This window comes from Pelobates fuscus, chromosome 10, assembly GCF_036172605.1.
Source record: "Pelobates fuscus isolate aPelFus1 chromosome 10, aPelFus1.pri, whole genome shotgun sequence".
Taxonomy (NCBI): domain Eukaryota; kingdom Metazoa; phylum Chordata; class Amphibia; order Anura; family Pelobatidae; genus Pelobates; species Pelobates fuscus.
The window spans coordinates 72,563,806-72,707,984 of record NC_086326.1 but is presented as its reverse complement, the minus strand read 5'-3'; the positions used below and the strand labels follow the sequence as shown (position 1 = coordinate 72,707,984).

The 144,179-nt window shown below is 42.6% G+C and overlaps 2 protein-coding genes across 2 annotated transcripts; one reads left to right on the top strand and one right to left on the bottom strand.

Moving 5' to 3' along the window:
• The first annotated feature begins 9,875 nt into the window (after nucleotides 1-9,875).
• Nucleotides 9,876-70,763, top strand: DNA2 (DNA replication helicase/nuclease 2). Its single transcript, XM_063433847.1, has 20 exons — nucleotides 9,876-10,025; nucleotides 23,826-23,996; nucleotides 29,322-29,508; nucleotides 29,658-29,803; nucleotides 30,981-31,106; nucleotides 38,818-39,037; nucleotides 47,901-48,018; nucleotides 48,752-48,923; nucleotides 53,185-53,379; nucleotides 54,630-54,860; nucleotides 55,546-55,662; nucleotides 56,626-56,735; nucleotides 61,694-61,803; nucleotides 62,630-62,854; nucleotides 63,193-63,386; nucleotides 66,854-66,943; nucleotides 67,038-67,239; nucleotides 68,902-68,991; nucleotides 70,079-70,261; nucleotides 70,593-70,763. The coding sequence occupies exons 1-20, from the start codon at nucleotides 9,925-9,927 to the stop codon at nucleotides 70,761-70,763; spliced, it is 3,159 nt and encodes a 1,052-aa protein (XP_063289917.1). The 5' UTR covers nucleotides 9,876-9,924.
• A 5,280-nt stretch (nucleotides 70,764-76,043) lies between these two features.
• On the bottom strand, nucleotides 76,044-143,239 carry PKD2L1 (polycystin 2 like 1, transient receptor potential cation channel). The gene is made up of 15 exons (XM_063435075.1): nucleotides 142,857-143,239; nucleotides 134,396-134,509; nucleotides 112,851-112,978; nucleotides 102,934-103,187; nucleotides 101,806-102,030; nucleotides 100,176-100,404; nucleotides 97,413-97,583; nucleotides 96,841-97,022; nucleotides 95,616-95,736; nucleotides 95,352-95,450; nucleotides 85,337-85,458; nucleotides 84,502-84,619; nucleotides 77,910-78,043; nucleotides 77,133-77,280; nucleotides 76,044-76,374 (listed from the first exon to the last, which is right to left on the bottom strand). Exons 1-15 carry the CDS (start codon nucleotides 143,134-143,136, stop codon nucleotides 76,195-76,197), a joined length of 2,505 nt encoding a protein of 834 aa, XP_063291145.1. The 5' UTR covers nucleotides 143,137-143,239; the 3' UTR covers nucleotides 76,044-76,194.
• Nucleotides 143,240-144,179: the final 940 nt, after the last annotated feature.

Here is a 144,179-nt window from a genome sequence, read left to right as displayed (position 1 = left end):
TAGGGAAGCATTGATAGACTAGTTTGGAGGCTCCACAAAGAGATGCATTGGCAGAATGTAAAGTTGCTGAGTGACAATTCTACAAAGATTGCAGGATCACTAAAGGAAGTCACTAGAAATGGTCTTAGAACGCATTGTAAACATTGCGGTTTCTCAAGAAATGCAGTGTTAGCAATGCTAATGCTGCAAGGATATTCTCTTTGTACCAAGACTACTACATTAAGTTGTAAAGATTCTGGTGTTTAGAGTTTATCTTTAGGATGGGTTGTTGACATGAGTATGCCTGGAATGTTGTTTTAAAACGCGTATTGTTGTTTGTAAAATCACAATTTTCGTAATGTTTCCCTCCCTCTTAACCCCTTAAGGACACATGACGTGTGACATGTCCTGATTCCCTTTTATTCCAGAAGTTTGGTCTTTAAGAGGTTAAAGGGACACTATAGTCACCAGAACAACTACAGCTTATTGAATTTGTTCTCGTGAGTAGAATCCTTCCCTTCAGCTTGGTTGTTCTGGTGCTTGCTGCAGTCTTTTAGCGTCCTAATTCTTTATAAACTTCTCGGCTGCAGACTTTTTGGCTTTGTGGATTTCCTGGCTTCTGACCTTCGGCTTAACTTTTTTTTGGTGGTAATTTTATATTTTTATTGTAGCATACATTTAATTTAAAATGTAGTAGGCTACATTTTAAAGCGGCACTGTCATGCCGAACTTACCTTTCCCCAAGTGATTCCTTCTCTCTCCCTCTCTCAGGATCTGTTCTTCATTTCTTCCTGTCTGCTTTAGTTTTCTTTGAAACATAAGACAAAGTAGGGACTATTTGTCTTATGAAGGTTTCCAATGCCTGACCAGCGGAGGAGTAAAGTGTGCTTCATTTCCAGTGCTCAGAGAAATGTTCCCACAATTCTCACCTTTGATCCGTGATCTCGCAATGCTTCCAGCCAGTATTCCCGAAGTCCTGTCACTTAGACAGAACGCCGGCAAAACTACAGTTTCTCCATTCGTGTTAGGACGCAATTCGGGACTTTGTTCGTATCGGAATTTCATTCGAATGAATGAAACTCCGACCCTATTCGTGCAGTGGCTGCATCTTGCAGCTGCTTAGTAGATAACCCCCTAATTCCCACGGTATCATGGAGCTATCTACCAAAAGGCTGAAAGACCTAAATTGGTCTTTCAGACAAATTTACTAATACTAAGTAAAGATGACTTTGTATTCGTAAATTCTGTAAATGAATAGGGGCATGTTTATTAAACAGTGAGCAGCCTTAATTTTTTTTTTTAAATACCCTGGGAGGGACATAGTGATCCACCCCCAGGAGTGGGGTATATTAAAGTAAACGGGGGATATAGGGTCCCCCTTGGCCCCCACCCCTAAACGGCAGGTGGGGGCCCTAAATGAAAATGTAAGGGGGACCTATTGTCCTTCCCCATGCCCCCCACCCCTGAGTGGCTGCCCTACATAACAATAAGGGGGGCCTATTGTCCTCCCTGCCCCCACCCCTATGCAGAGGGTGGAAGCCTTAAAATAAAATGATGGGGGGGACCTATTGTCTTCCCCGTGGCCCCCACCCCTGAGCAGTGGGTGGGGGCTCTAAATGAAAATGTAGCGGGTGGACCTATTGTCCTCCGCCCCCACCCCTGAGTGGCAGGTGAGGGCCCTAAATAACAATAAGAGGGGGAACCTATTGTCCTCCCCTGCGGCCCCCACCCCTGAGCAATGGGTGGGGGCCCTAAATAACAATATAAGGGGGGAACTATTGTCCTCACCCCCACCCCTGAGCGGTGGGTGGAGGCCCTAAATGAAAATGTAGCGGGGGGACCTATTGTCCTCCGCCCCCACCCCTGAGCGGCAGGTTGGGGCCCTAAATAACAATAAGAGGGGGGGCCTATTGTCCTCCCCCGAGGCCCCCACCCCTGAGCGATGGGTGGAGGCCCTAAAATAAAATGATGCGGGGGACCTATTGTCTTCCCCGTGGCCCCCACCCCTGAGCAGTGGGTGGGGGCTCTAAATGAAAATGTAGCGGGTGGACCTATTGTCCTCTGCCCCCACCCCTGAGCGGGGGCCCTAAATAACAATAAGAGGGGGGACCTATTGTCCTCCCCCTGAGTGACGGGTGGGGGCCCTAAATAACAATATGAGGGGGGAACTATTGTCCTCATTTATTATGGATTTTTATTTGGCCTTTTTGGGGGCTGAATAAAGAAGTTTTTAGAAGAAAGAAAAAATTGAATGGTAAGTTTATTTTTATTTTTAAAGGTACTTAGTTAATGGTCATTATTTTTAGGGTGAGGGGGGGTAGGTAGGAGTTTATTTCTTTGGGGGAGGGGGTGACTAGGGGTTTGTGGACCCCTAGTCACCTGGGGGGACGGGGGTTAAATATGTATTTAGGGCCCCCACCCACCGCTCAGGGGTGGGTGCCAGGGGGGAGGACATAAGGTCCCCCCCCTTATTTTTGTTTAGGGCCCCCACCCACCGCTCAGGGGTGGGGGCCAGGGGGGAGGACATTAGGTCCCCCAAATTTGTGTTTAGGGCCCCCACCCACCGCTCAGGGGTGGGGGCCAGGGGGGAGGACATTAGGTCCCCCAAATTTGTGTTTAGGGCCCCCACCCACCGCTCAGGGGTGGGGGCCAGGGGGGAGGACATTAGGTCCTCCCCTCCTTACTTTTGTTTAGGGCCCCCACCCACCGCTCAGGGGTGGGGGCCAGGGGGGAGGACATTAGGTCCCCCCCAATTTGTACTTAGGGCCCCCATCCACCACTCAGGGGTGGGGGCCAGGACATTAGGTCCCCCCCTTATTCTTGTTTAGGGCCCCCACCCACTGCTCAGGGGTGGGGGCCAGGACATTAGGTCCCCCCCTTATTCTTGTTTAGGGCCCCCACCCACTGCTCAGTTGTGAGGGCCGGTGGGGAGGACAATAGGTCCTCCCCCCTTTTTTACTTTAGTGCCCCCACCCACTCAGGGGTGGGGGCCGGTGGGGAGGACAATAGGTCCTTCACCCTTTTTTTACTTTAGGGCCCCCACCCGCTTTATTTTTTAACAGTGAGCAGCCACAGACTGCTCACTGTTTAATAGACATGCCCCTACTCGCGGTATAGCGAGTAGGGACATAATTTACTAATACTAAGTAATCTTTACTATTAGTAAATTTGGCTGAAAGACCAATTTAGGTCTTTCAGCCTTTTAGTAGATAGCTCCCTAATACCGTGGAAATTAGGGAGTTATCTACTTATTCATTCCTGTCATTACATTGACTGGCCAAGTAACTTACATTTTATATGAATGTATGTTACTTGATTGTTGTAAGTGTTGCAAATGCTTACAGGTGAATCCTGGCTATGTTTGTATACTTTTTATTTAAAATTGTATACAATGTAACATTTTTCACTGGGTAAGTAAATTAGTACTTAGGCAATACTGTGCTTCGGAACTTCAGCACTTTGACCCCTCGCAACTTCGGCACTTCAGCGCTTCGGCACTACTACAATTCGGTAATTTCGGCACTTCAACTATTCGGACATTCGGAAGCACCCGAATGTCCGAATTACCTGAAATTTGGCCGAATTTTAATTCGGACCGAAACGAATTGCACATGTCTACTAATTATAGTGTGTGTATATATAGTCCTTAGAGCATGTATAATATGAATATATCACATATGTATATACCGTATTTATTGGCGTATAACACGCACTTTTTCTCCCTGAAAATAGGGGGCAAATGATGTGTGCGTGTTATACGCCGATATCCATATTTTTCGCTCCATAAGACGCACTTTTTTCCCCCTCAAAAGTGAGGGGAAATGTCTGTGCGTCTTATGGAGCGAATGTGAAGGTTTACTTACCTGTCTTGAAGCGTGGGCCGGTGTTCAGCGCGCACCGCGGTACTGGAACTTCAATTTCAGGTTCCGGTTTCCGGCGGGACTGAAAGGAAGTGCACACTCAGTGTGCACACTTCCTTTCAGTCCCGCCGGAAACCGGAACCTGAAATTTAAGTTCCTATACCGCGGTGTGCGCTGTGAAGCCGGCCCACGCTTCAAGACAGGTAAGTAATTATGGGACAAGGGGAGGGAAAGTGCACTATGGGACAAGGGGAGGGGGGAACACTATGGGAGGGGGTGGAACATACTATGGGAGGGAGGGGAGAATACTATGGAAAGGGGGGGAACACTATGGGATGAGGGTGGGGGAACACTATGGGGGGGGGGGAAATTTCCTTCTTAAAATGAGGTGCGTGTTATACGCCGATAAATACGGTAGTTTATAGATTGTTCATGGTTAATCACATTTTCATAGTATTTAAATGTATATTGTGTAAATAATATCTAAAGCGTATATAGTGTGTATTTGTATGTGGAGTATATAGCATTTGAAATATATATATGGACATTAGTGATGTCGCGAACATAAAATTCTCGGTTCGCGAATGGCGAACGCGAACTTCCGCAAATGTTCGCGAACGGGTGAACCAGGCGAACCGCCATAGACTTCAATGGGCAGACGAATTTTAAAACCCACAGGGACTCTTTCTGGCCACAATAGTGATGGAAAAGTTGTTTCAAGGGGACTAACACCTGGACTGTGGCATGCCGGAGGGGGATCCATGGCAAAACTCCCATGGAAAATTACATCGATGATGCAGAGTCTGGTTTTAATCCATAAAGGGCATAAATCACCTAACATTCCTAAATTGTTTGGAATAACGTGCTTTAAAACATCAGGTATGATGTTGTGTCGATCAGGTAGTGTAAGGGTTACGCCCGCTTTACAGTGACAGACCAAACTCCCCGCAAACAACCGCAAACAGTCCATTTGCACAACCGCAAACTCCCCATTTGCACAAGGTTGGATACCAAGCTAGCCATGTCCCGTTCCTTGTCCTCACTGATGTCATTGAAGGTCTCTCTTTCTCCACCCAGGAAGCGGGAGATGGAAAAAGATGCTTGGTCGGTCCTCCTACTTCAAATTTGGGGCACTGCGCGTGCAATCTAATATGCCATGTGGGCAGATGAGCAGGAACTGCTCAAGGCGAGAGACGGAGGGGCGGATGGTTGAGAGGGGGCAAGGAGGACAGCAGTGGTTAACGTGGCTGAAGATGCTGGACCAGGAGGAGGATGGCGGCTTTGAGTTTGTGTGCTGCTTGTACTCATGTGTTGATCCCATAGGGGTGATGTGCTATCATGTGCCTTCGCAAAGCAGTTGTACCTTGGTGGGTGTTGGACTTCCCACGACTCAGTTTCTTTTGGCACAGGTTGCAAATGGCATCGCTGTTGTCAGAGGCAGACACACAAAAACTATGCCACACTGCTGAGCTCTGCAATGACGGCATTCTGGTGGTGGCAATAGCATGCGTTGATTGGCGTGCTGTCTGGCTGACCACGGGTGCCGATGCATGCTGTCTGACTGTGCCACTAGCTCCTTGCGACGACCTCCCCCTGCTTCCAACTCGTCTCCTCCTCCTCCTCTCTGTCTCCCCATCTGAACTTTCCCCCTGTTCTTCTTCTCTTCTAGCGGGCACCCACGTGACATCCACGGACGCATCGTCATCATCAACCGCTTCACTTGTATCTGACAACTCAGCAAAGGAAGCAGCAGTGGGTACAACATCATCATCATCACACCGTACGTGTGTAATGCTGCATGACTGAGACATATCCCTGTTATCTACATCCTCTGGCAATAATGGATGCGCATCACTCATTTCTTCCAACTGATGTGTAAATAACTCCTCTGACATACCAAGTGTAACGGCTGTGGTGCTAGTGTTGGTGGTGGCGGCAGGCGGGCGAGTGGTAACTTGAGAGGTGCCCGAAGCTAAGTTGGAGGAGGATGGTGCGTCGAGATTCCGAGCGGAAGCTGTAAAAGATTCTAGGGCCAAAGGGAATCACAGCACCACGACCACGACGGCCCCTGCGGGGTGGCCTGCCTCTGCCTGTCATTTTTTTTCGATTAGTGGTACTATGCGTGCAAGCTACTGTGACAACAGATATGAGTGGCACTGGTGTGACACTGTGCCCTGGCAGGCCCTGAAACGCACACTCGTGAAGGAAACTGACTGCTATTATGTTACAGTACAAAAAGTTTAGTTTTTTTTAAATGCAAGCTATTGGGACACCAGATATGAGTGAGTGGTGGCACTGGGCAGGCCCTGAAACGCACACTCGTTAAGGAAATTGACTGCTATTATATTACAGTCAAAAAAGTTTAGTTTTTTTTTTAAATGCAAGCTATTGTGACACCAGTGAGTGAGTGGTGGCACTGGGCAAGTGGGCACAGTATACGCTGTGAGCCTGACACACACGCTGGCAGACAACTAACTGCTATTCAATCTATTACAGTCAAAATTTTATTTTTTTTAAAAAATGTACACTACTGTTACACCAGATATGAGTTGCACTGGTGTGACACTGTGCCCTGGCAGGCCCTGAAACGCACACTAGTGAAGGAAACTGACTGCTATTATATTACAGTCCAAAAAGTTTTTTTTTGTTAAATGCAAGCTATTGTGATACCAGTGAGTGAGTGGTGGCACTGCGCAGGCCCTGAAACGCACACTAGTGAAGGAAACGGACTGCTATTATATTACAGTCAAAAAAGTTATTATTTTTTTTAAATGCAAGCTATTGTGACACCAGTGAGTGAGTGGTGGCACTGGGCAAGTGGGCACAGTATATGCTGTGAGCCTGACACACAGGCAGGCAACTGCAATTACATTACACAGAAAAAAAAAAAGCAGACTGATGTTCTAGCCCTAAAAAGGGCTTTTTGGGGTGCTGTCCTTACAGCAGAGATCAGATGAGTCCTTCAGGACTGTAGTGGACACTGAATACACTAGCCTAGCTATCAATTTCCCTATCAAATCAGCAGCAGCTACACTGTCCCTACTCTCACTAAGAATGCAGCTTCACAATGAATGTAAAATGGATGCTGTCCAGGAGGTGGGAGGGTCTGGGAGGGAGGGTCTGCTGCTGATTGGCTGGAATGTGTCTGCTGACTGTGAGGTACAGGGTCAAAGTTTACTCAATGATGACGAATAGGGGGCGGACCGAACATCGCATATGTTCGCCATCCGTGGCGAACGCGAACATGCTATGTTCGCCAGCGAACTGTTCGGGACATCACTACAAATCAGAGATTGATAAATTAATAGAAGTCCATGGGAAATGAAGTAATTTTTACTTGAAGCATTTTTCACCAGATTAACAGTGGGTATACTGTAGTTGTTTGTGTATATATGAGTAGTCTGGTGAACATGTACCTCCAGTGGCTCAACAATACACTAACATTGATCCTTCAAGGTTGCGTGGCAGACTATGGCTAGTTCAGGGCTGTTCTGCAGGGGTCAGCAGGCAATGTTTGGCGTGGGGGTAAGTACAATTGAATCGCCTTTTTTGTGCAAAAACAAAAAAACAACCTTACACATCTCAGTGTAGCTGGTCTTTCTTACTAACCGCCATTAGAGGCACTTGCGCAGCAATAACCGAGTTTCACTCCTTGAGTGGACGTCACCAGCTCATAGGGAAGCATTGGATTTTGTGCTTCTGAATGAGAAGCAGTTGCCTGCATGGACGCTTTGCACTCTCCACGCATGCGCACCTCATACCTAATGCTTCTCTCTGAAGATGATGTCACAGGAGAAGGAGCGGATGGCAGATCTGAGTGAGTCTCGGCACTGGGAAAAATTTAAGCAAAACCTTTTTTCGATATTTCTTTCAGGTCAAAACGTAAGAAAAAACTTTTTTTCCACTAATGATGTCAGATCCTGGCAGCATAGCTCTGTGAAAGGATGTGTATGATGAGTAAGGGATCGCCTGCATGACCCTGTTCTGACCCCGTAAAGAACCCTGGCGGCTGCCGGTAAAGGCAGTGTGTGTGTGACACAGGGAACGTGCTTATGCCACTATGTATCAATAAGTGTGTGTCAGTGATTGTGTTTGTTTGTGCCACTGAGTGTGCTTCTGTGTCAGAGTTTGTGTCAGTGAATGTGTGTCTGTATGTTGGTATGTGCCAGTAAATTTGTGTGTTCATTTTAAAACGTCAAGGCTTCATAAAAAATATGCATATATAGAAAAATACATATACAAATGTATATTAATGTATATACATATATATTATAAGCATATATATATATATATATATATATATATATTTGCTTATAATATATACCAGATATTAGTATAATATCTGAGGAACAATCCAATTGTAAAAGCTGATATTCGTTTTTAGCATTCCCTTAACCCTTTTAGATGCCAGCCGCACAACATCCAAACATAAAAATAAAGTTTGCTGACTTTTTTTCTCCTGTATTAAGTAATCTCGTCACCGCTTTGTATGGCCCCTGGGAGACTGTGAATGACAACTCTCCTCTCCACTTGCTCCAGTTGCCATGACTGCGCCAATCAAGTGAGGGTTAAAGAGACACATACAGGTGAAAACACATGTGGTTTGCAAAATGCCTTTTTGCCCGTGTAGCCAAAAATACTTGCACCGGTGCTGTGTACTGTGTATGAGGGTGTATATGTGTATATATATACCTACTATGCATGCAATAATATATACAATATATACAAGCGATGTAAGTGATTTTATGCTTATGTTGTAGAATTATTAACCCCTTATAACTTATATCCATTATTAGGCCCCTTATAAACTATATAATCCTTACTGGGCCCCTTTTAATACTATATTCTCATATTCAGCTCTCATGCCTCGTAGTTTAAACTTTACAAGATTCCTTTGTTCGTAGAAACAGCATGTCAGCAGAAAATGCTAGAATCTTCTGATTCAAAGAACACACTGTAGCAGATAGTATTGATAGAGTGTATAATTGCCAAAGAGGCCTTGAGAATACTGAGGATACTAACCTTGAAAGACTAAAGGTACCAGCTACTCTTTATGGATAGCTGCCAAAATGCCCCCTCCCCTCGTGCTAGCAAGATGGCGCTGAAATCTGGAGGAGAACTTTATGACGTCAGTTATGATGTAAGACGTAACACCCAACAGGGAGGGCATTTAACTAACCACTTCTTCTCTTAGCCAATTGACAATGTTTCCTCACTTTTTATCTTGATTTTACAATGATGTAATTTTATCTTTAAAAAGGACTTGCAAGCCTGCTTTGTTCAGATGCTAATAAATAAGTTATTTCATTTAACCTGAACCTTGTGTCAGTGTGAATTTACTTCTGCGTATACGCAATTTAAACATCTCTAATTTGGACAGGAACAGATAGTCATTCAAACTTATTTGTTTGCTTAAAAGATTCCCTTATCACTTATATTATCTTCTGTACAGCGCTAGGGAATCTGATGGCAATATATAAATAATAAAATAATAATAATGGAAAATTATAAGTCTGAGGGGACATGAATGTGCGGAGTGTGTAAATAAAACCAGTGCAAAATAGGAAGGAGACGCATGCCGTTATAGTAACAATCTGTCATGGCATCGGTTTACACATATATTTTCCAAGTTTTATATTTTTTAAATTATAATCCATTATAACATAGAACTCTTTTATTGAAATGCAATGAAAATCATTAAAAATCTGTAATCTACACCAAAATAGTATACCATGAACCATGATGTGCAAAAAAAACAACCTGTTTTGTGGGGGAAAATAAATGACTGCTGTGGGAGAAGTACAGTATATATTATTATTGTTTTTGTTTTTTTTGCTCAGTCTGTGGATCACATGGACTGGCTCACTGGTTCCCCTATCCCGCCTTTACCCTGCTCGCGTTCGCATTGTGCGCGGTTTGTCTCTTCCAGGCTGCCGTCCTGTGACCGCGGGACCAATGAATGCATGTCCCGGTGCACTACTGGGCAGGGAGCACTTCACCACCCGCGAGCGAACACCGGTCTCTGGGCGTGCAGCGTGTGAGCGTCTGACGGCTCACTGACAGACACGGGGTGACAGGGGAAGCCATGGACCTCCCTGGGGACGAGTTCCCCCCGGTAGCCGAGGATGAATGGCTGGAAATGATGGAGAGAAGCTTCAGTGAGCCTGAAACTAAACCTACTGACCGGTAACAGTGCAATACACATATCACCATCACCCTGGGGAAACTATACTGCTTCCTGGGCTAATTACCATGCCACAATTAATCCCACTTAATAATAATAATAATAATATAATATTATTATTACTAGGTTATAATAATAATACCATGCAGGACTGAGGGATGACCTCCCTGTGGTTGTATTTAAAATTGAATTGATATCATGCAGCACTGAGGGATAACCTGTGGTTGCATTATAAATTGAATTGATATCATGCAGCACTGAGGGATAACCTGTGGTTGTATTTAAAATTGAATTGATATCATGCAGCACTGAGGGATAACCTGTGGTTGCATCATGCATTAATATTCAGCCAGGTGATTTGCAGTTTACAACACCTGGATAAATAGCCAAGCTGTGACTGTAATGTAGTTGTAAAATGATTCTAAAATCAGCATATTTTTTGCCAATATTTTAGAAGTCTGTTTGTTAAACTGTTTAGTGATTTGCCCCTTTGTCAAAAGTAAACCACCACAGGGTAGAGCAACCGTGCACCAAGTTATAAAGTTTAGGTTTAAACAGCTCATTAATAGGTTAATCCCTTAAAAGAACACTCCGGGTCCATAACTGCGTCATCGGAATGAAATTGTTATGGTGCGAGAATGCCCCGACTTACCTGTTTAATCTGTTATGGAAGATTGTGGGCAGAGCTGACAGATGCTGATGTGAAGCAAATGATTTTAATATAAATATATTTCATTTTATATACTGCAATGTCTTTTCATTTATTTATTTATTTTTAAATTCTTTATTTTTGGTATGCAGGTAGTTACAACAGTGCCTGTGTCACCACAACAGCATTGACAGGCTCGATTTTCATAAACATATGATAGCATAATTGTGGCGGGTTAGGTATGCATACATTTTTTTAGGTGAAAGAGGTTAAACAATAGCGTCATACAAAGTTATGGCAAAGTAAACAGCTCATTTAAATTTTAGATAGAACAGGTTTGGTACACGTTGATAAAACGTTATAACTGAGCTATACATGCTTATTTGAGTAGGTATAATACGATTAGTAAGTTATAGGCTTATGTAAATTTATGTCAGGTGTAGATTTCTTCACACTGCTTAAGATTGACTACCATGGGGCAGCGAGTCACTGAACTAGCCAGATTTAGCCTTCATGCAGGTTTAGGCAATTTTAGATTATATCTATGCAGATTAGCAGTGATACTATCTATTGTATTAAAATCAAGGATAATAATAAAAGGGGTATGCTAGACTAAATAATATACAGTGCTCTGCAAGAATTTTAGTTACATACATATGATGTGTGTATATATACAGCCGCTTAGCTACTCCTGCCGCTGCGCTGGCTTGGCTGGCATCCTGGCCACCATGGCCACCATCAAGTCCCTTATATTTCCCGCTGGTTGCTTGATTGCTTCGGGACTTGCTAGCCAGGGGCGTGTTTGTTTTCGTGCTTCTTCCAGCATCAGCCTTGGGTGCAAAATACTGCCTGCGTGCTGTGTCCGCTGCTTTGTGTGGGCAGAGTGAGAGTCCAGCTAGAGTCCCCTTGGGGCCGCTGGCGGTGCTTGGAGTTGTAGCTTCCGATTGTGTGGATGGATGTTTATTCTCATGTGTGCCAGCATCGTTGCCTGATGGGGAATGCCCAGGGAGGTCGTTAGTACGTATGTCACCAGGTGGGCTTGGTGAGAAAGCTGCAGCAGTTCTCCGCCACGAGGTAACAGCCCGACTCGTTTGTGCGCTGCTCGTGGTTATGCCGTAGAGCTGGTGGTCGGCCATCTTGGTGCGTGCCGTCCGTTCCACAGTGCTCGGCCAGAGTGGAGATGTAGCTGTGTGCGGTTATGGTCGCCCGTGGGGACCGGGATGACCCCCACCCCGGCCCAGAGGTACCCGGTGGTCCACAGAGAACTGGGTGAGCGGCCGTCCCACCCGAGCTCAAGCCCGTAGGCCTCAGGCCTCGATCGGGTGACTTTGGTGCCTTTGGGGGTCCTATCGGGTACCCCTTGAATCGCCATCGCCTGGGTGATGATGTGCTCACAATTTCAGGCTGGTGTGTGCCCATGGCCCGCGGTTTGCTCCGAGGCAGGAGCTCAGACAAAGCGTGTCTGATGCGGCCAGGCCCCGCCCCCCATTTATTTATTTTATATGGATAAGCTGATACATTAATTATTAATATTTTTTTATCTTAAATCGTTCTTTTACTGAGGCATATATGAAATGGGGTACAGAATAAAGAAGAGGGGATGCACAATTTCATACAGGTTGGGAGCAGGATAATACATTGCAACATCTCCTACGAGTAACTGCCTCTTTTTATATTAAGCGTGTCATAGTATTACCAACAAGTTGGGCATATCAGTTATAAAAGTAGTTAGTCTAGTTTTTTTTTTTTTTTTGTTAAATGGTCGCTGGTCTCGTATAAGCAGAACGATAAGAAATTGCATAAACATAACAGGATTAACAACTTAGGTAGGTCACGTAAGGCAGGTATGTCAGGTATAACATGGGTGAACCACCTGGCTATTAGTGGATTGCCGAGTTACGTGCTAGGTAAAATATTTATATCTATGTCATTGCCGGTGTAGGTACTGCTCGGCTGCCCAGTAATTATATCCCTTGCAACTTAGTGTGGCTATGGGCTGCGAGGTGTATGCTAGTGTAAAAACTGGTTTGGAATCGTCACAGTTAAATCTTCTTAATTTCTTCTTGTCTTCAGTTGATTGATATATATACGTCTTTTGTATATATAGTCTTGGGCCAAATGCTCGCCACAATAATATATGTCTATATTATTGAAAAGTACTAATACGCAATCTGACTTACGGTTTCTTCAGGTTTATTCTTAGTTACGGATAAATAATAAAACAACAAAGGATGTTACAGGATAATGGACATTCAACAGCAGATGGTAATTGCTGGACTCCTGACGTCCTTACATCTTTACATCCAGAGAGAGCCAAGAGAGAGACCAGAGCCACGAGAGAAGAGAGAGAGACCTCGTGTCCCTCTGTTACTATATAGAAGTGCCCATACTGACGTCAGAGCATACTCTTGCCATATAAGGACAAGACCCTCAAAACCACATTCCAGAGCTCTCGGACAAAGAAAGCCTTGTGACTTATTGATACCATCTGTTACTTATGTCAATCCACACATCCATATATATAATCAATAGAAACATAGAATATGCAATATTCTACATTCCCTCTGTTTATGGTTTGTCTTAAAACCATAACACAATGTCACTAACCTGTCCATTCATACACCACTCATATCACAGTCATTGAGCATAGAACAAGATGTAGTCACAACTTTCTATTATATGAGAGTTCTTAGAAGGTCGAGTTTCTATCCCTTATACTGCTTACTTTACTTCAAACTCACTCTGTTTTAGCTATGTATTGATATCCATATCCATGTTACATCATAACTACTTGAACATAATATATACATATATATAACAATAATAAATGAATAAAATAAAATATTTACAAATGTTGATCCGATAAACAATGTAAAGCAATGAGAAAGATCAACCTGCTCAGCTTCAGTCATGTCTTTGTAGACAACAAAATCAAGATTGTAACTTTCTAAATAATAACTGTGTATCACTATCATATTCCTACAGACACATAAAGCATAGTATTTTAATTCTCAATACCTGATATTACTTAAGTACTAATACATGTATTACTATAATATCCTGTCCAATTATATTTCCATGAATCATATGTTTTCTAGCAACCTTAAAATCTTTAGATAATTTCTATTCATAAATTACATTCCTATACCATAAATACCACCTAGTGATAATTGTATCAGTACTTTTACAATCATAGTATTTAATTTATATATTCAGTAGGCTCTCACTACCTGAAATATATCAACACTACTTATAAAACTCATAATAGTTTGCAAACCTTCAAAGGTTGTGTTGTTATCAACCATGAAGTTTTATAATAATTCTTCAAATAATGTTCATGGTGTTGACAATACTTATTGTTCTAGAAATTCTCCACCCGGAAATCTTTCTATTATAGATTTGTTTTTGTTTACATAATTATAATTTTCACTAAATTCCACCTTGTAGTAACAAACTTTTCATTCAACAGAAACAAAGTTTACTTTAAAAGAACTTGGAAAGAATAATTTAAATTCATTAGCATCACTCTCTTCATTAGCATTGTGATGACTTATTAATGTAATACATCTTAAAATAAAAGTAGGATTGTCCTAATGTTACCCAAACATTTCTTCTGACCAATCCGTATTCCTTAGTACACTTCAACTGACTAAATTAAAATAAAATAAAATAAACTTGGGGTCATACTGCCCAGAAACTCTTATTCCTAGTCTGTGCCTTACAAACTCAGGATAATCATCAAATAACATATTCATTGGATGTCACCATATCCAGAAACCTATTCTCCCTAGTCCATACCTTTTATAGACTTAGGTCAAATATAATCGTGTACTATAATCTTAACTAAACTTCAATTAAATTCCTCTTGGATCTCTGAACTCTTATATCCAAGACATTCTTAATGTATATCATTACTTAATATGAATCAATATAAATTATCCTTCCTTAGTTTTCTTCCTTATGTTACCATAGTTTGTTTTACTCCACCTCAATATAAACAAATGACTCATAATAGTTAATCTATGAAATACTATTGAACTCAATCTTTGTAGAATTAAGTATACATGATCCTTATTTAATCAACTTCATATCTTATCTACTTCTGATACTTCTCATCCTATGTATAGGTAATAATGTAATAGTTCTCTTCATAATACTATCCTTTCATACACATTTATAAGTACTTTCTTTTGGTATTAATACTCATAACTGTTATATAACTTTTCATTGTCTGTTTTTTTTCCCCGTTAATATTTAGGAATATATATGTATGTTAGTGTCAATCTTTTATTTCTTTGTAAGTCTGTTAATCTTCTGTATCAAATTAACTCTGTAGAATCTTCCATCACTGTTTGCAGCTCAGATGAAAATTCTCTTTCCAACATTCGATGTCCAGTTGACTGAAGGAATGCTTTCCTGATTTATTGCCACAAGGATCTGTCACGCTTTAGCAGATCAGTTATTTCTGTTTATTTCGTTGCTTCATCCACACAGCTGCGCAGGTCTGGCTCGGATCTGGAATCTTGCCAATCTCTGCCACGTGCTTGCTTCTAGAATTCACGTTGTATCTTGTGCTGCTTTCTTTATAACACGTGCTTTTGTCTGTTGTAGAATATAATCTTGGAACAGTCTTTGTGATTTGAAAACTTTCTTTTTCTTACAAACACAGTTCTTCTGTGACAGTCTAGATTCTTTTTTTCTCTTCAAGTTTGTTTTCCCAGTTCAAAAACAGCTTTGTAACTCGATTCTTCTTCCTCCCCCCTTGAAGTGGGAACAAAACTTGAATAGAAAACTGGCTGGCTAGCCAATGTAAAAACTGGTTTGGAATCGTCACAGTTAAATCTTCTTAATTTCTTCTTGTCTTCAGTTGATTGATATATATACGTCTTTTGTATATATAGTCTTGGGCCAAATGCTCGCCACAATAATATATGTCTATATTATTGAAAAGTACTAATACGCAATCTGACTTACGGTTTCTTCAGGTTTATTCTTAGTTACGGATACATAATAAAACAACAAAGGATGTTACAGGATAATGGACATTCAACAGCAGATTGTAATTGCTGGACTCCTGACGTCCTTACATCTTTACATCGAGAGAGAACCAGAGAGAGCCAAGAGAGAGACCAGAGCCACGAGAGAAGAGAGAGAGACCTCGTGTCCCTCTGTTACTATATAGAAGCGCCCATACTGACGTCAGAGCATACTCTTGCCATATAAGGACAAGACCCTCAAAACCACATTCCAGAGCTCTCGGACAAAGAAAGCCTTGTGACTTATTGATACCATCTGTTACTTATGTCAATCCACACATCCATATATATAATCAATAGAAACATAGAATATGCAATATTCTACAGCTAGGTAGGCTAGGTCATGGTGTGGGTCGTTGGGGGCTAATCTGCTTTTTTGCAGGTACTTAACTAGGTCAGATGTACATGTTTGTAAGTCATGTACAAGGCGTTCAACGCAGGTTAAAGTGAAAGTCTCATTGGGTGGGTCACAGGCTTACGGGAGAGTGTAGCAGGTGGCAAATCCGGCACTGTGTATGCTCGACCTCTGTGGACCACCGGGTACCGTGGGAAGAATTTCAGCCAATGCCTTGGTCGGGCACTGTGTGGATGTTCAGTTCTTGCAGGTGTGCAATTGCTTGTGGGTTAGTTGAGGTGGCAGTCTTGCTTCCGTCTTGTTTTGAGCCCAGTACCTTGCCTTTGTGCACTCGATGACCCCAGGAGGCCTGTGATCTTCCTTGCTGGTGCCTTTCGCCAGGGTTTCGTTGTGTGGTGGGAGTTGCATGGCGTTGTGCAGACGGGGGGGGGTCCCCTCTGCCCTGGGACTGCGTTGGAGCTGGTGCCCTCCTGCAACTGACCTGGGGTCCGATGAGGTCCTGGGTCATTCCTTTCGGGATATAGCGGTGAGCGGTGTTGCCCTGCTTGGTTCGCCGCTTGGCAGCTCTCCACCGGTGTGGTCGGCACTTGTGGGGTGTTCCCCTTGTTGCTTAAAGCCCGGGAGGGCCTATTTTATGGGGGTTTGTAGCTTGGGACTTCTTCGTGCCCTGAGGTGGAGGCCCCGGCCTCCTCCCACTATAAACTCTGTCTTGTGTGGGCAGTATGGAGAGAGTCTTCTCTTGTTTCAGTCGCTCCATTCATTTAGCCCAGAAGCGGTCAAAGAGTTCAGAGATGGGGTTTCTAGCTGGGTCGTAGGTGCCTGGGGTGAAGCAATGTTGTCCCGGGTCTTGCGTGGCAGGGTTGTTCTGCACCGCCATCTTGGAGGCCTTCGCCACCACTTTACTTGGGGGGCTTGCAGGGGCCATCGCTTGGTGTGGTGTGCGGGATCTCCCGTCTGGTGGGGACCTTTTCCATTTGCTTGTGAATCACAGAGTCGGGTGGGAAGGCGGCCGTCCTTCCCCCTCACCTCCTCCGGTAGGCCCAAGCCGGCCACGGTGGTTCCCGGGCATGCCGGGTCTTGATTTAGGTATCGCCGGGTGCACAGACGCTGCATCTTTCCGATGGGCTTGGTTTCGGGTGAGTCGCGTCGTTGTGCCCCAAGTTATTGGCTCAGTTAAGCCCCCGCAGCCAGAGCTCATGGTATATGCGACTTGTTGGTTCGCCTGCTCGGCTCCGCCCCCCAATATTTTATTATTTATATTACGCCATCAAATTCCGTAGCGCTGTACAAGCTGTGACTGTAAATTATCTATGGGTTATGCTTTTTAATAGTATTTATATTCTCATTTGTTTTTTTTATTTTACATGTCTGGGCATGAGGGTAACAAAATTAACAACTATAAAGCCTTGCGTGTACACTACTGAATGAACACTCAAGCGTTATGTCCCCATGAGACATACCATGCATTGTAGAATGTGCTAATGCATATTTTAAGGTGGTGAGTAACTTTTTTTTAAACCAAGCTACTAGCTTACATCTTAATAAGGCTGGTAGATATTATATCTCTATATAACCACCGACTTGTTCAATCTACGGAGGCTGGTCATCAGCAGTATATTTTTTATGCTTTAGAGCCGCACTATCATCCCTTCTCCCTCCCCTCCAAACTGAACACTAGGGATTGACCAATTATCGGTCTAGCCTTAATTATCGCCCGATATTCTGTATTGTCAGCAATATCGGTATTGGCCAATAAAGATACCGATAATGCAGACCAGAGCCACCATCAGGGTCCTTGGGGGGCCCAGCACACTCTTACTTACCTTCCCAGCAACTCCCTTCAGCTCCCCTGTCTAACTCTCGCGAGTCCCGCGGCCGTCAGAGCTGTGCCACGGGTTACCATGGAAAAGCTCCGTGCGTTAGACAGGGGAGTTCAAGGGAGCTGCTGGGAAGGTAAGTAAGAGTGTGCTGGCCCCCTCTGCACAGTCCATGCCACTGGACCACGAGGGGAGAAAGAGTCATTTTCGGCCAAGGGCATCCTGAATTTTCGGTTGCGGACCAGAATTTTCATTTTGGTGCATCCCTAGAATTAAGGTTTGGTTTGTGATTAGCGTGAGGATTAGGATTGATACATTGCAAAGGTATACATATTGAGTATTGTTGTACTCCGATATTGCGGAGTGCATTTAAGGGAATTCTATTACAATGGCACACATTAGATTTATAAAAGAAGCAGCAAAAGTACAGTGTGTATAATTAAACAATAAAAATGAATACCACAAACTTTAGAAAAAAAAGCACTTAAATAAAACTCAAACTATAACATGTGAGAGTCTCCATGGTATCTACATTTTCAAATGGTATTCCTCTATAGAGTAATTTTAAATAAGACCCATCTTCAATTTGCCATAAAAAAAAAGCAAAACATATTTAACATATGTCAGCTTTGTATGTTCATAATAACCTGACAAGGGTATGAGAAGAGGTTTCTCTACTAGGAGATATAGCTGAGCACAAGATAGTGATTTTTATCACAGTAGCATACATCGAGTTTACAAAATAAACCAGTCAATTGCAATGTGCATTTAAAATAACACTAAAGTAAAATTATAATAAACCAGGGCTCGACAAATCCCAGACGTCAAGGGCTCAAATCAAACAACAATATACAGTTAGCGCCAAGAAAAATACTCTAAACACAATAGTTTATAATAATAATAAGAGCAATTAAAAACCCACAGGATATAAAGAGTCCAAAATCAAACTTGAAAGAATAAAAAATACCAAATGGTACGGCACAGTCTCAAAGGTGGCAAGAGATCTTCTAGTCCTGGTATGGGACTTTCTTGGTAGCATCGCTTAAAAGCATAATATGAAAAGGAAGAAAAAAGAGGCAAACCAATAGTGCAATATGGTAGGACGTGGTAGATCAAACGACACTTAGATAAGATGTCAACTCACATATGGTAGAGCTATAACCAGCTCTAGGTAAAACAGTATGCAGTGGTATACAGTCCCCACTTGTAGGATATCCCTCTGGTTTTGGTACACAGTAGAATGATGGTGAATCACAACTGGATAACGATGAGGTAGATCATATGGAGTAAAAAAAAGCAGCCAATAGTGCTCACTATATAGATATGGAAGTATCAATAAGGTAAATAAAAATATACTTACAATAGAGTGAGCAGACTAACCAGTCTATGTATCAAGCCTGGGTGGTATCCCCACCAAGGATTTCTTTGGTTGGTTGTCCATAGTAGTTGATGGTTCAGATGTCAGGTAAAAAGTATAAAAATAAATAAGTTCTAAAAATATATGGCTAAAAGGCAGGTAGTGAGGTAGCCAAAATACTTTATTTTAACAGCATAAAAACCACAACACGTTTCTCCCCTTAGGGCTTTCTTAAGTGGTAAGAGAAAGCCTTAAAGGAACAGCATAAAAACCACAACGTGTTTCTCCCCTAAAGTACTTTAACCCCTTAAGGACCAGAATTCTGGAATAAAAGGGAATCATGACATGTCACACATGTCATGTGTCCTTAAGGGGTTAAAGGGAATTTGAGGCAATACGATTATGAATGCCAGTTGGTAATGTGGAATAAATTAAACTACTAAAAACCCTAACCAGAACAGACAATTATTGTAAATATCATGTCTATTATAATCTAAGGAGAAAAACATTTCTTATACTCATTTTGCTTGGAAAAAGAAAAACAAAAAAGGGGAAAATGAAAATGAAGAAATATATGTGAAGAACAGGAAAAAACAATATATATAAAAAAATGATGAAGAAATAAAAAAGAAATATAGGATTCAACTAGCACAGTCTTGCTGGTCTGAGCAGTGCAGCCTCAGACCCCGCAACCCAGGGGTAGGTATCAGCCATTTTGAGTAGTTCAGTTACGTCTCTTTAGTATGTGGGATCGTTCTTGCGTGTTAATAGGAAGAGGTCAAAGTGCGGCTATATTGCAACTCTGAGCAAGTGGTAAGTGCAGCTCAAACATCCGAAGTCAGTCCAGTGGGGACTGGGACATCCCCTGCTTGTTTGGCCTAAAATATGAAGTTCACCCTCTCTCCCACAACTCTTGACATTGCTAGACAGCTATGGCCAAGTGTCATATTATAAACTAAACAAATCAAAGACACAAGCGCTCCTGATCCACATATTGACACAACACACACAAGAATTACGCCTCACATATCAGTTCGACTGGAGACAAAAATGTATCGCCTATCTAGGAGTAAAATTAGCTCTTTACAATCAAACTATGATATCCCTCAACTATGATAAGTTAGTGCACACGTGCAATGCTAACTTCCATAAATGGAAGGATGTTCGCTTAGCGTGGCTAGGTAGACTTCATTCAATTAAAATGATGATACTACCCAAACTTCTATACATCTTCAGAATGCTACCTATACAGGTACCACTACAGGTGTTCAAATCCACCCAGGCCACTTTTAACAAATTCCTATGGGGTAAGGCGAAACCGCGCCTTCCTCTCTCCCTCATGCACCTATCACCATTAGATGGAGGACTAGGTTTTCCGAAACTGATCACATACTTCAGAGCGGCAATCTTGGAATCGGCCATCAAACTCCATGCACCTAGACACACCTTCCAATGGGTGGACATGGAACATGACCTGACACATCCCAAACCTTTAACAAACATACTATGGGCCCCTTAGGCCTTTAGACCTCCATTGGCCATGCTATATCCTACCACTCTGGCATTGCGAATTTGGGACACATGTAGAATGTCCGTGACCGACGACAAGAAGTTCTGCATATACGCTCCAATAAGAGCACTAGAACAGATTTCACCGTGGCTATCACTGAAAACTTGGATATCTAGTGGAATCACCCGAATTCAAGACCTATGTTCCAGCATGGGAATAATACCATTCCCTGACTTACAACAAAAGTTCCAACTACCTAATTCGCTCAACTTCACATTTTTGCAACTAAAGAACATTGTCCTTACCAAAGTGTCTAGGACACCGAACCTTCAGACCTTGCCCCGCAATCCATTAAAGATGCTGATGGAGAGGTGCCACTCTTCCCCCACCAAACCTAAAGCCCTATCCTTGTGCTACAAAGCATTATCGGACCAAGCTCCACCCCGCACATTCAAATACGTAACACAATGGGAAGGGGAGACTCACGGATGAGCAGTGGCTAGGTCCCTCTCTGCGCCCTGAGGCATCACGAATTGTGGTTCTCATATAGAAGCACACAAAGTGGTATACAGGTGGTACCTCACCCCGCATAGACTACATAAGATATACCCCAATGTCAACCCACACTGCTGGAGATGCGGGACAGCAGAAGGAACCATGACTCGCATGTGGTAGAATTGCGGAGATATCAGACCTCTATGGACACAAGCACAAACACTACTAAACAAATTGACGCCTACTATCAACCTCATTACACCTATGGTGGGACTACTACTACTGTTCCCAGACACCTGGACGATGGAAACCAAGAAGATTGCTACTCTGATCATACTGGCAACAAGGAACCTCCTGCAACACATTGGAAAAGCACACACTGCCCCTGAAACATGGAATGAATGGAAAAAATACACCAATATTACAGATTCAAAATACTCTCCACCGAATCGTACCTGAAAACTAGGCAGACGGAAGGAATTTGGAAACCATGGCTTGTCATATGTAATAGCCAACACACTTAAGAAGTCACACTTAGGATATCCCGTAACATCACTGCCACTCCTCACACGCATGTCTTGGTGACTAATGAGGGATAGGACCTAGCTGACAGAGACCCGTGAGCCTTGGTTACACAAAATACCTTGACTACCCTGATTACAATAATTACTCTTTACTATAACAACTTATGAAGCACCTGGGCCACACCTGGCTGCCATATAATGTTCCATCAAACACAATGTCTCATCAATTACAATGTCTCATCAAATGAACAGTATTTGGTATGTCATGTACCCTCCCCCCCCCCCTTTTTTCCTTTCTGTATCCCCCAAGATATTCTTTATTGAAAAATAAAAATTCTCAAATTTAAAAAAAATATATAAAGTTCACTTTTAATTCATTCTTCATAAATCTTAATTAAAAGGCTCATAAAGCATTTTAGTGGAGCACCTGCAGACAGTGCAAGGATCCCTTCTATACATTAGGCAAAATTATGAGAGAGCAAAAACTCAAGCAATCAAGTGTCCAGTGTGCAGGAAAAATAATAAAACTGATTTAATATTTAAAGTGTCTCTCTTACTTTCTGGTATCTTTTGCATATTTTTTTGTATATTTTTTTGCAGTCACCCCAGATGGTGACTGCTCTGCTTGTTTTCTGGTGACCATGTGGGCATGGGAGATGGTAGTTTCTACTTATCTGAACAAGTCCCTCACTGGCACCGCCATTTTTTTCTAGGTCTTTGGCAGAAATGCCTCTGCCATGTGTTCCTGGAGGGGCCTGCTGACCAGCCTCATGCTCAAAGACTATGGGCCCTGCAAAAAGCCTGTTAAGAGACTTTGTTCATGCCATTTTCCTATGCTGTTCGGGAACTGAACAGGCGCACTAACCATAGACCTCCCGGGAGCTTGTTAAGCCCTATCATCACCTCTTAACGTTTCTAACCGCAGTGTTCTAATTGTTCGTCTGAGTGGCTGCAGTTTGTATGAACAACCACAAAGTGGCGGCCATCTTGTTCCCGAGAAACGCAGGCAGCGGTGTTTGGTCCCCGAGTTCATGGAACTCAAATCGGACACGGAAACTCCCGAACACCGCTGGACTTCCATCATCGCCTGTGTTCGGATTCTACATCACCTAGAAAGGCACTGTGCGGTGGAATCGTTCGTCTGGATGAGGGGAACAAGCTCCACGGTAGGACTATTGACTATGTTCGGTAGTTTGTTCGTTTTTAAATTACCAAACTTGACCGACCGTTAGCACTGAATTCATGGAACTGTTTTGGGCATAGGACCATGTGCATGGTCAGTCAAGTTATGACTTTCATAGAAATCCCGAACCCCTGAACCGATCTGCGTAATTTTTAGATATGTTGGTCACCCAGATATGGGCTATTAGGGGAATTAACTTTTGTGGGGTTTGCATGTGTTTTGGGGGGTACTTTTGGGGTGTCTGAAAAATGTGTGTTTTTCTGTACCTGGAGATAATGGAGTTAGTACAGTTCCTGACTCCATTATCTCCCAGAGACAGAGGAGGAGTTTGTGACATGTATAAATTTTGTGACTGTGCTCCCATTAAACAGACTACTTCCCTGCATTAAGCCTTAGCTCGTTTGGGGGGAGGGGCGGGGGATTCCTAAACTGCGTTTTGGATTATTATACTGTCTCGGAGGAGAGGTCTTCCCACCGGGAGCTGGATCTAGGTGTTGGTTTCAGGGTGGGAAGGGACGGCAAGATCCCAGCCCAGCTGCGGCTAAGGGGGCTACAGTGGTACCCAGAGGTACCCAGTCGGGTTGCCAGGCTGTCTGCCACAAGGTACTCTTCAGCTCCTGGTACTTAATCTGCCAGGAACTGACATCAGCATTATGCTCTCGCGCATGCTGATGCTGCAGACTCGACAAATGGTTGCTCCGCTGTTTGACACTTGAAAAAACAGGCATGTGTGATCTATAATTGTGGGCCACCATTTGTGATTTTCTGCTCTTAGATTCTATTTTCTTATGTTACATACTTGTTTTCTATATAATTGTTAGTGTCAGTTGAACAATGTCTTGATAAATCTAAACAATTTTTTATTTTTATCTGCAGATGTCCAAAAAATATAATCCCACGGACCAAACTGTGCAGAGGCATCAACAACAGATACTGTGTTCTGATCGTTAAAGAAGTATGCATAAATAGACAGGAGGAGAAACATGTGACTATTACACCATCCCTGGAAGGTGACGATAAAGAACTCTGCATTCTAAAGGATGATTGGTAATGCAATGTTTTTTAAATACTATTTTTCTTTTTTATCATTGCTTTGCAAGAAAACCAAAACAAACATAACATTGCCTTGCATTACAATTTTAATAGGGCCAGCAATATCGTGCCATCTTGGGGAGATAATTTAAGTCACTAATGTTTTAGTTTAATTAATTTGCCTACCTGGCTAATACACACGACCACCCCCCCACAATTCCACTTCCACCCACAGTGAACTCAACACCCAACCCAAAAATTAAAACAAAATCACTGATCACAGATCAAATACCTGTGACCAGCACTAAGTTATTTTTTATTTATTTATTTTTTGTAATAGAGCCCTCTGGTCACCTTGATCACAGATGCAGTACCATACAGTAATCAGTCAGCAGGAAAAGGGTAAAAAAAAACAAACTACTTTTTAACACCGTTTAGACATTATTCTTTCTGCCTCTCTTGTCTCAGATGAAAGTGAGTAGAGGAGAGGCAATGTCTCATCCAACGTTACAAATCATTGGCTGAGACATAACAACTGTGATCGCGGCGACAGCCTGTCACCATGATCACGTGCTGCAGATCGCTGACATTGCCTGGATTGCCAAGCGTGATCTGCATCATGGGAAGGGAAGTGGAATGGAGGGAGGGAGGGATCCTAAGGGCCTGCTATGCCACCCGAACAGCATTTAAGCACTCCTACTGTAGGACTGCATAGTACACTCTAACATCACGGACTGTTTAAACCTTTATGTTCCTTAGGGATATGCCCGGTTTCTAAGTTAGTAATTTTTGTTTAGTGACTGTCGTAGAACCTTTAGTTATGGGATATCTATTTTAAAGGGGCACTCTGAGCAACCACACAACTTCAGTGCATTTGATATTTAAACCTTTATAGTTTTTGCACTCAAAAATGTTTTGTGTTTTGCAGAATGCGTCAGACTACCTTTTCAATGCCCCCTCACAGTAAAGCACTTCTTTATGAAATATATTAACACAGTTCAGTCATTGACTGCATTTGAAGGAGAGGAAACCTAGTGAGACATATATTAATAATATCACTTCCTGTTTATAGTTTCTCTGACTGTCTGCAGCCAGGTTGTTAATTAAATGCAGCTCACTTTATGCTGTTTGGGCTAAGACTTGTGCATACCTTTGATAAGGAAGTATTTCTAGCATGTGGGGGGCGTGGCTAAGGTGGCAGTCTTATGGTGCAGAATTCTGCAACACCGTTATTTGTACAAAAACTATTCCAAAACTATATAAGATGTGATCCAACAAAATAGTGCATATTATAGAGACTGTATTTATAAAACGCATTAAGGTTGTATTGGTGCCTGGAAATTTTGTGATAATCTTTCCTCACCTTCCCCTTTTGCTTTCTCTACTCCCTTTCTGGTTTTGCATACTGCTGCAAAGTTGTACAACAAGTACACCTAGATGTATGTGGGTTCTAATCTATGTCCAAGTGTTGAGATATAAACTTGGATAAAACATGAGAGAACATGGTGCCTCTGTATGACGAGAGCTTTAGAAGAGCAATGAAGTAAGATATTAGCAGGAAAGTGATGTATATACGTATAAAGAACTTAAAATACACTAAACCTTTAAGAGGATGTAGATACCGTATATACTCGAGTATAAGTCGACCCGAATATACGCCGAGGCCCCTAATTTTATCCCCAAAAAACTGGGAAAACTTATTGACTCGAGTATAAGACTAGGGTGGGAAATGCAGCTGCTACTGGTAAATTTCTAAATAAAATTAGATCCCAATAAAATTACATTAATTTAATATTTATTTACAGTGTGTTTATATAATGAATGCAGAGAGTGTGTGTGTTTGTGTAGTGTGTGTATATAATGAATGCAGAGTGTGTGTGTTTGTGTAGTGTGTGTATATAATGAATGCAGAGTGTGTGTGTTTGTGTAGTGTGTATATAATGAATGCAGAGTGTGTGTTTGTGTAGTGTGTATATAATGAATGCGGTGTGTGTATATAATGAATGCGGTGTGTGTATATAATGAATGCGGTGTGTGTGTATATAATGAATGCGGTGTGTGTGTGTAGTGTGTGTATATAATGAATGCGGTGTGTGTGTATATAATGAATGCGGTGTGTGTGTATATAATGAATGCGGTGTGTAGTGTGTGTATATAATGAATGCGGTGTGTGTGTGTAGTGTGTGTATATAATGAATGCGGTGTGTGTGTGTGTATATAATGAATGCGGTGTGTGTGTGTGTGTATATAATGAATGCGGTGTGTGTGTGTGTGTATATAATGAATGCGGTGTGTGTGTGTGTGTATAATGAATGCGGTGTGTGTGTGTGTATATAATGAATGCGGTGTGTGTCTATATAATGAATGCGGTGTGTGTCTATATAATGAATGCGGTGTGTGTGTAGTGTGTATATAATGAATGCGGTGTGTGTGTATATAATGAATGCGGTGTGTGTGTATATAATGAATGCGGTGTGTGTGTAGTGTGTGTATATAATGAATGCGGTGTGTGTGTATATAATGAATGCGGTGTGTGTGTATATAATGAATGCGTGTGTGTGTGTGTGTGTGTGTGTGTGTGTGTGTGTATATAATGAATGCGGTGTGTGTGTGTGTGTATATAATGAATGCGGTGTGTGTGTGTGTGTGTATATAATGAATGCGGTGTGTGTGTGTGTGTATATATAATGAATGCGGTGTGTGTGTGTGTGTATATATAATGAATGCGGTGTGTGTGTGTATATAATGAATGCGGTGTGTGTGTGTATATAATGAATGCGGTGTGTGTGTGTGTGTGTGTGTATATAATGAATGCGGTGTGTGTGTGTGTGTGTGTGTGTATATAATGAATGCGGTGTGTGTGTGTGTGTACCGTATTTTTCGCTCCATAAGACGCACTTTTTTTCCCCTCAAAAGTGAGGGGAAATGTCTGTGCGTCTTATGGAGCGAATATGAAGTTTTACTTACCTGTCTTGTAGCGTTGGCCGGCAGCACAGGGCGCACCGCGGTACTGGAACTTCAATTCCAGGTTCCGGTTTCCGGCGGGACTGAAAGGAAGTGCGCACTCAGCTCAGTGTGCACACTTCCTTTCAGTCCCGCCGGAAACCGGAACCTGGAATTGAAGTTCCAGTACCGCGGTGCGCCCTGTGCTGCCGGCCAACACTACAAGACAGGTAAGTAATTATGGGACAAGGGGAGGGGGACAATATGGGAGAGAAGAGAAGACTATGGGGAGGGGGGGGATGAATACTATGGGGAGGGGGGGGATGAATACTATGGGGAGGGGGGGGGGGGAGGGGGGGTGAAGACTATGGGGAGGGAGGGAGGGGGGGATGAAGACTATGGGGAGGGAGGGAGGGGGGGATGAAGACTATGGGGAGGGAGGGGGGATGAAGACTATGGGGAGGGAGGGGGGGATGAAGACTATGGGGAGGGAGGGGGGGATGAAGACTATGGGGAGGGAGGGGGGGATGAAGACTATGGGGAGGGAGGGAGGGGGGGATGAAGACTATGGGGAGGGAGGGAGGGGGGGATGAAGACTATGGGGAGGGAGGGGGGGATGAAGACTATGGGGAGGGAGGGGAGGATGAAGACTATGGGGAGGGAGGGAGGGAGGGGGTGAAGACTATGGGAAGGGAGGGAGGGGAGGATGAAGACTATGGGAAGGGAGGGAGGGGAGGATGAAGACTATGGGAAGGGAGGGAGGGGGGATGAAGACTATGGGGAGGGAGGGGGGATGAAGACTATGGGGAGGGAGGGATGAAGACTATGGGGAGGGAGGGAGGGATGAAGACTATGGGGAGGGAGGGAGGGATGAAGACTATGGGGAGGGAGGGAGGGATGAAGACTATGGGGAGGGAGGGAGGGGATGAAGACTATGGGGAGGGAGGGAGGGGATGAAGACTATGGGGAGGGAGGGAGGGGATGAAGACTATGGGGAGGGAGGGAGGGGATGAAGACTATGGGGAGGGAGGGAGGGGATGAAGACTATGGGGAGGGAGGGAGGGGATGAAGACTATGGGGAGGGAGGGACTCTGCATTATATATATATATACACACACGCACTCTGCATTATATATATACACACACGCACTCTGCATTATATATATACACACACGCACTCTGCATTATATATATACACACACGCACTCTGCATTATATATATATACACACGCACTCTGCATTATATATATACACACACGCACTCTGCATTATATATATACACACACGCACTCTGCATTATATATATACACACACGCACTCTGCATTATATATATACACACACGCACTCTGCATTATATATACACACGCACAGGCTATATGATTCCTTGGTGGTCCAGTGGATGGGCTGTGCTACCAATTCAATGCAGAAGTGATTGATCACTTCTGCATTTAATTGGTAGCTTGATAAAGACCCGCTAGGATCGAAACTTTGCTGTTTTTTTCCGCAATAAAGCTGCTATTTTTTTTTTATATCCCGGAGTGCCTGAACCATTATTTATTCTGCATATCTTGGAAGGGAGGCCTGGCCAGCCTTTGGTTCAGAGCCCCTGGGTTACTTGGGGAGTGCGGTATCCAGTACGTCTTTACTTTTTAAAAATGTAAACCTTTCCTATAAATATATCTAACCTGCATTTTAAGGAACACTTCAGTCCATAAATGTTCCAATTTCAAGTGAAATCGGCAATTTCATAAATTACCTCAAGGACACTATAGGCTCCAAGGCCACTATGTTATGCCCATAAGGCATTAAGGTTCCCCTTGCGTTGAGGAGGAGGATTCTGAGCCATGGCTGAGGGACCTCCACGCTGGAATTAGATAAGTGTTCAAAGGGTTTTTAACTCTTGCCGCTGGGTCAGAGGGACACTATAGTGTTAGGAATACAAAGGTTGAATCACTACTCACTTGCTTTGAACTGTAGTTAAAAGAAGAAGCAAGTGTTTCTCATAGACACGCATTGCATTCAATGTTTTGTTTTTTTCTTATGAGAAGCATTCTTTTGGTGGGTTGCATCAATTGCTGCGCACGTGTCAGCTCCACAGTGCTTCTCCATGAGAGATCTAAATATGTATGATATGATAAGGATATTAAGTGCAGTTTAATTGCAGAATTCCTTACAACAAAATTGTTGGAATCTTTCTGACAATTTCCCCCAGCTGTAATAATTGGCTTTAAAATGCACTGCTGATTGCTTCAATATCAAGGTGTGTCCGTAGTTACACATTTATATATTTCACTGTCCAAATACATATGAACTGAACTATATCTAGAGGATCAGGATAATCAACCACAGTATAAATACAATTATATTTTCTAGTAATATTTTCTCCTTACATTCAGGGCATATCTTCAAATCCATCCAGGGGATATTATACACTTGGAGGGCAGCTGTGCATTGGAGAATACATGGACTATAACCAAAGACTCTGGATATCTGATTTTGTATCCTGATCTACTCATATCTGGTACCAGCATAGCAAATGGAATTCGGTGTTTGCGCAGATCAGTATTAAGTGAGAAATTCAAGGTCCGTTCTAGTTTTGTTTGGTTCCATCCTTTTAATGTGTGGATTTCTATCAATATGTTTTCCCCCCAATGATTCATTTGAATGGACAGCAATGGAGAGCTTGAAGGTACATGTTGGTTCTGATGTTTGTACATGTTTGCTTTGTGCAGGTTTGTGATAAAGGATCACGCCAGATGCTGGTTGGTACAGTTTTGCACGATATTTTTCAAAGGGCAACAGCACGAGCGTTTACCAATGATGTTTTGCAAGAACTTTCCGTTAATACAGTCCACGGCCCTAAATATTTGAAAGAAATGTAAGTTTCTTCGATGTTGTATTTTACACAATGTATCATATTGTAACAGTTACTGACCAATAGAGGATGCAGAGGACACTTCACTGAGAGACCAACCTTCAGGACTATTACTAGGCAGTGTTAAGGAATTTCAGTAATAATTACCGTACACAAATGACATTAGATCAATGTCTAATTCTTGTATTAGAAAATTACAACATTCATTTATTCAACTGTCATGGAATATACCTGTATTAGAATTTCCCCAAGTCAGAAGAGTCTTTGTTGCACTTGACAAATCATTGTTGGTGCAGTAACCAGTTGGTGTGCAGTTGTCTGGGGCCTGGTGAATGTGATTGGGCTTGTCTGACAAACTGGGGATGCAATTTTGTGTTTTGATCCAGAGGAAAAAAACTCTGTCCTTCTTGATGAGTCTTCGTCTCAATTCCAGACAAAGGTGCTGTTAAGTGACCTTACATCCCAAACCAGAGCCTCTGCTGGCACAGCTTTTAGCCGATTACATTCTAGTAATGTGCAATGCTACAGAACAGGCCTAGGGAAAGGTGTGTTTAGATCTAGCCTAATCACAGCTCGTTTGTGCCTTAGGACTCTCTAATAATTGACCTTAAAGGGCCACTATAGGCACCCAGACCACTTCAGCTCAATGAAGTGGTCAGGGTGCCAGGTCCATCTAGTGTTAACCCTGCAGCTGTAAACATAGCAGTTTCAGAGAAACTGCTATGTTTACACTAGGGTTAATCCAGCCTCTAGTGGCTGTCTCACTGACAGCCGCTAGAGGCGCTTCTCACTGCGAAAATCACAGTGAGAAGACACTGGGCGTCCATAGGAAAGCAGTGGAATAGTAAGTAGGCTGATTGCAGCCATGGTTCTTACGCATTAATTACTGCTCTATCCAACATCTTTTTAAGGTCTGCTTTAAGTTAGGTGGCCAACTATAGCCTCGCTTTAATAAGCTTTCTAAATAATTAAATACTGTTAGAACATTTTCAAAATTATTTATCTACAAAAATTTCCATAGACTTTAATGGTGATTTCTGTAGATCACTTGTAAACTTTTCTAACAGTATCAAATCATTTAGAAAGCTTATTAAATCAAGGCCATTGTTGAAACCATGAGGTTAATGAATGTTTGGGATTCATGTTACTCTACTGTTACATAAATATATTTCTTTTTCAGGTATCAGTTAAATTTAAATCAAAATGACATCATGGAAGAAGTGCAGGAGTATTTGCCGTCATTTTCCAAGTGGGCTTCTGACTGCTTGGCACCTTCTACTAAACAGCATCCTTTCAGGAGTAAACGGTAAGCATGCTTTCAGTGGAATTCTGTGGTTCTTTATCCCCCCCCATACACTTTCACAAAACAGGAGTATAAATGTGTTGCAGGTTCAGCATATATATATCTATATCTATTTATATATAAATATTTATATTAGTCTGGAGTTATTGTTTTTGTAGCAAGTAACTTTCTTTAGTATGTCTCTGGGAGATCTCTACCACTAAAATAGTGATAACCTTTCCAAGTTAAGCTTTTGTCTTGGTAATTTTCCTTCTGAATATATTTTATTTACTTATTTTTTTCTTATAGGAATACGCTAATCACCAAAATAACTTTAGCTTAATGACGATGTTTTAGTGTATAGATATTGTCCATATCCCTATCTTACTGCTCTATTATCTGCCATTTAACCCCTTAAGGACGGCAGGCATACTATGCCGTCCTTTGGGACCAGACTCGAAACGCCGGCAGGCAGTATAATATGTCCCCGCAGTCCAGGGGACTTACCTGCTCACTGGCGATCCCCCACCGGCGATCGCGGTGGGGGGACTTGCCTGGCATCCCCTTGCTGCTGATTCGGCCCTCCTGGGCCATGTGATCGCGAGGACCTCACGATCAGATGGATGGAATAGCCGTCCATAGCAGTGCCAGCAAGGGGACTGCCTGGAATGACAGGTAGTCCCCCTGCTGCCTGAAAAAATTTAATAAAAGTTAAAACACAGTGTAAAATTTATATATACTTAGATCATATATATATATATATATATATATATATATATATATATATTGTATATGATATGTGTGTGTGTGTGTGTATACAGTTGCAAGAAAAAGTATGTGAACCCTTTGGAATGATATGGATTTATGCACAAAATGGTCATAAAATGTGATCTGATCATCATCTAAGTCACAACAATAGACAATCACAGTCTGCTTAAACTAATAACACACACACCATGTAAACATTCACAGTGCAGGTGGAAAAAGTATGTGAACCCTTGGATTTAATAACTGGTTGAACCTCCTTTGGCAGCAATAACTTTAACCAAACGTTTCCTGTAGTTGTAGATCAAACGTGCACAATGATCAGGAGTAATTCTTGACCATTCCTCTTTACAGAACTGTTTCAGTTCAGCAATATTCTTGGCATGTCTGGTGTGAATCGCTTTCTTGAGGTCATGCCACAGCATCTCAATCGGGTTGAGGTCAGGACTCTGACAGGGCCACTTCAGAAGGCGTATTTTCTTCTGTTTAAGCCATTCTGTTGTTGATTTACTTCTATGCTTTGGGTCATTGTCCTGTTGCAACACCCATCTTCTGTTGAGCTTCAGCTGGTAGACAGATGGCCTTAAGTTCTCCTGCAAAATGTCTTGATAAACGTAGGAATTCATTTTTCCTTCGATGATAGCAAAGCAGCCCCAAACCATGATGCCCCCACCACCACACTTCACAGTTGGGATGAGGTTTTGATGTTGGTGTGCTGTGCCTCTTTTTCGCCACACATAGTGTTGTGTGTTTCTTCCAAACAACTCAACTTTGGTTTCATCTGTCCACAGAATATTTTGCCAGTACTGCTGTGGAACATCCAGGTGCTCTTGTGCAAACTGTAAACGTGCAGCAATGATTTGTTTGGACAGCAGTGGCTTCCTCTGGTGTATCCTCCCATAAAATCCATTCTTGTTTAGTGTTTTACGTATTGAAGATTCGCTAACAGGGATGTTAGCATTTGCCAGTGACTTTGTAAGTCTTTAGCTGACACTCTAGGATTCTTCTTCACCTCATTGAGCAGTCTGCGCTGTGCTCTTGCATTTATCTTTACAGGACGGCCACTCCTGGGGAGAGTAGCAGCAGTGCTGAACTTTCTCCATTTATAGACAATTTGTCTTACTGTGGACTGATGAACAGCAAGGCTTTTGGAGATATTTTTATAACCCTTTCCAGCTTTATGCAAGTCAACAATTCTTAATCGTAGGTCTCCTGAGAGCTCTTTTGTGCGAGGCATCATTCACATCAGGCAATGCTTCTTGTGAAAAGCAAACCCAGAACTGGTGTGTGTTTTTTATAGGGCAGGACAGCTGTAACCAACACCTCCAATCTCATCTCATTGATTGGACTCCAGTTGGCTGACATCTCACTCCAATTAGCTCATTAGTCTAGGGGTTCACATACTTTTTCCACCTGCACTGTGAATGTTTACATGGTGTGTTCAATAAAAAAACATGGCAACATTTCATTCTTTGTGTGTTATTAGTTTAAGCAGACTGTGATTGTCTATTGTTGTGACTTAGATGATGATCAGATCACATTTTATGACCAATTTGTGCAGAAATCCATATCATTCCAAAGGGTTTACATACTTTTTCTTGCAACTGTATATATACACTGCACAAAAAAATAAAGGGAACACTTAAACAACACAATGTAACTCCAAGTCAATCACACTTCTGGGAAATCAAACTGTCCACTTAGAAAGCAACACCGAGTGACAATCAATTTCACATGCTGTTATGCAAATGGGATAGACACCAGGTGGAAATTATAGGCAATTAGCAAGACACCCTCAATAAAGGAGTGGTTCTGCAGGTGGTGACCACAGACCACTTCTCAGTTCCTATGCTTCCTGGATGATGTTTTGGTCACTTTTGAATGCTGGCGGTGCTTTCACTCTGGTGGTCGCATGAGACTGAGTCTACAACCCACACAATTGGCTCAGGTAGTGCAGCTCATCCAGGATGGCACATCAATGCGAGCTGTGGCAAGAAGGTTTGCTGTGTCTTTCAGCGAGGTGTCCAGAGCATGGAGGAGCTACCAGGAGACAGGCCAATACATCAGAAGACGTGGAGGAGGCCCTAGGAAGGCAACAACCCAGCAGCAGGACTGCTACCTCCGCCTTTGTGCAAGGAGGAACAAGAGGAGCACTGCCAGAGCCCTGCAAAATGACCTCCAGCAGGCCACAAATGTGCATGTGTGTGCTCAAACGGTCAGAAACTCCATGAGGGTGGTATGAGGGCCCGACGTCCACAGGTGGGGGTTGTGCTTACAGCCCAACACTGTGCAGGACTGTGCAGAGAACACCAAGATTGGCAAATTTGCCACTGTTGCCCTGTGTTCTTCACAGATGAAAGCAGGTTCACACTGAGCATATGTGACAGACGTGACAGTCTGGAGACGCCATGGAGACTGTTCTGCTGCCTGCAACATCCTCCAGCATGACCGGTTTGGCAGTGGGTCAGTAATGGTGTGGGGTGGCATTTCTTTGGGGGGGCCGCACAGCCCTCCATGTGCTCGCCAGAGGTAGCCTGACTGCCATTAGATACAGAGATGAGATCCTCAGACCCCTTGTGAGACCATATGCTGGTGCGGTTGGCCCTTGGTTCCTCCTAATGCAAGACAATGCTAGACCTTATGTGGCTGGAGTGTGTCAGCAGTTCCTGCAAGACGAAGGCATTGATGCTATGGAAAGGCCCGCCCGTTCCCCAGACCTGAATCCAATTGAACACATCTGGGACATCATGTCTCTCTCTATCCACCAACGTCACTGTTTTACTCGGGAGACTTGGATGAACACAAATATTAGTGTTTCAAAACAGTAAAATGTATTACAACGATGATATCATCAGTGAAAATTAAGTTTTATGCATTTTTCACACACAAACGGCACTTACACTCATGATATAATTGTTGTGATACGTTTTACGGTTTGAAACACTAATATTTGTGTTCAGCGAAGTACCTCTCGTACAGGTTTTATGGTGTTTTCAAAAGTTAGAGTCAAATAGAAGGCTTGTGTTTTAGTTTTTTCACATTGAAATTTGCCAGATTGGTTACGTTGCCTTTGAGACCGTATGGTAGCCCAGGAATGAGAATTACCCCTATGATGGCATACCATTTGCAAAAGAAGACAACCCAATGTATTGCAAATGGTGTATGTCCAGTCTTTGTTAGTAGCCACTTTGTCACAAATGACTAAGGTCCTGCAAATTGTAATTAATAAAATGACTTAATTATGTAAAAATATTACATAAATATATACATAGAGCACAAATTGTAGTGACCCTGTCACATTCCAAAACACCATAAAACCTGTACATAGGGGGTACTGTTTTACACGTGAGACATCGCTGAATACAAATATGTGTATTTTATTGCAGTAAAAGAAAACCTTATTAGGACATTAACAGTTGGAATGTCATGCAGAACTAAAAAAACTAAAATCTAAATTTCTGACTTTTTAAATATTTTATTCATATTAAATTATGTTTCATAGCTAAATATTTGATGTTAAATGAAAGCCCTATTTCTCCGGAATAAAATTATATGTATGAAAGACGTGAATTATGGTTGAACAGACATATAGCACAAATTCCAAGTTTTGTTTGTTTTGTTTTGATCAAAACAAGTACATTTGGCTCAGTCCTTAAGGGGTTAAGAGTTATATCACTTTTGTTTGTTTATACTGCCTTAGCCACACCTCCCCTGGCTGTGACTCATACACAGCCTGTATAAACAATGGTTTTATTTTTAGTGTGTTCACTTTAGTTTTTGTCTCCTGCTCTGTTAATTGAACTTTAATCAGAATCCTGTATGCTTTAGCAGACTACTAAAGAGCAGAAAAATAAATTCTAAATTAAACAGAATGTTCAATAAGGGAAGTTTAAAGGAACACTATAGTGTGAGAAATACAAACATGTATTCCTGACACTATAAGTGGGAAGACACCATTTAAATTTCCAGGCACACTTGCACCACAGAAAAAAAATATTTTTCCAGCGCTGAGACGATTTTCTTGTGGCTCACCCCACCCACGCTTCACCTCCTTGACGGAGATCATCAGGTTTGATGATCTCAGCCAAACCAATGCTTTCCTATAGGAAATCATTGGATAGGCTATTGTGCATTCATTGCAAAACACTGCATTGTGCCAATCAGCCTCTCCTCATAGATATGCATTAAATCAGTGCATCTCTATGAGGAACGTTCAGCGTCTGTGCACCTGAGTGACTGCCACTAGAGGTGCTACTAGGCAGTAATGTAAACTCAACCTTTTCTCTGAAAAATAAGTGTTTACATTAAAATGCCTGCAGGGACAGGCTAAATATACCAAAACAACTACATTAGATCTCTTTTTACAGGAAGTGTGTAGGGACTTGTGTAGGTCACATGCAGGTGATTTAACTCCTAAATGGGAGAGAATTGAGAGTGCAGGGGTATGATCTATACACCAAAACATCTCCCTTAAGTTGTTATAGTGTTTCTTTAATTCATACATATTCTTTATAATTTTTTTGTGATATTAGATATTTGTTTATGCTTCTTTATTTTACCTCAAAACTCTCTTCATTGTGCATTTTGTTTTGCAAACAGTTCACTCATCTGTCCAAGACCTAGTTTCATTTTCATTTCTCTTTTTGACGCTGGCTGAACATGCAAACCTCTACTAAAGTGGACAATACATTTTTATTAGTGACAAATAATCCTTCAGATAAAGGGCTAATGTCTGTGCTCCTCAGCATAATTACTTGGAAAATCATATATCTCTTATTTTTATTTTTATGATACTATGAAGATGTATTGGGAGGAAAAGTTGGCGGCCATACTAGCCGGACAGGTTTTGACGGAGCTCCGGGCCAGAATTACAAACTTAGCCAAAAATAAGGCTTTTACACAGCATTGTGAACCTGGTTTCTCTGGGGATAACCTTCTGAATCCGTAGGGCGCCTCAGTAATATAAACCTGACAAGTCACCGATTACCGCTGATATTGGAGATTTACTCCACAGGCTGCAAGCACCACAGAAGCCTGCCATGGAGCGTCCATCCGAGGAGTTGTCGCGGTCATCTAACGAGTACTTGTTTGGAGAGTTGAAGGAAACTGCATCTCGGCTTGTGCTGGGGAATACCCACCTGCCGGCTACAATAGCGCTCCAGTGACGGAGGAAACCCTGAAGGGCCTTTTGGAGGATCTGCACTGCAACATGTTGCGGGCAGATATAGAGCAATTTCGGGAAGAAATAAATGGAGTTTCAGCACTTCTGAATATCACAGAGCTGACAACCATGGCCCATGCATCTCCACCCTGGAACTCACTGTATGGACACTACAGAGTTCAGAGATCCAGCTTTAACAATGCATGCATGCATGCCATGGAAGATAAGAGGCGCTGGAAAAATATCAAGGTGAGGTGCCTGCCTGACACTATCGACAAGGTTGAAGTGCCTCATTTTATGAGGTAGACTGTTCTCCCAATTATTATCTGCCAAACAGGCTACGACTATTATATTAGACTGCCCCCACCAGTATGCGCGGTGAGGTTATTGTCTGGTTCAAAAGCAGTCAAGATAGACTTGCCTTCATTGCAGCTGTCCGGAATAAATCTCCCTATAAATTTGAAGACCGCTCCTTGACCTTTTTTTTTTTTTTTTCTGGATTTGTCCAAGGCAAGTATGGACTGGCACAGGGCTCTACATCCTGTAACTCAGAAAATTTCCACCCATAAGCTGACATAGATGGGGCACCCCACATTGTCTACTGATTTCCCACAATTCCAGGACTTTTCCGCAGGAGGTTTCCGCGATCTCGAAGATCGCTACCACACTTCAGAAAATGGTCCTCTCAACTGAAATACTGGCTCAACCACCGCCAGAGAGATCGCTGACAACACCTACCTGGGATCCAGCTAGGGTCAACACGTTTATTCCAGCGGCACAGCAGAGGGACGCATCCACTGCTGTGATCTCTTGAAGTGACCACCTGATTGTCCTTTAGTTTAATATTTGCACAGTTTTTTTATATATATATATATATATATATATATATATATATATATATATATATATATATATATATATATATATATATATATATATATATATATATATATATATATATATAATTTCAGCTTTAAATTTGCTTGCATTATTTCATTTTTTTTTTTTTTTTTTCTGTCGGGCTCCTGATGAGCCTGGGCGTGCGCTACTGGTGGCAGGTTTATGAGCCTGCCTTCATCCCCTCCACCTCCCATTTACCCATGCTCAGCAGTATTTCTATCATACAGATCCAACTTTCTGTGTGTATAACCTCCCTCCTTGCTTAGATATCTATTGGGTATATTGTACCTTTTTGTACATTGGAGAGGCACCTTTGAGCTAACTGTCCCTGCCCGGATATACACAAGTTTAATTTCCCCATCTTCTTTAGCTTCATCTGGTGAGGGATATGTTATTAATCTAACCTTAAAAAAAATCCTCTCAGTCCTGTGTTTCATTGCACTATCCTTGACGAGTTGTATTGTGCATAGTATGTTCAATTGTTCTGACACTTGCCATTTCCTGTGCTGTATTATGACTGAGCAATTAATTTTTTTTTACAAAAAATGGAGATGAATTCATAATAGACCAATGTAATAGTGGTCTATGCAGCAGATTGTGCTTTACATTAGTTTAAAATAAGCTACCTCAAACCATAATACGAATTTGCTTATTTCCGTTGAGCATTTTCAGAAACTCAGATTTTTTTTCTCTGTCATAAAAGTGAAAGATGAAACTCATTCATTTAAAAATCTGTTTGCAGAAGGCTCTGCATCTTTTATGAAAGTTATACTGTATTTGAAAGGTGTTTTAACGCTCTACTTAGTTTTTCTAGCCTTGCTCTTTTCTTGTTTATTAGGCAATAACTGTATGAATAAGGATGACTTTTGACTCTTTTCCTCTGATGCTCCTGCTATAATTTTATTTCAGACCCTTGACTGAAGAAATAAAACAACCTACAGGTGCTACTCAAGTGTCAGAGTTTTTGGATATTGAGGAAAATATATGGTCCCCAAGATTTGGTCTAAAAGGTAAAATTGATGTAACGACCAAAGTAAAAATACATCAGAAGTCCAAAACTCTTTTCAAGACGATGCCTCTAGAACTTAAAACTGGCAAAGAGTCAAACTCCATAGAACACAGAAGTCAGGTGAGCTATAAACATTTTGGTTTCATATCTTTTTTTACTCTTATAGACTAGTGTCTCTGTGGATTTGTATTTTGTGGTTTGTTCAACCCTTTGGTTATTAGGTAAAAAAAAAAAAGCAGCACAACACACGCAGTTTGAACTGTGCTTTAAAAGATCGCAATGTTAATAAAGTGGAAAACAATCCATACCTACACCTAAAAATTCTCACTTGAACACTTGAATACAGGTACAACAACCTGTCACCCCACATTTGAAAATAGCTGTATTTTAGCAGAATGTTGTTCTTTTTGAAGGTGGTGAAATTACTTTCATAGACATGTTAAGACTGACAACAGTGAAATATTACCCATCAGGATTTAAGGGGAAAGAATTGAGTTACATGTAACATCTGTAAGATAATGGTTCAGTGGGATAAAATACAGTTCTATACTTTGACAAGTAACTGGACAAGACCCAGTTATGGAGGTACAACACAATTTTATTGACCACACACGGCTATTATGCATACCCCGTGCAAGGGGTGAATCACACACACAAACATACAAAAACACATCCCATGATCCTCCCCCTCCCTGTGGTCCCAGCACGGGAAGGGACTACATTCCCTTTGTCCCCAAAGCCCGCCACTAAATCCCCAGGGCTCCCCACACCAACCGCCAGGGGTCTTCTTCCCAAGAGCCTCTGTGCTTTGGAGTCTAGGCGCGGGAAAAAGTGACCGTCCCTTTGTCTCCCAGGCACAGAAAGCCTGCCTGCAGAAAAAGAGCTGATCTTTGTCCCTCGGGCTCATGAGAGCCCACCAAAACTCTCCAGTGCCCCAAATGTGCTCTCACAAATCTCAGGGATCCTCGCCTCGGTCCCTCGATCGACTAGGCTCCGTTCGCGAGGTCCTGGCGAGAAACAGACAAGGGAAGCGTCTCCTTTCGGGGTATAAATGCTCCTCTGGCTGGTGTTCGTCTATACGAATGGCGACCACCCAGGGGAGCACTTATTAATTACTTCCCTTGTGGTTTCACAGCCATGTTGCGGGTGTGAGTGTTCTGTATAATTGGTGTGAACGTTCTAATTGGGCACAGGGGAGGCCCTTGTTCGGGATATGAACGAGTCGGGAAACAATCCACAAATGCTCCCCTGGCGGCATTCTCCTGTACGAATGGTGGCCACGCAGGGAAGCACTCATTGTTTCCCTTGCGGTTTTGACACTTATGTTGCGAGGTGATTGGGAGGTGTGAACATTCTATACGAACATTCTATATGATGTATTGGGGTGGTACCCGTTCGGGAGGTGAATTCTCTTAGTGGAAGCACTCCTGAACGGGGAGCGGGCACAATAAACGAAATACAGAGAGGACACGCATATTACAAGCTGGAACCACACAAACTGGCAGCGGTTCTGCCACATTCAGGAAAAGTGATAGTTGTAGAGGCATATAAGGGGGGGAGATAACATGGTCAGGGGATGTGTGTATTTAAGTCTTCCTGGGCATTGGAAAAAAAAAATAAAGGGTATAATTTAATGCCTGGATAACTTGTGAGGGCTTTCCTCTTTCTGTTGATCTGGGAAAAAAGCAGGACATTAAATACATTAAACCAAACAACCGTTTTTATTTCTCTAGTACTTTGCTGTCTAGATCAGTAATTCTCTACCTAGGTGTTAAGGCACACAAACAGTCCAGGATTTAGCCATTTAACAATTGTGCTCCTGTGGGTATACTGACAGTGGACTTTGTTGGGAACTATTGGTCTACTGTTTATGCACCTGTGCCTACTTTAAAAGGGCACGCTAAACACCATAAGCACTGCAGCTTGCTGCATTATTTATAGTGTCAGGAGTTCCCTGACATCTTCTATGTCTGTGTTAGACTGTATAGTTGGATATTAACTTGGGGTCCCCTTGACACCTACAGTCTGGCTTCACTTCAAGGATATCGCTAAAGTGGAAGATCCTATTTATGCATTAGAGATAATCTATTCCCTTCTCTTTTGACTGGAATTCAATGGATGAGCGTGTTGGTTGCCAATCCTCAGCCAAAAGAGCTCTCTCCAAGGGTGGTTGACTATTTTAGCATGATGCCCATGGCATCATCAGCTAGCACTGAAATCAGGGCACATGGCATATTTTAGTGGAAGTAATTATTGTGAACATACCTACATTCAATCTTTTTTTTTTTTTATATATATGAGAAAATTAGGATGGTTGGAGAGAATACAGAGGCACAGTTCTTTTTTTTAACCTTTTCTCTCCTTCTAGAACAGGGGTAGGCAACCTATGGCACATGTGCCATGCACGGCACTTAAGGTGTCTTTGCACGGCACTCAAGGCTGCTAGAGCCAAACGGGCTCTGGCCTATCAGCTGTTCCAGTGAAACTTCAGATATCTGCTAATACAAAAAGGTGGTGAAGGACAATCCTCAATTTAATGCATTGCAGCATGTAGAGGACGTGATCTCAGATCACTTCCTCCCAGCACTTGTGAATAGGAATCCACACTGTAATAGAGCACCCCATAGCTGCTGTTGCAGCTCCTGTCCCTGACCTGTACCTGGCCAGCCTGGTCCCCATTGGAACCCAGGGAAGCCACCCACACTGCTAGATGTACACAGAAATGCAGAATAACCCTCCCTTCATACAAATAACGCAAACAGCCCACACACAAAAATACATACAACCCCCACAAACTCAACACCACTAACAATCCATATACATGCACACAACCCCACATGCAGTCTCTCACATGCAATACCCCAAGAAAACCCTCACAGAAAAACACAATGTGACATAGCCATCCACACATAATTCCACAAGCAACAACACACACAGCCCACATTCATAGGTATCATACACAACACCACAAACTATTTATGAACATATACAAAATAATAGCTCATATACACACAAATACACTGATACAAAGCAACTGCAGTATAAATAACACAAGCAGAATACGGCAACACACCTCAATTTAAAAAAAAATAGGACTGGCATGCTACGGGACATCACAATCTTATTTCAGCACAGTCCTGCTGAAAGGTTGACTACCCCTGTTCTATTATGTATATCACTAGCATTTCAAAGTGATTCCTGCACTTTATTATCAATAATTATTAATAATTGTATGCTTACATGCTACGTAAGTAACTGGAATGAGGAAAGAGGACTATATAAGCAATTTGTAACAATTTCCATCATTTACATTTTCTAGGCTAGTAAATTGCATTGAGTTCTGTATGGTGGGGGCGACTTGCAGACTTTTCGTTGTTGATGTAAGCCATTCTAATATAACTTCTCTGACTCGCTGAGTGACTGCTGTGTTTATTTACTCCTAATTCAGTGTTGATGAGAGTCCCTAAAAATTTTCTGCCTTATTGATTTCCTGTCCTGCAAATAAATAAATCAAATCTGTGTCTCACAGCTAACATTTAGCTGTGTGCTTTATATTGCAGGACACAATGTTTCCACTCTGCTTGTACTCTGCACATTCCAATTCAAGGGTGGAATACTGGCTTGTTTGGGTGCTAACAGAATTATGTATTGCCTTGTATTATTAGTGAAGTAAAGAGAAGTGTATGTGTCCAGACTAAATAAAAGGTAAAAACTATCAGTGTGATGCAAATTATAGATATCTGGCGTTAAGCAAAATTACCTATTGCCAACATACTCCAAGTCAATGTTCCTTTTAGACTGAAGATCATTCCTGACAGCATGCATAGATTATTTCTCTTTTCATAGAAATTCCAATCTACCAAAATGACCGTTTGTCTTCATATTCGGAGTTATGCACTAAAGCGAACATTCAATGTGAGAATAGACAAACTGGAAAAATTCCCTAAGTCAGCTTTCCATTCAGCTATTTTGGCCTTAAAGGGACACTCCAGGCACCCAAACCACTTCTGCTCATTGGAGTGGTCTGGGTGCCAACTCCCACTACCCTTAACCCTGCAAGTGTAATTATTGCAGTTTTTCATAAACTGCAATAATTACATTGCAGGGTTAACTCCACCTCTAGTGGCTGTCTACTAGACAGCCACTAAAGGCCACTTCCCGGGTTCTAGCACAGGAAACCTGTGCTAGAGCGTCGCTGGACGTCCTCACGCTGTGTGAGGACCTCCAGCGTCGCTCAAAACCCCATAGGAAAGCATTGAAATTATTTTTCAATGCTTTCCTATGGGGAAACGTAATGCGCATGCGCGGCATTTCCGCGCATGCGCATTAGGTCTCCTCGGCCGGTGGGCGAGATCAGTCTCGCCCACCGGCCGACGCAATCACAAGGAGGAGCGTCGCGGAGACAGCGGCGAGGGACATCGCCGCTGCCTCAGGTAAGTGACTGAAGGGGTTTTCACCCCTTCAGTAACCGGGGATTGGTGGGTGGGAGGGAGAGGGACCCTCCAGTGCCAGGAAAACGGATCGTTTTTCTGGCACTGGAGTTTCCCTTTAAATGTAACATTTCACTTTAGTAAATAACCCGATTGTGTTGGAGATGTTGACTAGCAGATTTCTCTGTGCACATCCTCTGTTTTGTTCAACATTTTAGAGTGTGAGAGAGAGAGAGAGAACAAAATTATAAACGCAATACTATTGTTTTTGCCCCCATTTTTCATGAGCTGAACTCAAAGATCTAAGACTTTTTCTATGTGCACAAAAGGCTTATTTCTCTCAAATATTGTTCACAAATCTGTCTAAATCTGTGTTAGGGAGCACTTCTCCTTTGCCAAGATAATCCATCCACCTCACAGGTGTGGCATATCAAGATGCTGATTAGACAGCATGATTATTGCACAGGTGTACCTTAGACTAGCCACAATAGACAGATTTGTGAACAATATTTGAGAGAAATAAGCCTTTTGTGTACATAGAAAAAGTCTTAGATCTTTGAGTTCAGCTCATGAAAAATGGAAGCAAAAACAAGAGTGTGTGTGTGTCTCTGTGTCTGTGTCACAATGGCACCTGTCAAGGGGTGGGGGGATATATTAGGTAGCAAACAAACAATCAGTTCTTGAATTCCATGTGTTGGAAGCAGGTAAAATGGGCAATCAAAGAAGACCTGTGTGACTTTGTCAAGGGCCAAAAAGTAATGGCAAGATTGGGTCAGAGAATCTCCAAAACAGCAAGTCTTGTGGGGTGGTTAGTACCTAGCAAAAGTAGTGCAAGAAAGGACAACTGGTGAACCAAGGCTCATTGATGCATGTGTGGATTGAATGGTAGCCCGTCTGGACCAATCACACAGAAAAGCTACTCCAACTCAAATTGCTATTAAAAAACAAACAAAAAAAGTTAATACTACCCATGATAGAAAGGACACCAGAACACACAGTGCATTGCAGTTTTCTGCGCATGGGCTGTGTTGCTGCAGACTGGTCAGAGTACCAATGGTGACCCCTGTCCACTGCCAAAGCAGCTTCACTAGGGACGCGAGCATCAGAACAGGACCATGGAGCAATGGAAGCAGGTTGCTTGGTCTGATAAATCACATTTTCTTTTAGACTAGGTGGATGATCGGTGAGTGTGCGTCATTTGCCTGGGGAAGAGATGGCTGCAATGTTCTGCTGGAAAATTTGGATCCTGGGAGTCATGTGGATGTTACTTTGACATGTACCACCTACCTAGAGATTGTTGCAGATCACAAACACCCCTTCATGACAATGGTGTTCCCTGATGACATTGGCTACTTTCAGTAGTATAATGCACCCTGAAACACTGCAAAAATTGTATAGGAATAGTTTGAGGAACATGACAAAGAGTTCAATGTGTTGTCTTGGCCTCCAAATTCCTTGCATCTCAATCCTATTGAGCATCTGTGTGATATGGGGGGAAAACAAATCCGATCCATTGATCTTATTTTCCAACTTGCCGGACTTATAGGGTCTGCTGCTAATGTCTTGGTGCCAGATACTACAGGACATGTTCAGAGGTTTTCTGAATTCCATGTTTTGTTTCCTTCAAGAGAAGGACTTTGTATGTGATGAGATTAAAGGGACACAATAGTCACCAGAACAACTACAGCTTAATGTATTTGTTCTGGTTAGTATAATGGCTCCCTTCAGACATTTTCAGAGAAAAGGCAGTGTTTAAATTGTGCCCCTAGGGACACCTCCAAACTTGCCACTCCTCAGATGGCCACTGGAGGGGCTTCCTGGCTCAGGGCTGCACAGTAAGCAGCCCTGCCGCTCAACGTGCCCACTCTCTGCATGGAGATGCAGAATTTAGCTCCAAGAGATGCATTGATTCAATGCATCTCTGAGGAGGTCCTGATTGGCCAAAACTGCATTTTGCCCCGCCCTGTGCCGATTTTAGCCAATCCAATGCTTTCACTCTGGGAAAGCATTGGATTGGCTAAAAATCTGACATTTTGATTAAGTTACAAAGGGGGCGGTGCCAGCGCCAGCAGACCTGGGCTGCGCTGGAAATAAGGTGAGTTTTAACTTTTATAGTGGGGCTAAGGGGGGCAAGCCACCTAAATGGTGGGTTTAGAACTATAGGGTCAGGAATACATGTTTGTGTTCCTGACCCTATAGTGATCCTTTAAATACTGTGGTGTTATAACAAATGTATTTAACCCCTTAAAGGACCACTATAGGCACCCAGACCACTTCAGCTTAATGAAGTGGTCTGGGTGCCTGGTCCAGCCAGGGTTAACCCTTTTTTTTTTTTTATAAACATAGCAGTTTCAGAGAAACTGCTATGTTTATAATAGGATTAATCCAGCCTCTAGTGGCTGTCTCATTGACAGCCGTTAGAGGCGCTTGCGTGCTTCTCACATGCCGCGCATGCGCATTCAGCCGATGACGTCGCTAGGAAGGAGGAGAGGAGGAGGAAAGCTCCCCGCAAGGCGCTGGAGAAAGGTAAAATTTTAACCCCTTCCTCTCTCCAGAGCCCGGCGGGAGGGGGTCCCTGAGTGGTCCCTAGTGGTCCTTTAACCCCTTAAGGACACATGACGTGTGTGACACGCCATGATTCCCTTTTATTCCATAAGTTTGGTCCTTAAACACATGATGGAAATATTCCGTTGTGATCCCATTTTATTTCAGAAGATGTGTCCTTAAGGGGTTAATCATTTCTATCTGCTTTACTAATATTTATTTTTCTTCTCCGTTGGATGCTGATTAGCATTAGCACCTTAAAGGGACTCTATAGTCACCATATAAAAGCAAGAAAGACAGGTCCCCCAGCCTTCCTTCTTGCTTTTATATGTACTTTCATTTATTAAAAATAATTTTCGAGGTGTTTTTATATTAAAAACTTACCTCCGTTCCAGCGCCGAGCTCCCCGCTAGGCCGCGCCCCCCTTTTCGTCAAAATGACGAAATCGCGGTGCCCAATAGGACGCTTCTCACAGAGAAGCGTCATCGCGATGTGGTGCGCATGCGCGGCTTCGCGCTGCACCAATCGCGTTCTTCATAGAGCGGCATTGAATGCCGCCCTATGAAGATAGTCAGCGCTATACCGCGCATGTGAGCGGAATGCGCGAGCTGAGCTGTCTGACTGACAGCTCAGCTCGCTTTCTAAAATTATCAATAAGGGGGGGACCTACTGTCCCCCCCGGCCCCCACCCCTGTGCGGCGGGTGGGGGCCCTAAAATTATCAATAAGGGGGGGGACCTATTGTCCCCCCCGGCCCCCACCCCTGAGCGGTGGGTGGGGGCCCTAAATACAAAGGGGGGGGACCCTAGTTAACCCTTCCCCCGCTCCCCCCCCCAAAAAAAATATCTCCCTACCTACCCCCCTCACCCTAAAAATAATGAGGTGGGACCATTAACTAAAAACCTGTAAAAAAAAAAAAAATTAGATAAAAACAACTTACCATTCGATGTTTTCTTTCTTCTAAAATCTTCTTTCTTCAGCCCCAAAAAAGGCCAAATAAAAAGCCATAATAACAGACGCAATTAAAAAAAAAAAACGAGCGCAAAAAAAACAATCCATGTTCACCCATGGAGGGCTCTGCGCAGACTGAGCTCCGCAGGGCGGGGGAAGGCTTATAAAGCCTTGCCCCGCCCTGCAATTAGGCTAAGAACACTCTGATTGGTGGGTTTAAGCCAATCAGAGTGCTCTTTGTCATTTTACAAGCGTGGGAAAGTTCTTTTGAATTTTCCCACGCTTGTAAAATGACAAAGAGCACTGTGATTGGATGGCTTGAAAAATGACAGAGCACTCTGATTGGCTTAAACCCACCAATCAGAGTGTTCTTAGCCTAATTGCAGGGCGGGGCAAGGCTTTATAAGCCTTCCCCCGCCCTGCGGAGCTCAGTCTGCGCGGAGCCCTCCATGGGTGAACATGGATTGTTTTTTTTTGCGCTTTTTTTTTTTTTTTTTTTATATTTGCGTCGGTTATTATGGATTTTTATTTGCCCTTTTTTGGGGCTGAAGAAAGAAGATTGTGTGCTGATAGCCCGTCTGCTGTATTCACCCAGAATGCATCGGACGAGAGGCCTTTTTAGGGCCTCTGAACTTGGAAGTCCCTCTGGTGGCCGACTGATTGACTGCAACAAGAGGTGTTCCAAGCTTCCAACGTAAACACTGCATTTTCTCAGAAAATACAGTGCTTACAAGAAAAAGGCTCCGGGTAGCTGTAGCACTCACCTGAACAACCTCATTAAGCTGAAGTTGTTCAGGTGACTATAGTGTCCCTTTAATCATGCTCAGGTGATGGGCTGCTGTGAAGCAGCGTGCATTTACCTTTGTCCTGATCAGATTCTAGGCTGCTGTAGGTGTATACCAGGATTTAGCTGATCAAAGCCAGTCGAATAAACAGACATCATCATAGGAAAAGAAAAAAAAAAAGTTAATGTTGTTTAGCTTTTATTTTTATAAAGAAGTTACAACTATGAAATGCAATATATTAAGATCATGCTGTTTTTATATCACATATTTGCAGGTTATTCTGTATACTCTGTTAAGTCAGCAGAGAAGAGAAGATCCTGAAGCTGGCTTATTGCTATATTTAAAAACTGGAACTATGTACTCTGTGCCTGGAAACCATCTTGACAGGAGAGGTAAACTACAATTTGGAAATGTGGCTTTTTAATGCATGGTTTTTCAAGGTGTCAGTGTTTTTTTGATGAAAGGGGTTACCAGACGTGATATTGAGATAAGGCATAGTTCAGATTGTGGTAGATTTGTTACTAGTTAATATTTTAAACACATTTGCCTTATTTTTTGTGTACAGTTTTTCATCTAGTAATGATTTCAACTCAGAACTTCAAAATCTGCCACTAGGTGTCACTAAAGTAATGTGCAATGTATGAGACTGAATCATCAAACTCTCTAAGCACCATCAACCTTGGAGATTAATGATAGTGTGTGAGGACCTAGAACAGCTTAGCAGAGAATTGAGCAGTGAGGCTGGAGGGGCATGTTCTATACACCAAAACTGCTTAATTAAGCTAAAGTTGTTTTGGTGACTATAGTGTCCCTTTAATGGTGCAAGGATGTCCACCGGCTCCTCCCCCTTTTTTTTACCTTTCATTAGAGGAAGAAGTTATACTTTTCTTTTGCTTTTACAAAGCTTTGTATAGTTACATCGTTGACGTCTCTACCACCCCCCAAGTGACTGTGGCCATGCATTGATGGCAACTGGGACAAATCGTGAGCATAGCCCCATTCACAAAACCAATGAATGATGCTCTCAGTAAACTGATATCCACTATCTCTGTACTGAATAAGAAATAGTCACTTTATGATATTGAAAAGAAACCATTTATTATTATTTTTTTTTGTATTTTATAGAGCTCTTGAAAATCCGGAATGGTTTATCTTTTTACTTGACCAATATCGTGCAAAAATCGGAATCAAAAAACGGAAACCGAGAAATGAAACTTTCCTCACTGCCACCAGTAATTGCTGATAAGCAAGCCTGCAGGTTTTGTTCTCAAATGCGGAATTGTGCTCTTTACAACAGGTAAATGTAATCGAACACCCTCTGTCTACCAGTTCACTGCGCGTGCTTCAGTTGCCAAGGTAGCAACCAAATCGTGTTATATATACATATATAGACATACAAAATTCAATATACACACTCACTAAATACCAACTTCAATGTTCACAAAAAGGTAATAATTTTTTTTATTTTTTTAAACACATAACTTAGGCAAAAATAATGGGCGTTTAGTTAAAGGGACACTATAGTCACCTGAACAACTTCAGCTTAATGAGGTTGTTCAGGTGAGTGCTACAGCTACCCGGAGCCTTTTTCTTGTAAGCACTGTATTTTCTGAGAAAATGCAGTGTTTACATTGGAAGCTTGGAACACCTCTTGTTGCAGTCAATCAGACGGCCACCAGAGGGACTTCCGAGTTCAGAGGCCCTAAAAAGGCCTCTCGTCCGATGCATTCTGGGTGAATGCATCAGACGGGCTATCAGCACACAAAGCACTGTGAACGCGCTTTGTGTGCTGATAGCCTGTCAGCACTGCTGCGGGCGTGGCTTCAGCTGACAGCTTCAGCTTCAGCTGACAGCTGAAGCCCGAACCCACAGGGAGCTGACTGTCCACAATAGTGGTTGAAGGGGGGGGGGGGGGGGGGGGAGACCTACTCTCCTTCCCCCCCCCCCCCCCGGCCCCCACCGCTGTGCGGCGGGTGGGGGCCCTAAAATTATCAATAAGGGGGGGGACCTACTGTCCCCCCCCGGCCCCCACCCCTGTGCGGCGGGTGGGGGCCCTAAAATTATCAATAAGGGGGACCTACTGTCCCCCCCCCCCGGCCCCCACCCCTGTGCGGCGGGTGGGGGCCCTAAAATTAAAATTATCAATAAGGGGGGGACCTATTGTCCCCCCCCGGCCCCCACCCCTGAGCGGTGGGTGGGGGCCCTAAAATTATCGATAAGGGGGGGGGCCTACTGTCCCCCCCGGCCCCCACCCCTGTGCGGCGGGTGGGGGCCCTAAAATTATCAATAAGGGGGGGACCTACTGTCCCCCCCCGGCCCCCACCCCTGTGCGGCGGGTGGGGGCCCTAAAATTATCAATAAGGGGGGGACCTACTGTCCCCCCCCGGCCCCCACCCCTGTGCGGCGGGTGGGGGCCCTAAAATTATCAATAAGGGGGGGACCTACTGTCCCCCCCGGCCCCCACCCCTGAGCGGTGGGTGGGGGCCCTAAATACAAAGGGGGGGGGGACCCTAGTTAACCCTCCCCCCCCCCCCCCAAAAAAAAATTATCTCCCTACCTACCCCCCTCACCCTAAAAATAATGAGGGGGGGAACATTAACTAAAAACCTGTAAAAAAATAAAAAGAGATAAAAAAAACTTACCATTCGATGTTTTCTTTCTTCTAAAATCTTCTTTCTTCAGCCCAAAAAAGGCCAAATAAAAATCCATAATAACCGACGCAATTAAAAAAAAAAAACCGAGCGCAAAAAAAATAATCCATCTTCACCCATGGAGGGCTCCGCGCAGACTGAGCTCCGCAGGGTGGGCAAGGCTTATAAAGCCTTGCCCCGCCCTGCAATTAGGCTAAGAACACTCTGATTGGTGGGTTTAAACCAATCAGAGTGCTCTTTGTCATTTTACAAGCGTGGGAAAGTTCTTTGGAATTTTCCCACGCTTGTAAAATGACACAGAGCACTGTGATTGGATGGATTTCAAGCCATCCAATCACAGTGCTCTGTGTCATTTTACAAGCGTGGGAAAGTTCTTTGGAATTTTCCCACGCTTGTAAAATGACACAGAGCACTGTGATTGGATGGCTTGAAACCCATCCAATCACAGTGCTCTGTGTCATTTTACAAGCGTGGGGAAATTCCAAAGAACTTTCCCACGCTTGTAAAATGACAAAGAGCACTGTGATTGGATGGCTTGAAATCCATCCAATCACAGTGCTCTGTGTCATTTTACAAGCGTGGGAAAATTCCAAAGAACTTTCCCACGCTTGTAAAATGACACAGAGCACTGTGATTGGATGGCTTGAAATCCATCCAATCACAGTGCTCTGTGTCATTTTACAAGCGTGGGAAAATTCCAAAAAACTTTCCCACGCTTGTAAAATGACAAAGAGCACTCTGATTGGCTCAAACCCACCAATCAGAGTGTTCTTAGCCTAATTGCAGGGCGGGGCAAGGCTTTATAAGCCTTCCCCACCCTGCGGAGCTCAGTCTGCGCGGAGCCCTCCATGGGTGAAGATGGATTATTTTTTTTTGCGCTCGGTTTTTTTTTTTTTTTTTTAATTGCGTCGGTTATTATGGATTTTTATTTGGCCTTTTTTGGGGCTGAAGAAAGAAGATTTTAGAAGAAAGAAAACATCGAATGGTAAGTTGATTTTATCTCATTTTTTCTTTTTTACAGGTTTTTAGTTAATGGTCCCCCCTCATTATTTTTAGGGTGAGGGGGGTAGGTAGGGAGATATTTTTTTTTGGGGGGGGGGGGGAGGGTTAACTAGGGTCCCCCCCCCCTTTGTATTTAGGGCCCCCACCCACCGCTCAGGGGTGGGGGCCGGGGGGGACAGTAGGTCCCCCCCTTATTGATCATTTTAGGGCCCCCACCCACCGCTCAGGGGTGGGGGCCGGGGGGGGACAGTAGGTCCCCCCCTTATTGATAATTTTAGGGCCCCCACCCGCCGCACAGGGGTGGGGGCCGGGGGGGGACAGTACGTCCCCCCCTTATTGATAATTGTAGGGCCCCCACCCGCCGCTCAGGGGTGGGGGCCGGGGGGGGGACAGTAGGTCCCCCCCCTCATTGATAATTTTAGGGCCCCCACCCGCCGCACAGGGGTGGGGGCCGGGGGGGACAGTAGGTCCCCCCCTTATTGATAATTGTAGGGCCCCCACCCGCCGCTCAGGGGTGGGGGCCGGGGGGGGGACAGTAGGTCCCCCCCCTCATTGATAATTTTAGGGCCCCCACCCGCCGCTCAGGGGTGGGGGCCGGGGGGGGGACAGTAGGTCCCCCCCCTCATTGATAATTTTAGGGCCCCCACCCGCCGCACAGGGGTGGGGGCCGGGGGGGGACAGTAGGTCCCCCCCCTTTTTGATAATTTTAGGGCCCCCACCCGCCGCTCAGGGGTGGGGGCCGGGGGGGGCAGTAGGTCCCCCCCCTCATTGATCATTTTAGGGCCCCCACCCGCCGCACAGAGGTGGGGGCCGGGGGGGGACAGTAGGTCCCCCCCCCATTGATAATTTTAGGGCCCCCACCCGCCGCTCAGGGGTGGGGGCCGGGGGGGGACAGTAGGTCCCCCCCCTTATTGATAATTTTAGGGCCCCCACCCGCCGCTCAGGGGTGGGGGCCGGGGGGGGACAGTAGGTCCCCCCCCTTATTGATAATTTTAGGGCCCCCACCCGCCGCTCAGGGGTGGGGGCCGGGGGGGGACAGTAGGTCCCCCCCCTTATTGATAATTTTAGAAAGCGAGCTGAGCTGTCAGTCAGACAGCTCAGCTCGCGAACGCGCATTCCGCGCACATGCGCGGTAAAGCGCTCAGGTTCTTCATAGGGCGGCATTCAATGCCGCTCTATGAAGAACGCGATTGGTCCAGCGCGAAGCCGTCCCATTGGGCCCCGCGATTTCGTCATTTTGACGAAAAAGGGGGCGCGGCCTAGCGGGGAGCTCGGCGCTGGAACGGAGGTAAGTTTTTAATATAAAAACACCGATTTTTTTTTTTTAATTAATGAAAGTTCATATAAAAGCAAGAAGGAAGGCTGGGGGACCTGTCTTTCTTGCTTTTATATGGTGACTATAGAGTCCCTTTAAAGTATACGATCATACTTTGCATAAGCTTGCTGCAATGCCAAGTCCTGTCCTGTCCTAGCAACCTAATGCCTGCTCTTATAAAATTAATCTACTTAGTGGGGAAATGCTTCCTCCTGGGACTCTCTGCAGTGCAAGGTTAAATAGGACCCTGAAATGTGGCACCTGTGGCAGGGAGTTGACCTGGACTCCCAAATATATATGAAACCAAGAAGTGGTGTTCTTTTTGTTTTTTTTTGTTTTTAAAAAAAACACCTCACCTAGGCAAAGATAATGGGGGATTAGTTACAGTATATGATCATACATTGCATAAGCCTGCAGTGACGCCAATGTACCCCATTCTTGGCAAGTCTTATCCTAGCAACCTAATGCCGGCTAGTGTGTGTGTGTGTGTGTGTGTGTATATGTATCTATGTGTGGGAGGGGGTAGTAGATTGGAAAATTGCACATATCATTTTGATTATTATTTTTATCTTTCCTTCTGATTCCCACAGATCAGTAGAACAACAAAGTGAGAGCTGCTATATCCCTCCTGAAATGATTCCGGTTATCGAAAAGGAGACTGAACACTTGAAAGAATCACATTTCCAGTACTTCAGTCTCTGGTACTTGATGTGTTCTTTAGAGTCCCAATTAAAGGACTCCAAAACGGGTCGCAGTAATATCTGGATGATGTCTTCCTCTGAAAGGTAAAAGAGAAATACATACAACAGAACCTGCAGGACATTGTTCAGTTAAAACTAACCAGAGCAAAATAATATTTCCCCATCAATATTTTCGATTTATTTTGAATGTCTTGTTTTTTTTGTTAAGCTAACAATAGAACAAACAAAATAGCTTGGAGTGTAAAATGCAGTCAAGAGAAAAAAAAAATATATCTTGGGAAGGATAAGCAGCCCAGCTATAAAATATACTCCAAAAGCACTGAGGGGAATGGGGGGGGGGGGGTATTTTTTAAATTATTATTTACAAAGGGCAAATCAATAGTGCAGACTTGTTTTTCCTCTTGCAATATGCTCAAATTCTGCAAAACTGTCTTGCTTTTGCACTCTTTTTTCTTCCTGAATGCCAATTTTTTCATCTTGCAGTTACTTGTTTCCCAGTCCACACATTGTACAGCGCAGCATAATTTGTTTATAATAATAATTACATTCTTCTCAGCAAGAGTTTAACATCTCATCAGGAACTGTACTGCAGATCCAGTATTAAAGGAAAACGACTACCTCCCAGGATTTATGATATATGTTTCCTAACCCCTTCTATTTAACAGATATGTTTTTGACATTTGACAAAAACAAAACATTTTTAATGAAAACAATTCACACTGCTGTATTTACTTCTAACCTTAAACTGAACTCCTCCTTATTGGCTCCCTGTCAGTCGTCCGTTATAAGCTCTGTCCTTTGCATCTGTCAGTCAACATAGTGATAGGAGGAAAAATAGATTTCAGTTTGACCTCCTCTAATGCAATGGGTGCCCTGCCTGGATTAAACTGGAATATGATACCAGTTGCTAATTATTTAATATACATTTAAGCGAACGCAGAGTATTACATGAAAAAAAGATCAACACACATTATAGGTACTTTTCAATATTTTAATCAATTGTATATTTCCCAGAAAGGTGAGGATTCCACTTAATGACGTGCCTGTTCCAAAAAGGATTGAGTTATCGGTTCCTCATCCCCAGGTTTTATTTAGAAAATTGGGCAGACTAGATGGGCCGAATGGTTCTTATCTGCCGTCACATTCTATGTTTCTATGTTTAGGTTGAGAGTACTAGCATGTAACAAGTTATACGTTAGTACAGTTAGTAAAAATGGGCTCCATCACCATTGTGTTTTGGTCGTTGACAAGTGCATTGCATCCCTGGTACTACTGAACCCTTCACAATCTAAGTCGTAACTTTTTTTTTTCTTGATCTCTTTTGTTTATTTTAGAGAAGACGACGGGCAGTGTGTTGGAAATCTCTTAAGAACAGCGGCTGTTCAAGCCATCTCTGAAAGTCAATATTTACATTGCTTTCAGCGCATAACTGGTGAAATCCCAGGAACAAATTTGATGTCTGGGGACAGAGTTGTAGTAAGTGGAGAGGAAAGTCACTTACTTGCCCTGTGTACTGGCTATATCAAAGAAGTGAGCACCAAAAGTATCACATGCATTCTGGACAGGTAGGTAGTGTTATTATCAAGTTCAGCTGTAAATTTTGCAAAGCCATGCATTAATGGAAAATGGCTTTAATGTGCTCTTGCACACCTTCTAATGCTAATTATTTAATGTGTGTGTGTGTGTGTGTGTGTGTGTGCGTGTGTGCGCGCGCGTTCGTACGTGTTCCTCCATGCCTAACCGGGTTCAAAATTCACATTGACCCCTAGCCAATGACATGTGAAAATCTTGCCCTGCTAAGTGTGACATGGACTTGGCTTGAATTACAATACTCGATCGCAGTCAGTTTTTTATTTAATTTTGGTCCGCTTAGTAGTGGCTTTTGTATACAATCTTTTTTTAATTTTTTTTTTATATAAGGACTGCAAATACATGATACAAAAACAAATAATTTATAATATGTATTTATCCTTATGTGTAATTTGTATGTATTATTTGTGCCACGTATGCTGTAGGTCTGTAGAATTTGGGCAGCATGTAATTTTATATAGGTTATATGTTGCATAAAGCCTGAAGAATGTGTGTAGAGTGTAGTATTTCCATTTGTTGTAGGTAGGTAACGGTGTATTAGGAAGATGTAAACGCACATACACTTGCTTGTGAATATAATGGATTTAGTGAATGTAATAGATTTTGGTATATTGTTTTACATACTTACATACTCATTTAAACAATGTTTTATTACTAAAGGAGTCTTGCCAAGCTACCTGAAAATACAGTGTTTAGACTGGATCATGAAGAGGGGGGAGGAGGCTTGGATTCGCACCTTGGGAATCTGTCGAAATTAATGGAAAATTGTGCCTCAAGGTTTGTGGGTTGTTTTTTTTTTTTTTTTTTTTTTTTTTTATATTTACTACTTTTCAGGTATTCTGACAATGTGCAGAATTCTTGTATTGTGACAGGATGCTATCTTACTCTATACTTGTGGAGAAATGTGTAGTTTTGTGGCTTTCTGGTAGCTGCACTTGAGCTGATTTAATAATTGATTAAAGATTAGAATTCATCCTTTTAGATGCTGGGGAAAACAAAATATGCTAGCTATATTATTATGTTTTTATTTGTTTTATAAGTCTAAGCTGAACAGGAAATGCTCTCTGTCAGCGTGGCCTTGGAAGATTGTTCACTCTTATCTTGTGAATAAAATCTCACTAATGAAAAAACTGACAGAAACAAATAATCTATATTTCAATAATGTAGTTAAACAAATATGTTTACCTTTAAAGATCTCCTTGATGCATCTTCATTAATCACAAATAAACTCATATCCTATAAACCTCTACATTTCAGATACTTCTTGTATAAGTAGTTAATCCCCAGGGTCAGTTCCACTCGTTACATAGGATGAGCACAACTGTTCGGCAACCTAAAACTACTATGCCAAGTTTACTTATAGCCAGCTTTGTTGTTTATGATAAATTGTAATTAGAGTCGTGGTCTGCAACTCATCTGTCTTGGAAGGAAAGAACCCAGACGGTGCATAGGGAATGTAGATGCTCCATGGGCAAACATGAATGGCTAATTGACAGAAGCCGTTACACTCTGGTGGTTGCAAGATTTTAACTTTTCTCCCAGTGTTTTACTCGGAAACACCACACTCACAGGTTCTTTGCTCATAAGATTCAGTGGGTTTAAGTGGTTATAATGCTTAGAGTAACTCTTCAATTTCTATCAGGAAAGCCATGCACATATGATACCATGATATTTCTTGTTGCTTGATTCTCCATCTCATTTTTATTTTATAGTTTTCTTATTTTTTATCATTTGTTGTAGTGCGAAACTGAGAGATTTGATCATTGATTTTCGCAATCCTTGCTTTGTTCAGCATTTAAGCTCCATTCTTCCTCACAATGCGAAGGACACAGTTGCTAATATTTTGAAAGGTATGTGTTATATTTCCAATTTCTTAAGTTATGTAAGTGGAGAGTGTAAGTACATTATTTAAAGCAGGGCTTGACAAATTTGCTTGGAATCTAGGAGCCAGCGAAAACAAGTTAGGAGCCAGTTTTTTTTTCTTTTTGTTTTTTTTGGTTGGTTTATTTTTATTTTTTTAACCCCTTAACGCCGTTACGGCGTTCTATTCCGTCGCGGCTTTAAAGGGCTTTAAAGCCGTTGCGGCGGCATAGAACGCCGTAACGGCTGAAGCCCCCAGGAGGTAAGCTATACTTACCTCCGCCGCGATCCTCTTCTGGGGGGCTGCCTGAGAGCCCAGGCAGCCCCCCTCCGGCAAATGATGCCCCCGGGGGCCATGTGATCGCTCTCAAAGAGCGATCACATGGCCCCCTATAGCTGGCTATGGATCTGCCAGCAGGGGGACTGTCTAAAATATTAGACAGTCCCCCTGCTGGTAGGAAAGTATAAAAAAAAAATTAAATACACATGTTAAAATAAAATAAAAGTATTTATATATATATATATATTTATAATATATATATATACATATTATATATATGTAACGTCATACGTAATGTATTTTAATATTAATATTAGTATTAAAATACACTTAGAATGACGTTACATATATATATATGTATATATATTATATATATAATAGATCTACATATATATATATTAAATATATATACGTATAATTACAATAATAAATAAAATAAATCAATAAAATATTGAAACAAAATTTAATATAAATTATATATTTATATGTAATTTCATTCTAACTGTATTTTGTTATTAATATATATACATTGGTAACAAAATACACTTAGAACGGCATTCTATATATATCTATCTATATATAAAATGCAAATAACCGCAAATATATATAGTTAAATACATATAATTACATAAAAGATTACATTAGTATACACGTAGAATTTAAATACCTATAAATGCATATATATTAAAATTCTACGTGTATATTTAAGTAATCTTTTAACATAATTAGGTGATTTGATTAATTAAAATTTGATTGACATACCTAACAACACAGGGAGAAAGTGCAGAGAATTTAATTCGCATGCACTATATTTGACCCTGTAACTCTCCAAGACAACATAAAACCTGTACATGGGGGTACTGTTTTACTCGGGAGACTTCGCTGAACTCACATATTAGTGTTTCAAATTGGTAAATTGTATTACAACGATGATATTTTAAGTAAAAGTTATGTTTTTTGCATTTTTTTACAAACGAACAGCACTTTTATGGACTACCGTATTTTTCGCTCCATAAGACGCACCTCACCATAAGACGCACCTAGTTTTTAGAGGAAGAAACCCAGAAAAAAAATATTCTGAACAAACTGTCCCATAGTGTTTCTTACTATGGGACAGTTTGTACAGAATATTTTTTTTCTCCCCTGTCCCATAGTGTCCCCCCCTTCCATAGTCTTCTCCTCTCTCCCACAGACTTCATCTCCCCCCCCTCCCCACAGACTTCATCTCCCCCCTCCCCACAGACTTCATCTCCCCCCCTCCCCACAGACTTCATCTCCCCCCCTCCCCACAGACTTCATCTCCCCCCCTCCCCACAGACTTCATCTCCCCCCCTCCCCACAGACTTCATCTCCCCCCCTCCCCACAGACTTCATCTCCCCCCCTCCCCACAGACTTCCATCTCCCCCCCTCCCCACAGACTTCCATCTCCCCCCCTCCCCACAGACTTCCATCTCCCCCCCTCCCCACAGACTTCCATCTCCCCACAGACTTCCATCTCCCCCCCTCCCCACAGACTTCCATCTCCCCCCCTCCCCACAGACTTCCATCTCCCCCCCTCCCCACAGACTTCCATCTCCCCCCCTCCCCACAGACTTCCATCTCCCCCCCTCCCCACAGACTTCCATCTCCCCCCTCCCCACAGACTTCCACCCCCCCCTCCCCACAGACTTCCACCCCCCCCACAGACTTCCACCCCCCCCTTCCCACAGACTTCCACCCCCCCTTCCCACAGACTTCCACCCCCCCCCTCCCCACAGACTTCCACCCCCCCCCCTCCCCACAGACTTCCACCCCCCCCTCCCCACAGACTTCCACCCCCCCCTCCCCACAGACTTCCACCCCCCCCTCCCCACAGACTTCCACCCCCCCCTCCCCACAGACTTCCACCCCCCCCTCCCCACAGACTTCCACCCCCCCCTCCCCACAGACTTCCACCCCCCCCCCCATAGACTTTATCCCCCTCCCTCCCCATAGACTTTATCCCCCTCCCTCCCCATAGACTTTATCCCCCTCCCTCCCCATAGACTTTATCCCCCTCCCATACTGTCCCCCTCCCCTTGTCCTATAATTACTTACCTGTATTGCAGCGTTGGCCGGCAGCACAGGGCGCACCGCGGTAGTGGAACTTGAATTTCATGTTCCGGTTTCCGGCGGGACTGAAAGGAAGTGCGCACTCAGCTTGTGCGCACTTCCTTTCAGTCCCGCCGGAAACCGGAACATGAAATTCAAGTTCCACTACCGCGGTGCGCCCTGTGCTGCCGGCCAACGCTGCAAGACAGGTAAGTAAAGCTTCATATTCGCTCCATAAGACGCACAGACATTTCCCCTCACTTTTGAGGGGAAAAAAAGTGCGTCTTATGGAGCGAAAAATACGGTATATTATTGTTGTAATATGTTTTAAAACACTAATATTTGTGTTTAGTGAAGTCTCCCGAGAATAACAGTACCCCCCATGTACAGGTTTCATGGTGTTTTGGAAAGTTAGAGAGTCACATATAAGGCTTGCATTTCATTTTTTTGACATTGAAATTTGCCAGATTGGTTATGTTGCCTTTCAGAGCGTATGGTAGCCCTGGAATGAGAATTACCCTCATGATGGCATACCATTTGCAAAAGTAGACAACCCAAGGTATTGCAAGTGGGGTATGTCCAGTCTTTCTTAGTAGCCACTTAGTCACAAACACTGGCCAAATATTAGTTTTTTGCTTTTTTAACACAAAAACAAATATGAACGCTAACTTTGGCCAGTGTTTGTGACTAAGTGGCTACTAAAAAAGACTAAACATACCCCACTTTCAATACCTTTGATTGTCTACTTTTTCAAATGGTATGCCATTATGGGGATAATTCTCATTGCTGGGCTGCCACACCGTCTCAAAGGTAACATTACCAATCTGGCAAATTTCTATTTAAAATTGGAACGTTCTATATTTGACCCTGTAACTTTCCAAAACACCATAAAACCTGTTAATGTGGGGTACTGTTGTACTCGTGAGACATCGCTGATTACAAATATGTGCATTTTGTTGCAGTACAACCTAACAGTATTATGACATTTACAGCTAAAATGTGAGGCGGAACTACAAATTAAAAAAAAAAAAATCTAATTTCTCACAGTTTTTTTTTATTTTATTCATAATAAATTGATTCATATATAAATATTTAATATGAAATGAAAGCCCTGTTTCTCCTGAACAAAATGATATATAATAAGTGTGGGTGCATTTAATTTGAAAGAGGTGAATTACGGTTGAACAGACATATAGCGCAAATTCCAGTTTTTGTTTACGTTTTGTTTTGATCAGAACGTGCACTATTGACTCCGTCCTGAAGGGGTTAAACAAGCGAAGTTTAATTTACAATGATAAATATACAATTCTTAAAGAGACCCTATAGTCACCAGAACCACTACAGCGTAATGTAGTTGCTCTGGTGCCTCAAGCCTGTCCCTGTAGTCTTTTCAATGTAAACGCTAGATTTTCAGAGAAAAGGCAGTGTTTACATTGCTGCTTAGTAACACCTCTAGTGACCGTCACTCAGCCGGCTACTAGAGAGTCCTGTGTCAGTGCTGCACAGTGTGCAGCACCTTTGTTCAGCGTCTCCACACTCTGCATGTAAGTGCTGAATGTTACTCATAGAGAACATGCGCAATATCCTAAAGCATTGGCTTAGCGGAGATCATAAAGATTGTCAGGATAAGCTGCAGCAAAACCTGCACCGCGTGGGGAAAATGGTGAGTAAGAACACCTCTCTCATGTGATCGGAGGGGGGCAGGAACCTAAACCGTCTCTGACACAGACACACACAAACACTCTGACACACACACAAACAGTGACATAAATACACCCAAACACTGACACACACAAACACTGACACATATACACACACACACACTGACATACACATACTTTCTCTAACACTCACAACATTTTTAATTATATTCCACCCAGCCTCCCTACCTTTGGAAGAGCTGAGTGAATCTTTCACTGGGGTCCAGTGGGGCTGCTCTTCCTGTGTGCGAGGGAGCAGTAATCCACCTGTGGCTCCTCTTTGCTCCCTGTAGTGATGCCGGGGCCGGAATGACGTAATTTCCCGGCTCCCGATATCACTATACAGCAATAGGGAGCAGATAGGAGCCACAGGAGCCTTGCGCTTTGCCCTTTACTGCTGCCTACATGCTCCCTGAGCCAGCCGCCCCCATGCTCCCCAGGCCGGTCGGCTACATGCTCCCTGAGGGGTTAAAGCACAACACCCACTTCAGTTCATAGTAGCTGTTTTGATGTCAGAAAGCTGTTCGTGGAAACTTAAAAAGAAAAACGTAAATGGCTCAGTCTGGAAGCTGGACTCCCCCATGGCTGCCAAGAGATACATTTGAAAATCATAATCGGGTTTAAAGGGTAAGTTTCCAAGGGCAGTGTCCTTACAGCACAACCTCTACAATTAACTGAATGGATTGGTGCTTGGAGTATCTTTCTTAAGCAAATAATTAAGCATTATTACTTAACGAGATATTCATTCAAATTTCATGTTATCTCCATCTCAGACAATGTTGCTGTAATGCTGACTATGTGGGTGTTACATTAATATAACACAAACCCCTGGCATCTTCTACCTGAATGTGATATAGCAGTAATATACAGTCTGTCAATTAGATTTTCTTATTGCAGGCCTCAACAAGCCACAGAAACAAGCAATGAAACGTGTGCTGCTGTCTAAAGATTACACTCTTATTGTTGGCATGCCTGGGACAGGAAAAACTACTACAATTTGCACTTTAGTAAGTTGATTAAAATTTCTACCTGTTGATATGTTTTCCATGTCCACTTCAGTATGATTTTGTCTTCTTTTGTTTTTTGCCTTTGCAAAGTTAATTCCTGAAGGACGTTAGGGTATGTCATTACGTCCGAGCTATAATGGGCTTTTCATGCCTTTTGGACATAATGACACGTCCTGCATATTTGGTGTGAGCCGGGTTAAATCCCTGCTCACACCGGGGAGTCCCAGGTCATTTTACAGTTGCAAAAAACATGAGAAAAAATACAAACGGTGGGAAATTAACAGTAAGTTTCTGCAACAATAAGCATTTTGCATAATTTGTTCAATTTATATTGTCACGAATTGAAAGAACAAGGAGAACATAATTCTAATAAAATCTAAAATATTTAAAAGGTACCAGTTGCGAATTAAAGAATAGTATGAAGTTGCATAATGGTTACATTAAGTGACAAAAAGATTAATCACAGGTATATTTAAATGGAAGGGAGTTCATGATCTCCAGTGTGAAATATTAGTTCCCTGTGTGAATCATATGTGGATCTTCCCGAAGAGACAGACCCCGGTGGGCATGCATCTTTTTAAGGAAATTTCTTTCATAGATTGGTGATTTCATTTGGAATGTGCCAGCATAGATGACTAGTGACCTAGTGCTTTGAATGCTAGCTGGTGGATAACTGAACATATCTAATCATTATCAAAATCATTTACCAGAATGTCCCTTTTTAGTTGCATTAAATATTGATTTTATGAAACTACCATTGAAGAATGGATTTCTTTTTGTAAACTTTTCTACCTACAGTGAACTTGTTGCTTTATTTTGTGTTTAGGTCCGAATTCTGTACACTTGTGGCTTTAGTGTGTTACTGACCAGTTACACACACTCGGCAGTGGATAATATTTTGCTAAAATTAAAAAAGTTCCAGGTGGGTTTTTTGAGACTGGGTCGTACACAGAAGATTCACCCAGAAATTCAGAGGTTTGGTGAAGAAGAAATCTGCAGAGCCAAGTCCATTGTATCTTTAAGCAGTTTACAAGAACTATATGACAGTCAGGTATGTTGTTCCACTTACGAGCTACTTTATTCCTCACTCTTCTAATAAATTGTGTTGCAGATATAGTCTGCAAACACTGATATATTTCCTATTTTTCAAGATCATATAATATTGTCAGTATGTGAATAGAGGCAGTCCCAGAACAGAACCCTGAGAGACACCACCTACCACTTTTGTCCAGCTTGAAAATTTACCATTAATGACAACTCTCTGTACTTTATCTTTAAGCCAATGCTCTAGTTCATCTAGTGTTTTTTTTTAGTTTGGACACTAAAACTTATTTGTTTGCGTTTAAGAACTTTTTTTTTTTAACAAATGCAATTTTGTTTTGTTTTAAGCCTGTGGTTGCGACAACCTGTATGGGTGTGAACCATCCAATCTTTACGCGAAGACGATTTGATTTCTGCATTGTGGATGAAGCGTCTCAGATTAGTCAGCCAATATGCTTAGGCCCCTTATTCTTTGCAGACAGATTTGTCCTAGTGGGAGACCATCAACAGCTGCCCCCACTGGTCCGGAGCTCAGAGGCAAGGTGAGAACACAAGCAAACCTTGTTAGAGTTTCAGTAGCGGATTTTCTAAACTCAACATTCCTGTTCTATTCTTTTTTTTTAATTTATTTTATTTGTATTAATCTTTTACTTCCAAACATGGAGTTCACACGTGTGGTTCCTTTATCATTAAGCCGAAAAATATTGATTGCTCAATTGTTTTAGGTGGAAGGTGTTCGAATTTTATGTAAAATTTAGTAACACTCCTACGGAACTGATTACAATATAAATGCATTATAAATCTCTAGTATTTTCACTCATCATCCAACTTGGTGGTTCTTAAAAAGTTTGCTGTAAGGCAGAAGAAACGTTAATTGTGTTATGTTAGCTGTATTATTTGTCTTATATTTGGTCTCAACAAATTCTCTTGAACAAAGGTCGCACCAAATGAATGCAGGGCATAACACCTTTTTTGTAGACAAGCATTTAATCAGAACAGAATTATTGTCAAGAAAATCCTAGAGAGAACATGGAACTGCACTTACTGTAACAGTTTGTTTTAGCTCCCCCTATTGTTTAGTCTGCTAAACACATTCAGAATTATATGAAGAATAGTTTTGCTGCTCTAACATAGACAGATTTTGGAACACTGTGCCGAACACTTTATACCTGAGGCGACGATCACACTGTATGAATTGTAGTCAGTCTCTCTTTCCCTATTCCTCTGCTTTAATGCAAGATGACAGCTGTGGTGCATGGCTTCATTGAAGAAAACATTTTCTTGTTCTGAGAGTGGAAGTCTGGCTTGTCTTTTTTTCCATACATGAAAACAGTTCTCATGTTCTCTTCTTTGGGGCATAAAATCCCAGTGAGACTCCAAGTTTAAGACAATTGAGAGACCAGCATTAAATTACAATAATCTGTGTTTAAGTTAAATTGAGTCTGCCATATGGACGAGATGCAAAATGCAATTTTCTGGATGAGTGTTCCTAATGCTCAGTCTGTGCTCTCTCTGGTTGGAGAACTCTGAGAAGATTGACATCAAGGCTGGAGAAAGAAAACTTTTTTTTTAATCTTCTTGTGTGTAAATCAGAAACCATAAAACACATTATTTTGGACAGAGAGTTCAAGAAGTTTCCTGATCCAAAAAAGTAATTTTGTAAATGTAATCTGTTTTAGATTAGTTGCGCCTATTAAACATCCATGAAAAAGACACTGACTGTTGAAGCTGAACTGCTGTCTACAAGCCACACAATGTGTTGCCACCATGGGAAATAAATGTTCAGTGCAGTATGTTTTTACAAGGGAGTGTTAAAGGGACACTCCGGAACGTTGTTCAGGAGCAGGTTATTTGCTAAAGGGAGGATTGTTGGGAATTCCGAGTGAAATCGAAATGTAAGGTCAAATTAACCAAGCTGGAAGCATAGCCGACTAGGAGGTTTTTTCCAGTTTGGTTATTTGGCCGTAAATTTTAATTTCCAACAATTATTACTTTAGTAAATAACTCTGTGAGTGTGCGAACATATCGGGTGCAGACATGTTGTAGTCTTGGCTTTCTGAGCTGCAGGATCCAGGGCCCAGTTTTAAATCATGTTCACACTTTAAATGGTGTTTTGTTGGGGGAATTGTAGAGGTGGAATCCTCTTGAAGTTCCCAAGTTTAAGGCCATTGAAAGGCTAAAATAGATTGCAGTAAGCATTGTTAAAGATTGATTATGGCTGACATATAAGAGAAGATGTAGAATTTCATTTTCTGGCTGAATAGCTTTTACTCAATGCCCTTCAGTCTGTGTTCACTGGTTGGAGGACTTTGAAAAGGTTAGCATCCCAGACGAGTTTAGATAAGTGAAGATTTTTTTCTTTTGGCCAGTTTGTGAATTGGAAATCTCTACATCACTTTTTTTGGAAAGGGAGTACAGGAGTACAGGACGTCTTTACATCCAAATTATATTAGTTGGGGCTATTAACTGCTGTGAAACAGGCTCTGAAGTTTTAAACTGAGCTGCTGCACCAGACACCACTTTTATTTGTAGTAATTATCTGGTAGAGAAATATTCCTTTTCTGTGCAGTTTATTTTCACAATGGGGAAAATATAATCTCATCAACATATGAGATACAGTGCACTCATTCATTCACTAAACATCAATTTCAAAGCAAACATAATGTAATAGGTTTCTTACAAAAACAAAACACCTCACCTCACCTCAACACCTCACCTAGGCAAACTATTGGATGTTTAGTTAAGGTATACAATCATCTGTTGCATAACCCTGCCACAATCCCAATGTACCCCATTCTTGGCAGGGGTCTGGGTGCCAAATCCCATCACCCTTAACCCTGCAAGTGTAATTATTGCAGTTTTTATAAACTGCAATAATTACCTTTGCAGGGTTAAGTCCTCCTCTAGTGACTGTCTACTTCCGGGACCTTAGACGATTTTCGGTCGTGTAAACAACGCTGGGCGTCCTCACGCTATGCACGAGGACCTCTAGCGTCGCTGGAATCCCCATAGGAAAGCATTGAATAATGCTTTCCTGTGGGGAAATCCTAATGCGAGTGCGGCCATTGTCGCGCATGCGCTTTAGGTCTCCCCCACCAGCTGACGTCGGTGGGGGAGGAGCGTGGGTGGAGTCTGACTCAGCGCCGAGGGACATCGACGCTGGATTCAGGTAAGTTCCTGAAGGGGTTTTAACTTCTTCAGCGACATTGGATGCGAGGCGTGGGAGTGGGGGGCACTCCAGGATTCTACAGTGCCAGGAAAACAGGTTTGTTTTCCTGGCACTAGAGAATCCCTTTAATCCACTTATATCACTTATTTTTTTCATTCTATGTCTGCTGCTTTTTGAGAGGTACACTTCTTTTGGTAATGTAGGCACACACTTTTTACCAACCCTGTGCTGAGGTGGTCTTATAGTATTGATTTATCCATTTATAGATTTAGGTTTCCCCTTGCTGCTGTTGATCGTAGGATCATATATTGTTCAGCTGAGTTTAGAAGGTCCTTTTCTATTTATTTACTTGTATATACCCTCATAGTACCTAGTGTATCATCCATCTATTTTAATTGGCTAATTTGTTTATCACAATAGGTTGTTAATCTGTGTACCCCGGCATTTTAGACGAGTGGTTCGCTCTGTCTCTGTGGTTGTTACGTTTAAAATGTACTTTCTTGCAGTTTATTTACCTATTCTATCTGCTAATTATTGATAGGTGTTCGCTTCTTAGATTTTGTTGACTTAGATAATTCTACATATATTTGTTTACCGATATTTGACAGCTTGATTCAAAGGAGCAGAGTTATGTTACACGTTCAGTGTGTATGCTTTTTGTATTCAGATCTGTCACATTCAATAAAGTTTATATTTGTATTTACTTTTAGTCTATTTCCTACCTTCAACTATTCTATCTTTCCATCTATGGTTAGCGCATACAGTACTTTGTAACTGCCACACAAATTGAAACAAACAGGCCCCTTACCTGTTGTATGATTGACCTATTGTCATTGTCAGGGAACTCGGAATGAGTGAGAGCTTGTTCAAAAGGCTGGAGAAAAATCAGGATGCAGTAGTGGAACTGACCGTGCAATATCGCATGAATAGGTAACTACGTTTATCATTGTTGGAACAAAGTTGAATGCATTCAGTGTGCCTTATATGGAATATAAGTATTCACTATTGGTTGTATCCTGTTTAGAAAGATCATGGAACTGAGCAATCATTTGGTATATGAAGGCAGACTCGAGTGTGCATCCGAACGTGTAGCCACAGCAACCATTCAACTACCTCATCTGTCCAGTTTGAAGCTGGAACTGGAATTTAAAGAGAGTCAGCTAACGACGTGGGTCAAAGATGTATTGGAACCAAGTAATCCTGTCTGCTTTCTGAACACAGATAAGGTATTTGTTATATTAAGCCAAATAGGGCTAATTCTGTAAAATGTACCCATATTTGAAGGAAAACGTCAAGAACCTGTTTTTCTTTATAAACCTAAAAATATATACTATGTTTCCTCCACCCTTACTAGTCAAAAGTTTGTTTATCCTGTTTATTTGTTTACTGGTGAACTCTGTCAATAATATAACAGAGCTGCTGTCTGCTTATTCATTAGTACCACTTGTCAGATAAGCTAAATAAAACTTCTGCTGTGGGGAACTATTATCCCATAAGCCTTACCAAGCAGGTGTTTCTGATCTCCGAAGACCAGAATGAGTGGCTTGTGATCCCTCTCTTGGCTGTGAATTTGCATAAAACTTAGCATTTTTTTTTTTCTCATTTATATAATGAATAAAAAAAAAGTATGTCTTCTAGCCTAGTATGTACATTAAGTGGACACACGTGGGAATGTTTTCAAATGAAAATATAGAAATGTATACATGTATTCACTTGGCTATAAAGTGTTTTTACATTTTTACTGGACAATATTAGTTTTGCCTTAAACATTTAGTTGTCTCTCAATGCAATAAATCTACAGTGCAATTCTCAGAAAAAATATTTTATATTCGAAACATCTGCACATCAGTGAGTGACTTACTGACCTTGAGTTAGTAATAGTTGAATAATCTGCAGAATATGTTGATCTTTAAAAATGCAAACTTGTAGGCTTTAAAAATGTAAAATAAGGATTCCCCACCCTGTCTCTGCTATACATGCTTGTATTTGCAGGTATACCATTTCATTCTATATGAGTTTTCTAAACATATGCACTTCTGGGTAGTGCTATTATACACACTGCTGATTTGGGAGGTCAAACCTGTTTTTAATTGTTTGGAAGAGTGTATGTTTTTTTTTTGTTTTGTTTTTTTAGTTCTTTATTTTCTGTTGTGCGAGGTATAACAAGAGGCTTGTTTAGCCACAATAGCATTTACAATCAGTGTAGTAACAAACATAGTAAACTAAACATGGCATATGAGTAGGCAGCACATTTTTAAAATTTCGTTAAGGCAGGTTAAAACAGTGGGTAAACGTAACATTTCAGTTTGTTAGCTTTTCTTCTGTTTTTATGAGTGTGTCATATGAAGTAATGGTTAGCTCGCTATACAAGATGTTTAAGTTTCATGGGGTTGAATCCCAGGCCATGGGCATTAATGCGTGCAGTGAATACATTAAGATGCTAGATGAGGCATTGTAGGCTTGGGTGAGATACATTTGTCGATGGTGCTGCGCTCTATGTTAACGTTTACAGTGCTAGTGGTACAGTACCCTATGCCCCAGAGTGCATATTCAGATGGCATATAATACTGAGATGGTATACAATACTGAGATGGGAGAAAATTAGCATACAATTGGAGGTACATTAAGTGTCGTGTGAGAGGTGTACTTGCATCTACTAGGGAACTGCACAACTGCAATACATGAAAAATAACAAGTGAGTAGAGGCAGGATAGCGTTAGTTTTTGAGCAGGTACATGCCATATCCCTTGGTTACAGTGGGTGGCTATAGAGGGAAGAGTGTATGGTTTTAATTGAATCTATAAAGGTTGAGCAGATGTTGAGTTTCAGTTTCTGACTAGGACATGTTCCTGTATTAACAGACGATGATATTTCTTTTAACATTCCAGATCCCCGCTCTGGAAACTGTAGAAAAAGGTGGCGTCAGTAACTGGATTGAAGCTAAGCTGGTGTTCCATCTTACTTCTCTGTTTCTAAAGGTACACTAGATGTCTTTTTAGATTCAAAATAAGTGAAACTTTCAACTAAAAGGCATTGCAGATCATCATTTATATAACAATCACAAGACTTTAGCCTACATGAAACTGAGAAACAAAGGAAATCACGGGCGATTGAGTTTTCATAGTGTACTATCTTCCAGTCTAAATGGGATTTAGTCCACGTTTCAGATTCACTTTACTTTGCCCTGCTTGTGAATTGTTAGAAATTATGTTGTTAAAGGGACACTCCAGGCACCCAGACCACTTCTGCCAATTGGAGTGGTCTGGGTGCCATCTCCCATCACCCTTAACCCTGCAACTGTAATTATTGCAGTTTTTTTATAAACTGCAATAATTACCTTGCAGGGTTAACTCCACCTCTAGTGGCTGTCTACTAGACAGCCACCAGAGGGCACTTCCTGCTTCATAGCGCACAAAACCTGTGCTAGAGCGCCGCTGGACGTCCTCACGCTGTGAGAGGACCTCCAGCATCGCTCAATTCCCCATAGGAAAGCATTGAAAAGCATTTTCGATGCTTTCCTATGGAGAGCTCTAATGCGCTTGCGCGGCATTGCCGCTCATGCGCATTTGGTCTCCTCAGCCGGCGGGCGGGATCAGTTTTGCCCACCGGCTGACGTAAGTAAGAGGAGGAGCGGCGGCGACCCGAAACCACCGCCGAGGGACATCGGCGGGGGTCTCAGGTAAGTGACTGAAGGGGTATTCACCCCTTCAGCAACTGGGGATGGGTGGTGGGAGAGAGAGGGGACCTGCAGTGCCAGGTAATCGGATTGTTTTCCTGGCACTGGAGAGTCCCTTTAAATAGGGCGATGTTGTTCTAACACATTGTCTTTATGCCACTACTCTCTATGTTTAGGATTATAGTACACTCTAACCTTATTTTAAGTGTGTCATTGCTGCCTTTTTTTTTTTTTTTTTTTTTAGGAAAGTGTAATGATATAAAATTAGTGTCATTATATCATACCTTTCTCGGGGAAATGTAAATCCACATTTGTATCAGCGCTTAGTCTACAACTTTGCCAAATGATCGCTTTGTTAATTCAAAACTGTTCAATTTTTCCTCAAAAAGGCTGGATGCAAACCTTCGGACATTGGCATTATAGCTCCATATCGACAACAATTAAAAGTAATTTCTGGTTATTTAATAGCGCTGTCCTCCAGTGCCGTAGAAGTGAATACAGTCGACAAGTACCAAGGGAGAGATAAAAGCATCATCATTTTGTCCTTTGTCAGAAGCAATATTGATGGAAAAGTAAGTTTGCTATCGTTTGATAGCTAACAAATAACTCATCCTTCTGATTTTTGGTATATTCACACAAATCTCTGGTGATCTTGCTGTGTTCAGAATGCACGAGAAACATAAATTTAGAAGTGTCACAAACTGCAATTTAAATTGATCAAATAACATTTTGTTTTTATTGTTCTAATACTATATTCTGTTTATTTTTTTAATAACCTTTTGAAATTAAATATTTATTTACATATGATATTTTTGTAAATTTCAATATTTAAAAGAAAAAAATATTTTTTAAAGCTTTAATTCTTTCTAACCAATTTTTTTTTTTTTTTTTTTTTTTGAGTAGCTTGGCGATTTATTGAAGGACTGGAGGAGGCTTAATGTGGCACTTACAAGAGCCAAACACAAGCTGATCATGATAGGCTGTGTGCCAACTCTGTGCCGTTTCTCTTCGCTGGAGAAGTTAATAACCCATCTAAAGAGTGATAATCTCATATCCTTTTTTGATTTCTATTAAAGTGCTGCAAATATTTAGACAGTTACTAAGTATATCAAGTATTCAATGTCAAGGAGAAAGGTGATCTTTGCCAATTGCTCACACATTCAAAGACGGATAATGTAAAACGTCTGTAATTTTGTGATGATGGCGATTATATACATACATATACATTTGTATAAAACATTTAAATCTGCCAACCTCTATTTTACACACACACTGAGCTATTCACTAAAGACAGAATACAGCTGGTATGGATTATACAAATTATCCCCGTGAAGGCGTTCAGACCACAAAATCCAGACATTAAGCACAGTAATTATCAATGTCCACATTTTTGAATTCTGACTGCAAAAATAAAATTATTATAGTCCAGATTGCAGCCTGTCTGGACACATCCAAATAGCTGAAATCCAGAATTATTTAACAGAATGCTAAAATTCATTTTAACTGGTCTCTTTTTGCCTTTAGAATCAGTTTGGCTTAATATACACAATTCATTGTGCAGATCGACAAAATTGTTTTCTTCCTTGACTATATTAACATTTTTGATCTCCCAGAAGCAGCACATGAACATTTCCCTGTATGATTGCTGGAATCCTCCAAGTCTCTTGAAACACTCAGACCTCTTGTGAAAGGTTTACGTCGTCAGTAATGGCTTGTTGCATTCTTTCACTTGTGTCCTTTGCAACAGAGACTGCTTAAGACGGCAAAGTGAAATGGTCCACAATTGTTATAGACTAAGCCACGGTTCATTTTTTTTCTTTGGCTATAAGCTACACATTGACGTAAATTGTTGATGACTTTGATATGTTTAGTGCGTGTGCAATATTATAGGTGGAAAAACACCAGGACTGACCAAGGTAAATTCTATGCGAATAATCTATCTGCACTAAGATTTGAAACTGCTGTTTGAATCACATTTGGGCTCTCTATGCTGGTCCTTCAGCTACTGTAGGTCTAATTCTTTGGGATACACAGCTAGTCAGAGCATTCATTTGCTTGTTTGTTTTTTTCCAGATTAGCCACTCCACATAGATATTATGATGCATGTTTTAAACGGATTCTCCAGTGCCAGGAAAACAAACCTGTTTTTCTGGCACTGCAGAATCTTGGAGTCCCATGTCCCCCATCCCACATCGCTGAAGGAGTTAAAACCCCTTCAGACACTTACCTGGGTCCAGCGCCGATGTCCCTCTGCGCTGGGTCAGGCTCCGCCCACGCTCCTCCCCTGCCGGCGGGGGAGACCTAATGCGCATGCACGGCAATAGCTGCACGCAATGCTTTCCTATTGGGATTCCTGTGACGCTGGAGGTCCTCATGCATAGCGTGAGGACGTCCAGCGTCGTTTGGATGACCAAAAGTCGTAAAAACTTTAATATTTACACTTGCAGGGTTAAGGGTGATGGGAGTTGGCACCCAGACCACTTAAATGAGCTCAAGTAGTCTGGGTGCCTACAGTGTCCCTTTAAATATGGATCTAATGTGTAGTACAATACAAGCTTTTGAGTCTGTAAAAAGGCAGATATCCCAGAAACTCTACAGTAATAATATTATCACACTGTACTGGATATAGTTTTGAAATGGTACAAGATATTATATTGAAATGGGCAGGAATGGTGAGAAGTCTCTGTAGGTTATACATTTAATTTATTAAGGTGTTTATTACAGTATCCCTTTCAATGTTGTCTAAAGTTCACTAACAGACCTACACATAACTAAGCTTCACACTGTGAAATGTCTGCATATCTGAAATTGTGAACTTTGTGGATAATATTAATTAAGAATGAACCAGATTAAGCTATAACCCCTAATTAGTTGTTTTGATACTAAAATGATTTTTAAAAAAACATACTTTTGTACTATGTTGTGTAATTTAGGTATTATCTTGCAGAAGGTTTATTAAAATTGGTTTTTCTTTTTTCTTCAATTAATGCTCTGTACATGTAATGTTTCATAAGCGTCCTAGTTTGTCATTTTTTTTTTTCCTTTTTATAAGCCATTATTGTAGAGGAAGCTTACATGACAATATTTTAATATGTGTAAAGCTTATACTTGCTGACACAATTAATGAATGCAAAAATACTTTAATTTGTTTTTAAGTTCCTTAAATATTAATTTAGGATTATCTGAGAATGGGGAAAAATACTGTAAGTGAGCAGAATACCAGAAAAGTAGCAAAAGTAAAATTTTGATAATTGTTCGCTTTTTTTATTGGTTGTGTACTAAAACAGTAACATTTTCACACTTTAAGTTTATATTAGCTCACTTTTATTTTCTATTTCAGTTCCTTTTTACATGTTATATCTATATCTATATATATATTTATTTTATTTAGTATCTTTCAACACATTATACAAATTTGTCTACACCAATGAACAAGACAAAATTTGAATTCAAATGGTGAAGAGTAGTCAAGTCTAGATATATTGCACAAGTCACAGTTGTGATTTTGATCGGTAATGATGCATTGTTGCACTTTAGACCCAACCTGAAGTAATGTTGAAAGGAAAGAATCACTGCACATCTCACAAAAAGCTATATATATATTTTATAAAGCTTATGAATTCTCCACCTGTAGATCTACAGGCCACGTAATGCCCTCAAGGTACTGTTTTGTTTAAACATTTCTTCAAATTAAGGTGAATCTCTGGTCCACAAAATTTGTATTGACAATATAACTTCAGCAATGTATATTTTTAAAGATATAGTCACTTTGAAGGTTGCTTTCTTTTAACATCGATGATTGATGGAAATTGATCAGGAGGCTTTATTTGCAGCAACACTGTCCCTATCTAACCTGTTCATCATCAAACAATTCTGGCTGCTGTACACCAAGAATTGTTCGGTACATTCACGTCACTGGGGATTGGGACAGTCTTTTGAGTTTACATTTGACTATGACTCTAGTTTCCATCAATCATCTTTATTTGTCCTCTTACCTCTATAGTGAAATCAAATAAATAGAAGCACATTTTAAATATAGTTAAATCTGTTTTATACAAGCAATTAGATAGATAATTCTCTATAATATTACTATTATTATTATATATTCTCTATAATATTACACAGTGTAATTTTTTTGACTTGTGCACTTAAAAAAAAAAAAAAAAAACTAAATTAAAAAATAATTTTTTACATGATTCATGATGCTCATATAAATGTAGGTCTTTGCCCAAGATATCACAAGGCAGGGATTTAAACTTCCAGTTTTGATGGGCTAACGTAACCATATTTAAATGTATTTATTTTTAAAATCCCCTTGCAAGTGTTTTAATAAATTTGAGCTGTATATAGAGGGCATAGCTGATCACTTTATTATTAACCCAATATATAGATTTGCCACTAGAGAAATACTTTGGGAATAGAGCCAAGACCGGATCTTAGAGGGACACTATAATCACCAAAACAACTACAGCTTAATGTAGTTGTTCTTGTGAATATAATCACTGTTACACTGCCTTTTACTGTAGACACTGCCTTTTCAGAGGGGAGGGGGTGTTCCTGACACTAGTGCCTTTTTTTTTTACAAAAAAATGCTATGCAAAATTTTAAAAAGCATGGTCGTTAAGATTTATTAAGCATGGTCGTTATTAAGATGAACCAAATCTGAGGTTTTCAGAGCAATGTGGACATTCTGCCATAATTATAAAAACATTTGCATAGACCATGTCAAGCTTCAGTCTTGCATCCTACATCTGTACACTGTGTTTTGAGAATCGTGCACAATTAACATTGTCAGTGATGACACAATGGTTATTTTGAGGTCTCCCGCTCTTATCAGGCTAAATTATGTTCTTTATTGCCCTCTAGCCTTGAATTTGCCATCACAGCATAGTTTCAGGGGGCAATTGGCTGTTGGCAACAAATCTTTTATGTAAATTGTTCAGTGAGTTGCTTTTAACTGATCAATATAACTAATATTCACCTTGCATTGTACAGAACTTGGTTCTTGAAAAATAAAAGGATGGGGAGGGATGGGAGTTAATTTAGTGTCCAATGCAGCCTCCTTTAAAAAAAAATCCCATCTTAGTGTCTCTTGAACAAATTGTATGTGTTGTATAAAAAGAGCTTTTCCCCCAGATCACATATCTTCATCCATTTCTGACATAATACAGACGTAATGGATATCTCCTGGCCAATCCATAAGCTTTCTTTTAGGGTTAACCGTGTGCATTCACTTGTGTAAGACATCACACACTTACTAGATTAGATTTAGAGAACCATGTGTTTCAGCTGCCTCTATTCACACCCTCTTGCAAATGACAGACTGGGGAACTTGAGTATTGCTGTGCTCATTTCTAAAAACTCTCTAACTTTAAACATCCACATTAAGGCAGGAATGTTACTATAACCGTATGCATTGAATTTGCACAAGTGCCTTGTTGTCTCTTCAACTAAACTATCACAATCAGCTTTACAGTAACTACTACAAAACATATACAAGCCTTTGTTTCCTCCTGCTGCTACTCTGTGATCACCGCGGCACCTAATGACATTTCTTCAACTAGTTTGACAAAATGGGATTTATAAACCCACCCATTCTGCCTGACTTCTTAATGAGAAATTTAACTTTCTAATTATCTGTATTGTGCAAAAGCTAAATTATTGTAAACAAAAAAAAGGTTAAGTGCGATTTGGCATGGCTGCCAAAGGCCTATCACTGCAAATATGTTTGCAGACAATGAAGTGATTTTTTTTTTGACATTGTAGTCACAGGACTAGGATCGGAGTGCAAGGGAATCTCCAGGATTTTGCCTTTGCAGGAAATTTGACACAAAACAGGAGGATTGTAACCTGCTCTATAATGTTTGCAGAAGGCTGGAATAATCTAAATCTGTGTTCTTCTTGATTCTTAAAAATTGCCCCTCCACAGCTGCATTATTCAGGTGAACATTATCCAATCGGGATGGCATTAATTGGCGGAGGGTGGTGGGCTAACCTGCTTGGACAAAACTGGCAATGCGGAATGTAAATTCTGCATCATCAGTGGTGCCAGCACACTCAGGCAACATAAACACTCCAAGTACCATAACCAATACAGCACAGCCCGTCAATGTAAGTAGTCAACGGGTTTAATAACATATTGACTTCTTACCAGACTCTACTCCCTGCCTCTTCTGTAACGCTATAGAGTGCCAGAACATCCTCCTTGGAGCTTCCGTTGGCTCTTCTAAACTAAGCCCTGCACTGTATTGGTTGTGGGGCTTGGGGTGCTTGTTTAACCCATTAAGGACCAAACTTCTGCAATAAAAGGGAATCTTGACATGTCACACATGTCGTGTCCTTAAGGGGTTAAGCATGTTAGTCTGCTTGAAATACAATTTTAAGTGCAACATTAAAGAAATAGCTCCGTTATTTAAAATATAATCTCTTAAGTATTTTGTAGGCAATTTAAAAGGTGAGACAGTTGTAAACTATACACAATATTAGACTGCAAGCAGTGTTGGATCTAAGGGAAATTTAAGGAATTCTGTGAGACAGCCATGTTTGGGTAGTGCGTATTGCTGTTTCTGTGGGAAGGGTCCGTAATATTCCTAGACTTATATTCTGACTCCCATCCTTCCTTCTCCTCTTTAACAAGCTGTCCCAGGTTGCGATGGAGCATTTCTTCCTGGCTAATTTGTTTTTCCTATAGGAGAAGAAAAGGACAGAGGTTAAACATGTTCATTTATGAATGTTTTATAATTAAAATGTGATAATTTATCTGCAATACAATTTAGGCATTTAGAATATTCATGGACAGCCAATATTTAGGGATTAATGAAGGCGGGTGAAAGGTTTGTGTTTTGATTATACAATAATTATTTTTTTTGCACTGTTTTACCTATGCATTTACCTAAGAGTACCAGGTGACTTATCCCTTTGTCTGTGTCTTCACTTCATAAATAGTGAATTTATAGATCTGCTTTTTTTTTTTTTGTTCTCTTCACAGTTTGCCATGATCCTTCGTACCTCCACGTAGATTACAATAAGATGGCAAATAATGCAAACATGTTACATTATGCTTTTAGCAGAATATCAATCAGGTTATGTAAATAACATTGTGATACCAGTCATATCTCTAGTTCTAAAACATATCACAAACATATCACAAAACTTAAACGGTGCCAGGTCATCTACAAGAGAAGCAAGGTTATTTCCACCAAATGCACAAACCAGAAAGGATGAGTTAGAGATTTTATAAAGGGGATTTATAGCTCTGTTTGAAATATAACTTCCCATTAAGCACTGTTGCTCAGCAAGATGTAATATACCCTACTGTGAAGGTTAAATTGTTATATAAGAACATCCTGTTATAGGCTTATCCACTCATGACTTTATTCTACCGTTGTACAACTTGATGGCCAGGTGTGTTTGCATAACTTTAGAGCCAATTCAGAAACTCACTTTTACAATATTGTTCTGCAGATTATCTACAATGTTTGTCTGCTTCATTTTGTTGGTTTCCATGGTCTCGAGTTTCATTTCAACCGATTCTATTTTTCTCATTATTCCACCAATGGACAATTCCAGTTGCTGGAGTCTCTTTAGAAATCTGTAAAATAAATTATATGGATATACTGGGATTAGTCTTCTCCTAGTATTATAGCAATGCAGAAAACCAAATATTCATATGATTTTTCTGTAGGTTCTTTTGAACTTTAAGATCAAAATTAAAGAAATAAGCTGCGCTATATAAATAATAACCAATAATAATAAAAAATATATACATTAGTCCTGTTATAACCTGCATACGATGGACTTCCGTGTACTATATAGCCTGACATGACTGTCTATTTGTGTGAATGGGCAATCAAAAATTAATTTCGAGCTTTAGACTGAAGTAGCCAAATTGGAAACAAATTGGCTATTTAGGTCTAAAATGTTAAATTCCCTATTTAGGATTAAAATGTTAAATTCCCTTTCGATTCTCAACACTTCACACTGTAGTGAATAACCACAATTGACTAATATATAAACGTATACTAACTTGTGTTTGTAGTTTATGACTGATAAGCCAAAAAGTTGCCCATTTAGTTTTCAAACAAATTTGAGCAGGCAGACAGATCGGACATGCTGTGGAGTTTTAGGGTGTTCTGAAATGTTATGCTTTGGCTTATTTTAATATCCCACTCTTTAATACAAGATCTGTAAAATATACATGTTTTATATTGTGCTACGTACATCGTGAATTCTTCTTGTGACACCCAACTTGCTTTAGCAGACGCGTTCTTTAATTCTGTGAGATTCACACCTTCATTTAAATCTTTGTTTCTGTATGATCTTCCCAGATTCTCAATCTCAGCATTCAGAGCCACCTAAAATAAGCAAATCATTTAGTAGACGGCCTGACCAACTACCATCATCCTACAGCATGTTTCACAGGGTTTGGCCAAAGGTTGAATAGTAGTTCAAGAGCAGTTGCTTGCGACATACCCATATAAAAATGTAACTGCTTTCTCACAAATCTCATTTAAGAGCTGAATTCATGACAAACCATCCTGTAAATTATCTCAAAGGTAGTAGCCCACCACAGCACTCTCAGCCAGTCAATGCTGGCCAGATTGATTATATGGAAATGTTAATTCCAGTCAGTCTTTTCATTAGTGACCTTTTACTTTGACTCTCTCCAGTTGAAGTTAAATAGAATTCAAGACTCTGATAGAAGAAGAAAAAACTCTGACAATGGACTTTTTAGTACTCACTCCATTCAGTGACTCCAGCTACAGGCTGTTAAAGGGTCAAACCAACTTCAATTTTGATGTGCATAGATCATGCCCCTGCATTTCTACTGCCCCGCTCTGTGCCATTTGGGAGTTAAAGCCCTAGCCACACCTGGCTGTGACTTCTGCAGCTTCCCTACACACTTCCTGAGAAAAACTGTTCATTTGGAGCCTCATATTCATTCAGTACACAGTGTGTTTACTTTAGAAGTCACTCTGTGTTAATTGCCTGCTAGTGTCAGCAAATCCCACTGAACACATCCTGAGTGAGATTACATATACACCCTGTTCCAAATTATGCAAATTATATTTTTCTCATTTACCTAAATAATTGATGTAAATAACAGTCAGCATAATTCTCATGTTATCAACTATTAAGAGTACAATTCAAATTTTATTGAACAAGCCTCCTAATGATAACAGTATTTTTTTTTTAAACAAACTTACAATGCACTGTAACAAAATATTACGCGCATTAAGTTTCAAAACACTTTATAGGTTGTAAAGAACTGAAAATTGTCATTTGTTATGTATGCAGCATATTTACTGAAATCAAAAGCTATTTCAATCAAACTTCTAACAACATTTTAACTTTTTAAACTTTTTTTTTTGAACGTGACAATTTTTATTTCTTGGGGTACAGAAAAAAAGAGGGGGGGGTAAGTTGCACTTATCGGTTAGAACAGTTTTCACGCCTTGCATAGTACGCACATTGTATTCAAGACATTTATATGACGGACATCTTCCTGGTTCACAGACGGTCACATTTACTACCAATACTAAGGTTTCCAAGAAGGGATGAGCAGATTTCCATGCTCTGGTTATGAGCGTGAGTGCAGTTATAAGCGTGTGGTATATTAAGGTGGCGTCATCTTTGGGGAAGTCGTTGAGGTCTAAGAACAGCAATGCCAACGTGGGGCTGAGCGTCATATGGGTGTGTATTCTCAACCATCGCCCAAAAGGTTTGTATGTGGGGACATGTCCACCATATGTGATACATAGTACCAGGTTCTGCGTGGCATCGCCAGCAATTGCTTGATGTCCCTGGGAATATGTGGGTGAGTCTCGATGGTACCAGGTACCACCTGTAGTAAATCTTCCTCATGAGCTCTGGATGGGGTGTGCATAATGTTCTGCGTTTGTGAGCTTGGAACACCGTTCGCCAGCGTGTTGGGGTTATGTCCAGTTTAAGGTCTATTTGCCAAAGTGTCCGGTACTTTTGTGCGTCCCTATGATCTTTAGTTCAGTAATTTGTAAATGGTGGAGAGAGTTCTTTTGGGGGGTATGGTCTGTCATGCATGTTCGCTCAAAGTGTGTAAGTGTTGGTGTGGAGATTCCGCCCTCTCTGGTGCTGGATAGCGTCGATTTAAGTTGGAGGTAGGAGAAAATCGCCCTATGGGGCAAATTGTACTTGTGTTCCAGATCTGGGAATGCTCGTAGTCTACCGTCAAGGTACAAGTGGTGTATGTGGGTGCATCTGTTTCCTGTCCATGTGTGGTAATTGAAGGAGGGGTTCAATACTTGTATACTCAGGGGGGTGCACTGCGACCACCGGTTGCCGCCACACAAGTGTGGTCTTACCCTGTCCCACACCCGCATTCTCGTGATGGGGAGCATACATGTTCTTTCTGGCCTTTGGGACCCAAAGGAGGTAGTGGAGAGTTGGTACGTGGGCCCTGTATGATTCTATGGCTATCCATTGTGGAGGTTCCTTGCGGACGTGTGAGCTCACCACCGAGGAGAGCACCGCTGCCTGGTAGTAAAGCTTAAGGTTCGGCAGGCTGAGGCCGCCGTCTTCCACTGGACTATGAAGGATTCTGGTGTCAATCCTCGCCTTCTTGCGCTCCCATATAAACTGCATTGATATATGATTGTGGGATGTGGATTTGGAGGGTGCCAAATAAGTATTGAAGCCTTGGTAAAAGGAGCATCTTAACTGCTTCCATCCGACCCAGCCATGATGTGTATTTTCCCTCCCACGACTTAAGGGTCGCTTCGATCTCTGTGCCTAATCTGACGTAGTTTAAGTGGAACAAATTGTCTGGATTTTGGGGGATTTAGAGTCCTAGGAAGGACACAAAGTCCGACCTCCAGTCTAACTGAAATGTTTGCTGTAATGTAGCTAGGAGTGTATGTGAGATGGCTATGCCCATTGCTTGTGTCTTGGACACATTGTTTGTAGTAGGAGTTTTCTCCATACTCTTTTGTTTCCCTGAGGAGGTTCGGCAGAGATATCTGCGGTTGTTCCAAGGTCAGAAGGACATCATCCGTGAACAGCTTTTTGTTTTCTGCGTCCCCCTATTTTAGCATTGTCCCTAATCCTAGCGGCTAGCGGTTCCAGAGCCAGAGCTAGCGGGCAACCCTGTCACGCCCCATTTGTGATCTCGAATGGTTCCGACAAGAAGCAGGCATTGAGGACTCGAGTGGTCGGTGTGCTCTTCAGTGCCCTGACAGCCGCCATGAACTTTGCTGGTATTATCATCTTGGCCATGACCGCCTCTAGGAATCTACAGTGTAGGCGGTCAAAGGCTTTCTCTGCGTCGAGGGACATGAGCAGTCCCCCCCCTCCCCTGTTAGGTTGCCTCATGCTGTACATCAGGTCGAGGACTTTGCAGGTGTTCTCTGATCCTTGCCTTCCTGCCACGAATCCCACTTGGTCCGAGTGTATAAGGTGGGGGCTGTATTCAGGAGTGAGATTGGTTGAAAATTTTGTGGCTGGGTCGGGGGTTTGCCTGGCTTAGGCAGGGTGACGATATGTGCCATGAGTGAGTCTTTGTGTAGGTCTTGTCCGGCAACCGCCTCATTAAACATCTGTGTGAACTGGGGCGCTAGGATAGTACGGTAAGTTTTATAGTAAGAATTATCGAACCCATCTGGGCCAGGGGCTTTCCTCTTTTTCAGAGTTTTTATCACTGATAGGACTTCCTCCTCAGTGACGGGTATTGTCAGGTCTATTTGTTGTTGCGTCGTAAGTGTGGGGAGTTTAGTGGAGTGTAGGTAAGCTTCAATTGTCTCCCGGGAAGGTTGGTGTGTGAGTGTGTCATGCCTGAGATTGTAAAGCGTTGTATAATAGTGTGCAAATTCGTTGCTAATGTCCTTGGGTATCATGATTTTCTTTCCCTCTTTTGAGAGTATAAATGCTAGTTTTTGCTTGCTCTGTTTGGTTTTGAGGCGGGACGCCAATAGCCTAGTAGCTTTGTTACCCTGAGTGTACTGTGTCAATTTCAGTTTCCTGAAGGCAAAGCCAGATTGTTCAAGAGCTTGGCGGTGTATGAGGTGTGTAATATGGGCTATTTTCTTTTTGAGATCATCTGATGGGGTTCTTTGGTTCTGTGTGTTCAGCTGGTACAAGTCCTTTTGCCAGGTCAGTTAACTTTTTAAACATTTTAACAGGTCATGTTACATTTTAACATAGGACCCCTTATTTGATAGCAGCTTCACAAGTCTTGCATCCATTGAACTTGTGCATTTTTGGACATTTTCTGCTTGAATTTGTTTGCAAGATGTCAGAATAGCCTCCCAGAGCTGCTGTTTGGATGTAAACTGGCTCCCACCCTCAGATCTTTTGCTTGAGGGTGCTCCAAAGGTTCTCAATAGAATTGAGGTCAGGGGAGGATGGAGGCAACACCATGACTTTTTCTCCTTTTATCCACATAGCAACCATTGATGCAGAGGAGGTATTCTTTGCAGCATGAGATGGTGCATTGTCATACATGAAGATGACTTTATTACGGAAAGCATAGTTCTTCCTTCTGTACCAGGGAAGAAAGTGGTCAATCAGAAACTCCACATACTTTGCAGAGGTCATCGTTACACCTTCGGACACCCTAAAGGAGCCGGCCAGCTCTCTTCCCATGATTCCGGCCCAAAACATGACTCCACCACCGCCTTGCTGACGTCGCAGCCTTGTTGGAACGGTGGCCGTCCACCAACCATCCACTACTCCATCCATCTGGACCATCCAGGGTTGCACAGCACTCATCAGTGAAGAGGACTGTTTGAAAATTAGTCTTCGTGTATTTTTCTGCCCAGCCGTTTCTGCTTGTGAGCATTGGTTAGTGGTGGCCGAATAGAAGGTTTTATGCACAGCTGCAAGACTCTACACCTTGATGTCCATGGGATTCCAGAGGCACCAGCAGCTTCAAATATCTGTTTGCTGCTATGTAATGGTATTTTAGCAGATGCTCTCTTGATCCGATACATGGATCTGGCAGAAATCGTCCTCAATGTGTCTTTATCTGTAACGAACCCGTCTGTGCTCTGAATCAGCCACAAATCTCTTAATAGTGCAATGATCACGTTTTCGTGAAATATCTAATGTTTTCATACCTTGTCCAAGGCATTGAACTATTTCACTCTTTTCGGCAGCAGAGAGATCCTTTTTCTTCCCCATATTGCATGAAAATGGTGCTCTGCTTAATAATGTGGAACACCCTCCTTTAGTAGTTTTTCCTTAAATTGGGCTCACCTGGCAATCTAAATATCACAGGTGTCAGAGATGGTTTAAGGTGATCAAAAGAGCCCTGAGACACAATGCCTTCCATGAGTTAAACTGAAAAAATATTTAATCTTTGTGACACTTAAATAGAATTTGCATAATAATCTGGAACAGGGTGTATTATTCAAAACTTCATACTTGGAAGAGGTTGTCAGAGATGCAAAGTGTACCTATTTCTGGACAATGTGAATGTTTCATTATAGATGTAATTTTAGAAAAGATCCGATATGTATTACTGTTATATAGTTTTGTTTTTTTAGCAATACCTATTTTCATATATTTTGTTTTATACGTTCCGCATGTGCTTAGTTTGGACACTTTCAAGCATGAACAAGGATGATTTTGCTGCATGAAAGGAGTGGATCAGCATAGCTGCAGAATTTAGAGGAGGTAAGATTTTAGGGCCAAAAGGGGAAAAAATAAATAAAATAACTATTTTCTTGTTTTAAAAGGACACTCCAGACTCCCAAAACACTTAATCAAACAGTGTAGGGGAAACTTGCTACCCCCTGTCTTATTGTATTTAATATGCTTGTATTTACATTACTGCCTAGTTACATCTCTAGTGGTAGTCACTCAGGTGGCTACTAGAGGTGCTTCCTGGGTCAGTGCTGCACAATGTGCATCTCCATGGGCTGCCTAAACAAAGTAAGTTAACTCTTAAACTGCAGAACACTGGTCTGTACACCAAAACAGCTTAATTTACCCCATTACCTGCCAATTGTGTATACACGATTTTTAAGGGAAACTCCAGTGCCAGGAAAACAATCAGTTTTCCTGACACTGCAGGTTCCCTCTCCCTCCCACCCCCCAATGCCCGGTTGCTGAAGTGGTGAAAACACCTTCAGTTACTTACCTGAGGTAGCGACGATGTCCCTCGTCACTGCCTCCTCCTCCGCGCCGCTCCTCCTACTGACTCCGTCCGCCAGTGGGCGAGACTGATCCCGCCCACCGGCCGGGGAGACCTAATGCGCATTAGCGCTCCCCATAGGAAAGCATTGAAAAAGATTTTCAATGCTTTCCTATGGGGAATTGAGCGACGCTGGAGGTCCTCACACAGTGTGAGGAAGTCCAGCGACGCTCTAGCAAAGAAAATCTTTGCTATAAATCAGGAAGTTCTCTCTAGTGGCTGTCTAGTATACAGCCACTAGAGGTGGAGTTAACTCTGCAAGGTAATTATTGCAGTTTATAAAAAAACTGCAATAATTACACTTGCAGGGTTAAGAGTAGTGGGAGTTGGCTCCCAGACCACTCCAATGGGCAGAAGTGGTCTGGGTGCCTGGAGTGTCCCTTTAAGTAATAATTACATTTGGCCCCAGGTCAGTGGGGTGGGGTAATCTATACATCTCTTTGCACTTGAAGTAAGTGCAGACTTGAAGCTCTGTTTGGGATGAGCTTTAAGAAGATGGGAGGACATTCAGAGATGAGTTATGGTAATGTTGTTTTGGTGCCTAATGTGTGCTTTAATATACCAACTCTTGAAACTGATTTGAATAAGAACATTTATATCTGAATCATCAGACACACAACTTCTTGACAGCGGTTATGTACTTACCCTCCTTTCCTCTAAGATGTTTCTCATTTGTTTTTGTTCATCTTCATCTAGAACTCTGTTACCATCTTGGTCAAATCTGGAAAAGGCTGCAGTAATTTCATGGTCATCATGGCCCATCCTGCAACAGAGGAGCAGGATATTTTTAGAAGAAACGCAATGGGTATATGCACTTATGAGGGTCAATGCACTGCTGTGTCTTGTCTTTTTGGGGACACACTCACACTATTAGATATTGCTCACGACGAAAAAAAAATAAATGGATGAAGTAGTGGTTAGGTTTAGTGATTGATTATATATAATGGCTCTGTCAGTTGATCCTATTTTGTTCATCACTGCTGAAGTGGAGAGCTGCAAGGCTCTGCAATGTGTCTCGGGGCTGGGCATTTCCTGAGCGTTTCACCTGGTCACTTCAGATCATACTGGAACAATGCTATGCTTGGCTCGCTGCAGAGAGGCAGGAAGTGATGCTCTGCAGTCCCCAGATAATAAGTCAAAATGGTAGCAAACTGTTTGCCTACTTCCATTTTGTGGGTTGGCCAGGGCACTCCTGGTACCACAAGGACAACAGCATGCTGTATCGGTTATGGTGCATGGTTTGTTTGCTTAATGATGTCAGTCAATAACAAAATTATAAAGAGAGCTGACCTGGAGATCTTACCCTCAGCACAACAGAAAATGACCCTATTGGAGAATAATGTTAAACTGCTTATTGCCTAAATAATTCATTTGTGGTTTCACAGATTACGGTGTCCTGTTAGAACACAACTCCCATCATGCGTAAAATAAATAATTTAGCAATTCTGACAAACCATTACGTCTGCAGTCTTTTACTTACTCTTTTAAGCTATTTTTAAACTCTTCAAATTCCAATTCTTTTGTGCCATTTTGCAAAGCTTTCTGCACATCTGAAATGCGCTCTTTCTTTAGTTTAAGCTTCAGCAATGTCTTCCTGTAACCCTAAAAACAAACATGATTTAAAAAAATCAAATCAAATAAAAAAGATCACATGACTTACAAAGAGTACTTCTGAACAAATGGAAGGTTAGATGACAGCAGACAGTTCTAGCAAGAGCAACATTTGTTTGTAAAGTTGTTCTATCGTAATGTCTGTTAAACAAATTATCCCTTGAAATCCCCCAAAATATTCCAATGGAAAAAAATGTAAAATGTCAAAACTAGGTGCATTGGACTGACGATGGGGCTTCCAGTGCAATAGTTTTACCAACACTTCTTTAGACAGTCTAACTAACTCTATATATATATATATATATATATATATATATATATATATATATATATATATACCCACTAGGTGGAGACATTATGCCACCAGAACATAATAATGCAATCATTTCAGCCGTTACTGATGCCAGCATATATTCAGAATTTTTGTACAAGGAACTGTGTAATATGGCTTGGGGGGATTTTACCAAATTCTGCACTGTAGCAAACTGAAAATGAAAATAGAGAAATGTGACAATTATCGATCTGGAAATTTGGATATATATATATTTTATTTTTATTTTTTTATTGTATTTTTGAAAAATGTTCACAAAACAACTATAGAAAGCGTATATGCTATGCATTATGCTTTTGATATTCAGATGTAGCTGAAATATTGGTACCCTTCCACTTTTATATGAACACACAATTTTCTCTGTATGAAGTGAAAATTAACAAAAGTATTTGGTATCCACTATCAAAAACTTCTATTTTGCTTTATGACTTAACATATTGGTTTAAACAGTAAAACAAATATAAATGGCACCGACAAAATTATTGGCACTCTTAAAGGGACACTCCACTGCCCAAGTAAAATTATTATTTAGTACAGGGGTAGGTAACTTTTTAATATACATAATGCCCACTTTTGTATCTTTGTTGATGGTAAAATTTCCTTACCATCCACCAATGCCGCAGTAACAAATTTTACAGCGCAAGTGCAATTTAAAAATTTTTTTTTTTTTTAGAAATGTTTTTTTGAAATATGTACTTAAATTTATCTTTTTTTTTTTCTGTTTTACTTTTTTATGTGTGTCTGAAAGGTGCAGTGTGTGAGAGGTACAGTGTATGTGTGTATATGTGAATTGTGCTGTGCGTATGTGAGAGAAGCAGTGTGTGTTTGTGTGCAAAGAGTGTGTAGGGTCTATGCTGTGTGTAGGTGGGTGAATAGTGAAAATCTTAATGTCTCCCCCTCCCTTCTTCTTACCTTTTACCGGGGAAGGGGGACATAATGCTGCAAGCCCTGGTGGTCCAGTGGTGGCATGTTCACTTTAGCCTGCGGCATGTTCACTTTAGCCTGCAGCTCCTTCGGCTGCAGGCTGACTCTCCTGCGGGCAGAGCACTGTATCAGAGCGTTGCTATGGTAATACGCGGCAACCCTCCGACCAGCCGGCTCACGGGAGGAACACAGAGCCTCCCAGGCCCTTCCCTCTCTCTGCTAGAACTAAGTGCCAGCGGGCCGGTGAGAGAGAGATTCGATCTCCTCACCAGCCCGGGAGAGCGTACAGCAAGGCTAGCTCTGCATGAGCCGGCAGGGATGATGAAAGGATCTCCTCTGCCATCAAGGCCCACTGGGCGTTTTCTTCAGAACCCACCATTGCCCACCTGAAATCCCAAACCGCCCACTAGTGAGCGGTAGGGACCAGGTTGACTACCCCTGATTAAGAAGATATACCCTCAATGAAAAATGCATAGTTAAATAATAATAAATCTCTATTGGATATCGCTTCCATTTCCTGCAGAAATGTTGTATGCAGCCATTGCAAGACCTCCCCTTCTATCCCAGTCTAGAATTTATGTTCATGTCCAATCACAGAATTCCCAATGCAGCTTAATGTGCAGTATTTGCCAGGCAGGTGCTCTGGGCCAATCTGTATTGGCATCTGCACTTTTTGTAAAACTTTAAAAAAAAAAAAGAGGACCCACTTCACACATAATGCAAGCTGAAGTGCTTTAGGGATCTGGAGAGCCCCTTTAATCTTATATTTTGTATTGTAGCACTGCCTTGTGGAGACAATAACTGCAATCAAGCAATCCCTGTAGATCTGAATAAGATTTCGTTTTGACCAGGAATTTGGCTCTTTCTTGAGCAAACATCTCCGGTTTGATGGGTGCTTTTTCCCATTTGCGAGTTTCAGCTCTTTCCACGGATGTTTGATAAGATTCATATCTGGTCTTCTGGCATGACACTTTGGAAAGGTCCTATGTATTCTTCTCATCCATTCTTGGGTGCTTTTTGAGGTATGTTCTAGGTCATTACCTTACTTGAGGACCCATGCTTTCTGACACTGGGCAGTACATTCCTCTCCAGAATGCCTTGCTAGGCTTCAGATTTCCTTGGGCTGTGCACAGATTCTAGGCACTCAGTAAGTAGGCAGCAAAGCAACTCCAAAAAAAACATCACTGAACCTCCTCCATGTTTCACTGTAGGAATGGTCTTCTTTTCTTTGAAAGCTTATTTGTTTCCTTCTGTAAACATGTAGCTGTTGTAATTTTCCATAAAGGTCTACTTTTGTTTGATCTGTCTAGAGGACAGTCTCCATGAAGACTGGCTTATCAACATGCCATTTTGGCAAACTTCGTGACGAATGGTAAATTATTTGATTAAAATGTGAGGGTACCAAAAAATGAGCAAAATCTCAATGTATCCTTTCAGGTAAAATATTTAAAAAATACATAAATGAATACACGTTTAATACCATATCCATTGAAAATGTCCAAAACAAATAAATCTAACCACTAATAAAAATCCATTGTAGGGACACTATAGTTACCAAAACAACTTCAGCTTAACAACGCAGTTTTGGTGTATAGATCATGCCCCTGCAGTCTTACTACTTCGTTCTCTACCATCTAGGAGTTAAATCAGTTTGTTAATGCAGCCCTTGGCACACCTTCCTGCATGTGACTTACACAGCCTTCCTAAACACTTCCTGTAAAGAGTCATCTAATGTTTATACTTCCTTTATTGCAAATTATGTTTAATCAAGAAGTTCTAATCTCCTACTTTGGTAATAGCTTAGTATAAGCCGCAGGAGCCCCGTGCATGTTATTAAAGTTCAATTTACAGAACAAGAGGTAAAAACCTTTAAACTAACTTACACCTGAATGAAAATGAAACCATTTTGTTTTCAGGCAGGCTATGTCAGGCACAGACAGAGAACAAAAGTAATTTTACTCCTAAATGGCAGAGAATTGAGCAGTGAGACTTCAGGGGTATAATCTATACACAAAAACTGCTTAATTAAGCAAAAGTTGCTTTGGTGACTATAGTGTCCCTTTAAATCTGATCTCTCACCAAAATAAAATTCATCTAATTTGCTTCTAAAGAGCTTCCTGTGAATGAATCTTTTTGGTTTTCATGAAAGTCATAAAGAAAAGTAGAGACTACATTTTCTAATATATAGTCGTCAAGTAGACCAAACTCAACAATAGGTGTAATTTTACAGAAAGTTCTGTTTCCGTAACCAATCAAAGTTAACCACAATCCATTAATAAAAACAATCCCACAGAAAGGCGAATAGAAAACCTCAAGGGCAGAAAAATAACAAAAGGGCTGAGCCCAGGTACTGAGCTACAGCACAAGGAAGAAAAGACTTAAAGGGACACTATAGTCACCTGAACAACTACAGCTTATTGTATTTGTTCAGGTGAGATCTATAGCTCCCTGCAGGCAATATAATGTAAACACTGTATTTTCAGAGAAAATACAGTGTTTACATTAACGCCGTTACGACGTGCTATGCCGTCACGGATTAAGTGGGCTTTTAAGCCGTTGTGACGGCATAGCACGCCGTAACGGCTGAAGCCCCTGGAGCGCCCGGTATACTCACCTTCCCGGCGCTCCGCTTCGGGAGGACTGCCTCACAGCCGAGGCAGCCCTCCCACGGCAAATCAGGCCCCCAGGGGCCATGTGATCGCTCTCAAAGAGCGATCACATGGCCCCCTATAGCTGGCTGTGGATCTGCCAGCAGGGGGACTGTCTAAAAAATTAGACAGTCCCCCTGCTGGTAGGAGGTGTAAAAAAAATAAAAAATTAGACCGGTTATAAAATAAATTAAATGCATTTTGTTTCAATATTTTATTTATTAATTTTATTATTTTATTTATTATTGTAATTATACGTATTTATATATATAATATATGTGTATATATCTATTATATATATAATATATGTGTATTATATATATTTAACGTCATACAAAGTGTATTTTAATACAAGTATATATTAGTATTAAAATACACTTAGAATGACGTTACATATATATAATATACATATATTATATATATAATAGATATATACACATATATTATATATATAAATACGTATAATTACAATAATAAATAAAATAATAAAATTAATAAATAAAATATTGAAACAAAATTTTATATAAATTATATATACATATGTAATTTCATTCTAACTGTATTTTGTTATGAATATATATATATATATATTGGTAACAAAATACACTTAGAATGACATTCTATATATATCTATCTGTATATAAAATGCAAATAACCGCAAATATATATATATATATATATATATATATATATATATATATAGATAAATACATATAATTACATAAAAGATTACATTAGTATACACGTAGAATTTAAATACCTATAAATGCATATATATTAAAATTCTATGTGTATATTTAAGTAATCTTTTAACATAATTAGGTGATTTGATTAATTAAAATTTGATTGACATACCTGACAACACAGGGAGAAAGTGCTGAGAATTTAATTCGCAAGCACTATATTTGACCCTGTAACTCTCCAAGACAACATAAAACCTGTACATGGGGGGTACTGTTTTACTCGGGAGACTTCGCTGAACTCAAATATTAGTGTTTCAAATTGGTAAATTGTATTACAACAATTATATTTTAAGTAAAAGTGACGTTTTTGCATTTTTTACAAACGAACTGCACTTTTATGGACTATATTATTGTTGTAATATGTTTTACTGTTTTAAAACACTAATATTTGTGTTTAGTGTAGTCTCCCAAGAATAACAGTACCCCCCATGTACAGGTTTCATGGTGTTTTGGAAAGTTAGAGAGTCACATATAAGGCTTGCATTGAATTTTTTTGACATTGAAATTTGCCAGATTGGTTATGTTGCCTTTGAGAGCGTATGGTAGCCCAGCAATGAGAATTACCCCCATGATGGCATACCATTTGCAAAAGTAGACAACCCAAGGTATTGCAAGTGGGGTATGTCCAGTCTTTCTTAGTAGCCACTTAGTCACAAACACTGGCCAAATATTAGTTTTTTGCTTTTTTAACACAAAAACAAATATGAACGCTAACTTTGGCCAGTGTTTGTGACTAAGTGGCTACTAAAAAAGACTAAACATACCCCACTTTAAATACCTTTGGTTGTCTACTTTTTCAAATGGTATGCCATTATGGGGGTAATTCTCATTGCTGGGCTACCACACCGTCTCAAAGGTAACATTACCAATCTGGCAATTTTCTATTTGAAAATGGAACGTTCTATATTTGACCCTGTAACTTTCCAAAACACCATAAAACCTGTTAATGGGGGATACTGTTGTACTCCTGAGACATCGCTGATTACAAATATGTGCATTTTTGTGCAGTAAAACCTAACAGTATTATGACATTCACAGCTAAAATGTCAGACGGAAATACAAATTTAAAAAAAAATCTTATTTTCTCAATTTTTTTTTTACATTTAAGGAATTATGTTCCATATATGAATAGTTATTGATAAATTAAAGCCCTGTTTCTCCTGAACAAAATGATATATAATAAGTGTGGGTGCATATAATATGAAAGAGGGGAACTACGGGTGAACAGACATATAGCGCAAATTCCAGTTTTTGTTTACGTTTTGTTTTGATCAGAACGTGCACTATTGACTCCGTCCTGAAGGGGTTAATTGATTAATTGGCTGTCACTCAGACGGCCACCAGAGGGACTTCCTATCATGTATGGCCCTAAAAAAGCCATGTACACATCAGACGTATTAAAATACGTCTGACGTGTGCAGGAGAGAGAAGGCACTGTGTGCGCGCCTTCTCTCTCCTGCTTGTCAGCAGAGCAGAGGGGGCGGGCAAAGACCGCGAGCTGAGCTGTCAATCAGCTCGCGGCCACGCGCATGCTCGGTAGTGCGCTCAGGACTTCATAGGGTGGCATGAATGCTGTCCTATGAAGTATGTGCGGCAAAGCCGCGCATGCGCACAAGGGAGCAATAACTCTTCCGAATGGAAGCGTCTGATTGCTCGCGCCCGCCTATTTCGTCATTTCGACGAAATAGGGGGCGCGGCTTCACGAGGCTCCCGGCGCTGGAACCAGGTGAGTAAAAAGGGCTGCCTGGAGTGTCCCTTTAATAAAAAATATTTGGGAGCGGAGTATAAATTATAGGTCAGGGCATAGGGACAGGATAACCAAAACACTGAGCCACTTTTTAAGTCTTAAGTTAAATAGACACTATAGGCACCAAAACAACTTTAGTCTAATGTATAGATCATGCCCTTGCAATCTTGCTGCTCAATTCTCTGCCATTTAGGAGTTAAATTACTTTAGTTTCTCTTTATGCTGCACTAGCTATACCTCCCATAATTATACACCGCCTGCAAGAATATTTTTTTTTTCTTTCAATCAGATGTTAACTGGCATCAGCCATTTTTATCTCCTGTTCTGTAAGTTAAGTTTTAATCACACACACGAGCTCCTGCAGGGTCTAGCAAGCTATAAGCACAGCAGGAGATACATATTCTAAATTAAACAGAAATGTGCGCGGACGTTTAGTTTAAACATTAGATTTATTGCTACAGGAAGCGTTTAGGAAGGCTGTGCAAGTTGCATGCAGGAAGGTGTGACTAGGACTGCATAAACAAAGTGATTTAACTGCTAAATGACAGAATTGAGCAGTGAGACTGTAGGGGTATGTTCTACACACCAAAACATTGTTTTGGTGCCTATAGTGTCCCTTTAAAGATTAAAGGGACAGTATATGCATCATAACAACTTAATCTAAATGAAGTTGTCATGGTTCCTTATGGTGCTATGAGTCCCCCTGGAGAAGTCTTACTTTCAGGGGTTAGACCATTTTCGTATGGTTTAACCCTGGATTTCCCTCCAGAGCAAAACTGGCTTGGACATGGGTATGTTTCTGTCCAAGCCAGTTGAGTGCTCTCAGCCAATCAGCAGCACCCCTGCCCAGCAGCAGTCCGTGCTTTCTGTAAGTGAAATTACAAGAGCCGGATGCCACCAGGGGAGGAGGCAACTTTCCTGCTAAACCGATAAAAAACTGTTAACCTCTGAAGGTTAGAGTGAGCATGGACAAAAATCTTTATAGTTTAGGCTACTCATCAGCTCACCTCCCCATGGAATCTCGGAACTATGTATGTGAGATGTCTGCTTGTGGTACATGGGTATTGAGGGTTTTTGACCTGGACACACCCCATCTTCCCAGGTTTTCCATTTTACAGCCTTTGGAATATTTCCTCACTCCTATCTATATAGAGTGCTTTTTATGATTTAGGGGTTTCCCTCTAAGATTTGGTTGGAGATGATGGTTAACATGTATAATTGGAGTATCCCCTTAATATAGGATTATGGGGGGATAGGTGATGAAGTTGGGCAGATGGGTGAAGGGTGCAGGTTATTACTGGTAATTTGGGTTTATCATTATATTAAGATAGTATGTATTGACAGACTGACTGTTGGATATGCTTTTTTATTCTTTTTGTGTAACCTGCCTTAATCCAATACCTATGTTGAGTGTATTGTATGTAATTTTTTTTTTTTTTTAATTTATTTTGTGATACAATTAATAAAAACATTTGAAGAAAAAAAAAAAGTGTGCATGGGGGCCTCCTGGCACCATAGCAACTTAATTTAGATGAAGCTGTTTTGGTGCCTTGTGTGTTCCTTTAAGTTACTGCTTGGAGAAATGTAAAGACATCAATGATACGAATATAAGTAATCCTAGTCAGTTTGACTTTAAATTTTGCAGTGAAAATTCAAAGTGAATTTTAAACTTAAAAATTGTATTCCTAGCACTATAGTGCCCCCCATCCCATCCGCAGCGCAGAACCCTTCTGTCACTTAACTGACTCCAGTGCCAATGTCCCTCGGCGCTGGTTCAGGCTCCGCCTTGGATCCTCCTTCCCTGACATAATGCTTTCCTATGGGGTTTTGGGTGACGCTGGATGTCTTCATGCGTAGCGGGAAGACGCCCAGCATCAATTAGGCGACCAAAAGTCGCTTAACGACCCAGAAGTCCTTCTATATATCTTTATACACTCTGGATTTTTTTTTTTTACATTTAGTTTTATCACATTTCTATAATAAGAACAATACATTGACAATAATACGGTAGACCTCTTGTAGGTATAAAATGAACAAAAGCATTCCATAGTTTGAAGTTGATTTCTTAAAACAAATATAGAGTTCTATTCCCTAGAACTCACCCCAAACCAATTACAGCAATTACAGATTCCCATGCAAACTTGTTAAAATACACCAGTACCTATATCTAAGGCTTTAAGGGAATTTTATTAAACCCTATATAGTCACACAGCAGACCATTTGGTGGACAACTGAGCACATATAGAAGCACTACGTAGATCTTTTAATTTCAGTGCCATTAGAGGATAGGTGGGTGGATATGGAGTCCAATAGTATGGGTTCTGATCTACCCTTTTTTTACATGTAGTTAGAAAAGCCCCAGAGGACATTACTATGAACTACTTCTCCGGCTATTCTAGCATCCCTCACTATATGAGACTGGATCAGGAAGAAATTCCAATCGGCTACCATCGTATTCCCCAATCATCTGGATTAGGGACTTTCCCTCCGGCATATGCCCAAGAGCTTTTAAAAACCTAGAGGAGACTGGTATTCGATACATGCATCTCTGGAGCGAATAATCAGTGGTCTCCTTTAAGGATTTACAAAACACATTCCCATTAAACAGTAAAGACCACTTTCAGTATATCCAAATAAGGGACTTGGCACAAAAAGATACAGTTAAAAAAAAGCTGCTGGAACTCCGCTATCTCACCAGAAGTGTCTTATCTGACTAATATATAACCATGTTTGTTCCAGCTCCACAACCTAAGGTCTTTAAGATACACATCCCAATGAAAACAGAAGCATTAAAGGGGGACTCCGCGGAGGGTATGCTAGAGGTGGCTAAAGGGGTGTCACAGTGTGTGTAGTATCCCAAGAGCAAACGTACAAAATCCTATTGTATTGGCACACAACTCCTGTGGAATTATATCATATGGGCCGGGTAGGCTCTTATGGTTGCTGGTGAAGGTGTGCCCAGAAGGGAACTTACTATGATATGTGGATTGGCCAGTTGTAACTCCCTTTTGGAGAGAGGTGGGAGCAATCTTCCTGAGATCATTTAATATGAACCCCTGGTAATTCCTTCTGTAAGTTAAATCATTTGAAAAGTCCATCCATAAATATTAAATGAAGGCCTCAGTAAGTGGATATGATGGGATAGACTCATGTATCTGTTGATGTATTCCACGTCCAAGATACATATATATATATATATTTTTTACACTGCTGCACAATTCTATCTGATGATTCCAGCCTATAAAAGGGGAGCTTGAGGTTTGCCGTTCAGGAAAGGAAAGTAGGGATAAGGCTCAATATCTATTACAGTGATTAGGCACACAATGTTAAACTTGAAGACCTCATGCAAAGATGCTCTTTGTTAGATTTTGAATTAGTGTAATGTAGATATGACATGGTGGATTTTTAGAGTTTAGAATTTCATTTTTTGCAATGTTGACACAAATGCATTGTAAGATGCTAACTTGGTTAAATCCTTAAAGCATACGTACCTGTTTTAAAATGTCAGAAAATTGCAGCTCATTCTTTTGGTTTGAAAGCTCTTCCTTCACTTCAGAGTATGTATCATTGATGATGGCCAAAAACATATTCTAAGCAGAGAAAAGTGTCATGTTATTGTACAATATCAACAGCAAAGTTTTGACTTTGAATACTAGGGTGCTGAAACAACAAACATTCTGTACTAATGAATAAAAAGGTTTTAAACATGCAGTCTGACGGATTGCCATTATTAAAAAATAGTTGTTTGTACTTACCAACAATACAAAGAACACAAAGAAAACATAAGTAACAAAATAAATCGGTCCCAATATTCTGTTGGCATTATCAATGGCATCATAATCAAAGTCACCCAGGATAATGCGGAACTGGGTAAATCTAGAAAACAAAAAGAGATAAGGGTATATAAGGGTAAGCTTTATTTTTAATACATACCAGTCCCAAATATTGCATGCACACTCTAGGGCCGAGTGGTCTCTGCTATCTTCCATTGAAAGAGCCTTTATATGAAAATTTTCAGTAAACCGTAGATGTACTAGGTCTAATGGATCAGAGTTGAAGTCATTTCAAAGTAGAGCTTGTGTACCAGGTGGCAAGTTATATAAGTTAAGTACACTCACACCTATATGTATGTGGTTTACTACTATTCTCTGTTTTAATGGGATATGATTGTGTTTATTGACTAGATAAACATTTTATTAGAATTCGTAGAAATGAGAAAGCAACTTTTTTTTCCCCAAAATATGCAGAATACTAATTGACGGGGGGAAAAATATAATTTTCACTCCTCCCTACATCTTGATGAGCTGTATTTGAGTCCACAAGGGTATGCCATGATATGCAGATCCCCCCAGACAGTAAAATGTCACTTGCACGTCATAGATCATAGAAGTTATATGTCTGAGGAAAAATAGAAGAGTTGTCCAGGCATTCTCAGGATACAAAAAGGCAAATTTGTTGAACCCACTGCAATGTTTCGACCTACATGGTCTTTGTCAAGCTGCTAAACAAAGACTGTGTAGGTCGAAACGTTGCAGTGAATTCAACAAATTTGCCTTTTTGTATCCTGAGTGTGCCTGGACTTCTCTTCTATTTTTCCCTCACCAAATATTTGGTTACTGGGACTGGTCTGGTGCACCCGGATACATTTCAAATGGGTTTGAGTGCAGTTCCACATTCCTGCTATATTATATTCAGAAGTTATATGTCTGACATCACAGATTTACTATCCATACTAGTTCACCAGGTATAGATGGGATTGCAGGGGTGCAAGGCACGAGTACCACGTAATTCAGGGTCTGGTCATTTAAGCACATTGTTCAATGCCCATTATTCCACTCTGTCACTTCTACTCACAATATTTCTTAATGGGAGGGAGATGTTCATTTGTCTTCCCAATAAGTTTGTACTACATACAACAGAATAGCTCGTACATAGGATAGTGTAGCCATGCAGTTTACAAAATATAAATTGTCTACATACATGCACTTGACAAAGGTGCTAAAGTTTTCCACTTGGGTCCCAAACAGAAGATATCCTAGTTGTGCGTATGCAAAAAAAACTATGAAGAACATGATTGCAAAACCCAAAATATCCTTTGCACAACGGGCAAGTGTAGACGAGAGCTGGGTCATTGTCTTGTTGAAGCTAATGTATTTAAAGATCTAAAAGAAAAACAACAAACAGTAGTCATGGCTTTCTGTAGTGAATCTCTTATTCATATCACAGATTGTATAAAAGATATCTGTACGTCCATTTACATTTCTAAAATATTGAAATACAATTAATCTTAACAAATGGTCTAAATGACTCTCACGCAAAAATAGCTTTTGGTTTAATATATATTTATTAGAAAATACATCACTGAACATTCTTTAGATTTCTCCGTCCGAATATAAACAACGCCCATATATTTTCTGCTTGATTAAGTGGCATTGAATTGGACACCTATTATACCTAAAATCACATGGTTATCTGGATGGTATCAAATCAAACAAATCAGGATGTGTTTCAGTTATCAGTTGATAATAGATCGGTTTACAATTCACACGTACTTTAATCCATGCAAAGAAAAGATTCACAGCATTCATGTTGTTGTATTGTGTTTGCCAAAAAGCCAAAAATTCAAAGTCTGCGTACGTCGAAGGCTCCTCTAATAGCGTTCCCATGAGTCTGTTCACCTCCAGAGTTCGGAAAATGTGGAATGCAATAGCTACCAATGAAAGCTAAAGATAATTGTATTAATTACTTATAATCATGACAGTTATTAAAGAAATATGTTATACATCAAAACAACAGATATTTTTATTTTTTTCCAGTATCGAGACTTCCTCAGTGCTGTTAACCTCTCTACCTCCCACATTGTAGCAGATGATTGTTGAATTCAATGCTCCTCATAGAGGAGCATTGGGGGCCTAATGCACATTCAAACTTTCCAATACAAAGGCATTGAATCAATGCTTTTCTATGGGGCTTCAGCTTCATGTGACCAAGTTTTTTCGGCAATGTTTTATACTGCAGGGTTAAAAGAACATGGGCACTGCACCCAGACTTCTTCATTGAGATGAAGTGGTGTGGGTGACTAATGTTCCTTTTACACTAAACAAGAGTCAGTCTGCCCCTCTGTGCTGATTGAGCTAATCCGAAAGTACGAATTAATGTAGTTAAAGAAGATCTCTGCCATAGCCATACCTCCAGTGGGGGCTGGGCTGTGGAAAAACATTTAAGGGTAAACCTTTTGAAAGGGGTTTACCACTGAATGCAGGGACAGTGACTCTAAGCATTATAACCACTTCCAATGAGATGAAATAGTAATAGTGCCTACAGTATCTCATTAAACTAGGATATGTCCAGCATTACTTGGGTAAATTCAGATTGTCATAAGTATTACGTTATATCCCTAGAACAGTAATCTATGCACTTCCACAGTAATCTAGGCCACTTCCTAAACATACACACCCCTAATTAACAGTGTAAAGAATAAGTAAAAGGAATTACCCTTTGAACACTGTAACTCTGTAGAAAGATTCAGAACTGCTCTATGTTCTTAATACAAATAACACCACCACGTACATCTACAGGTAGAAAATATGATACACATATTGAGTAGTACAGTTCAAATGGCGAAATAAAGTCTATTTAATGGTTAAACTCACAGGACAAAAACGTATAGATGGCCCTTCAAATGTGGAATTGTTTACCTTTGAAAGGCTATCTATATGTTTGTCTTGTGAGTGTAGCAATTAAATTGACTTTATTTTTCCATCTGAACTGTACTACTCTATATGCGTCTTCTATTTTATACATGTAGATTTATGCTGTTCTTGGCACTGGTAAATTTATACAAGAATAGCTATGCATTGGCAAAATTGTGCAAGTGATGTGATATATATTTGTACATATCAGAAATAAAAGATATCAACAGCTTGAAAACTTTTATGAAATTAAACTTTCAAAAAGTGGTGGCACACTTTGTACAAGAACAACATAGTCCTGATATACATGTGTCAAAACAAAACCTACAAATTTTGTTTTTTATCGGAATCCCTTGATACATCAATTCTAACACTTTTTTTTTTTTACATTAAAGGACCACTCTAGGCACCCAGACCACTTCAGCTTAACGGGACACTCCAGGCACCCAGACCACTTCTGCCCATTGGAGTGGTCTGGGTGCCAACTTCCACTACCCTTAACCCTGCAAGTGTAATTATTGCAGTTTTCTATAAACTGCAATAATTACCTTGCAGGGTTAACTCCACCTCTAGTGGCTGTCTACTAGACAGCCACTAGAGGTCACTTCCTGACTCATAGCACAGATTATCTGTGCTAGAGCGTCGCTGGACGTCCTCACACTGTGTGAGGACCTCCAGCGTCGCTCATTTCCCCATAGGAAAGCATTGGAATTCTTTTTCAATGCTTTCCTATGGGGAGCGCTAATGCGCATGTGCGGCATTGCCGCGCATGCGCATTAGGTCTCCCCGGCCGGTGGGCGGGATCAGTCTCGCCCACCGGCCGATGGAGTCAGTAGGAGGAGCGGCGCGGAGGAGGAGACAGCGACGAGGGACATCGTCGCTGGCTCAGGTAAGTGACTGAAGGGGTTTTCACCCCTTCAGTAACTGGGGATTGGGGGGTGGGAGGGAGAGGGAACCTGCAGTGCCAGGAAAACGGATTGTTTTCCTGGCACTGGAGATTCCCTTTAATGAAGTGGTCTGGGTGCCAGGTCCAGCTAGGGTTAACCCATTTTTTTTTATAAACATAGCAGTTTCAGAGAAACTGCTATGTTTATAAATGGGTTAAGCCTTCCCCCAAATCCTCTAGTGGCTGTCTCATTGACAGCCGCTAGAGGCGCTTGCGTGCTTCTCACTGTGAAAATCACAGTGAGAGCACACAAGCGTCCATAGGAAAGCATTGTAAATGCTTTCCTATGCGACCGGCTGAATGCGCGCGCAGGGCGGAACGGAGGAGGATCGGAGGCAGAGAGCTCCCCGCCCAGCGCTGGAAAAAGGTACGTTTTTCCCCTTTCCAGAGCCGGGCAGGACGGGGTCCCTGAGGGTGGGGGCACCCTCAGGGCACTGTAGTGCCAGGAAAACTAGTATGTTTTCCTGGCACTAGAGTGGTCCTTTAAGTGCTTTTCTTTCCAAGTTTGAGCCCATCTACTGGGGACAGTTTAACACATTTACTTGATTTACACATTTGATACACATTTACTTGTACTTGATGGTACAGGAAAGGTGAACTTGTACCTGAGCCGAGTACTGATGGGACATTAGATCTTTAATGTATGTAATATTTCATTTAGAGAATGAAATCCTTACCAGTATAACGACCACATCCAGTATATTCCAAATACTTGTAAAGTATTTGAATTTATGAATTCTCAGTTCCAGCATCTCTTCCACAACATAGTAAAAGATGAATACACAAAAGATAATTTCACAGGCAATGATGAAATAGTCCCATCCGCTCACATATCGAATAAGTTTGACAGTGCGAATTTGCCATGATGGTATTGCGCCACCAGTTGCTGGAAATTCTACAACAAGCCTATAAAACAGAAAGGACAATAAATGCAAATACAATCTACGACGTATGCATGTACTATAATCCAGAATGTAAGGGGAAAGTTGTCAAATGTACCCTTCCTCGTTAAATAACATGATAATAAATGTTAACAATGTATATGTTAAAGCTTATGTGGGGGTGGTTATGAAAAAGCTATGCAAATTAAAGGGAGATCCCAGGCACCCACACATTAGGTGCACTGTTTGGTTAAGTTTCAGTTATTCATGCTAACTATAGTCCAAATGCCAATTCTCTCTGCTGTGTTTACATTTTTTTTTCCTCCAGTAATACAACTGCATGTAATGCAAAGCTAAGGTTTCTGGGAGTTGTAGTTTAGCGGTTAGTTTTATAATGGAAACACCTGATGTGTTAAGATCTATGAGATAGGCACAGAACTGACATAGAAAGTTTAGATAGTGCTATAATAAGCTAGTAACTTCCTGGTCTGCGCGGTGCTCACTGCAGAAGCGGCAAAACTGATTTATATCAAATTAGAAGAATCTCAGAAAGGAGTGATTTTGTTTATTTATATGTTAATGTTTTTCCATACAGTTTTAGAAACGTATTGTATACAAAGATATATTTTAAGGTGTGTCATTTACAGCTATAATTAATATGGTATGGGTTCTACATTCTTGGTTTTATGTATAGTACCGGTATGTCAATATGGGCTCAGTGCTATCGAGGTCAAACTGCCGAGGGTTTGTGTACAGCATTCGTATATATTTGTAAAATGTCCACGTTATAAACATGGAATTGTACCGCCCAGTTGTTTCTCTGACATGAATCCAGCTGTAGACATATCTTGTATTTTCTTTTATTTTTTAAGCACGTTTAATCTGCTCTCACCTACTTATATTACCCCCCAAAAGTGGCCGATATACTTACTTCATCATCTGTCAAAATGTAGGAATATAGCTAACAGCTACGTGATATACATCTCTTATATTGTTATTGTACTGCGCAGTAAAGGTTTTTTTTTTTTTTTGCAACCATCACTTGTAAAAATAAAAATAACTTGACATGGAAATACGCTAACTTTTATACGTTATAAGCACAAGACAAGGGCCTTGATTGAATAAACTTTACGCATGATTCGATACTGATAGGATAAACTTTCCAATTTATTTATGTACAGAAATCACCATTACGGGGTCTTCGGGGAATTTTGTAGGGAATTTTTTTTTTTTTAACAGTATTGAATCATTTGGAAAAGTTATTAAAATTGAGGCCAAGGTAAGACTTTTTCTTATATTCAAAAATCAGTGAGTTTAGATTTATTTTATATAAGCCCCAAAATATGACACAATGTGTATTTTGAGAATTAAATACCGTAAGTTCTCCATCATTCTGTATAAATCAATATAGAAATCACTTGCTTACCTTAAAACACAGAATAGGTTGATGTTAGCATTGTATACTGAAAAGTCAACAAACACAGCACGGGTCCCTCGATCTAACCAGAGGTTATTTTTCAATATTTGCAAATCCCTCTGACTGTCTTGTTTGGTTAGCTCAAGATCTAGATAATATCCTCCCCCACTGTAAGTTGCCAATTTTCCCCAGTGAGATGATCCTCCAAGTTCGTCCTCTGTGTAATAAGTCCACCTGGAGAGATGATATATCATCCTGAGGTTAATAATCATATCAACACAACACTGTGTATCCTCATTTACCCATTTATTAAATTGTTGCCAATTTTTTGCAAATTCTTTTTGAAATCTTTGGATTGATATAACCAGGTCAACCATTAAGAAATGTTGAGTACCTCTCTATTTATAAGTTCACTGGTGACTGGTGGAATATATTAATTGAGATGTTTTGTTTCACTCCACTTCCTGCTGTTTTATTTAAAGGGACACTCTAGGCACCCAGACCAGCTCATTGGAGTGGTCTGGGTGCCAACTCCCACTACCCTTAACCCTGCAAGTGTAATTATTGCAGTTTTTTATAAACTGCAATAATTACCTTGCAGGGTTATGTCCTCCCCTAGTGGCTGTCTACTAGACAGCCACTAGAGGGAACTTCCTGGTCCCTAGCACAGATTATCTGTGCTAGAGCGTCGCTGGATGTCCTCACGCTGTGTGAATGTGTGAATGTGTCCTCACGCTGTGTGAAAATGAAAAGAACTGTTATTGCTCCTGTCTCCAGCACCCCCAACTTCTCAGATCACATATTTATGCATAATTATTTCAATAATACCATTCCCAATCCAATCTTTTCACCATAAACTATCAAAAGGAATGTGGAAAATATTTATATAATCCACCTCAAATACTTGCATAAATATTTGTTAAATATGTTCCACCATATTCAAGATGAGGCATTTGCTTTAAAATAAGAGGAAAAATTGTCTATCCAGGAGTTAATTTCTTTAATTTTCCATTTCTCCATATTATTTTTACACTCATGTTTTTTTGCAATGCAATTCATTGCTGAATATACCAGTCTTAACTCGATGACTGACATGGTTTAAGTATTTTTTCCTTAATAGAAAAATGCAGTACTTACGGCGTCCCATTATAAAGTCCAAAGGGCATGTGGTCCTCTTTGTCCTCGGAGTACACGTCAAAGCATCCAGAGATGTCTTCTCTGAAATCCTTGTATACGACACAAGAATTGTTCTTAACCTTCAGCTGACGTATACGTGGAACCCCAAGTAACAGATTCTCATAGTAGATAAAGGAGTTAGAAGTATTAACTAGAGTTGCGTTGTTGTACCATTTGGTCCAATAAAGGCCATCAAGTAAAGGGCCCTGTGAATACTACAAAACATCAATCGAAAATAGATTAGTATAACAATATTTAATCTCAGATCACTATTCTGTTTTTTGTAAATTTTCCCTCCCTATATATCTGGCTCCCTAAACAAGCCAGAACCATAAGCACAGCCACAACCCGTGCGTTATACACAGAAATTAATACCTGGGACAAAATTACATGTAATTTAACTTTAGTTAATACTCCATCTTCTCTCACACCTATACTCAGAAACAGACTATGAACCACACAAACTTGCTAGATTTGAAGACAATGACCTATACAGATATCTCAACCTTTTCCGACAGAGCCAATTAATTTCTCTTCTATAACTACCACGAGAGACTTCATTTGAAACCTCTGATTTTTTTTCAGATATATTCAAATACATTGTTTTTTTTTATCATCACCTACCAATGTAGATACAGGTATTAAAACACAGAAAACCTTTAAACAACAATATCTAGCTTCTCCAGTCCATTGGAGCCAATAATCTAGCATTCATACTTATATAGTAACCTATAACACCACCCTTTCCTTAACATACCGTATTTTTCGCTCCATAAGACGCACTTTTTTTCCCCTCAAAAGTGAGGGGAAATGTCTGTGCGTCTTATGGAGCGAATATGAAGCTTTACTTACCTGTCTTGCCGCGTTGGCCGGCAGCACAGGGCGCACCGCGGTAGTGGAACTTGAATTTCATGTTCCGGTTTCCGGCGGGACTGAAAGGAAGTGTGCACAAGCTGAGTGCGCACTTCCTTTCAGTCCCGCCGGAAACCGGAACATGAAATTCAAGTTCCACTACCGCGGTGCGCCCTGTGCTGCCGGCCAACGCTACAAGACAGGTAAGTAATTATGGGACAAGGGGAGGGGGACAGTATGGGAGGGGGATGAAGTCTATGGGGAGGGAGGGGGATGAAGTCTATGGGGAGGGGGTGGATGAAGTCTATGGGGAGGGGGTGGATGAAGTCTATGGGGAGGGGGTGGATGAAGTCTATGGGGAGGGGGTGGATGAAGTCTATGGGGAGGGGGTGGATGAAGTCTATGGGGAGGGGGTGGATGAAGTCTATGGGGAGGGGGTGGATGAAGTCTATGGGGACGGGGTGGGTGAAGTCTATGGGGAGGGGGTGGATGAAGTCTATGGGGAGGGGGTGGATGAAGTCTATGGGGAGGGGGTGGATGAAGTCTATGGGGAGGGGGTGGATGAAGTCTATGGGGAGGGGGTGGATGAAGTCTATGGGGAGGGGGTGGGTGAAGTCTATGGGGAGGGGGTGGGTGAAGACTATGGGGAGGGGGTGAGTGAAGACTATGGGAGAGAGGAGAAGACTATGGAAGGGGGGGACACTATGGGACAGGGGAGAAAAAAAATATTCTGTACAAACTGTCCCATAGTAAGAAACACTATGGGACAGTTTGTTCAGAATATTTTTTTTCTGGGTTTCTTCCTCTAAAAACTAGGTGCGTCTTATGGTGAGGTGCGTCTTATGGAGCGAAAAATACGGTACATGTCGGCTTGGGTGAGGGATGTTTTCGGACCCCCAATACAGTAAAACTGCACATTTTAGAGTGGTCTTTTATTGTGGCCAGCCTAAGGCACACCTGTGCAATAATCATGCTGTCTAGGAGAAGTGCTCACTAACACAGATTTAGACAGATTTGTGAACAATATTGGAGAGAAATAGGCCTTTTGTGTACATAGAAAAAGTCTTGGATCTTTGAGTTCAGCTCATGAAAAATGGGGGCAAAAACAAAAGTGTTGCGCTTATAATTTTTATAATGCAAACCTAAAATCCTAATAAATAAAGAATGCTTTAAAAATAAAAAAAATACAAGATGTACAAAAGCTCTGTTTTAGCTAACAGTGTGCATTACCATGGGGCCCTGCATTCATTCCAAATATTTCAGAAGTAAATAGATGACTTAAGATGTGATGGTGGGATAAAAAAATCATATGAATTGCATCATTGTTGCGGCAGAGTAATGTATTTATATCCATCTCTCAGCATTGCTGTTATAAAGTATAGTAGATAGATCGATATAAATAGACCAAAAAATTTAATAAAAGGTCATGTGACCCATTTAATACTCATGCAGATATTGGGATTGATTTATATCCGATTCATCTAGGCAAGGAATTCTCTGGTGTCCCCAATGACCTTACAAACCAAAAAAGAACAAAACACGCTGAAAGGTTTTTTTTTTTTTTTTGTGTGTGTAGTGTGAATGCAAGCCAACAGTGGACGAAAGCAGGCTTATTTCTATGACTGTACAGTGTAATTCAGTGTAATTGTATATGTTTAGTAACAGGTATGCGTCCAGAGGAAAGCACCATCTAAAGTTTACTTTAAAAATCGAATTTTGGTTGAAAAAAGACTCAAGTCCATCGGGTTCAACCATGGGCATAATTAGGGATAGCTGGGCCGGTGCAAGAATCAAAGTACTATCCATGGATATCTAATATTGTGTTCTTTTATATATATTAAAGTATTTTTGGTCATTTTATTGTGCCAATTACCTTTTTTATAGACACATAATCTATTTTACCCTGGCTTTTTAGTATTATCTTATTCACCTTTTATTGGTTTTATGTAAAACCTCTGAAATACATCTTTGGAAGTTTCCTGTACCTAAAGAAATCCTTAGGTGGGGATAAATCCACCCACGCTGTCATCACAGAGCAGTTGATCTGCTCTTGTCTTGTAAGTACATTCTTTTATTCTTTTATCAATATTACCATACAGTGAGCACTATTGGTTGTCTCTTTTTATCCGAGAATTGGACAACAGTGACGGAGAGGAATCCATTTATATCCCACAAGCGGGGATTAAACCGCTGAATGAGCTTCACCCCAGAGCTGGTTATTAGCTCTGGCAAATGTGAGTTTTATATTATTACTCCTTTACGTCTATACTTGAATTTTACATACTGCACCATTGGTTGTCCTTCTCTCTTTTTATCTTTCATATAAAGTGGATCCACTGCAATAGTAGAAGACCTCATCACTAAAGACCATTTGTAAGGATAATATATTTGGACTTTTGCCTTTTAACTGGACTTTTTATTACTGATTGTGGCGCAGCCTTTTTTATTGTTTTTCCATACCTACCATTAGCTTGAGCACCATTCGGTGGCTGTGATTGGCTGAGACTGTCAGATGACCACTTTCAGACAATCACAACGCCCATTGCTGGTATGAATTGCTATGGCTAAAAGAAAGTGTGTAATGTCTGCCTTAGCCATACTACAGACTGGGGTATGAGTGGCCAGGGACCCGTATTTACTATAAAACTGCTCAAAAATGGTTTACCACTGAATGAAGGGACAGTGCCAGGGGAATCCAGGTACTATAATGAATTAAGTGAGATAAAATAGTTATAGTTACAGTGCCCCTTTAAAGTGGCTCTGTCACTTTGTGTGGTTTTAGCATATATTGACCACAAATGGTGACATCACCACTTGGTGCTGTTCCCCACAGCGCCAACTTATTCTGCAACACTTATTATGGGAGGGGGAAATTTTACAATAAAAGTTACAATTACAAAATGATACAGGAACAATAGGTAGTGGAGGACCTTGCTCTACAGTCTAGAGGAGTGGAGTATAAGGATAAAATTGGAAGGGCATCAAGGGGGACAATAAACAAACAATGTGGGAAAGTAACAGATCTGGAAGTGAGTGCAGAGTGTGGCTCTTTAGGAGAGAGCCAGAGACAGGTTTGTGACTTTGAAGTTATTCTGTGAGGCTATAAGCATTTCTAAACCGCTGGGTTTTGAGGGATTTCTTAAACGGTTGAAGACTAGGGGACAGTGTGATGGGATGGGATGGGCTGTACCAAAGGAAAGGAGTTGCAAAAAGTCCTGCAAGCCTGAGTTAGCAATGAGGGTGTGAGGAGCAGACAGGAGAAGATCACCGACAGGACGAGGGGAGGAGGTATCATTGGACAAAGAGACACGGAACAAACTTTGGGAGAGATAGGAGGAGTACCACGAGAGGTACAAGAGTTTGGGAAGGAAGACATGATCAACAGGTTCAAATGCAGCAGAGAGGTCAAGAAGAATTAGTATAGAGTACTGGCCTTTAGATTTAGTGATGATTAGAACATTTGTGACTTTAATTAGAGCAGTCTCAGTAGAGTGGTGGGGGCGGAAAACCAGATTGAAGAAGAAGCTTTGAGGAAAAAGGGAGCAGGAATATGGGGGGGATAGTTGCAGGGTCAAGAGCTGGCTTTTTTTAAGATTGGTACGACAGTAGGGGAGCAAGGGCAACACCTGAAGAAAGAGGGACGTTAACAATGCACTTTAAGGATGGTACAAGACAAGGAGAGAGATGTTTGAGAGTTCAGAATGGACATCAGTTGAGAGTTGCTGGCGGTCAATAGCATTCAACACTGATGTCTATGGAGCTCACGCTAGCTCTATTATCTGGAGATTGGTTTGATAAGCAGTACTTTTGATTAATGAAGACCAAATTTAATACACTGCCCCCTCCCTCCCTCAAATTAATACACGGCCCCCTCCCTAATTTAACACACTACACAGGAAGGTCCCCCAGGCCCCTCTTCCCCTACCGTAAGATGAGCCACCCGACCTCCAGTTCCAGCCCTGCTCCTCTCTGCACAGGAGGGAAGGGGGAGTGGCTGGCCTGCTCTGTAGACATACAGCCAATCTGCCCTCTTGCTGCCGTGGGAGGAAAGGCAAGAATCAAACAGGAAATATCTTTCCTGTCCTGCGGCTGGTTGCAGCCACAGCACAAAGCAGCACCAGGGCAAGTGGGCCGCAAGTTTGACATGCTTGAGCTAAAGGATCAAGAGTAACAAGTGGTGATCACAAAAAAAAAAATAATACGAGACAAAAATGCAACTGGCTCCTATCTTTAATTCCAGATTTCCAACAAAATCACAAAAAAACAGAAGCATGTAAAAGCACTGGTGTATTTAGCCCAAGGCAAACTAGGCATTTTCAAAAAATGCCACCCCCAAACGCCAACTTTGGCTTCCCCAGTGTTCCCCCTGTCCCTAGGGTCCAGTGGGGCTGCTGGGAAGGTGTGCGGCTGCGTCGAAACAGAGGCGGCGAGGGAGCTGTGATGTCTGCTCCCTAGCGCACCGTTTGCTGATGTTGGCTCCCGGCATCAAAAGACAGCCCACTAGGCGTGAGGGAGCAGAGCTGGGAGATCACAGTTCCCTCGCCTACTCTGATTCGAACACATCCGCACACCTCCCAGCAGCCCCAATGGACCCCAGGGACAGATCCACGCTCGCTCTCCAGGTAGGGAGGCTGGATGGAATTTGTTAATTTATAATAATTGTAATAATTTATGAGTGTGTGTGTATGAGTGTATGTGTATGAGTGTATATGTGTGTCTGTGTGTGTGTGTTTGTCAAACAGAGGCGGCTCTCTAATTAGGCGATTTAGGCTAATAAGGCCTCGCGCTGATGGGGGCCTCGCGGCCGCCTAAATCGCCTTAGGGCAGTGTGACTTGCCCTTAATGCCGCCGGGTGCGAGGCCCCTCCTATGCCTGCCCGGGAGAGCCAGCCTGTCTGCAGCTCCACCGAGTGCAGAGCTGCAGACTGAGTGGGTCTCGCAATCTCACCCAATCAGAGCTTTGCCGCGGGTTACCACGGCAACGCTCTGACTGACTGAGATCGCGAGACTAAACTCACCACGTGGTCTGCAGCTCTGCACCCGGCGGAGCTGCACACTGTAAAGGGAGCCCACCAGACCACCAGGGAAACAGCCTGGCCGCCCACTGGACCACCAGGGAAACAGCCTGGCCGCCCACTGGACCACCAGGGAAACATAAGGTATTTATGCCACCCCACCACCCTCTGCCCCAGCCACCCCACCAGCCACCCCACCACCCACAGCCACCCCACCACCCTCTGCCCCAGCCACCCCACCAGCCACAGCCACCCCACCACCCTCTGCCCCAGCCACCCCACCAGTCACAGCCACCCACCACCCTCTGCCCCAGCCATCCCATCAGTCACAGCCACCCCACCACCCTCTGCCCCAGCCACCCCACCACCCACAGCCACCCCACCACCCTCTGCCCCAGCCACCCCACCACCCTCTGCCCCAGCCACCCCACCAGCCACCCCACCACCCACAGCCACCCCACCACCCTCTGCCCCAGCCACCCCACCACCCACAGCCACCCCACCACCCTCTGCCCCAGCCACCCAACCAACCACCCACCCCACCACCTCTGCCCCAGCCACCCACAGCCACCCCACCACCTCTGCCCCAGCCACCCTCTGCCCCAGCCACCCCACCACCCTCTGCCCCAGCCACCCCACCACCCACAACCACACCACCCTCTGCCCCAGCCACCCCACCACCACACCACCCTCTGCCCCAGCCACCCCACCACCCACATCCACCCCAATACCCTCTGCCCCAGCCACCCCACCACCCACAGCCACCCCAATACCCTCTGCCCCAGCCACCCCACCACCCATAGCCACCCCACCACCCTCTGCCCCAGCCACCCCACAAACCACCCCACCACTTCTGCCCCAGTCACCCACAGCCACCCCACCTCTGCCCCAGCCACCGTCTGCCCCAGCCACCCCACCACCCTCTGCCCAGGCCACCCCACCACCCACAGCCACCCCACCACCCTCTGCCCCAGCCACCCCACCACCCACAGCCACCCCACCACCCTCTGCCCCAGCCACCCCACCACCCTCTGCCCCAGCCACCCCACCAGCCACCCCACCACCCACAGCCACCCTCTGCCCCAGCCACCCCACCAGCCACCCCACCACCCACAGCCACCCCACCCCCCTCTGCCCCACCAGCCACCCCACCGCCCCAGCCACCCCACCACCCACAGCCACCCCACCACCCTCTGCCCCAGCCACCCCACCACCCTCTGCCCCAGCCACCCCACCACCCACAGCCACCCCAACATGCTCTGCCCCAGCCACCCCACCACGCTCTGCCCCAGCCACCCCACCACGCTCTGCCCCAGCCACCCCGCCACCCCACTAGCCCCAGCCACCCCACCACCCTCTGCCCCAGCCACCCCACCAGCCACCCCACCAGCCACCCCACCACCCTCTGCCCCAGCCACTCCACCAGCCACCCCACCACCCACAGCCACCCCACCACCCTCTGCCCCAGCCACCCCACCACCCACAGCCACCCCACCACCCTCTGCCCCAGCCACCCCACCACCCACAGCCACCCCACCACCCTCTGCCCTAGCCACCCCACCACCCACCCCACCACCTCTGCCCCAGCCACCCACAGCCACCCCACCTCTGCCCCAGCCACCCTCCTGCCCCAGCCACCCCACCACCCTCCTGCCCCAGAAACCCTACCACCCTTTGCCCCAGCCACCCTACCACCCCACTACCCTGTCACTGTCCTCCTACCACCCTCTGCCCCAGCCACGCTACCACCCTCTGCCCCAGCCACGCTACCACCCTCTGCCCCAGCCACGCTACCACCCTCTGCCCAGCCACCCTACCACCCTCTGCCCCAGCCATCCTACCGCCCAAGCCACCCTACCACCCTCTGCCCCAGCCACCCTACTGCCCCAGGCACCCTACCATCCTCTGCCCCAGAAACCCTACCACCCTCTGCCCCAGAATCCCTACCACCCTCTGCCCCAGCCACCCTCTGCCCTCCTACCACCCCACTACCCTGCCCCAGCCACCTTACCACCCTCTGCCCCAGCCACCTTACCACCCTCTGCCCCAGCCACGCTACCACCCTCTGCCACAGCCACCCTACCACCCTCTGCAACAGCACCTTATACACACAAGGCAAACCCTATTTTTAACTTTAGATGTTAGTGGGGGCCTCATGTTTGAGTTTTGCCTAAGGCCTCACAAAGTCTAGAGCCGCCACTGTTGTCAAATCAGTGAGAGTCTGTTTGTTATTAAGTGTGTGTGTGACTATCAGTGTGTGCCAATGAGTGTCTGTCAGTGAGAGCGTGTTTGCGTGTCTGTTAATGAGTGAGTGCTAGTAAATGTGTGTGTGTCAAATCAGTGAGTTTGTGTCTGTCAGTGACATCTGTGTGTGTGTGTGTCTGTAAGTGTGTATTTACCAGTGTGTGTCAGTCAGTGAATATGTGTGTGTGTGTGTCTGTCAGTGACATCTGTGTGTGTGCCATTGAGTGTGTGTGTGTGACTGTCAGTTTGTATCAGCCAGTGTGTGTCTGTCAGTGAATGTGTGAGTGTGTGCTTAAAGGGACACTATGGCCACCCAGACCACTTCAGCTCATTAAAGTGGTCTGGGTGCAGTCGCCCAGTTCCCCTAACCCTGCAAGTGTAATTATTGCAGTTTCTCAGAAGTGGTCTGCCAGAGGGACTTCCGGTAGGAGGCGGGAAGAGAGGGAGTTCTGGGAGGTTAGGCAACCAAAAGTCGCCTAACTGATGCTGGATGTCCTCACGCTGTGCATGAGGACATCCTGCGTCTGCTAAATCCACATAGGAAAGAATTGATACAATTGGGAAACCTAATGCAAGCGCAGAGGAGGCTGACCCAGCGCCGAGGGACACCAGCGCTGGATTCAGGTAAGTGACTAAAAGGGTTTAAACCCCTTCAGTGCCAAGTTGGTGGTGGGGGTGGCACTATAGGTAACTATAGTGCCAGGAAAACAGCTTTGTTTTCCTGGCACTATAGGATCACTTTAAAAGGACTAGGAAAAGGTGGAGTCTAAAGAGGAAGGGCCTTGACCGGAAGGGATGGGGCAAATTTAGATTGAGGGGGTGCCCAGGTTTAGTCATGCCTAGGGCAGCACAAAACCAAAATACACCACTGTGTAAAATAGCAAACATTTTATCACACCCCCAAAGCTCTACTGGAGCCTATCCTAGAAAATACAATTTAAGTAGCATTTTAACATAGGGTGACAAACTTATATTCTGCTCATTCCCTTAGGGAAACTTATCAGTCACTATGGCAGTGATTCCTACAGGGTTACTCCAACCACCACAACTACTTCAGTGAGTCAGTATGTGCAGGGTTTCTGCTTGAAACATTGCAAATACAGTGTTATTTGTAATTGTGTGCAGGGTGCTAGTGGCACTCCCAGCACAGATTACTTAGGCAGCCCAGACTATATCTTACATCTCTCAGCACACATAGCATGCTGGCAGTGGACATGATAACATTTTTCATTGCAGGCGCTCTGCCTGGGAAGATAGTTTTTCCCCTCCCTCCCACCTTGTGGGCTTTCTTCCCGCCTCCCTCCCTCCTCTAATTGTGTAACCTTTCTTAATTACATTGCCCCTCCCTCACCTACTTTCTTCAACCTCCCCTACCAGCTCAGATTGCACACATGCACTCTGAGCCAGCAAAACAGTCGAGAAAAGGTTCAGCCCCCCCAAGGGTTGGAGTAACCCTTTAAATTTTTTTTTCCATATTTGAAGTTAAATTTTGTCAAAAGAATGGGGACGGGTAACTTTTTTTTATTTTTTATTTTTTTTTAAATTATACAGTGATCCAAAATATGTAATAGGGAATAAGGGGGGACATTCTATTGGTTTCTGTGCCCCATATTAGTACTTGTTTTGCGTTGATAAATACAGCTGCAAGTCAGTAACTGCTTAAGAATCTCAGATTTAATAAATATTATTGTGCTGTACATGTCTGTCTGAGAAAGGACCAAGAGGTTATAGGAATTTCTACATGTTTATGGGTCATAATTCTACACACCGTCCAAAAATCCGCCATGCTGCTGATGGTCGTAAACGTTACTCCATTGTCTGCTGGTGTAGTCAGGAATAGATTGGACATCACATTTGTGTAATAGTAGGAATTAGAGCTGGTCATTCCGTAAGTCACTGAGAAAAAAAATATATTATAAGTGAAAATAATTTCTGCAATCAATGAAAAAGTTATCGAATGAGTAAAATATTGCAAAATGCTACAGCTATTCTTCCAAATTATTTTAATGGTGACGCAAAAGGGGGATATGTAAAAACATATATTTCAGTAACAAACACTATGTAATGGTACCATGTTGTTCTGTTACTGAAATAATATACCAGTAATTATTTTCAGTCAATTTAATAATAACACATATTTTCAACAATTATTGAGGGCTAGCTGATATTTTAATCAATAAGTTATTATATATATATATATATTCGGCTATTAAAGGAACACTATAGAGTCAGGAATGTAAACGTGTGTTCCTCACCCTATAGTGTTAAAAACAGTATTTAGGTTCCCAGCCCCCTTTAATAAGTTAAAAAGTACCTTTATTCCAGTGCCGCAAGGGGGTCTGGCACCCCCCACTTTGCATCCTTGGCTGAGATCATCAAAATTGACGATCTCAGCCAATTGAATGCTGTCCTATAGGAAAGCATAGGGAGGCTAATGCGCATGCACAGCAAGATGCCATGTTGCACCAATCAGCATCTCCTCATAGAGATGTATTGGATCAATGCATCTCTATGGGGAAAGTTCAGCGCATCCATGCACAGCATGGAGACACTGAACGCTAGTGCTGCACGTTGTGGAGGTGTCCCTAGGCAGCAATGTAAACAGTCTTTTCTCTAAAAAGGCAATGTTTACATGAAAGTACGTGCATTGACATACTATACATACTATAGAAAAACTACATTAAGCTGGTGACTACAGTGTCCCTTTAAGCCTCCATTGAGGTGAAACGTGTGAGACTGTCTTTGTTCACGTTTATGATATGCTTAAATGGGAAACTCCAAGCACCATAACAACTTAATTGTACTAAAGTTGTCATGGTGCCAGGAGGTCCGTGGCAAGACTTGCATCAGGAAGCCTCAGACAGCCTCTGACAGGTTCGCCACTGATTGGCTTCAAGCATCAGCTGACGCTCTAATCTAATAAGTATCTCCCGATTTACAAAAAGACTTGGGGGAAAAATGTTTTGTGAATGAGATACTGATTGCCTGACTGCTTCAGCGTCTCCTGATTCAAGACTCGGAGAAAAGCAGAAGGAAACTGCACTGGATTCAACACTATGGGGTTAAACAGTTGTTATGGAGCCCGGAGCTTTAAATACACAGTAATGAAAGAACGATGAATTGTCCACAAATCTCTAGAAGCTTGCCTATTGTGTGCCATGAATCCAAGAACAGCTTTAACTTGTTTCTATTATTTTGGAAAGCAGACCTACGCAGGCCTTTTCTGTCGATATGCAGCAGTGGGGGATTTAATTTATCTACTATGTAGTTTGCATATGTATAATTATACACATAGTAAAGATATATCAGGAATAACCATAGGATGACCCTAGGCATCTGCAGTTCCCATATAACATTCCGATGTGAAAAATGAGGGCAGGGCCCAGATCTGCCTAGGGCTCTGTAGGATCTTAATCCTTCTCAAGTAAAATCCAACCTTTTAATGCATTAAACAGAACATTTAAAAAGACATACACTGATCAGCCACAACATTAAATGTAACTGCCTGATATTGTGTAGGTTTATTTTGTGCTGTCAAAACAACTCTGATGCGTCAAAGTATGGACTTCACAAGACCTCTGACCGTGTCCTGTGGTATCTGGCACCAAGACATTAGCAGCAGATCCTATAAGTCTGGCAAGTTGCGAGGTGGGACCTCCATAGTTTGGATTTGTTGTTCCAGCACATCCCACAGATGCTCAATCGGATTGAGATCTAGGGAATTTGAACACCATTGCCATGAAGGAGTGTATGGGTCTGCAACAATCTCTAGGTAGGTGGTACATGTCAAAGTAACATCCACATGAATGCCAGGACCCAAGGTTTCCTAGCAGAACATTGCCCAGAGCATTACACTGCCTCAGCCAGCCTGTCTTCTTTCTATAGCGCATCCTGTTGCCATTTCTTCCCCAGGTAAACAATGCACACTCACTGGCCATGTAACTGATGTAAAAGAAAACAGGATTTCTCAGATCAGGCAACCTTCTTCCATTGTTCCACAGTCTAGTTCTGAAACTCACATTCCCATTGAAAGCACTTTCGGTGGCAGACAATGGTCATCTTGGGCATGCTGGCTGTTCTGTGGCAACGCAGTCAAATATGCAGCAAACTGTGATGCACTGTGTGTTCTGGCACCTTTCTATCATGGCAAGCATTATATTTTTCAGCAACTTGAGCTACAGTGGCTCTTCTGTATGATTGGACCAGACTAGTCTTTACTCCCTATGTGCATCAACGAGCATTTTGTGCCATTAGTCCTGACGCTTGTTCTTCAGTTGTCCTTCCTTGCACCATTTTTGGTAGGTACTAACCACTATATACTGGGAAAATCCAACAAGACTTTTGCAGTATTGGAGATGCTTCGACCCAGTCGTCTAGCAAGCACTCTTTAGTCTTTGTCAAAGACACTCACAGATTTTTTCTCTTACCTATTTATCCTGCTTCCAAAACATAAAATTCAAGAACTGGCCGTTCACTTTCTGCCTAAAATATTCCACCCCTTGACAGATGCCATCAGGGGAGGGCTGGCAGCCTTAGGCCTGGGGGGCAAAACCAGTCAAGTGGCCCATTGCGTCACCAAATCAGTTCACCATCCATGCCCACCTTTTTCTGGTTTTATAACGGATATTGATGTTATGCTAATCAGTAGCTCTTTGCCATACCCGCTCCTTCACGGCTCTGACTTTCAATGTTGTCAGAGCACAGGCTGAGAATCTCTGAGCCTGTGCTCTGACTCACTAACTGAGCGCCGGAACCACGAGGGAGAGCATTTGATCTGACTGCACCTACTGCTGGTGCGCACCAGTGGACCACCAGCGAATCGTTTAAATTAAATATGCTGGTGTACCCAACTTGTGAGCTGTGTTGGCCGCCGGGCGCCTCTGTTGTCATGGCACCCTGCGTGACGGCACAGCTTGCCCACCCTAACGGCTGGCCCTGCTGACACACACTGATGTTACTACTTAGACATCCCTCAATATTAATACAGAGATGAGAGTAAACACCAATAAACTGTGGTAACAGAGCTGATCCCCCCAAATTTATAAAGGTTTGCTTAGAGGATTTATTCAAGATTAAATCATGCCTCCTCCTCTCTCCCCCATGCGCTGCTCTGTAGGCTGGGAGGAAGTGAAGAGTAATCACAGTCTCCCAGCACAACGCCACCTGTGGCTGCATGGGGAACAGCTGTTTAATGTAATGCTTGCAGGACGGCCAGCTGCCGCAGAACCTCTTTGTTTCCGTCTCTGCAAAGGGCTCTAGGCACTGCTTGTTGTGAGTGTGAGCCACTGTAAATTAGGGGCAGATGGCACTTGCACTGCGGTCAAGACGGGTCTGGGCAGGAGGAGAGTGCAGTGCAATCAGTGCACTCCCCTCCTGTGGGTCACCAGTAGACTGGTGCACCTGCCCAGGATCAGAGCCGGTGCAAGGATTTTTGCCGCCCTAGACAAAATATAAATTTGCCGCCCCCCCATGTGACATCACAATGCCCCACCCATATGATCTGCCATATGAACTAACGCCAGTGCTGCACACAGTGTGTGTTTACATTAAAAAGCCTGCAGGGACCAGCTATAGACACCAGAACCACTTCATTAAGCTATAGTGTCCCTTTAATATGAGGTAAATTATAGATTAGTGTCACTAATAATATACTAGATTGCCTACTTACAATTAGATGAGGATGATGATGGGCTGCAGTTTGGCTCCACTGGTCTGGTGTAGAACAGGACCTCTGGAGGCTGTTTGCAACTGTGGTCACAAAATTCAACGTTCTGGGAGAATTGGAAGCAGCTCCATTTTTTGGGGGCCTCTTACACAGCTCAAGGTCTGGGCCCCAGTGCCTGACGGTGAGTATGCCCATAAGGTCCACTCATAAGTCCACTTATATGTTCCACCCACCCATGAGCTCGCTCACAGGGAGTGGAGTGTGTAGGGGATGTGTTATGTGTTATCTCATATGTGTGCTTATGGTATGTAGTGTATAGGGATACCAGTTTGTGCAGGTGATGCAGTGTGTTTGTGTGTAGTGGAAGCAGTGTGTATTTGTGTATAAGGGATGTATTATGTGTTTCTGGTTGTGTGTGAGGGATGCATTGTGTGAATCTGTGTTTGTATGCATAAGGGATGCAAGGTGTGTGTCTGTATGTGTGTGCATTGAGTGTAAGAGATGCATTGTGTTTCTGTGTGTATGTAAGAAAAACAGTGTGTGTTTGCATGTGTGTGTAAGGGTTTGCATTGTATGTTTCTGTGTATGTGTGCAAATTATGCATTGTCTTTGTGTGTAAGGGTTGCATTGTGTGTGTGTGTAATGGATGCATTGTGTGTTTCTCTGTGTGTAAGTGAAGCATGTTCTGTTTCTGTGTATGTATAGGGATGCATTGTGTGTTTCTGTGTATGTATAGGTGTGTATGTATAGGGGTGCATTGTGTGTTTCTGTGTATGTATAGGGATGCATTGTGTGTGTGTGTGTGTGCGCGCGTGTAGTGTTAAAGCTCCCTGTCTTGCCCCCTGTCCTATAGAGCTGTCCCTTCTGTCCCTTAGAGCTCTCCCCTGCCCCTTAGTGGTCTCTCCTCTCACCCACCCTCCCCTAGCGGTCTCTTCTCATCCCCCCCCCCACCCTCTCTGTGTTCTTCTCACTCCCCCCTCCATGTGTTCTCCTCACCCCCCGTGTTCTTCTTACCCCCCTCCTCCCTGTGTTCTTCTTACTCCCCCCTTCTTCCTATTACTCCCCCTTCTTCTTATTGCTCCCCCCTTCTTCTTACCCCCTTCTTCTTCTTACCCCCTCCTACTTCTTCTTACTCCCTCCAACTTCTTCTTACCCCCCTCTTCTTCTTCTTACCCCCTTCTTCTTCTTACCCCCTTCTTCTTCTTACCCCCTTCTTCTTCTTACCCCCTTCTTCTTCTTACCCCCTCTTCTTCTTACTCCCTCTTCTTCTTACCCCCTCTTCTTCTTACCCCCTTCTTCTAATTACTCCCCACTCTTGTTCTTACTCCCCCCTTCTTCTTCTTACCCCCCTCTTTTTCTTATCTCCCCTCCTTCTTACTTCCCCCTTCTTCTTACTCTCCCCCCTCTTCTTACTCTCCCCCCTCCCCTCTTTTTACTCTCCCCCCCTCCCCTCTTTTTACTCTCCCCCCCTCCCCTCTTCTTACTCTCCCCCCCTCCCCTCTTTTTACTCTCCCCCCCTCCCCTCTTCTTACTCTCCCCCCCTCCCCTCTTCTTACTCTCCCCCCCTCCCCTCTTCTTACTCTCCCCCCCTCCCCTCTTCTTACTCTCCCCCCTCCCCTCTTCTTACTCTCCCCCCCTCCCCTCTTTTTACTCCCCCCTCCCCTCCCCTCTTTTTACTCCCCCCTCCCCTCTTCTTACTCTACCCCCCTCCCCTCTTCTTACTCTCCCCCCTCCCCTCTTCTTACTCTCCCCCCTCCCCTCTTCTTACTCCCCCTCTCCCCTCTTTTTACCCCCTCCCCTGTAGGTGGCCGAGCTGCACTCCGGTCCACGGTCCCGGCCGGAGTGATAGGAAGGTGCTCAGTGTGCACCTTCCTGTCAGTCCGGCCGGGTACAGGAAACAGAAACTCCTGTTCCGCGCGGAACAGGAGTTTCTGTTTCCTGTACCCGGCCGGACTGACAGGAAGTGCACACTCAGTGTGCACCTTCCCATCACTCCGGCCGGGACCGCGGCCCGGAGTGCAGCTCGGCCACCTACAGGGAAGGGGAGGGAGGGAAAAGCAGCTGCAGCCGCCGAGCGCTCTTTACAGAGCGCTCGGCGGCTGCAGCATTTAAAGGGCCGGCCCGTCGCGGCCGGTCCTAAAATAATTTCGGGCGGCCTGGGGGGCAATTGCCTCCCTGCCCCCCGGCCCAGCCCGCCCCTGGCCAAAATGCATGGAACTGTTTTCGGATACTTTACCCATGCGGTCGGTCAAATCTTTGGAACCCCATATCTCACGAACCATTCATCCGAATGGGCTAATTTTTAAGTATGTTGGTCCCCCAGAATAGAGCTATCTGGGGATGTTGGATTTGTGGATGTACCCCAAGTATTTAGGGTACATCCAAAACTCGGGGAAAACTGTGTACACAATAAGGGGATTATGATGCTAGAGGAGGGGAGGAGATCTGTGGGAGGTTACTACTTAGAGATTGGATAATGTCTTAAGTGTTAGAACCTCCTCCCTTGCATGGGAGAGGGCTTTATAAGGAACTGTGGAATAAAGCTTGTCAGTCTACTCCTGAAACTGTGTGTCGTCCAGTTATTGGGATTGCGATGGGGATACTGCTGTATTACTTTACCTGCTGGAAACCTTGCCTATGGACTTAACATCACCTTGTTCCTGAGCCTCACTGGAATCTCTAGTGGAGAATAGCTGTGCAAGATCGGCTCTCCGCTACATTGGTTGGCAGCGCTGGGATCCAAACTCACAGAGGAACAAGCGTAAATGGAGTACGGATGGAGATTGATTTTTCTGCGCTAAAACGCTCCACGCTAAAGGACCTCCTAGAGGCAAGGGGTATACAAGCCAGCAATAAGAAGAAAGCAGTACTTGTTACAGAACTCATGGCAGAGTACAGAATGGAGGGCGATTCAGTTCCGGCACAGAGGGAGCCGGGAGGAACACCACAAGGATCGGAATTCCAGAGGCAGGTTCAGTTCAGGCTATCCTTTTATGGGGAAAACCCCCCAACAGAAATTGTTACCAGGACAATGGCCGAGGTACAAGAATTCATCCTAAGGACACAGGCACCAGAACAAAGCTCTGCAATTAATGTGCCACAGGAAGGTAAGCCTAAAATACCATACCAGGCTTTTAAAACATATGTGGAGGCAGAGGAAGATATAGACGCTTTCCTGCAAGACTTTGAAAGACTGTGTGCACTGCATAAAATTAACGCAGAGGACTGGGTACCTATTTTGGCCGGAAGGTTAACCGGGAGGGCAGCAGAGGCATATCGGACTGTACCTAATGACGAAATAAGGAATTACAGTAAAGTGAAAGAAATTATACTCGCCAGGTATGCTATAACACCCGAGGCATACCGGCGGAGGTTCCGGGATCTAAAGAAAACAGAGAAGGACTCGCACGCAGAGTGGGCATGCCGATTACAGGGGGCAGCGCTCGGGTGGGTGCAAGCTAGCAAGGCACGTTCTATGGAGGATGTAATACAAATGTTGCTGATGGAGCAGTTCTATGAGGGAGTAACCAATGAGGTCCAGGAATGGGTAAGGGACAGAAACCCTACTTCCCTTACCGAGGCGGCTAGGAAAGCGGATGACTACCTGGATGCACGCAGGTCACAAAAACCTGCAGCTCCAAAAGCAACCTTTAAAACATTCGGGGGAAACAACTACACCCCAGCTCCACCGAGACCGCTACCACCACCTCCACCACCCGCTGCACAGCCCCGGTTCCGACAACCCACCGCTGGCCCCTGTCATCACTGCCAGAAGTGGGGACATTATAAAAGGGAATGCCCACAGCTACGGGACCGTTCCACCTGGATTCGTCCAGGCCCACCTCCACCCAGGGCGGCCGCAGCCCACCACTACCAGGACCTAGTCACCACCCCATATGGTTCCGCAGTCCCCATTACTACTGTGGAACAATGGGAGGTACTGCACGAGGCAGATCCGGTCCAGGCCAATGTGGATAATCTACGGCACCATCGACAGACGGTATATCTGAATGGTACAGCAGTCCGGGGATTACGAGATTCGGGAGCCACCATCACTTTGGTACAGAGCCACCTGATTTCAGATCAGGCAAAACTGAACAAAACTGTTGCCGTCCGGGTAGCTGGGGGAGCAGTGTACCGGCTACCTACAGCAAGGGTACATTTACATTGGGGAGCGGGGGCAGGGGAAGTGGAGGTGGGGTTGATGCCACATTTACCGGCGGAGGTTTTATTGGGGAACGATCTGGGGAGGCTCACTTCTGCTTTTGAGCCCCAGTCACCCACCACAGGAGAGGTCAACCCTGTAGTCACCCGACAACCGGCCCGCACCCACGACCACAACACACTGCCGGAGGTCCAGGTAAGCAACCCTACCCCCCCTCTAGAATGTGTCCCCTGGGCTCCACCTAATGAATTTGTAGCTGAAGTCGCAACAGACCCCACGCTTCAGGTGTATAGGGACAAGGTTGGCACGGGTTCCCCCGGGGCGGAGGGAGAGAAGTTTATCTGGGATAAACAACTTTTATACAGGGAAACAACCAAACAGATTACGGGGTTAGACCCGATAGCGAGGAGACAATTAGTGGTACCACAGCGGTACCGGGCTGAATTACTCCGGATAGCGCATGATATTCCGCTATCCGGACATCTAGGGGTTAGTCGCACCAGGTACAGACTAACCCAGAGTTTCTTCTGGCCAGGGATTAGCCAGGAAGTACGCAGATATTGCACGACTTGCGATACCTGCCAGAGAGTGGGAAAAAGGGGGGATTGCAGGAAGGCTAAACTTCACCCCTTACCCATAATAGAGGAACCTTTTAGCCGAATAGCGGTGGATCTGATAGGCCCCCTCAATAAAGTTAGCCCGTCAGGAAAACGGTATATTTTAACGGTCGTAGAGTATGCCACCAGGTATCCAGAAGCAGTGGCTCTGACCAACATCCACGCTGAGACGGTCGCGGATGCCCTCATGCGGATATTCTCCCCGATGGGATTACCCAGGGAGATTATCTCGGATCAGGGTACCCAGTTTACCGCAGAATTCACCCAACACCTCTGGAGGATCTGTGGCATTAAGCCTATTATCAGCGCCCCTTACCACCCCCAGACGAACGGGCTCTGCGAACGATTCAATGGTACCTTGAAGCAGATGCTCCGAACCTTCGCAGAGACCCACAAGGACTGGGAACGATTCCTGCCGCACCTCCTATTTGCATACCGGGAGGTGCCGCAGGAATACACAGGGTTCTCCCCGTTTGAATTATTGTTTGGAAGGAGGGTCCGAGGCCCATTGGATCTTATTAGAGAGCATTGGGAGGGAGACCGGAGCACAGATGGCACTCCCATCCTACCATATGTGTTGGCCTTTCGGGACCGCCTAGAAGCGTTGACCAAGACGGTACGGGAAAACCTTCAGGAGGCCCAGACCCGCCAGCGTACATGGTATGATCGGGGAGCCAGGGACCGTAGCTTTCAGGTCGGGCAGAAGGTACTAATTTTAAAACCTGTCCGACATGATAAGTTACAGGCCGCCTGGCAGGGCCCATATAAGGTGGTGGAGCAAAGATGCGATACCACCTATATTATCGGCCCCTGCACAGGGACTGGGGGGCGACGCATGCTCCATGTGAACATGCTGAAGCCCTACCACGAGCGTACTGAGGAGGTAACCGCCATCTGTGCCCCTAACACGGAAGAGTTTGACAGCTTACCCCTCCCCGATTTGCTGGGGGATGGGCAGCTGTCCGGAGATTTAGGGGAGGTTACGCTGGGAGATCGGCTGAGCCCACAGGAGCGGATCGAGGTACAGCAACTATTGGAAGAGAAACGCGACACGTTCTCTAATGTACCTGGATACACGCCTCTGGCAACTCACCGGGTCGAGACCCCAGGGCAACTACCCATGCGCCAGACGCCATACCGCATTCCAGAAGCGGTACGGGCAAACATGCGTAAGGAGATCGACGAAATGCTCCAACTGGGGGTGATTGAACCCTCAGACAGTCCTTGGGCATCTCCTGTAGTCCTCGTACCAAAGCGAGACGGTACGACCCGCTTCTGCGTGGACTATAGGAGATTGAACGAGAAGACTGTATCTGACGCCTATCCGATGCCCCGGATAGACGAGTTACTGGACAGAATGGCCAGGGGCCAATACCTCACCACTATTGACTTGTGTAAAGGGTATTGGCAAATCCCCCTGGCCCCAGACGCCATCCCGAAGTCGGCCTTTGTCACCCCATTTGGCTTGTACCAGTTTAAGGTCATGCCATTTGGGATGAAAAACGCCCCAGCCACCTTCCAAAGGATGGTGGATCGACTCCTAGATGGATTCCAGGACTATACATGTGCCTACCTGGACGATATTGCTATTTTTAGCAATACGTGGCAGGAACACTTAGCTCACATCGGAGCTGTACTAGATAGGATAAGGGAAGCAGGTCTGACCTTGAAGCCGGCCAAGTGTAGTATCGGCATGGCTGAGGTACAATACCTGGGACATAGAGTAGGGTGCGGTAAACAAAAACCCGAACCCGCCAAAGTAGAGGCTGTAGCCCAGTGGCCCACCCCTAGGACTAAGACCCAGGTTTTAGCGTTTCTAGGGACAGCAGGGTATTACCGGAAGTTTGTTCCCAATTATAGCGCCCTGGCCAAACCCCTCACTGACCTGACCCGTAAGAACCTTCCCCGCCAAGTAAACTGGACCCCGGAGTGTGAGCAGGCATTCCAACAATTGAAAAATGCACTGATAAATGCCCCTGTCTTGGCAGCTCCCAATCCAACTAAACGTTTTCTTGTTCACACAGACGCTTCTATGTTTGGATTGGGGGCAGTACTGAGTCAAGTCGGGGCCGATGGCGGGGAACATCCAGTGGCTTACATCAGTCGCAAACTGTTACCTCGAGAAGTAAGCTACGCCGCCATCGAAAAGGAATGCCTGGCTGTGGTGTGGGCCCTAAAGAAGCTACAACCCTATTTATATGGACAGCCCTTTTCCTTGCTCACGGATCACAACCCGTTAGTCTGGCTGAACCGGGTGGCTGGAGACAACGCCAGACTGCTGCGCTGGAGTTTGGCGCTACAGCCTTTTGACTTTAATATCAAGTACCGGCCGGGTAAGCAGAATGGAAATGCTGACGGGTTGTCAAGACAAACTGACTTAGAGAAATGATCCGTGAGCCCCCGGACATCCCCAAGCCGATCCGTGTTGGATCAGACTGTGTATGCCGGCTTGTGGGCAAGGGGGAGCAGTGTAGCGGATTGGTACCGGGCTGTCCCACGACCTGTATGAGAATAAGTATATTTGGTCATATGGCTGGTTTAATGTGTATGTACATGTATAGAAAGCATGGTATCCGGGTATAATGACAGTTAAATGTATGTAAAGAATTGTATTCCTCTAGTTGTTCGGTAGAATCATTCAAATAAAACAAGGGAATGAAACTACCGAACAACCAGACCACCCAGGAATGAGTGTGCCTCCAATTACCGTTTGCAACAATGTTGCAAACAGGTAATTGGCAATGAGTGCAGTGTGGTCTTTGTCCTCTGGGTGGCCGCCATTCGGGAAACAAACACGTGGCGGCGGCCATCTTAAACTACCGAACAGCGGTGTTTTGCCGTCGAGTGTCTGGAACTAAAATCGGACACTTGACTAGGCAAACACCGCTGAGACCTCCATACTTCCAGAAATTCGTATGGAAACTACCGAATGACCTGCCGTTCGGTAGAAAGAGCCCCATAAACAAGGGAATTCATTCAAACCCTCTCCAGGCTCTATAACACAGGCAATTCGCCTGTTTTCATTCCCTTGTTTGTGACCGACCGCAGGGCCAAAATGCATGGAACTGTTTTCGGATACTTTACCCATGCGGTCGGTCAAATCTTTGGAACCCCATATCTCACGAACCATTCATCCGAATGGGCTAATTTTTAAGTATGTTGGTCCCCCAGAATAGAGCTATCTGGGGATGTTGGATTTGTGGATGTACCCCAAGTATTTAGGGTACATCCAAAACTCGGGGAAAACTGTGTACACAATAAGGGGATTATGATGCTAGAGGAGGGGAGGAGATCTGTGGGAGGTTACTACTTAGAGATTGGATAATGTCTTAAGTGTTAGAACCTCCTCCCTTGCATGGGAGAGGGCTTTATAAGGAACTGTGGAATAAAGCTTGTCAGTCTACTCCTGAAACTGTGTGTCGTCCAGTTATTGGGATTGCGATGGGGATACTGCTGTATTACTTTACCTGCTGGAATCCTTGCCTATGGACTTAACATCACCTTGTTCCTGAGCCTCACTGGAATCTCTAGTGGAGAATAGCTGTGCAAGATCGGCTCTCCGCTACAAGTGTCACTAATAATATACTAGATTGCCTACTTACAATTAGATGAGGATGATGATGGGCTGCAGTTTGGCTCCACTGGTCTGGTGTAGAACAGGACCCCTCTGGAGGCTGTTTGCAACTGTGGTCACAAAATTCAACGTTCTGGGAGAATTGGAAGCAGCTCCATTTTTTGGTGGCCTCTTACACAGCTCAAGGTCTGGGCCCCAGTGCCTGACGGTTAGTATGCCCATAAGGCCCACTCATAAGTCTTCTTACATGTTCCACCCACCCATGAGCTCGCCCACAGGGAGTGGAGTGTGTAGGGGATGTGTTATGTGTTATCTCATATGTGTGCTTATGGTATGTAGTGTATAGGGATACCAGTTTGTGCAGGTGATGCAGTGTGTTTGTGTGTAGTGGAAGCAGTGTGTATTTGTGTATAAGGGATGTATTATGTGTTTCTGGTTGTGTGTGAGGGATGCATTGTGTGAATCTGTGTTTGTATGCATAAGGGATGCAAGGTGTGTGTCTGTATGTGTGTGCATTGAGTGTAAGAGATGCATTGTGTTTCTGTGTGTATGTAAGAAAAACATTTGTTTGCATGTGTGTGTAAGGGTTTGCATTGTATGTTTCTGTGTATGTGTGCAAATGATGCATTGTCTTTGTGTGTAAGGGTTGCATTGTGTGTGTGTGTAATGGATGCATTGTGTGTTTCTCTGTGTGTAAGGGAAGCATGTTCTGTTTCTGTGTATGTATAGGGATGCATTGTGTGTTTCTGTGTATGTATGTATAGGGGTGCATTGTGTGTTTCTGTGTATGTATAGGGGTGCATTGTGTGTTTCTGTGTATGTATAGGGGTGCATTGTGTGTTTCTGTGTATGTATAGGGGTGCATTGTGTGTTTCTGTGTATGTATAGGGATGCATTGTGTGTTTCTGTGTATGTATAGGGATGCATTGTGTGTGTGTGTGTGTGTGTGTGCGCGTAGTGTTAAAGAGCTCCCTGTCTTGCCCCCTGTCCTATAGAGCTGTCCCTTCTGTCCCTTAGAGCTCTCCCCTGCCCCTTAGTGGTCTCTCCTCTCCCCCACCCTCCCCTAGCGGTCTCTTCTCACACTCACCCACCCTCCCTGTGCTCTTCTCATACCCCCTCCACCTTCCCTGTGTTCTTCTCACTCCTCCCTCTGTGTGTTCTCACCCCCCCCTGTGTTCTTCTTACCCCCCCTCCTCCCTGTGTTCTTCTTACTCCCCCCCTTGTTCTTCTTAACCCCCTCTTCTTCTTACCCCCTTCTTCTAATTACTCCCCACTCTTGTTCTTACTCCCCCTTCTTCTTATCTCCCCTCCTTCTTACTCCCCCCTCCCCTCTTCTTACTCCCCCCTCCCCTCTTCTTACTCTCCCCCCCTAACCTCTTCTTACTATCCCCCCTCCCCTCTTCTTACTATCCCCCCCTCCCCTCTTCTTACTCTCCCCCCTCCCCTCTTCTTACTCTCCCCCCCTCCCCTCTTCTTACTCTCCCCCCTCCCCTCTTCTTACTCTCCCCCCTCCCCTCTTCTTACTCTCCCCCCTCCCCTCTTCTTACTCTCCCCCCTCTTCTTACTCTCCCCCCTCCCCTCTTCTTACTCTCCCCCCCTCCCCTCTTCTTACTCTCCCCCCCTCCCCTCTTCTTACTCTCCCCCCTCCCCTCTTCTTACTCTCCCCCCCTCCCCTCTTCTTACTCTCCCCCTCTTCTTACTCTCCCTCTTCTTACTCTCCCCCCCTCCCCTCTTCTTACTCTCCCCCCTCCCCTCTTCTTACTCTCCCCCCCTCCCCTCTTCTTACTCTCCCCCCTCCCCTCTTCTTACTCTCCCCCTCCCCTCTTCTTACTCTCCCCCCTCCCCTCTTCTTACTCTCCCCCCTCCCCTCTTCTTACTCTCCCCCTCCCCTCTTCTTACTCACCCCCCTCCCCTCTTCTTACTCTCCCCCCTCCCCTCTTCTTACTCTCCCCCCTCCCCTATTCTTACTCTCCCCCCCTCTTCTTACTCTCCCCCTCCCCTCTTCTTACTCTCCCCCCCTACCCTCTTCTTACTCTCCCCCCTACCCTCTTCTTACTCTCCCCCCTACCCTCTTCTTACTCTCCCCCCTCCCCTCTTCTTACTCTCCCCCCTCCCCTCTTCTTACTCTCCCCCCCTCCCCTCTTCTTACTCTCCCCTCTTCTTACTCTCCCACCTTCTTACTCTCCCCCCCTCCCCTCTTCTTACTCTCCCCCCTCCCCTCTTCTTACTCTCCCCCCTCCCCTCTTCTTACTCTCCCCCCTCCCCTCTTCTTACTCTCCCCCGCTCCCCTCTTCTTACTCTCCCCCCTCCCCTCTTCTTACTCTCCCCCCTCCCCTCTTCTTACTCTCCCCCCCTCCCCTCTTCTTACTCTCCCCCCCTCCCCTCTTCTTACTCTCCCCCCCCCCTCTTCTTACTCTCCCCCCCTCCCCTCTTCTTACTCTCCCCCCCTCCCCTCTTCTTACTCTCCCCCCTCCCCTCCCCTCCCCTCCCCTTACTCTCCCCCCTCCCCTCCCCTTACTCTCCCCCCTCCTCTTACTCTCCCCCCTCCCCTCCCCTCTTCTTACTCTCCCCCCTCCCCTCTTCTTACTCTCCCCCCCTCCCCTCCCCTCTTCTTACTCTCCCCCCTCCCCTCTTCTTACTCTCCCCCCCTCCCCTCTTCTTACTCTCCCCCCCTCCCCTCTTCTTACTCTCCCCCCTCCCCTCTTCTTACTCTCCCCCTCCCCTCTTTTTACTCTTCCCCCCCTCCCCTCTTTTTACTCTTCCCCCCCTCCCCTCTTTTTACTCTTCCCCCCCCTCCCCTCTTTTTACTCTTCCCCCCTCCCCTCTTTTTACTCTTCCCCCCCTCCCCTCTTTTTACTCTTCCCCCCCTCCCCTCTTTTTACTCTCCCCCCCCTCTTCTTACCCCCTCCACTGTAGGTGGCCGAGCTGCACTCCAGTCCGCGGTCCCGGCCGGAGTGATAGGAAGGTGCTCAGTGTGCACCTTCCTGTCAGTCCGGCCGGGTACAGGAAACAGAAACTCCTGTTCCGCGCGGAACAGGAGTTTCTGTTTCCTGTACCTGGCCGGACTGACAGGAAGGTGCACACTCAGTGTGCACCTTCCCATCACTCCGGCCGGGACCGCGGACCGGAGTGCAGCTCGGCCACCTACAGGGGAGGGGAGGGAGGGAAAAGCAGCTGCAGCCGCCTGAGCGCTCTTTACAGAGCGCTCGGCGGCTGCAGCATTTAAAGGGCCGGCCCGCCGCGGCCGGTCCTAAAATAATTTCGGGCAGCCTGGGGGGCAATTGCCTCCCTGCCCCCCGGCCCAGCCCGCCCCTGGCTGTAACAGGCATGCACAGCACATGAGCTGTAACAGGCATGCACAGCACATGAGGTGTAACAGGCATGCACAGCACATGAGGTGTAACAGGCATGCACAGCACATGAGCTGTAACAGGCATGCACAGCACATGAGCTGTAACAGGCATGCACAGCACATGAGCTGGCATGAAAAGATACCCCACAATGCAAAACACACAGTAACAGGCATGCACAGCACATGAGCTGGCATGGAAATCACCCCCAGAATGCAGAACACACAGTAAAAGGCATGCAAACAAGCAAGCTCAGCTCCCTACCTTTCCACTTCTTGAGATGCACCAAAAAGGCTCCAAACCCTGCTGCAAAAGGCTCCGAAAGGCTCCACAACTTGCTGCAAAAGGCTCCGAAAGGCTCCACAACTTGCTGCAAATGGCTCCATGAGGCTCCACAACTTGCTGCAAATGGCTCCAAAAGGCTCAACAACTTGCTGCAAATGGCTCCAACAGGCTCAACAACTTGCTGCAAATGGCTCCAAAAGGCTCAACAACTTGCTGCAAATGGCTCCAAAAGGCTCAACAACTTGCTGCAAATGGCTCCAAAACCTCTCCAACACCTCCACACTACACACTCACGTGCTACCCACACTTCAGTATGCAGGGGGCGGAGCTATAAACCGGGCAAAACGGGTAAACCGAGGCATTTTTTTTTACGAATTTTCATTCGTAAACCGAATTTTCCATTTACCGAGGCGTTCGTTAACCGAGGTTCCACTGTACAATAAACTAACATTTTTCATCCAATTAAAAGTTTATTAAAGCCTCTCTTTCTAAATAATGATGTGGATCTTTTAAAAAAAAAAAAAAAATTCAAGAATCCCTATTTAACCTCAATGCTCTCAAATAATTATTCAGTATTACCCTAGGAGAATAAGCTTTTTTTTTTTTCAAAAAAAGACGAGACAGGATTAAAGCTTCCTCCTCAAAGTTGTCTTAAAAGGAATGGTCTCGGCATAGCCTTGTGAATTCCCCAAACGGATGTTACTTGGCCATGTGGGATGGTTTTCACTATGGGCATAAAAATGCCTGACTGTTTCTATCCAATTTCTTATCATTAGTAGTGTTTACGGTTCTTAAAGTTCCCTTCACTTTATTTGATGTAAAGTACAAACCAAACACATTATGATTAGTTAACACTAAAAAAGGGTCAACCCTTCCCCGAATAATAAGTATGTTGTCTATGAAATGGGGATAAAGGGTTAATCTGTACCTGCGTGGATTGGAATTGAACATGTTACAACATTTTTAGTGGACACTGGCTTTGGACATTTTACCAAGGGATTCTTCACCATGTACCAGCATGTGGTGTTCCCACTATAATGAGACTTTGAACTGTTGATCATGGATTATAAAGTATATTGAAGACCGGTACACTTTCTATTTTTGCTTACACTGATCAGCCACAAGATTAAAACCAAGGACAGGTGAAGCAAAAACCATTGATTATATATTGTTGCAATGGCTTACAGCTCATGTGCTGTGTATGCCTGTTACAGCTCATGTGCTGTGCATGCCTGTTACAGCTCATGTGCTGTGCATGGCTTTTACTGTGGTTTCCATGCCAGCTCATGTGCTGTGGATGCCTTTTACTGTGTGTTTTGCATTGTGGGGTTGTTTTCCATGCCAGCTCATGTGGGTGTAAAGCATCTTTAATTTTTTTTTGCATACTTAGGGATGGTGGTGTCATGGCACCCTAGAAAGCAGCGGAAGCTGGGAAGAGGAAGAAGGTGATGATTCTGCTTGAGGACAAGAAGGAAATCATCAGGAAGCATGAAGGAGGAATGCGATTGACCGACCTTGCCAAAGAGTATGGAAGGAGTGCATCCACAATCGGTACAATCCTAAAAATGAAAGAGAAGATTACTGGGAGAGATGCAGCCAAGGGAGTCACCAGGGTCTCCAAGCAACGCCCACCTGTTCTGGACGAGGTCGAGAAGTTGCTCCTGCTCTGGATTGAACAGAAGCAGCGTGCAGGGGACTCAGTGACCAAGGCGATCATCTGCGAAAAAGCCAAGGCCTTGCACGCTGACCTCCTCAAACAACAGCCAGGAACGTCAGCAGATGCAGAAGGCTTCAAGGCCAGCAGGGGGTGGTTCGAAAGGTTCAAGAACAGATCTGGCATCCACAGTGTGGTCAGGCATGGAGAGGCTGCAAGTTCCGATGTTGCTGCAGCTGAAGAATTTGCTACGGAGTTCCTGGAGGTCATAGTTTCAGAGGTATACCTTCCTCAGCAGGTCTTCAACTGCAACGAGACTGGACTCTTCTGGAAGAGGATGCCAAAGCGTACCTTCATCACAGAAGAGGAGACCTCATTGCCTGGCCACAAGCCGATGAAGGACCGTCTTATCCTCCTGTTCTGCGCCAACGCCAGTGGGGACCTTAAGATCAAGCCTCTGCTTGTCTACCATTCAGAGAACCCACGGGCCTTCAAGAAACACAAGGTGAACAAGGAGCAGTTGAGCGTTTTGTGGCAGTCTAACGCAAAGGCTTGGGTCACACGCCTCTTGTTTGTGAAGTGGGTCAATGCGGTTTTTGGTCCTGCTGTGAAGAAGTACCTTCTGGACAATAACCTGCCACTCAAGGCCATGCTGCTCATGGACAATGCTCCTGCCCATCCTCCAGGCCTCGAGGAAGACTTGCTGGAGGACTTTAATTTCAGCAAGGTCATGTTCCTTCCGCCTAACACCACCCCACTACTCCAGCCAATGGACCAGCAGGTCATCTCCAATTTTAAAAAACTCTACACAAGGGAGCTTTTCCGGCGATGCTTTGAGATGACAGATCGCTCAAGCCTCACCCTCCATGAATTTTGGAGAGAGCATTTTGACATTGTGAGCTGTCTGCAGATTATCACCATTGCCTGGGCCGGGGTCAGCCAGACAAACCTAAATTCTGCTTGGCGCAACCTTTGGCCAGACTGTGTTGTAAAACCTGCCTCCAGTGCTTCTGCACCTGCACCAGAGTCAACAGTGTTGGAGGAAATTGTTTCCTTGGGGAGGACCATGGGCCTGGAGGTGACTGAGGAGGATGTCTACGAGCTGGTGGAGGAACACAACCGTGACCTAACCACCGAGGAGCTGGTGGAATTGCAGAAGGAGTCGATGGAGGAGCAGATCGCATTTGAGGAGGAGGAGGAAATGAGTGAGGAACAGCTCTCTTCCACGGAACTCAAGGAGGCATGCCAAATGTGGGTAAACCTACAGACTTTTGTACAGCAGCACCACCCAGATAAGGCTCTAGCCCACAGACTTGTGAGCAGTTTTGACACAGACATCATGTCCCCTTTCCGAGGGATGCTTAAAAGGCGCCAGAGGCAGCAGACAATGGAAAGGTTCCTACAAAAACAGCCTAGACATGAAGAAGAACCTGCTTGTGTTAGTGCTGCCCAATTGCCCTCGTCCTCCTCATCTTCCAAACAGTGTTGAAATTGTTTTGCTATTTTCCATGTTTTCCCTGTTGACGTGTGATTTATGTACAGTTAAAGTGTACTGTACCATGTTACCAACAGTCTGCCATGTTTTAAAAGTTGATGTGTGATGTTTTAAAACATAAAGTTGGATGTTTGAAATGTTATTTCTTGATTAACCATGTCCCTGTACAGTATTTATGCCTTTAAAGTGCACTTTATAAAAAGAGTTTTGAACAGATAAAATACTTTATTTGACTTTTTTCTCACCTCCGGAACGCATTAATTGTTTTTCAATGCATTCCTATGGGAAACCGTGTTTCGGTTTACGAATTTTTCGCAATACGAAATGTCCCGGAGAACGCATTAAATTCGTAAACCGAGGTCCCACTGTATTATTATTAAATTATTGAGCTGCTTGAAGAAATGGAGGCTTGCGATAAATATTAGATATTAGTCCCTTTAAATGTTGGCGAGACCTTTTGAAACCGTGTTTTACATTTGTAGGATTGACCCTTTACTTAATTGGAAGGGAGGGTTTAAAGGGGGGTTTAAATCGAGGCTTGCTCTGCATACACTTATAATTCCATTTTGATAAAGTCCATCAGGAAGACAAATATTGAAGGTGATCAGTGTTATGACGTCACATGCTGTTCAAGTGAGATGGAGGTTGAACCTGTACAGTTTGCGGTGGGGGGAAAGCACCCGATTTTTTCTTCTTAGTTGTCAAACGGTATGTTTTTATATGAGAAGTTTTTACAGACTGCCATTTTAACAAGAGATTCTTCACTAGGTACCAGCAAGAGCGGTTTACCCTACAACTGTACTGTTTACCCTAGAGTGTATTTTATATCGGTGTTAATTTTGTTTATGCTTGTCGTGTACAGTATAGCGTGTTTATTTAAGTGCATTTAACCCTTTAAGGACCAAACTTGTGGAATAAAAGGGAATCATGACATGTCACACATGTCGTGTGTCCTTAAGGGGTTAAAGGTTGGATTTTTACTACGTGCCAAATTATACATAAGTAACCTGCAGAAAGATACCTTTTAGATACTTTTTAAACAATACATATTGGCTACCTATATACCTATATGTGGGGCACCCTTTTGCTAGTAAGTGTTCTCGTATTGGATCCAAAGTCGCCTCGTTTTCGAAGGGTAACTGCCTTTTTAATTTTTTTTATTGTGATTACAAATCTAGGGACCTATTTTTTCTATCATTAGATACAACGTGCTCGCAAAATTCTGGCTGGTAAAGTCGATAGAAGATGTATTTTTATTGCACGAAATCAAGCAATCCATTCATGAGGAATTAAACAGGTGTATCTAAAGTACAATAGTGCTATACCATATCAAGTAAACACATGCATTCAATAATGTTTACTTTCTAAATACTAAGCACTGAACAAACATTTTTTTTAAAAACCTTCCATTTGTGTAATTCAATCTACAGCAGGACTCTCTTTGCTCTGGTAAACTATTCCCTCGGTAGTAGCTGCCCGATTCAAAATGTTTTAGTATTTTGTAATGATGATGGCCATCTATAAAAACCACAAAAATGAAATTGTTTAAATGGATATAATTTGGAATGGATAAGAACCCGCTGTGAGATCTCCGCGCTAAATGCCACGTTTCACCAAACCCTAAAATAAGTTCTGATACCTGATGGTAGGAACCATGAGCCACTGGTTAGTGAATTCACTCTTAGGTTAACTCTATAAACTGGGAATGGTGGAGTATTAAGAAGTATAGAAGAAGTGTGTTCCAGCTTCTCAAGTCAATCTATTGAATAACTACTTTGAGCAATATGTTTACAAGTTACACTGCACTATATACAGGAGCCCAGTGGTCACCTACCAAACCCACACCATTTATGTGCCTTCAAGATTGGCTTTGGAACCACTGCTCTAGAACACCATGATAAGGTAGCAAATAAACCTGCATTAAATATGATAAAAGTTTACTGTCATTAAAGGGACACACCAATACCCAAATATAGAATAAATAAAATCCACTGTTTCGTAGCTATACCCCAAATGAAAACATGAATGCTTGTAATTATGCTTTTTTTCCCATTGGAAGTTATATCTAAAATCAGTTTGCAAAACCTGCAGATCTCTCGTCTGCAGCCATTGCAATCCCTCCCCTTCAAACCCCACCCAGATGTTCTGTGGCTGTCCAATCACAGACTTCCCAATGCAACTCAATAGGAAGTCTTTGCAAGGCAGGTAGTAACAGAACCAGTTGTTTGCTTGAAAAGCCAGGTGGATGTAACAGTATAATTGATAAAAGTGTAAATTTCTTTTGAAATCTGTGCTACTTGTAAGCAAAAACAAAAACAAAATACACCCTTTAAATGTCTGTGTATTTATTTTTCCAGTTCATAAAAAAAAAAAAACAACACAAACACACACATATATTTTGGTAAAGAGAAACCTCCCAGTTGCTCTTATTTTAAGAAGAGCACCATTTTTACTGTCCTGACACAGCGAGCACTACATACACAGTACATTATCCATATAAACACTTACAGAGACAGATGTCCATCAGGAAGACTATGTACACCAGTAGTTCTCGCAGGGTGGTCTTTACATAAAGTTCTCTGTTTTCAGCTGTATCTTCGGTTAGAGTTGTTCCCCAAAGTCCTGGAAACCAGAGAGGAAAAGTAGATATATTTATTTATTTTCACTATAAAAAAATCTTTTAATGAAAGACTAGGTTGCTGAATTTCTTTTTATGTTTTCTACTTCTGTAAATAGCCTTTATGGTGCGGGCTTCTTTTTTTATTTTTTATTAACCGTGGTCTTGGCTAATCTTGTATCAGTAGCATAAAAAAAGAAAACACAACTGGATCCATTGTATAATTTTTTTAAAATTTCAATCGGTTATCTAACCAACAAGTACATGCAACAAGGCAAGTTGTACATACAGGAACAGAAGGTGGTCTAGGCCCTGCTTAGATCTTACATTCTAAAGGGATTCACTGAGCAGCGGCCTGGAAGAGCATTTAATGTGACCTGCACCAACTGGAGGAGTGGTCCACACACTCCTCTACTGAACCATCAGGGATGCTCTGGGAGCCCAAGCATTTTTAGATTTTTTTTCTTAAAACAATTGGATGGAAAATCTCACACACAGCCAATCTCACACACACCCCACTCAGTCAGTTCCACCACACTAAATCAAACAAATAAATAAATCAGGGATCAATCAGACTCAACTCTTAAAATTCACAACTGAATGCTAAAATCCAGAATGTTGACCTAATGTGAACTGAATTCGAGTGGTAAAAACAAACACTCAGCTGGAATTTGGTCAAATAAATTTTGACCGGAATTTGCTTCAGTAAATATAGAATTGCTTTATATATGTGGAAGGCGTATGCCTGAATTTGTGGGAGGGGTTATTTTCCTATTTAAACCCCCAGTAACCCCAGCTTACCTATCGTCGCCGTCTGGAAGTTCCCGTCCCACCTCACCCTTTATTATTTTCAATAACATACCAGGTGGGCCCTCTTTTTCAGGCCTGACCTCTCGTTGGTTTCGGCACACCTCAACCGACTTTGGTCCTTATCGAACTACATACTTTTAATTGTACGTCCTCTAATTACCCCGTACACAAATATATAAACATATAACTGTTATGAATATAAGTAAAAGTACAGTAGGTGCATTTTCACACTTTTCCAGTTAGTCCAAATCCTTTTTTCCGAATACTTTGCATGGAGCATATTTGGTCAGAGTCAAAACTGCTGCAATGACGAAATTCGATCGGACTGAATAAAATTGTTTTCTTCTAACAAAACGATTCAGCCCAAACACATTTTTCTGCTGTGCACTGGATCATTGCACCTTATTCTCAATTCACTTTTAAATGTGACCATAAACTTAATCCAAAAACCTAACCTCTAACCTTAATACCTAAACCAAAAACCTAACCTCTAAAATTATTAAAAGGAAATAAAGAAATATAGTAACGGGGGGAAAGGGACTCTATCTGAAATGCTTCATAGTGTTCAAAACTGTTGAACAAAGATTTCAAAATTATATTTTAGGGAACTATGAGCATAAACAGTTACTTGTGTCTTTTGTATGCAAGCGTAGATAAATGGATGGACTCTTCTAATTGTAATAGTATTAGTAAAAATGTAATGCTTGGATCTGGGGCCCTTGGGACAGAAATATATTAACCATAGGGTCTTTATGGTTACCAGCACCCTGCCTGTGCCTCAACATTAGCTCACCAAGAACCTTTACACTTTAATCAAAGGATATAATTTAGTATGTTATGCATTACATAATCCGAGGGCAGCTGCCAAAAAAATACATCTCCCAGCCTGGGCAACAGCTGCTCATTTTTATTTCAACCCTTTAATTATATAAAACAACAAAATTCTGTATTCTTGGATCCTCTTATCATTAGGCTTATCATTATCAATAGTGATTTATTTAGGTTTAGCCATTGAAGGCTATATACACCCTTTGCATATAATTTACCACCCTTAGATACACATACAACTAGCCATTCACCTGGGAATACAATCATTCCTACATACATAGATACATACAGTCCCAAGCAGAACATAGACACAGTCACCTAGACACACACTATCACACACAGTTACATGCACACAACTTTCCACAACCTTGGACTTGGTGATATCCACTCAACTTTCATTTAGTGTCTCCTTTTGTACCACCTATTCCCCACTGTGGTCTTAGCTAGTGTTCCCAAGGCTTTGTTCTTGCACCCCTTTTGTTCTTCATTTGCACTCAGTAATCTAATTGACTCTTTTGGATTTCAATACCACTTATTTGCTGACGATACTCAGATTTACCTCTACTCCCCTGACCACTCTCCTGGCCTCCTGTCTTGTTATACAAACAGCCTCTCTTCCATCTGTAACATTCCGCTAAATATTTATCTTTCTAAAACTGAACTCTTTATCTCACCCCCTACACAAATGGTCCACCGCCATCTATCTCTCTGCACGTCAATGGGACACCTATTACTCCAAAGCCCAAAGTTTCCTGCCTTGGATTTACTTTTGACTCAGATATTACCTTTTCCCCCCTCATCCAGTCTGTCTCCAAACCCTGTGACTTCAACCTTAAAAAATCTTGCTCATATTCACCCTTTTCTAACTCAAAATACGGCTAAGGCACTTGTTCATGCTCTCATTTCCCAACTTGACTATTGCAACTCACTACACATGAGCCTTCCAAATACCCTCATTGCGCCACTTCAGTTTCTGATGAAGGCTGCCGACAGGTTCATCTTTCTGGCTGACTGCAACACCCACACCTCACCTCTTCGTCAAGCATTAGATTAGAGTCCTGTTCCCTTCAGGATCCAATTCCAACTGCTAGCGTTTTACCTACAAAGTCCTCAATAATTCCACTCCTTGCTACATTTCCTCTGTACTCAATAAATCCTCCTTTTCTTGTTCCCTTCATTCTGCAAACGACCTCCTCCGGTCATCTACTCATTCCCACACTGTCAACTGTCATTGGCAGGAATTTTCAAGTGCTGCCCCATTCCTACAGAATTCCCTACACCAAGCCATCAGACTTTTCCCTAGCCTCCTGTCCTTTAAGAAGTCACTAAAAACATACCTCTTTAGGAACTCCTACCATCTTCTTGTGTGATTCTTATCTCATCACAATTGTTATCCTCCGTTCCCTAGCTTCCATAGCCCAGCTCAACCTCCTTCTACTGCTTGGTTCTTCCACACACCACTTTTACCGGTTTATTGTGACACGGGCATCTTATTCAACAAACCGACCTGCTGTTTCTTCACCCCTTCCTTATCAACTGTAAGCTTATTGGATCACTGCCTTCTTCACCCCTTGTCTCAGTTATGTCCTGTATGTGAATTCTAGACTCTAAATTCCAGAATTATAAAGAGCTGCAGAATGTGTTGGCGCTATATTGATGATGATGATAATAATAATAGAAGTACATACACAGACACACAATCACGCACAAACACACAATACACTGGGATATATGGGTTTATTTTGGCCTAGGTCAACAAGATCTAGGCCTGGGATTGCAGGATTTCAATTTATTTTTTTCAGCAGATAACTGCTTTTTATTGCAGCCGTCTACTTAATTAGTCCCACACATACATTATGTTAACATTTACAAAATAGAGGCACATAAAATTATGAAGATGGAAAGTTCATTTTTAGTCTATGGTAACGGAATTGCTTTTAGCCATATTTGTGAATACTGCAGTTTACATAATCAAGTTAGACCAGTTTTTTCTAGTACAAACCCATAATTCTGCTGGTTACAATGGCTAAAAAGATGCTTTGTTCATATTTTCCAGTTCACACAAGCTATGTATATATATATATATTTGTTCATATATCTGTTCATTTTGTTTGTCAACTACGAAATATCTACAGATTACGCAATAAGTTCTACATGTTTGTGTAAAAATAAAAACACACATGCACGGACTAGTTTGTGTGCTGCAAAATATTACATACTATACATATTAATATATGATTTTGCAGTACAGGGATAGACACATTTTGCCACCATTTGGTTCACAAATCAAGCGAGAAAAAAATAACAAACAGTGAAAATTGGAGGAGCAGTAAAAAAAAAAATCCTATAATCCTATAATTATATATAGTTATTAAAATATATAAATGCTGATATTTTTTTTCCTGTTCCTCATTTTTCCCTCTAATTGTCACTCTCACTGGATCTGTGAATAAAATTAACATTTAATGACTTTCCCCAAGTCATCAAAAATGTATTTTTTTTTTGTTAATTTCTTTTTTTTTTACCCTGAAGAATCCGACTATATTCGGGCATTGCCTGGTTGCTTTCTTGGTTTTGCGTTGGCATGGAGCTTTGCAGATATACGGAATTTGGCCGAACCGTCGATCGGCTCAATTCAAAATGCTCAACTCTACTAAACATGAATTGGGAGAATATAATGCCTTCCAGGGGTTCTGGAAACATTTATAAATCATTGCACCAAAGTTTATTACAGTGTCTCCAGAATGTCTCCATGTCATTAATTTCCCACAATACATAGTTCACCATAATGTACTTTATAATAGATCGCCACACACGTATACATATAGTCATAGAGTTTTAATTTTCTAAGGCAAACATATTAAGCAATCAGTGAACATTGCATTTAGGCCTAGATCAGGGGTAGGCAACCTTTTAGCAGCACTGTGCCGATGTAGGATTGTGATGTCCCGTAGCGTGCCGGTCCTATTTTTTTTTTTTTAAATGAGGTGTGTATGCTGCCGTATTCTGCTTGTGCTGTTTTTACTGTAATTGCTTTGTATCATTGTATTTGTGCGTATATGCAGGGCCGTCTTTAATATTGACTGGACCCTGGGCAAAGCATTTGCTTGGGGCCCCCTGGACCCTGTTCCCCCTCCCCAGGCGTGCAATCACGTCCTCCACCCCAACGCAGTGGCGGACCTAAAGTAGAGAGGTACAAGAATTTTCTGGGGGCCTCCCTGTCGCACGGGTGATTAAAAGGTAGATCCCCATCTGTCGTGCAACTCCAGAAATGCATTGACAGCTGGGGCTCTACCATTTTCCTATGTTTGCAGGTCTGTATTTATCACTAAGTAGTTTTTGTGTGTTTGAATGTAAACAGGTTTTTGTATGGAATATGTTTGTATGTGGTGTTGGCGTGATTGCAAGCATGTATTTGTGTAGTGTTGGTTTTTGAATGCAGGGGTGTATTTACATATAATTTTGGTGTGTAACACAGACATGTGTTTGTACGTAGTGTTGAAAATTGAATGCAGTGGTGTATTTGTGTGTACAGACATACTGACACACAGACATACTGACATACTGAAACACACACACAGATATACTGACACACACACAGACATACTGACACACATACTGACACACACAGACATACTGACACAGATATACTGACACACACAACATTTACACTTTAAAACCCACCCTCCAGTTTCCTACCTTTCCTACCTTTCCTACTGGTGGTTGAAGGTGTTGGGGGTTGGGGTCTGGCTCTCTCTGCTAGCCCCCCTCTACTCTGCCTACTCTTCTTTCCCACGCGCTCCTCTATTTGTGGGAGGAAGTGACGGCCGCGCATCACTTCCTCCCACAAATAGAGGAGCGCGTGGGAAAGAAGAGTAGGCAGAGTAGAGGGGGGCTAGCAGAGAGAGCCAGACCCCAACTCCCAACACCTTCAACCACCAGTAGGAAAGGTAGGAAACTGGAGGGTGGGTTTTAAAGTGTAAATGTTGTGTGTGTCAGTATGTCTGTGTTAAAGTGCCTCAGCGCGCTACCGTGCCCCTACTGACAGAAGCCCACCGCATGGCCCTTTGTGCGTGGGCCACCCGGGGGGCCTCCTTAGTGTGCGGATTACTGGCCGAGGGGTGAGAAATAGTTGAAGCCAGTGCAGCTGCTTCGGGCCCCCCAGGAGTAACTGGGCCCGGGGCAGCTGCCCCATTTGCCCCACGTTAAAGACGGCCCTGCGTATATGAGCTATTATATTGTATATGTTCATGAGTAGTTTATGGCATTGTGTATGATACATATGAATGTGGGCTGTGTATGGGGGCTGCTTGTGGAATTGTGTATGTGGATGGATATATCACATTGTGTGTTTGGTAGTGTGTGGGGGCTGTTTGGGGTATTGCATGTGAGAAGCTGCGTGTGGGGTTGTATGCATGTGGATTGTTAGTGGTGTTGCGTAGTGTGTATGGGCTGTCCCTATTATTTGTATGAGGGGAGGGTTATTCTGCATTTATGTGTATATCTAGCAATTCCAGTGGGGACCAGGCCAGCCAGGTACAACTGCGAGCTGCTCTACTACTGTGTGGATTCCCATTCACAAGTGCTGGGAGGAAGTGATCTGAGATCACTTTCTATACGTGCTGCAATGTATAAATTGAAGATTGTCCTTCAACTCCTTTTCGGATTAGCAGATATCTGAAGTTTTACTGGGACTCCTGATAGGCCAGAGCCTGTTTGGCTCTAGCAGCCTTGAGTGCCGTGCAAAGGCACCTCGAGTGCCATGCATGGCACTAGTGCCGTAGGTTGCCTACCCCTGGCCTAGATAGTCAAACCTGAAAACAATTCACCACAAAAGTATGATTTAGGACAGGCATAGGCAACCTTCGGCACTCCAGATGTTTTGGACTACACCTCCCATGATGCTTTACCAGCATTACGGGGGATGTAGTCCACAACATCTGGAGTGCCGAAGGTTGCCTACCCCTGATTTAGGATATATGTCCAACCAACTTCTTAACAAGATCGTCCATTCACTGACATAATGTCATGCTAGACACAGCACAGGAGCTCGGAATTGGGTAAATTTGGGTACATTTTGTTAATATAAATTGAAAAATTTGACAACCATTGAATAATTAATTGCAAGAATTAAGAGAGCCCTCTCCACTCCAAGAAATATGGTATATGAAATGGAAATTAGACATCATTTTCATCTTGTGCTTCTTTTTACGAGAAGTTCTGCTGGAATAGGTTTTGGAGAATCCTGATATTATTTGTCTCCATATTAGTGTATTGTCTTTTTAAAAGGAAACGTAATATCATCATTACCCAGAGGCAATAGTTTTAAAAAGTGATCATTAAGTGTAATGAACAATAAATTTAATAAAAACCCCTTTACAGCAGGGAAAAAAAACGTTGAGGCAGCCATCTTGATTTCTAACATGGGATTTTTGCAGACACATTGGTCCCAGCACTAATTGAGTTACTCAAACTTCTATGGAGTAGGATTCCCATGATGCATAGCCAGCAGGATTGTTAAACAACATTTATAGTCAGTGGTTGCTAAACTGCAAACGGTTTGTATTTTGTTGTGTATTATTGAGTTCCAGAGTTAATTCCGTGGAGTATTTGGCATCAGATCATTCAGTAACCTGTCCAAGGTCATATTAAAATTGATAAAGATAGCAAACAGGCTTTTTCAGGCAAGGCTTAGTATCACAGTTTTACAGAGATCTGCCAATGCAAAACCATCTAACAATGATGGTTTATAAAATACTAAAACGTAGTGTCCGGTGCTACACAATATGTGGATGCTATGTATAAATATTCAGGTGACAACACAATTAAAAGCATATAAAAAAAATGTAGAGTGTTATATATTGCTGGCCTCCATGCCAGTAAATAAGTTAAAATGACACTCCAAATTTTTCCTTTACACATTCTTTATTATTATTATTATTATTATTTATATATATATTGGCCTATAATTGAACAGATTATACATTAAGAAAATCCAACCAATGCCTGAATAGTCCTGCAAGTATTAGTCAATAATATACAGGCATTCATAGGCACTCATTCAAATAAATTAACAGCATTAAAAGGAAAAAAAGGTACAAATATTTTATCCAGTGTGTAGGTTTTTCATATGAATAAACATACAAAACATATAAAAGAATTTTGTGTGTATGTATAGGGGGAGCTGGTTTACATTTTATATATATATATATATATACACACATATACATACATACACACATGCACACAGTAAAAAAGAGAGAAAACATAAAAATGTGTCTTTTTATGTGTATTGTTAGAAGAAGAAAAAAGAGAGAATAACTGCTTTTACTATATACGGTTATTATAGCATACACACACTCACAAATGTGTTTGTATATATGATATAATTTGCCATAGGTATATTAATGCTGAGAATTCAGTATTCAGGTGTTTTGTCAACTATTCCCATATATTCCATGATCCCGTATAACTAAACTCTTCCTTGAAATGTCTTGAAGATATATTTACAAAGGAACATTGTCCTTAACTAACCTACAGCTATAATGCACAAGTGAAAAGTAGTATTTAAAAGTCCATAGAAAGGTAGTAGGTAACTTCTTAGCAGAAAATTCTATGTAGGGTCGAACAACATCATAAACATCAGTATCACAGCTGAAGTGTTTTAATATATTCCATAACATTCTTCCAACAGATTCATAAAACTCTCCTTACCTCTTATTCCTTTAGCAATGTGACAACAGCATAATGAACAGAAATTGGGTTTCTTGGGCCTCTGGTGCTCGCGATAGGGTGGTGGGTCTCCCAAATGGTCCATACTGTCATAAGGATTCTCCAGCATGGTTTTTGGATTGTAGATTGCTTTAATCTTTGGCGATGGAGAACCATCGTATGCTGGGTTATCCCAAGCTTTTTTCCCTAAATTATCCATTTCTTGTTCTTCTTCGGCTTTGAAATGATTTTCTGTTCTGCTTCTAAGTTTGGCAGGATTCATATTTTCTTTTTTTCCCCCTCAGTTCAATACACAATAGATTAGTTTCAGCAGATAAAAGTATTCTGACAGTGGACGAGTTAGATGGCCACCAGGCTCTGATAGATCTGAGAGAGCTGGGAGTGCACAGGTCTTTATATAGTGTCATTCAGACATGTTATATTGTCTCCAGCACAGAGCATCCAATTGTGAGAGGCAGGTTGCTTTGACTGCTGTTTATACAGTAATTGCAGTACATGTGATTCTACTAAACACATTACAAGTATGGGAGGGTATTTTGAAGGAATAGGGCACTGTAGTGCTCAGTAAACACAATGTCTAGTGATGATGAACTCGGACACAAACTATATAACTGTTACATGCTCTTTTTTTTTGTAGAATCTCTATTTATAAATGTTAAAAACAGATATAGTTCACCCAGTGTGAGATCTCGGTATTAAATCAGAATTGCCCTCTTACTCTGCAAATATTATAGCTTCAAATTAATTCTAGAGGATCAGCTAATTTATTGACATATCGTTTACTGTTGTTGGTACAGACTGGGTTGAAGAATATGAAACTAAAATACTAAAAGGTATTCAAATAAAATGAACACAACACACACCACCATGTGCCAAAAACACACAAGGCGTTGTACCCACATGAATCATGTAAGTGCAGTCCTGGACATGTGTAACCTTGTTACCAAGTTTTTGTTTTAAATGGAAAGCGTCATATGTTTTGTGTGCTTGTTCTCTGTTAGGTGTACAGCGCTATGGAATTAGCTGGCGCTATATAAATAAATATGTGTGGTTTGTTGAATATATGGGGAAAGCTCCATTTGCAATGACAAGTTTTTTTTTTATTTATTTTTTTGTGTGATTTGTTATTGTATCAATACTGTGTCGAAGAACTGGTACTGGAATAGGAACATGCATTTATATTTACTCATACATTCATATATACACACACCACTATCGATATACATACCCACACACATTTCAGTTCTGGACTCCTCTTATGGGTGGGATAAGTCTTTGTAAATGGTATAGGTTCTCTAGGTTCTC

Excerpts from the sequence above, each read along its gene's own strand:
- PKD2L1 (XM_063435075.1), bottom strand. The coding sequence starts at position 143,136 with ATGAATCCTGCCAAACTTAGAAGCAGAACAGAAAATCATTTCAAAGCC. Across the intron at positions 103,188-112,850 it reads GCATGGCGGATTTTTGGACG|TATTCACAGGGCCCTTTACT; the intron begins GTGTGTAGAATT and ends GATGTTTTGTAG. Across the intron at positions 95,737-96,840 it reads AGCACCTTTGTCAAGTGCAT|ATTTACCCAGTTCCGCATTA; the intron begins GTATGTAGACAA and ends TTTGTTTTCTAG.
- DNA2 (XM_063433847.1), top strand. The coding sequence starts at position 9,925 with ATGGACCTCCCTGGGGACGAGTTCCCCCCGGTAGCCGAGGATGAATGG. Across the intron at positions 39,038-47,900 it reads CCATAGAACACAGAAGTCAG|GTTATTCTGTATACTCTGTT; the intron begins GTGAGCTATAAA and ends ACATATTTGCAG. Across the intron at positions 56,736-61,693 it reads AGTTGCTAATATTTTGAAAG|GCCTCAACAAGCCACAGAAA; the intron begins GTATGTGTTATA and ends TTCTTATTGCAG.